Below are 144,179 nucleotides of genomic sequence, written 5' to 3' on the forward strand. Positions count from 1 at the left end.
AATGACTGATGATGATAAATACAATCCACCTGTGTGTAATCAAGTCTCCGTATAAATGCACCTGCACTGTGATAGTCTCAGAGGTCCGTTAAAAGCGCAGAGAGCATCATGAAGAACAAGGAACACACCAGGCAGGTCCGAGATACTGTTGTGAAGAAGTTTAAAGCCGGATTTGGATACAAAAAGATTTCCCAAGCTTTAAACATCCCAAGGAGCACTGTGCAAGCGATAATATTGAAATGGAAGGAGTACCACACCACTGCAAATCTACCAAGACCTGGCCGTCCCTCTAAACTTTCAGCTCATACAAGGAGAAGACTGATCAGAGATGCAGCCAAGAGGCCCATGATCACTCTGGATGAACTGCAGAGATCTACAGCTGAGGTGGGAGACTCTGTCCATAGGACAACAATCAGTCGTATATTGCACACATCTGGCCTTTATGGAAGAGTGGCAAGAAGAAAGCCATTTCTTAAAGATATCCATAAAAAGTGTCATTTAAAGTTTGCCACAAGCCACCTGGGAGACACACCAAACATGTGGAAGAAGGTGCTCTGGTCAGATGAAACCAAAATTGAACTTTTTGGCAACAATGAAAAACGTTATGTTTGGCGTAAAAGCAACACAGCTGAACACACCATCCCCACTGTCAAACATGGTGGTGGCAGCATCATGGTTTGGGCCTGCTTTTCTTCAGCAGGGACAGGGAAGATGGTTAAAATTGATGGGAAGATGGATGGAGCCAAATACAGGACCATTCTGGAAGAAAACCTGATGGAGTCTGCAAAAGACCTGAGACTGGGACAGAGATTTGTCTTCCAACAAGACAATGATCCAAAACATAAAGCAAAATCTACAATGGAATGGTTCAAAAATAAAACATATCCAGGTGTTAGAATGGCCAAGTCAAAGTCCAGACCTGAATCCTATCGAGAATCTGTGGAAAGAACTGAAAACTGCTGTTCACAAATGCTCTCCATCCAAACTCACTGAGCTCGAGCTGTTTTGCAAGGAGGAATGGGAAAACATTTCAGTCTCTCGATGTGCAAAACTGATAGAGACATACCCCAAGCGACTTACAGCTGTAATCGCAGCAAAAGGTGGCGCTACAAAGTATTAACTTAAGGGGGCTGAATAATTTTGCACGCCCAATTTTTCAGTTTTTGATTTGTTAAAAAAGTTTGAAATATCCAATAAATGTCGTTCCACTTCATGATTGTGTCCCACTTGTTGTTGATTCTTCACAAAAAAATACAGTTTTATATCTATAAAGATATGTTTATAGTTTAAAGCCTGAATTGTGGCAAAAGGTCGCAAAGTTCAAGGGGGCCGAATACTTTCGCAAGGCACTGTATCTAAAAAAACAGTTTTTGCTTTGTCATTATGGGGTATATTGATGAGGGGGAAAAAATATTTAATACATTTTAGAATATGACTGTAGCATAACAAAATGTGGAAAAAGTCAAGGGGTCTGAATACATTCCGAATGCACCGGACATCTAAATACTCAAGCAATGACCCTAAAAACTGTCTGGGGAACTGACAAACGACCAGGCAACTGTTATAAATGGCCCAGAAGTGTTTTTGGGTGAACTTCCCCTTTAAGGACTTCCCCTATAACTAAGAGAGTACGGGGTAATTCTACAGACAAAATGCAGAAGTGACCCCCTATCTGGCCCACTGTAAAATGAAAGTAGTCTACAGCACACCACTCTCAGTCTCACAGAGGACTGCATGCAGGAAAAGACATGATTGTGGTATGTAAATATTAATAATATCTACTAATTATCATCAAAGTCATTGTGGCGTCCCAATTGGCACCCTATTCAACTTCATGGTTCAACTTCACATACTGAAAGTGTCACTGTTAATGTTGACAGTTATTTATGATGCTTTGGGTAAACGCTTCTGCTGAATGATCATTTTATGAAAGTGATTGAGTTCTCCAGTGTCAACTCCCTTGTAGGGATCTTTAACTTACTTTCCTTGCTGATCTGTTTCATTTCAAAGATTAGGGGGTAGTAATAGCGGAGGCCCGTTTCAGCTGCACTGAAGAAAAATATGAAAGCAACTTGAAACAATTTCAAGGATTACAGTTTATATAAGCAAATCATTCAATTGAAATAAATGAATTAGACATGACTAGGAATACAGATATTTATATTTTGACCACAGATACATAAAAACAGTAGGGGCGTGGATCAGAAAACCAGTCAGTATCTGGTTTGACCACCATTTGCCTCATGCAGCGCAACACATCTGTTTTGCATAGAGTTGATCATGCTGTTGATTGTGGCCTGTGGATTGTTCTCCCACTCCTTTTCAGTATCCCTGTGCATTCAAATTGCCATCGATAAATGCAATTTTGTTCATTGTCCATAGCTTATGCCTGCCCATACCATAACCACACTGCCACCATGGGTGCACTCTGTTCACATCAGCAAACCGCTCGCCCACACAATGCTGATATGTGCAGAGATTCTTTAGTTGTGCAAACCAACAGTTTCATCAGCTGTCCGAATGGCTGGTCTCAGACGATCCTGTAGTTGAAGAAGCCGGATGTGGTCTGCAGTTGTGATGCCAGTTGGATGTACTATCAAGTTCTCTAAAACAACTTTGGAGGTGTCTTATGTTAGAGAAATGAACATTCAATTATCTGGCAACAGCTCTGATGGCATGAGATTATCTGGAAATTTAAGATCTGTAGCATTGTGTTGTGTGACAAAACTGTACATTTTAGAGTGGACTTTTATTGCCCCCCAGCACAAGTGCACCTGTGTAGTCATCATGCTGTTTATTCAGCTTGTGTATATACCAAATTTGAGAGAAATACACGTTTTGTGCCTATGGAAAATGTCAGGGATCTTTTATTTCAGTTCATGAAACATGGGACCAATACTTTACATGTTGTGTTGATATTTTTGTTCAGTGTAAAAGTAACAAATAGTGGTGAGTCATAAGAATAATTGCTTTGATAATAAAGTTTTATCAATATTCTTGTTGTTAATGAAGTCAAGACTTCGACCCAGATCCGTCGTTCCCCCAAAGCCTTCTAACCTCAAATCCTTGGGGCCAAACATCCCAAACCACTTCCAGACCAGAAACCAGAACAGTCCAAACCTGAACCAGAACCAACCCCCATCAGGGGAGAGGAGCCAGGAGAGGAAACAACATCAACTACCGGAGGGGAAGGTGAAGAGGATTGTGCGTAAGTTCAGCAACCAGGAGTATGAGGTGATGGGGCAGGCAGGACTAGAGACAAGAACAGGTGTAGAGGCAGGGGCAGAGACAGTGACTGGGGCAAAGCAGGGAGACGGTGGGGTGGTGGGGTGGACAAGGACAGAGGCAGGACAGCAGGCAGACAGTAACAGAGGACAGACAAGGGCCCAGCAGGCTGACTATGATGCTATAATAATGAGCACTGTGGAACTCAGCCTCATACCACCTCCAGTACCATTGAGAAAGCCACGTTCTGGCCCTCACACACAACCTACAGCACAACCCACAGCACAGAGTGATGCCGTGCCCCTGAGGCAGAAGACAGACAACCATCTGGGCACCCTTCTCACACCTGGACATGGACAAGGAAACAGATCAGGTAAGCCAAGTCACATCTTTTAACCTCTGAATGTTCCTTTGTAAAATGATTAGGAGTCAGCGCTATTTTCTGACAATGAATACATGAAAAGGGTGTGTTCCTGCACATGTAGGAACAGAGAAAACCTTGTGGTATATTGACGTTCCTATGTATCCATGTCCATATGTCTATGAGGAAGAGAAAGAGTAAAAAACGATCATGTCTCGGACGTACAGAATCTGCTTTATGTTCCAAGTAGTCTCTTATGACATTAATGTAAAAATTGAGTAGCGGGAGATTTGGTTCTGGGTGCCGAGGTTAGGATGCCGAGGTTCTGGGTGCTGAGGTTAGGTTCACATGAATTGGATTAAGTAACAAATGAACAAACAAGCACATTGTATTTCACACTCACAACACAATAACACGCACTCTCTTTCAGCTCCCGATGGTAGTGAGGTGGATGAAGCGCCTGTGTGTGTTACCATTGAGAGCAGACAAACCACAGGCTCGGCAGCCACCCCTAGTGGTCACCATGGCAACATGACACAGTGCCAGTGCATCTGTCACCTGAGGAGAACTGGCATGAAGTTAGTCTGGGTTCCTCTGGAGGAAGAGGAAGATAACTATGTAGAGGTGATAGGGGATGAAGAAAAAGACAAACGAGGGAATGAGCACCAGAAGAGAGTGGTGAAGGAGGGGAAGGAAGAGGATGAAGATGACTACATAGAAGTGACAGGGGATGAAGAGAAAGAAAAACGAGGGAATCAGGACCAGAAGAGAGAGAGGAAGGAGGTGAATGAAGAGATGTTGGGATCTTTCAGAGCAGATGAGCGAAGGGGGAAAAGTGAGCACAGAGAGGTCAGAGTTCACAAGGTCAGCGAGAATAACAGCCAGAGATCCTTCCCTTCAAAACATAACACATCATCCAACGCAGAATCTTCCCTGGCCCTGATGATCTGCTCACAGCACAGCTCATATCAGCATAGCACACAACAGCACAGCTCAAACACCAAGCACAGCTCACACCAGCACAGCTCACACACCAGACCCCCTCAAAACAAAACTGAGACATATGATGAGGTTACATATGAGGCCATGTCCATGTCTGACAGAGAAGAACCACATCCACCCCCACGCCTAATGAAACCTCCACTGATGCACAAGACGCAGCATCCCTCTCCTCCGAAGGATAATCTCCAGAGCATGTCCACGCCCTCTCTCTCTGGCCTAATAACCTCAATTTCAAAGTCAGACATCCAGAAGAGTACCCCTTCCCCTCAGACTCCTCCCTCCATCTCCCATGGCAACCCCCATCAGCCAATCCTGCGACCTCTGCCTCCACTTCCTGTTTTACATGATCTCTGCCTTCTCCCCTGCCCCATCATGCCCCGCCCTCAACTCAGACCTCAGATTTCAATGAAACCTCTTCCACCTAACCCTGAGCCCAGTGGTCCTAGCTGTCTCAGCCGACACTCATCCACAGGTGGGTAGGGGAAGAACTTATAAATATGGATTCTATGGTTGATTTGGTTATGAATCTAGAAATTCTATTTATATGAGGATAATGTTCACAATTCAATAATGAATCAATGGAGAAATATTAGAAACCAGATGAAATCACCACTTTCCCTCCCAGATGCTGATGTTAGGGATGACTGGGTGACTGTAGACGAGGAGGACGTAGAGGAGTAAGTCTGCGCTGCCATAGTGGCAACTCTCAACATACAGTACAACACAAACACCATAAATGTGTTTACGTCTATGTTATGAATCATCTCAAACGTTTAAAAGATTGTTAAATATGGTTTACATTCAGCATTGTGTTTCCACAGGCCACAGGAACAGGCAGATAGTCCCAGGAGGATCTCCTCAGACTGGGGACCTTTGAGGCTGGACGGTACAGAGTCTCTCGGTTTTGTTTTATTTCTGATATTACAACACGGAGACAATATACACCATATACACCAAATAGGAACACATATTGAGTTGCACCCATTCTTGATACACACGGGTAACTGTTGAGCATGAAAAACCCAGCAGCATTGCAATTCTTGACCCAAAACAGTGCACCTGGCACCTACTACCGTACCCTGTTCAAAGGCACCTAAATATTGTCTTGCCCATTCACCCTCTGAATGACACACCTACACAATCCATGTTTCAATTGTCTCAAGGCTTACAAATCATTTTTTAACCCGTCTCCTCCCATTAATCTACACTGATTGAAGCAGATTTAACAAATGACATCAATAAGGGATCATAGCTTTCACCTGAATTGACCTTGTCAGTCAATGTCATGCAGAGAGCAAGTGTTCTTAATGTTTTGTTTACTCAGTGTATCTTTTTACCTATCCTCTCTTCCTCTCTCTCCCTGGCCCTGAATATCTCTTCCTGGCCCTGAATATCTCTCCCTGGCCCTCTCCCCCCCCCCCACTCTTCTCCCTTGTTATTGCTCCCCCACCTCACCCCACCACTGCCAACCCCCTCCCCTCCACTCTCAGAACCTCTGTACCAGATCTACCAGGCTAAGTCCATCAAGGAGGCGATCCAGCTCCAGAGCATCAGCCGGAGTGCCAGCAGGGCCACCGTGGACCTCCATATGAGGCTCAGGGGCGGTGGGTCCTTAGGGGCCCCTAAGGGCCCGTCCTTCAGGGCCAGGAATGGCCCCGCAGAGGTCCGTCTCAGTAAAGAATGAGAGTGCTCAACTCTAAATCCTCTTCTGTAAACAAGCAAAAAGGTTGTTTTGAACAAGGAATGTATCACATAAAAATGAAAAAGGCCAGCACTCAAATATGATTGTGTTTTTTTGACTCCCCGGAGGTCACACTGTGGCAGGAGCTACCGGTGGTCAGAGACAGTGGGATCCTGGAGAGACTCAGTCCAGAGGAGCTGCAGAGACAGGAGGTGAGAGGAGGGGCGAAGGGGAGGAGAGAGGGAAGGGCAGGGGGAGGAGGGAGGGAAGGAGAGGAGGGAAGGGAAAGAAGAAGGGTGGGGATGGGAGGACGGGGTGAGGAATGGAGGGGGGGGGGGAGTAGTCAGTTACATTGTCAGTTACATTATACCAGTCCTTTACCGTACCAAATTCCTATGTGAAACATTTTCTTAACAGTTCAACAATATTTCACAAATGTTTTTTCTATCAGAGCATGTTTGAAGTATTGACATCGGAAGCCTCGTACCTCCACTCACTGAACGTTCTCACTGATCACTTCCTGATGTGTCGGGACCTTGACGACACACTGGTGATCCATGACAAGAAGACCCTCTTCTCCAACATACTCCATGTGTATGAGGTCAGCCAGAGGTAAATGATGTCTGGAAAACAGACAGATGGAGGAAGAGTGGATGGAAGGAGGGAGGGAAGGAGAGAGAGGGAATGGAGGAAAAAGTGATGGAAGGAGAGTGACGGAGTGGATGGAAGGAGAGGGGATGAAAGAGAAGAGATGGAAAGAGAGTGGATTAGGGGGAAGGGATGGAGAGAAAGGGGATGGAGGGAGAGGGGATAGAAGGAGAGTGGATGGAAAGAGAGGGGATGGAAAGAGAGGGGATGGGGGAGAGGGTTTGGAGAGAGAGGTGGATGGAGTGAGAGGGAATGGAGAAGGGATGATACAGGGGACTGTAAAGAAAGAGAGATCCAACCTACGTAAATTGAAACATCCCTCACTCTCAAATTCTTCTCACAGGTTCTTGAAGGATCTTCTGAGTAGGATCGATGAGAACATTCTGATAACTGATGTGTGTGACATCATCCACCAATACGCCCTGTACGACTTCTCAGTCTACATTGATTACATCCGTAACCAGGGTTACCAGGAGAGGGCCTACAGCTCCCTCATGTGAGTAAATAAATTCACCCACCACACCTTATAAGGCCCATGTACTTATGGATTGTGTGCTTCTGAGTTTTGAAATAATTTATCGGGAAAACATAACCCAAAACACAACCAAAACAAACTTAAAATGCATCCAACAAGTTTGTAGAGTCACAAGGAATATGGGACGAAATATTGAACTAAATATACTATAAGAGAATTTGTCCAAATACTTATGACTTCTTCGGGGGCTAAATACATTTCTAAACGGTAAAACATATGTATGAAAATACCTTCAAATAAAAGGTGACCTTTTGTCACCTCATACAAAACATTTGCTGGAGCATAGAGCCACATTTTAAATTACAACTTCCCTCATGTATTTGGACATTGAAGTAACATTTTCACATTTTGCTCTGTACTCCAGCATATTTTTTTGATTTTTGTCATCAAATGTTTTTATTGTTGTTGGTAAAACAAGTACACATGGACAAATAAACAGACGGAACAAGAACAAGACAAACATGTCCGCCCCACTCACAGGACTTCCCTAACTAATAGTTAGATTAGTAGTTCATGCTAGAAATCTTACTGAGTCATATGCTGATGAAAGAGCTGTTATGTTTCTTTCACTAGCCTCATACATTGGTGCTACAGATATTTACATGTTTATAATGTCTTTGACTGACAGCAGACACTGATGTCTGTTTGAAAAATGAAGAGCCCACCAACTTTAGGTTATAATTTTTTGGCTGCTGTTAACCCAGCCAGAGAAATATGTCACTGCTTCAGAGACAGGTCCAAAGTAGTGTCATCATTTAACAGTAAAATAGATGGTGAATATGGTACATTTCTCCCCATTATGTCAGAGAAACAGGATGAAACACATCTCCAGAAATAAAAAAAATTGCCAGGAGCCCCCTGAGGGCACAGTGAGCAATTTGGGGATTGTTGTGCAGTGGGCAAAATTGTAATGTTTTATTTGATGATCGGGGATTCTTGAAGCAATTTATATATTGGATCACGCTCTAGTCCAATTGATTACAGTAGTACGCATGGATTGTTCTTTCTTCCAAGAAGCATGGGAAGGAATTGCATTGTGGGTAATTTTAATTAACAGACAATGTAATTTTGAAATGAATCCCTGTGTACTGAATAAACAATTTGTGAGTTGGGTATATAGAGCATTCTTTCCCCCATAGGCATGCAAAGCAGAACGGAGCTGTAAGTAATAGAAAAAGGAAGTGCCAGGTAGGTTAAAATGTTTCTGTAGGTCTTGTAATGCACGGAAACAGTAGCCTTCAGTAATGTCTGAGACCATTGAGAAAAAGAGATATGTTTTCCAAACAGGTGCCAGACTGAAATAAGTTGTGAAGCGTTAGTGTCAAATTTGAGTTTGCAGTGTTTGAGTGGGATATCAGAATGGGTTATGTCTTGGAGTCTGTGAGGAGCAACTAGATTTTCCTCCAGGGGGCACCAGCGGTATTTGGATTTAGCCATAAATACAGAGGGCGTAAAATAAGATTTGTCCACCTGCACATTTTTCCCACTGAAGGGTAGATAATTTAATATGAGGGAGTTCCTCTTCCAAATGAATTTGGCAATGAATGTAGCCTATCCCAATATACTGATGGTGGTGAAAGAAGGATCATGGAACGATAAAAGTTGATTCTTGGCAGTATATTCATTTTAATTATCGAGTCTTGAGCCTGGAATGAGTTTGGGATTTGCTCCCATCTTTCCACATCAGACTCTGCTTCTTAAGATGGTAATTGAAGTTGTTTTTGACTATTGATTAGAAAGAAGTGATAGATTTCTATTTCCAGTTTGCGGAAATGCTGGACTCTGAGAATGTTTCAAGGCAGCTGTGAATTACACATTGCCTAGTTCAGGGTAATAGAGCAGATTTTGTCCAGGTTTTATACCCAGATATAAAGCTGTAGTTATTAAAAACGCTGATAAGGTTAAGTAATGACTGAGGTGCATTGCCAACATAGAGCAGTTTATCATCTGCATACAGAGATACAGCATGTGGTGGTCTGTGCCAAGTACAGTAATAGGATCATAATGTTGGGACTGTCGGACCACTTGCACACAAGCGGTTCTAGGGCTAAAGCAAATACCAAAGGACTCTGACAACCTTGGCAACAAGATCTGCCTATGTTGAAGTGGGATATATTTTGCCAGTTGATACCATGGCAGTGGGATTGGTATAAAGGACTTGGATCATGCATATGAATTGTTCACCCATTCCCATACGTCGTAGGACGAACCATAACAATCCCCATTATAGGCGCTTTTTCTGTGTCTAATGAAAATACGTAGGTGATGGAGAGTCAGTATTTATAGACCCATAAAAATTATAATGCAAGTGAAATTATAGCAGTGTTCACGTCTCTATTGAAGGAGCCCCTATTACTGAAATAATGAATAATGTCTAGAAGTAGTTGACCTAAAAAGATACAAATAACTGATTTCCTGGTATTCATTGTTTGGCTTGTTTTTTTTTTAGTTCAAATCAGAGTAATAGGGAGTAACAAGTGCCTTTAGTGTTGCAGGAATGAGCATCAGGGTGATGCTGTGGCAGTTGCAAGTCACGGAGAAATTAGATACATTTATCATTATCATGTGGGATCTCAGATCTATATAAAGTCCCGGAATGTTAAATTTATTAATACTGGGTCAGAGTGTATGATGCCGTCCATTGATTTATTTGAAGTTATATTTTCAAAGTTTTGGTTGGCACATAGTCTAATAGAATAGGCTAATAGAAGGCTTGGGGAGACCCATGAAAATAATAGAAGTGTTTTAGAAAACTGAGATTCTGCCCAGTGTCTATGTGAATAATTAAGTTATTTTCTGATAGTCTACTGATCAAGAATAGCTTGTGGAGATGTCAGAGTGCATTTTTGTTTCTAGTGGTGATAATTTAAATTCCAAATCAGTAATTTTGCATTGTTTAAATTAGATTAATATAAGGTAGAGTATGAGATAATAAAAACTTTGACTGCATCCCACAGTATTCGAGGACACTGAACAGTCATTGCTTATATCAATGAATTCAGATAATTGTTCCTCCATCTGAGACATGAGCTGATGATTTCACCAAGAGAGGCTTTGCATAAAATACCCTTGTGGTCAGATAAAGCAGTGGGTAATATTTCCAACATTTTGAATGTTATCAAACAGATCTTTAGAAGAAGAAATATATTTGATTCTTGGGGTGTCTCAATTAATAAAATAGAAATCTCTGGCTGTAGGATTAAGAGAGCCTGTCACGGTTTTCTGTACGTGAAAGAGAGTCATACCAAAATGCGGCGTGGCTATTGCGATCCATGTTTAATAAAACAAGGTAAACCCGAATCAAATACAAAAACAATGAACGTAACACGAAAACCGAAACAGCCCAATACTGGTGCAAAGTAACACAGAGACAGGAACAAGGACAATCACCCACAAAACCCAACACCAAACAGGCTACCTAAATATGGTTCCCAATCAGAGACAATGACGAACACCTGCCTCTGATTGAGAACCATATCAGGCCAAACATAGAACTAGACAAACTAGACATGTAACATAGAATGCCCACTCAGCTCACACCCTGACCAACCAAAACATAGAAACATACAAAGCAAAACATGGTCAGGGTGTGACAGAGCCAGAGTTCAATAATTGCGATTTCATGAGCCTAGCACCATAGCGCCATAGTTGATAGTCATTGGTCTCTCACCTCTGTTGGTCCAGTTCTATTACGCACACGATCCCATACAGCATTAAAATCACCACCAATAATCAGTCTGAAATCATACAATTGTTGCAAAATATTTGTTAATGAGCCGTGAAAGTTTTTCTCAAATGTGTTTGGTGCACAGACTGACACCAGAGCAATCGTATGCATATTGATTGTAGTTTTGATAAAAGTTATTATACCCTCAGAGCCATTATCTAAGTTCATGAATTGTAAATTTCACTTTGCTAATATCATTGCCCCTCTTTTTTGTTGTACGAGGATATCACTTGATATTGCTTGTTGCCGAGTCAATTCACATATTTTTGTAACATTTCTCCTTCTTAAAACTTCTTGACGCACCCATCCCGGTAGTGGGATCATTTTCATCAACACCCGATGAATTGCAGCGCGCCAAATTCAAATTAAATTACTAAACGTATTTAATTTTCATGAAATCACAAGTGCAATATAGCAAACACACAGTTTAGCTTGTTGTTAATCCACCTGGCATGTCTGATTTCAACACAGCTTTTCGGCGAAAGCATAACAAGCGTTTATGTAAGAACATCTCTCTCAGTAGACAAAATATTACAAACACCTAGCAGCCAAGTAGATTGGTCACAAAAGTCAGAAAAGCAATAGATTAAATCGCTTATCTTTGATGATCTTCTGATGTTTTCACTCACGAGACTCCCAGTTACACAATAAATGTTCCTTTTGTTCCATAAATATTTTTTTTATATCCAAAATACCTCCATTTGTTTGGCGCCCTTATGTTCAGAAATCCACAGGCTCGAGCGGTCACGACATCGCAGACGAAAATTCCAAATAGTATCCATAATGTCCACAGAAACATGTCAAACGTTTTTTATAAACAATCCTCAGGTTCTTTTTAAAATATATAATCGATAATATATCAACCGGGACTGTCGCTTTTTCAATAGGAGAGGGAGAGACAATGGCTGCCCCACTCTGTTGCGCAAGCAAAACTCATGCGAACACCCAGCTAACTGATAACTGTTATCTTTCTCGCTCATTTTTCAAAATAAAATCCTGAAACTATGTCTAAAAACTGTTGACACCTTGAGGAAGCGATAGCAAAAAGAAATCTGGTTGATATCCCTTTAAATGGAGCGAAGGCAGGCTATGGAACATGGAGCTTTCAAAATAGAAGCCACTTCCTGGTTTGATTTTCCTCAGGTTTTTGCCTGCAATATCAGTTCCGTTATACTCACAGACAATATTTTGACAGTTTTGGAAACTTGAGTGTCTATCCTAATCTGACAATTATATGCATATTCTAGTTTCTGGGCCTGAGAAATAGGCAGTTTCAAATGGATACGTTTTTTAGCCAAAAACAAAAATCCTGCCCCCTACACTCAACAGGTAATTCAAAGCTGCTAGCCCACTTGCGAGGCATATTTAAACAATCTACATTCCAAGACAAAGGTGTGATGTGATTCATAAAATATATCTAAAGACACAACAGCAATGGAATTAAATAAGGTCCTGTCCCTTCCGAGTCCCCACACAAACCCTGAGGTAGACACAGTGACAAGCCATTCCACCTACAAGTACCCACAAAAAAACAACAACCCATTACCAACCCTCTGAAAAAAAGATGGCAGAGAAAAAATCCCTACTCGACCACTCCCACCCCAAAAAAAGTATGTCCGTGATCATTGTGAGATCGTATGGTGTAAGAATGAATGCAATCCACTGATTATTGAACGTTATCGATGGACACAGCTTTGTAGAACCAAAACATACACAGTCTGCCTCTGCTCATCTCTCAAACTCAAGAAGAATAATTTCGGGGGCTGCTGCAGTTTGCGAATGATACCTAGGCTATTGGGCAAATCTCCTTCATGGCAGTCAAGTAATTTCGTTCTGCCAAGTCATTCACAATCTAGTCTAGTTGCGGCAGCAACTAGACCTAATTTAAAAGGTGTCAATAAATGATCTTATTTGTATGCCTAGCAACACCAAATGTACATAGTTTGAAGCACAGTTTTATAAGTTTCAGTCACAGATGACAGCTCCAATAAGACACCTATGGTGAACGAGAAGCTTGTAGAATCATGATTATTTTGTTTTTAGTTCATCAGTCGCCTGTAGTGCTCTGGGTATTAAAGTCACTTTGTGTTCTTTCTGGACTCTGCAATGGCCATACAGCATTTACTGCGATGCGGCCTCTGCAGAAGTCAGGGCATTCATACTTCTTGTGCTTTGCGGAGCAGAGCTGTTGTGAAGGAAGTTGTCAAGGAAGTGAGTTTGTGTTTATACAGATCTTACCTACCCCACTCAACCAATCATGTCAATGCAGAGCTATACGGAGCCCTCCTCATTGTTATTTTTTTTGGGGGGGGGGGGGGGGGGCAAGGCATTGCGGTAAATGCTCTGCATGGTCTATCCGGTTTCTGCATTGGCCGATAAAGCATAAATCGTCCTTTACTGACTCAAATGAACAAAATCAGTTGAAAGATTCAGTCGGAAAGATCAGAGTCAGAGAAGAAAGGGCCGACCTTCCCATTACTATTCGTTAACCCACCAATCCACTTTGCAGGCAAACCAACAACCCATTTGCGTTGGTGATGCGGAGGCTGGAGGAGTCTCCTCTATGTCGTCGTCTTCCCTTCTCCTCCTTTCTGCTCCTTCCTTTCCAGAGGATCACACGCATCAAGATCCTTGTACAGGTCAGTGGCTGCATCTCTCCAACCCAGAATCATCATAATGTAATAATAATTAGAATCAATTAGATAGTTGTAATTCCATCACATGCATCAACATCCAGTGTCCGATTTCACCAAAGCATCTTAAGGCTAAGTTAATTGTTAGAACTTTCATAAGATAATCGTTAAATCTCCAAAAACCATTGTTGCTGAAGTTACAGTTGAAATTGCTCGTTATTTAACAACTGCCTCAGCCACTCATAGAACAGCTAAGTGCGTCAATTGCCCTTGTATATGTTACATCCCTTTATACACAGGCAACCGCTAAACATAGACAGATAAACATCTTGATTCTCTCTGTGACCACCGATAACTTCTGAACAAAGTTGACTACAAATAAAAAGTTGCAAATGTCTTTGCAATTGTTACAAAAAAGCAAATGATGAAAACCGAGATGACTGCAGTGTTGAATACTGTAGGCCTTTAGGCGACGTAGACCAATATATTACAATCATATTGAAATCAATTTCATGTTCATTTCATTGAGTTCTATTACTGTCTGCAATTTCACCTCAATATATTTCATGATATGTAATAACATGTGCTCAGTGATGTGCCAAATCTTGATTTAGTGCATTATAGTACAGGCTAAGCATCGTCAATATTGTGGAAGAATTGTAATGTTAGGGTAAGATTTCCATGGATAAAACTGTTCCGAGAGCAGCGGTCTTTCTTTCGATCCTATCAGTATCGACAAATGCCTCAACGATGCACTTAGAGAACGTTCTCGCTGCGTGGTGTTTTGGGAAATGCATGGTGCATCTTCGGCCATTGTAAGAAAGATGCATCGGGCCCTGGTCAGTAACAGCGGCTGGAAACATCTCCAGGTCACAGGTCAAATTACATACCAATGCAAAAAAAATGTATGCACTCACTTTACTGTACGGCTGCATCCCAAATGGCACCCTTTTCTATACAGTGCACTACTTTTGACCAGAGCCCTATTGGTCCTGGTCAAAAGTACTTCACTATATAGGGAATAGGGTGCAATTGGGACACAACCTAAGTCTGCTTTTCCACACAGAACATCCTGAAGAGGACTAAAGAGGGCACTAGGGAGGAGAACACTGCCTCTAGAGCCCTGACCTCAGTGTCTGAGGTAACACCTATTCCATCCACCCCAATTTGATACACTATATGACCAAAGGTATGTGGACACCTGCTCGTCGAACATCTCATTCCAAAATCATGGGCATTAATATGGAACTGGTCCCCCCTTTACTGCTATGACAGACTCCACTCTTCTGGGAAGGCTTTCCAACAGGTGTTGGAACATTGCTGCAGGGACTTCCATTCAGCCACAAGAGTGTTAGTGAGGGCGAGCACTGATGTGGGCGATTAGACCTGGCTCGCAGTCGGCGTTCCAATTTATCCCAAAGGTATTCGATGGGGTTGAGGTCAGGACTCTATGCAGGCCAGTCAAGTTCTTCCACACCGATCTCGACACACCATTTCTGCATGGACCTCACTTTGTGCACAGTGGCATTGTAATGCTGAAATAGGAAAGGGCCTTCTCCAAACTGATGCCACAAATATAGAAGCACAGAATCATCTAGAATGTGTGCTGTAGCGTTAAAATGTCCCTTTACTGGAACTAAGTGGCTTAGCCCAAACCATGAAAAACATTCACAGACCATTGTTCCTCTCCATCAAACTACAGTATACAGTTGAAAGTATGCATTGGGGCAGGTAACGTTCTCCTGGCATCCACCAAACTCAGATTGGTCTTTCGGACTGCCGGATGGTGAAGAGTGATTCATCAATCCAGAGAACGCGTTTCCACTGCTCCAGAGTACAATGGGGGTAAGCTTTACATCACTCCAGCCGAGACTTGGCATTGCGATCTTAGACTTGTGTGTGGCTGTTCGGCTATGGAGACCCATTTCACGAAGCTCCCAACAAACACTTATTGTGCTAACGTTGCTTCCAGAGGCCGTTTGGAACTCAGTAGTGAGTGTTGCAACCGAGGACAGACACGCTTCAGCACTCGGCAGTCCCTTTCTGTGAGCTTGTGTGGCCTACCACTTCGCTGCTGAGCTGTTGTTGCTCCTAGATGTTTCCACTTCACAATAACAGCACTTATTTTATTATATTTAAAAAAAACTTTATTTAACTAGGCATGTCAGTTAAGAATAAATTCTTATTTACAATAACAGCCTAACAAAAGGCCTCCTGCGGGGACAGGGACTGGGATAAAAAAAATATCGGACAAAACACACATCACGACAAGAGACACCACATAAAGAGAAACCTAAGACAATAACATAGCATGGCAGCAACACATGACAACACAGCACGGTGACAACAACATGACAAAAACATAGTACAAACATCATTGGGCACAGACAACAGCACAAAGGCAAGAAGGCAGAGACAACAATACATCACACGAAGCAGCCACAACTGTCAGTAAGAGTCTTTGAATGAAGAGATGACCGGGGCAGCTCTAACAGGGTAGACATTTTACGAACTGACTTGTTGGAAAGGTGGCATCCTATGATGTTGCCATGTTGAAAGTCACTGAGCTCTTGAGTAAGGCAATTCTACTGTCAATGTTTGTCTATGGAGATCACATGATTGTGTGCTCGATTTTATACACCTGTCAGCAATGGGTGTGACTGAAATAGCCGAATCCACTAATTTGGGGTGTCCACATCCTTCTGTATATATAGTGTACCATTGAATTCTGGATTAAAACTTGGAACATTGCTATCCTAGAGACTGGTTTTTACATCAGAAGTTAATGGTTATCTGTAGGAGCCAGATGGCTTTGGAATGTGCTGGGTGGACAGGGTGAAGTCACATGATTGCTATAGGGGATATGGGTGGAGAGATCTTTGGATTAGGCATCAACGGGGTTGAGGTCAGGTCAGATCCCCTTAAGGGAGAAACAATGGTTTATTACCCAATCACTTCGTCTTCCTGTCGAACCATAAAATATGTAAGGATTGGGGAGAAGGAGGAGTGCCTAAATTGGAGTATATATACATGGTGGTGGTGGAAACATGTTTTGTTTAATGCAGCTGTATTGATCCCCTGGGAAGAATTAAACTTGGTTAAGCTTTCATAGTGTCCATTGAATTATTTACTCTGATAATTAGAACCTAACAGTACGTATTGGTCACTGTAGACATGCAAGCAGTAAAAAACATTTCACATACACTACGAACAATGTGCCATTGAAAATAAGTAGGCCTGTTAAAAAGATTTGAAATCCATTAGGAAATGGACAGCAGTCTTTCTGTTGGATACTTCTTCAAAATACTGGGCCAACAAAACCTTACCAAAATGTGCTCCACTACACCTCCACTCTTTGTTGTTATTCTCCCTCTTCCAGATCATCAAGGAGTCCAACACACAGGTGGGCCAGATGAAGCAGATGGAGGAACTCATACAAGTCAATAACACATTGGAGTTCAACAAACTCAAGGTCTGTTTATATACATGTCATTACCACACTGGAGTTCATCAAATGAAAGGTATGTTCATAAACATGTCATTATTACCACATTGGCGTTCCATAAACTCAAGGTATCTTCATATATAGTACCAGTCAAAGGTTTGGACACACATTGTAGAATAATAGTGAAGACATTAAAACTCTGAAATAACACATATGGAATCATGTAGTAACCAAAAAATTGTTAATGAGATTCTTCAAAGTAGCCACCCTCACTCTTGGCATTCTCTCAATCAGCTTCATGAGGTAGTCACCTGGAATGCATTTCAATTAACAGGTGTGCTTTGTTAAATGTACATTTGTGGAATTTATTTCCTTCTTAATGCGTATTAGCCCAGAATTTTTTGGGTGTTATTACATACAGCCGGTAACTAGCATTACGGCCAGGAATACGACTTTCCCGAATTGGATCTTTTGTTCGTACCTTCCAGGGCAATATAACTTATTCCAGAAGCTACTCCAAAACACCGCCGGCGGAGAAGAGGTATTCGCAGTGGACTTCTAGTCTGACTCAGGAAGCGTACACACCTTCCACCGCTTCAGAGTATATTACTTGCTAATGTTCAGTCTCTGGATAATAAAGTAGACGAGCTCAGGGCGAGGATCTCCTTCCAGAGAGATATCAGGGATTGTAACATACTCTGTTTCACGGAAACATGGCTCTCTCTCTCGGGATATACTGTCCCCATCCATTCAGCCAGCTGGGTTCTCAGTACATTGTGCAGATAGGAAAAAAGAACTCTCTGGGAAGAAGAAAGCTGGGAGTGTATGTTTCATGATTAACTACTCATGGTGCGATTGTCATAACATTTGGAAAATCAAGTCCTTTTGTTCACCCAACCTAGAATACCTCATGCAAATGCCGACCGTATGACATCCCAAGAGAATTCCCAAGAGAATTCTCTTCAGTTATAGTCACAGCCGTGTATATTCCTCAAGCCAGTACCACGACGACCCTCAAAGAACTACGCTGGACTTCATGCAAACCACATATCCTGAAGCCGCATTTATTGTAGTTGGGGATTTTAACAAAGCAATTTGAGGAAAATTGCTGCCGAAGTTCTACCAACACATTGAATGCAGTACTCGTGCTGAAAAAACATTGGACCACTGCCACTCAACTTTTAGAAATGCCTACAAGGCTCTCCCCTGCCCTCCCTTCGGCAAATCTGATCACGACTCTATTTTGCTTTTCCCTTCCTATAGGCAGAAACTCAAACAGAAAGTACCCGTGCTAAGGTCTATTCAATGCTGGTCTGACCTATCGGAATCCATGCTTCAAGATTGTTTTGATAATGCGGACTGGGATATGTTCCAGGTAGACTCTGAGAATAACATTGACGAATACGGTGACTGAGTTGATCAGGAAGTGTATAGGAGATGTCGTACCCACTGTGACTATTAAAGCCTACCCACACCAGAAACCGTGGATAGATGGCAGCATTCTCGCAAAACTGAAAGCACAAACCACCTTATTTAACCATGGCAAGGTAACTGGGAATATTACCAAACACAGTGTAGTTATTCCCTTCGCAAGGCAATCAAACAGGCAAAACTTCAGTACATAGGACAAAGTGGAGTCGCAATTCAACGGCTCAGACACAAGACGTATGTGGCAGGGTCTATAGACAATCACGGACTAGAAAGGGAAAACCAGTCACGTAGCGGACACCGATGTCTTGCTCCCGGACAAGCCGAACACCTTCTGCGCCCGCTTTCGGGATAACACAGTGCCACTGGCAAGGCCCGCAACCAAGGACTGTCGGCTCTCCTTCTCTGTGGCCGATGTCAGTACGACATTTAAGCGTGTTAACCCTGGCAAGGCTGCCGGCCCGGACGGCATCCCTTGCCGCGTCCTCAGAGCATGTGCAGACCAGCTAGGTGGAGTGTTTACAGACATATTCAATCTCTCCCTATCCCAGTCTGCTGTCCCCACTTGCTTCAAGATGTCCACCATTGTTCCTGTATCCAAGAAAGCAAAGGTAACTGAACTAAATGATTATCGCCACGTAGCACTCACTTCTGTCATAATGAAGTGCTTTGAGAAGCTAGTTAAGGATCATATCACCTCTACCTTACCTGACACCTAGACCCACTTCAATTTGCTTACCGCCCCAGTAGATACACCCAGTAGATATCGTCATCGCAATGCTCACTGCCTTATCCCATCTGGACAAGAGGAATAGCTATGTAAGAATGCTGTTCATTGACTATAGCTCACCATTCAACCCCATAGTACCCTCCAAGCTCATCATTAAGCTCGGGCCCTGGGTCTGAACCCCGCCCTGTGCAACTGGGTCCTGGACCTCCTGATGGCCGCTCCCAGGTGGCGAAAGTAGGAAACAACACCTGATTACCAACAATGACGAGAAAGCCTACAGGGAGGAGATGAGGGCCCTGGGAGAGTGGTGCCAGGAAAATAATCTCTTACTCAACGTCAACAAAACAAAGGAACTGATCGTGGACTTCAGGAACAGCAGAGGGAGCACGCCCTATCCACATCGACGGGACCGCAGTGGAGAAGGTGGAAAGCTTCAAGTTCCTCGGGGTACACATCACTGACAAAATTAAATGGTACACCCACAAAGACAGCGCCTCTTCAACCTCTGGAGGCTAAAAAAATGTGGCTTGGCCCCTAAAACCTTCACAGATGTACAATTGAGAGCATCCTGTTGGGCTGTATCACCACCTGGTACGGCAACTGCACCGCCCGCAACCGCAGAGCTCTCCAGAGGGTGGTGCGGTCTGTGCAACACATCACTGGGGGCAAACTGCCTGCCCTCCAGGACACCTACAGCACCCGATGTCACAGAAAGGCCAAAAAGATACTCAAGGACATCAACCACCCGAGCCCCTGCCTGTTCACCCCGCTATCATCCAGAAGGCGAAGTCAGTACAGGTGCATCAAAGCTGGGACCGAGAGACTGAAAAACAACTTTGAGCTCAAGGCCATTAGACTGTTAAATAGCCATCACTAGCCAGCTTCCTCACAATTTTGCAACCCTACACCATAGAGACCACTGCTCTATATACATAGACTTGGAATCACTGGAACACTAGTCACTTTAATAATGTTTACATACATTTCTCATCTCATATGTAGTCCATTCTACTGTATTTTAGTCAATGCCACTCCGACATTGCTCAATCTAATGTTTATATATTTCTTAATTCCATTATTTTACATTTAGATACGTGTATATTGTTGTGAATTCTAGATACTACTGCATTTTGCCATACATTTAATAACATCTGCTAAATATGTTTATGTGACCAATACAATTTGATTTGATTTTGATTGGACTTTTTTGGTTACTACATGATTCCATATGTGTGATTTCATAGTTTTGATGTCTTCACTTTTTTTCTACAATGTAGAAAATAGTAAATATAAAGAAAACTCCTTGAATGAGAAGGTGTGTCCAAACTTTTGAGAGTTCCACAAACTCAAGGTATGTTTATACTTTATACTTTGACAGATTTCACAACACACTGTGTGGCCTCAGGCCCCTACTCCAACACTACCAACACTATATCTACAGTACTAAATGAATAGTGCGTATGTTATTGTGTGTGTGTAAGTATGTATGTGTCTGTCTTTGCCAATGTTTGTGTTGCTTCACAGTCCCCGCTGTTCCACAAGGTGTTTTTTATCTGTTCTTTACATCTAATTTTACTGTTTGTGTCAGTTACTTGATGTGGAATAGAGTTCCATGTAGCCATGTAGTCACATACATGTTGTACTGTGTGCCTCCCATAGTCTGTTCTAGACTTGGGGACTGTAAAGAAACCTCTTGTGGCATGTCTTGTGGGGTATGCATGGGTGGCCGAGTTGTGTGCCAATAATTTAGACAGAGCTCGGTGCATTCAACATGTCAATACCTCTCATAAATAAAAGTAGTGATGAAGAAAAAAATATCTCTTCTACTTCCAGCCAGGAGAGATTGACATGCATTTTTTAAATATTAGCCCTTTCAGCCGTGCTGCCCTGTTCGGAGCCAATTGCAATTTTCCTAAGTCCTTTTTTGTGGCACCTGACCACACGACTGAACAGTAGTCAAGGTGCGACAAAACTAGGGCCTGTAGGACCTGCCTTGTGGATAGTTTTGTTAAGAAGGAAGAGCATTGCTTTATTATAGACAAACTTTTCCCCATCTTAGCTACTACTGCATCAATATGTTTTGACCATGACTACAATCTAGGGTTACGCCAAGCATTTTAGTCATCTCAACTTGCTCAATTTCCACATTATTTTATTTCAAGATTTAGTTGAGGTTTGGGTTTGGGTTTAGTGAGTGTTTTGTTCCAAATATAATGCTTTTAGATTTAGAAATATTTAGGGCTATCTTATTCCTTGTCACCCACTCTGAAACTAACTGCAGCTCTTAAGTGAACACAGTCATTTCAGTCACTGTAGTAGCTGATGTGTATAGTGTTGAGTCATCTGCATACATTGACACTCTGGCATTACATACCTTAAGGGAACATTTTGACATTTGCTGTATGGTTAGTGAGAAAGTCCATATTGCAAATGTACGGTCCCTTACTAGACGTCCGAAAACGTTTGTAAAATTTGCGGTCGGCGTCGGGCCGTGCGGTAGGGCCGGACCTACCGGGAAGTCATCAAATGAACTTTCTCGGACATTCGGTTTCCGTTTTATAAAATAATCAAATTTTGGTCATTTTTCCGCTGTCCAGGAAAATCCCACAAGAGGGCATAAGCAATCATATTGCAATTGTACTAAACATCACGATACACGACGGGGCCTTATCTCCAAAACGGAAAATATTTCGAAGCCAAAACTTGGTGAGCGTAGGTTTGGCATAATGGGCAGTTGGCCCCGAACAAGATGGCGTCTAGGCCTCAACGGTTTTTGAGTTATGGCCATTTCTCTGGGATTAAAGGTCCAAAATTAAAATAGAGAAATTATTTTTCCACTTCACGTCAAAGTCAAGGAGCCTCCGGTGTCAATAAAAAAAGAACCAGCCATTTATCTATCGTCATTTAAGAGAAATCGTACAATGACAAATTGGTGATGTTCAAAGATAGGTGTTTTTTTTTCAACAGTTACCGATCCAGTTGCTCTGCGAGATTTCTGTGATTTTCTATGATTTTCTGAAATAACACACTCACTAAACCCTCCGTAAATAACTCAGTTCTTAACGTAAAGACTTAAAACTCAGGATTTTGCAAAGGCATGCCCCAATCAGGATATGAGTTTATTTATAGCTTCCTGTGCCAACCGGAAGTGCCATAATTGGTGTCTCGGGGGCTGTTTCGAAGGGTTAAAAAAGTCAGATCTGTCCAAAACTTCATGTGTGATTAGGCAACCCCCAGGAACTGTAAATCAGTCATTTTTCCCATAAAATTTCAAAGGAAAACTAAATCACACACACACACAGCTTGGAAGGAGGGACCCATTGGGGTGCGTAGAGACATACACAGCCTGCATTAGTTAACCTTGTTGGAACTTTTAAAGAACTATCAGACCTAGAGTTCCGAAACTTTAGAAACCTGTCCTAGACCTCAGGCCGATAGTGCGTGGTGAGTTAGGTGGCTCTAGAAGGTTCTCGGACCGAGAAACAGCCTCATACATTTGCAATGACTTCAATTCCTTTTTGCATCACGAAAATGACGACATTTAGAAATATCCCCGAGTCGCAAGACTAGGTGCATTGCGACCGTCTCGGCCCATATAGACGGACCCCAATGTTTCTGTCTGATAGCTCATTCAAGTACCCCATAGCAAGTCATGGAAAAAAGTGGATTTTCAGCACCAATTAGGGTCTAGCTCGGACACCAAATTACCTATCGAGCCGAAACTTGGGATTCGGGGTCGCCTCAGCTAGGCCTACACATGACATGAGAAATGGACCCGCAGCTAGAACGTAACTACGTGTTTTACGTTTTTTTAATGGTTTGAACTGAAGGCGTTGTGAATTTTGGGCCAGCTCTGAAGTATGTGATAGTTGGCTACTAAACGAGTTGGAAAAAGTGGGTTTGGTGTCAGTTTGTATCAGTTTGGTGTCAGAATGATATCTAATTGACTCATGGACTGTGACTTGCTGGTGACTCTTGTCCATTTGCAATATGTTTAAACAGTGAGGTACCATCACCAAAGTGACATTCTGAAATCAACCCTAACGAGTGATTGAGATGAACCAAAATCACTGCCCAGCCATCCCGAGTTCATCGAGCCAGTCAATTTCACATTCCTGCAGGATTTTTATAGCATGACAAATTCGTGATGGTTAATGCCCATTGAACCGTATTGCAAATGCACAGTGAATTTGCAAAAGTGAGAAAACATAAACAAATGGACATAATGAAATCAACACAACGAGCGATGGAAAGGAGCAACTATCACTGCCTGGCCATCCAGTGTTCATCAGGCCAGTCAATTTTGCATTATGATAATAAAATACGACTAAAGTATGTTGATACAGTTGTTATACGTGTGTAATTGACACAAAATTCAAAAGAATTTCAAAAAACAGTCTTGAAAGCACCCTTTTAAAGGTGTGTGAAGTTTTTTACAAAATTTTGACATTTTTGACTTTTGACTTCCTATGAAATCATATTCCAATTGGACAAAACATATTCCTTATGCGCAAGTAAAATAAAAAATAAAAATTATGATATTAAAATTGGACAAAAGTATATTCATACAGTTCTTACACATGTGTAATTGACAAAAAAAAAAAAAAAAAAAAAAATCGAAAGAATTTCGAAAAACGGTCCAGAAAGCACTTTTTGGGGGGGTGATACGTTTTTGAAAAAAAATGCACTTTTTCAAAATTTTGCGCGCTCGCCACCTGTTGTATTTTTAAAGTGTTACAACTGGCATTTGCCATATGGCATTTGTAATCAACTTTACACGAAACGACGCCGAATTGGGTGGTATTGGACACCGTGTATATGGTTTGTCCAGTGCCAATGACTTCCCATTCATTTTTGTCCATTTCAGGGGGGTGTTCCCTTACTCAAAGTTAGTAAAAATTGAAAAAAAAGCAAGGGGCCTAAACAGCTACCCTGGGGAATTCCTGATTCTAACTGGATTATATTTGAGAAGCTTCCATTAAAGAACACCCTCGGTGTTCTGTTAGACAAGTAACTCTGTATCCAAATTATAGCAGGGGATGTAAAGCCTTAACACAAGTTTTTCCTGTGGCAGAATATGATCGATAATGTCAAAAACTGCTCTGAGGTCTAGCAAGACAGCCCCCACAATCATTTTATCATCAATTTCTCTCAACCAATCATCAGTCATTTGTGTAAGCTGTGCTTCTTGAGAGTCCTTACCTATTGTAACGGAATTCCCTTTCTTCAGAGGAGTATTAAGGATCAGACCAATGTGCAGCGTGGTAAGTGTCCATAATGATATATTTAATAAAACAGAACAATGAACAAAATAACAAAAGCACAAACAACCGAAACAGTCCCGTATGGTGAAACCACTAACACAGGATACATAATCACCCACCACTCAAAAGTGAAACCAGGCTCCCTAAGTATGGTTCTCAATCAGGGACAATGATTGACAGCTGCCTCTGATTGAGAACCATACCAGGCCAAATACAGAAATCCCAAAACATAGAAAAAGGAACATAGACAACCCACCCAACTCAAGCCCTGACCATACTAAAACAAAGACATAACAAAAGAACTAAGGTCAGAACGTGACACCTATATGCATGCTGAAATTCTGTTGTCAATTTGTTTACTGTGAAATAGCATTGTATCTGGTCAAACAACATTTTTTCCAGAAGTTCACTAAGGGTTGGTAAAAGGCTGATTGGTCGGCTATTTGAGCCAGTATTCTTGGGTGGCGGAATGACTTCCCTCCAAGCCCAAGGGCACACGTTCTCTAGTAAGCTTAAATTGAAGATGTTGCAAATAGGAGTGGCAGTATCATCTGCCTTTATCCTCAATAATTTCCCATCCAGATTGTCAGACCCCAGTGGCTTGTCAATGTTGATAGACAACAATACTTTTTTCACCTCTTTCACACTGACTTCACAGAATTCAAAAGTACAATTATTGTTTTTCATAATTTGGTCCTATATACTTGGATGTGTAGTGTCAGTGTTTGTTGCTGGCATGTCATCCTTAAGTTTGCTTATCTTGCCAATGAAAAAGTCATAAGGTAGTTTGCAATATCAGTGGGCTTTGTGATGAATGAGCCATCTGGTCCAATGAATGAAGGAGCTGAGTTTGCTTTTCTCCACATAATTTAATTTAAGGTTCCCCAGAGCTATTTACTATCATTCTTTATATAATGTATCTTTGTTTCATAGTGTAGTTTGTTTTTATTTCATTTAACCACATGATTTCTCAATTTGCAGTATGTTTGCCAATCAGTTGGGGTGCCAGACTTAATTGCCATACCTTTGCCTCATCCCTCTCAACCATAAATTGTTTCAATTCCTCATCATTGAAACAATCCAAGGGGATTTAACAGTTTTTACAGTCATTTTCTTAATGGGATTATTAGTAACTGGAAGAAGTAGTTTCATAAATACATCAAGTGCAGCATCTGGTTGCTCCTCATCACACACCACAGATCATCAAATATTCTTTACAACATCAACACATGAATCACAACAAAACTCATTGTATGACCTCTGAGATGTGTCTGTTACTTGAACTCTGTGGTGCAATCTGAGGTGCAGTTAATGACGATTTCTGAGGCTGGTAATTTATCCTGTGCAGCAACTCTGAGTCTTCCTTTCCTGTGGCAGTCCTCATGAGAGCCAGTTTCATCATAGTGCTTGATGGTTTTTGTGACTGCACTTGAAACTTTCAAGTTCTTGAAATATTCCATATTGACTGACCTTCATGTCTTAAAGTAATGATGGAATGTTGTTTCTCTTTGCTTATTTGAGATGTTCTTGCCATTATATGGACTTGGTCTTTCACTATCTTCTGTATGCCACCACTACCTTGTCACAACACAACTGATTGGCTCAAATGCATTAACCTGTCTACGATACTGGTTCCCAATTGGGAATCAACCCTCCCACGTTAAGCTGAAACGGTGGCGCATGGAACGCAAAAATATTCTTACAAATATTTAACCTCCACACATTAACAAGTCCAATAGCTCAAATGAAAGATAAACACCTTGTTCATCTAGCCAGCAAGTCAGATTTCTCAAATGTTTTACGGCGAAAACATAGCACATATATATGTAAAACCACCACCAGACACAGCTCATTTCAATAGCCAAAACATGCAATCAACAAACGCAGGATTAAAAAATAAAATCGCTCACTAACCTTTTGAAAATCTTCATCAGATGACAGTAATATGACATATTACACAGTACATTTTTTTTTTTTTCAATAATATGCCATTTATATCCATAAATGTCCATTTACAGTGAGTTCACCTTCAGAAATTACTCAAAAATGCCCGCAGGAAATCTATGTAGCGCGGCAAGATAACGTAAATAGACATCATAAACTTTGACTAAATATACATGTTCTACATATAGTTAGAAAGATACACTGCTTCTTTATGCAACCGCTGTGTTAGATTTATTTTTAACGTTACAGAAATCGCACACTATTCCATATGCTGAGACAGCGCTCAGTTCCAAGCTACATTTCCACGTAATGTTGGAGTCAACAGAAACACAGATTTAAGCATAAATATTCCCTTACCTTCGATGGTCTTCGTTCAGAATGTTCTGGAAGGCTTCATACTTACCCAATACATCGTTTGGTTTCAAGTCTTGCGTCTTTGTATTAGCTACTGCTAATAACATCAGCTGAAATGCACCCAAAACGTCCTCTGGTCCGGAAAAGTTGCGCATCAAAACTTCAAAATTAAATATTATATGTCGACTAAACAGGTCAAACTAAGTGCAGAAGCAAGCTTTATGATGTTTTAGACACGCAAAACAAACTTCAATTCAATCGGCCATCGTCTGCTCTTCTCTTGAGTGCTGGAACAAAGGAATGGCTGGGACCAATTCGCACCCATACGCACAGCCTATTCTCTCGTGGCACGCACTAATTTCACTCCCATAAGGTCAATTATCGCGGGATTTGAACGATTCAAAGCTCGAATGAAAGAGGACATCTAGCGGAAGAGATAGAAAGTGTCCCCAGAATAACTGGTTGGGAAGGGTGGGGGCCATGACGTCAAAGTTGCTCCAACTTTCATGGCCACAAAAACTAGTTTGGAAGAATGCCTGCCCTGTGAGTTCTGCTATACTTACAGACATAATTCCAACGGTTTTAGAATCTTTAGAGTGTTTTCTATCCAATAATAATTTTTATTTGCATATATTAGCAATTTTTGACAGATTTTTTTTCCAGTTTACTAGGGGTACCCAATCTCTCCAAAGGGGGCGTATGTCTGCCATATCCTTAACAGGTTTTAAGGAAAGAAATTCCACAAATGAACTTTTTTACAAGGCACACCTGTTATCCTTTTTGGGATAGGGGGCAGCATTTTCACTTTTGGATGAATAGCGTGCCCAGAGTGAACTGCCTCCTATTCTGTCCCAGATGCTAATACACTGCTCAAAAAAACACTAAAATAACACATCCTAGATCTGAATGAATTAAAAATTCTTATTAAATACTTTTTTCTTTACATAGTTGAATGTACTGACAACAAAATCACACAAAAATGATCAATGGAAATCAAATTTATCAACCCATGGAGGTCTGGATTTGGAGTGACACTCAAAATTAAAGTGGAAAACCACACTACAGGCTCTTCCAACTTTGATGTAATGTCCTTAAAACAAGTCAAAATGCGGCTCAGTAGTGGGCGTGGCCTCCACGTGCATGTATGACCTCCCTACAATGCCTGGGCATGCTCCTGATGAGGTGGTGGATGGTCTCCTGAGGGATCTCCTCCCAGACCTGGACTAAAGCATCAACCGACTCCTGGACAGTCTGTGGTGCAACGTGGTGTTGGTGGATGGAGCGAGACATAATGTCCCAGATGTGCTCAATTGGATTCAGGTCTGGGGAACGGGCTGGTCAGTCCATAGCATCAATGCCTTCCTCTTGCAGGAACTGCTGACACACTCCAGCCACATGAAGTCTAGCATTGTCTGACCCACCGCCAAACCGGTCATGCTGGAAGATGTTGCAGGCAGCAGAACGTTCTCCACGGCGTCTCCAGACTCTGTCACGTCTGTCACATGTGCTCAGTGTGAACCTGCTTTCATCTGTGAAGAGCACAGGGCGCCAGTGGCGAATTTGCCAATCTTGGTGTTCTCTGGCAAATGCCAAACGTCCTGCAGGGTGTTGGGCTGTAAGCACAATCCCCACCTGTGGACGTCGGGCCCTCATACCACCCTCATGGAGTCTGTTTCTGACCGTTTGAGCAGACACATGCACATTTGTGTCCTGCTGGAGGTCATTTTGCAGGGCTCTGGCAGTGCTCCTCCTGCTCCTCCTTGCACAAAGGCGGCGGTAGCGGTCCTGCTGCTGGGTTGTTGCCCTCCTACGGCCTCCTCCACATCTCCTGATGTACTGGCCTGTCTCCTGGTAGCGCCTCCATGCTCTGGACACTACACTGACAGACACAGCAAACCTTCTTGCCACAGCTCGCATTGATGTGTCATTCTGGATGAGCTGCACTTCCTGAGCCACTTGTGTGGTTTGTAGACTCCGTCTCATGCTAACACTAGAGTGAAAGCACCGCCAGCATTCAAAAGTGACCAAAACATCAGCCAGGAAGCATAGGAACTGAGAAGTGGTCTGTGGTCACCACTCCTCTATTGGGATGTCTTGCTAATTGCCTATAATTTCCACCTGTTGTCTATTCCATTTGCACAACAGCATGTGACATTTATTGTCAATCAGTGTTCCTTCCTAAGTGGACAGTTTGATTTCACAGAAGTGTGATTGACTTGGAGTTACATTGTATTGTTTCAGTGTTCCCTTAATTTTTTTTGAGCAGTGTATATGCATATTATTATTAGTGTTGGATAGAAAACACCCTGGAGTTTCTAAAACTGTTTGAATGATGTCTGTGAGTATAACATAACTCATATGGCAGGAGAAAATCTGAGGAAAAATCCAACCAGGAAGTGGGACATCTGAGGTTTGTAGTTTTTCAAAGCTTGGCCTACTGAGTACACATTGAGATATGGATGGGGTTGCACTTCCTAGGGCTTCTACTATATGTCAACCATCTTTTGAAACTTGAATGAGGATTCTATTATAAAGGAGGGGCTCATGAGACCTCTTTGAGTCAGTGGTCTGGCAGAGAGCCTTGGTCTCATGACGCGCACTTACCTCACGTTCCAGTGCTTTTTCTTCAGACAAAGGAATTCTCCGGTTGGAACATTATTGATGTTTTATGTTAAACACATCCTAACGATTGATTTCATACATCGTTTGACATGTTTCTAAAAAAATCAAAGTTCCATTAGTCTTTGTCTGGATGAAATGCTCGCGACTCCTGAAGATGGATTACTGGGCTGAACACTCTAACAACAAGTGGCTATTTGGACATAAATGATGGAACTTTATGGAACAAATCAGTCATTTATTGTTGAACTGGGATTCCTGAGAGTGCCTTCTGATGAAGATCATCAAAGGTAAGTGAATATTTATGGTATTGTTTCTAACTTTGTTGATTGCAAAATGGCGGCTATTCCTCTGGCTGTTTATGGTTCTGAGTGCCGTTCTCAGATGATGCTTTTTCCATAAAGTATTTTTGAAATCTGACACAGCAGTTGCATTAAGGAGAAGTCTATCTTTAATTATGTGAACAACACTAGTATCTTTTATCAATGTTTATTATTAGTATTTCTGCAAAATCACTGTTTGTTTTTTGAATCCAAACATTACTGCACGAAAGGCGCCAATGTAAACTGATTTTTGGATATAAATATGCACATTATCGAACAAAAAAGACATGTATTGTGTAACTGTATTGGACTTGTCAATGTGTGAAAATATTTCCCAAAAATATTTTGTAGAGGTGTTCCGCTAGCAGAACCCCTGCGCTAGAAGGGTTAATTGAAATGAATTCCAAGTGATTTCCTCATGAAACTAGTTGAGAGAATGCCAAGATTGTGCAAAATTGTCTTTAAGACAAAGGGAGGCTACTTTGAAGAAAACAAATCAAAATATATTTAATATTTGATAAAAAAAAAAATAGTTTACTACATGATTCCATATGTGTGATTTCATAGTTTTGATGTCTCCACTTTTGTGCAATGTAGAAAATAGTACAAATAAAGAAAAGTCCTGGAATGAGTAGGTGTGTCCAAACTTGTGACTGGTACTGTATGTGTTATGGCTTTTGAACCTCAGATGGCTATGAATCCACGATATGGCAATCTACTGGAACACAGGTGATTTTCGTTAATTGAAGCTGCTCTAATGTTAAACATGTAAAGTGTGGTGTACCACAGGGCAGCTCTTCAGGCCCTTTACGCTTTTATATTTTTACCAATGACATGCCACTGACATTAACCTGTTGGTGTTAGGGGGCAGTATTTTCATTTTTGGAAAAAAAACTTTCCGTTTTAGATGGGATATTTTATCAGGAAAATATGCTAGAATATGCATATAATTGACAGCTTTGGATAGAAAACATTAACGTTTCCAAAACTGTAAAGATATTGTCTGTGAGTATAACAGAACTGCTGTTGCCGGCGAAAGCCTGGGAAAATCCAATCCGGAAGTGCCCCAGGTTTTGAAAGCGCTGCGTTCCAATGACTCCCTATTCAGCTGTGAATGTACCATCAACGAGCTAACGCTTTCTACGTATTCCCCAAGGTGTCTACAGCATTGTGACATAGTTTTACGCATTTCTGTTGAAGAATAGCCGTGGGCAGCCACATTACGTAAGTGGTCACATGGTGGCTCCGAGAGAGATTCTCGCGTAAAATGGGTAGCCATTACTCTAATCGGTCAGAGTGAAAAACGAATTGTCCCGACGGATATATTATCGAATAGATATTAGAAAAACACCTTGAGAATGGATTCTGAACAACGTTTGCCATGTTTCTGTCGATATTATGGAGTTAATTTTGAATATTTTTCTGCGTTGTGGTGACCGCAATTTCTGGGCGATTTCTCAGCCAAACGTGAAGAACAAACGGAGCTATTTCGCATACAAAAATAATATTTTGGGAAAAAATTAACTTTGGCTGTCTACCTGGGAGTCTCGTGAGTGAAAACATCCGAAGTTCATCAAAGGTAAACAATTTAATTTGATTGCTTTTCTGATTTCCGTGACAAGTTTGCCTGCTGCTAGCAAGGCATAATGCTATGCTAGGCTATGATACATTTACACAAATGCTTGTCTAGCGTTGGCTGTAAAACATATTTTGAAAATCTGAGATGACAGGGTGATTAACAAAAGGCTAAGCTGTGTTCCAATATATTTCACTTGTGATTTTCATGAATAAGAACATTTTCTAGGAAGATTTATATCCGTTGCGTTATGCTAATTAGTGTCAGATGATGATAATGGTCCCGTTCACATAATGGGGTGTCACTAGAGGTTAAACAAAGCCTGTGTGTCTATGGACACTAATGAGTCAACCCTATAAGTTCCAGTAACCACTGCTAGTGAATTCACTGCAACCCTTAACTTCTTATGGGGAGGTGGGACAGTAGCATCCGGCGAAATTGCAGTGTGCGAAATTCAAAAATACAAAATTCAAATATTTAGCATTCTTGAAAATATGTGTTATACATCAAAATAAAGCTTAACTTCTTGTTAATCCAGCCGCTGTGTCAGATTTCAAAAAGGTTTTACGGCGAAAGCACACCATGCTATTATCTGAGGACAGCGCCCCGCATACAAACACATGAAAATCATATTTCAACCAGGCAGGTGCACCACAAAAGTCAGAAATAGCGATATAATTAAATGCCTGAAACCCACTCTCTCTCTCTCTCTACACTGCATGGCCAGGAGGAGAGTCTCCTCCAAGAATTTACAAACTGAGATAACAGAACCTGGGTGTAGGAATGAGAGAGAGAGAAAGGGATGCCACGATCTATACCCAGAAAGGGCCACGTCATGACATAGTGTAAGGGGCGGCAGGTAGCCTAGTGGTTAGAGCATTGGGCCAGTAAGCGAAAGGTTGCTAGATCGAACCCCTGAAAGATGAGGTAAAAATATGTTGTTTTCTGCCCCTGAACAAGGCAGTTAACCCCTTGTTCCTAGGCTGTCATAGTAAATAAGAATGTTCTTAATTGACTTGCATAGTTAAATAATTGAACCTGTTGTGACTCTAGGGGCAGTATTTTCATTTTTGGATAAAAAAACATTCCCGTTTTAAAACGGGATATTTTGTCACGGCAAGATGCTCGAATATGCATACAATTGACAGCTTTGGATAGAAAACACTCTTGTGTTTCCAAAAACTGCAAAGATATTGTCTGTGAGTGCAACAGAACTGATGTTAGAGGCGAAACCCAGATAAAAATCCTATCAGGAAGTGTCGCATTTTTTGAAAGCGCTTCATGCCAATTACTCCTTATACAGTGCCTTGCGAAAGTATTCGGCCCCCTTGAACTTTGCGACCTTTTGCCACATTTCAGGCTTCAAACATAAAGATATAAAACTGTATTTTTTTGTGAAGAATCAACAACAAGTGGGACACAATCATGAAGTGGAACAACATTTATTGGATATTTAAAACTTTTTTAACAAATCAAAAACTGAAAAATTGGGCGTGCAAAATTATTCAGCCCCTTTACTTTCAGTGCAGCAAACTCTCTCCAGAAGTTCAGTGAGGATATCTGAATGATCCAATGTTGACCTAAATGACTAATGAGGATAAATACAATCCACCTGTGTGTAATCAAGTCTCCGTATAAATGCACCTGCACTGTGATAGTCTCAGAGGTCCGTTAAAAGCGCAGAGAGCATCATGAAGAACAAGGAACACACCAGGCAGGTCCGAGATACTGTTGTGAAGAAGTTTAAAGCCGGATTTGGATACAAAAAGATTTCCCAAGCTTTAAACATCCCAAGGAGCACTGCAAGCGATAATATTGAAATGGAAGGAGTATCAGACCACTGCAAATCTACCAAGAACTGGCCGTCCCTCTAAACTTTCAGCTCATACAAGGAGAAGACTGATCAGAGATGCAGCCAAGAGGCCCATGATCACTCTGGATGAACTGCAGAGATCTACAGCTGAGGTGGGAGACTCTGTCCATAGGACAACAATCAGTCGTATATTGCACAAATCTGGCCTTTATGGAAGAGTGGCAAGAAGAAAGCCATTTCTTAAAGATATCCATAAAAAGTGTTGTTTAAAGTTTGCCACAAGCCACCTGGGAGACACACCAAACATGTGGAAGAAGGTGCTCTGGTCAGATGAAACCAAAATTGAACTTTTTGGCAACAATGAAAAACGTTATGTTTGGCGTAAAAGCAACACAGCTGAACACACCATCCCCACTGTCAAACATGGTGGTGTCAGCATCATGGTTTGGGCCTGCTTTTCTTCAGCAGGGACAGGGAAGATGGTTAAAATTGATGGGAAGGTGGATGGAGCCAAATACAGGACCATTCTGGAAGAACCTGATGGAGTCTGCAAAAGACCTGAGACTGGGACGGAGATTTGTCTTCCAACAAGACAATGATCCAAAACATAAAGCAAAATCTACAATGGAATGGTTCAAAAATAAACATATCCAGGTGTTAGAATGGCCAAGTCAAAGTCCAGACCTGAATCCAATCGAGAATCTGTGGAAAGAACTGAAAACTGCTGTTCACAAATGCTCTCCATCCAACCTCACTGAGCTCGAGCTGTTTTGCAAGGAGGAATGGGAAAAAATATCAGTCTCTCGATGTGCAAAACTGATAGAGACATACCCCACGCGACTTACAGCTGTAATTGCAGCAAAAGGTGGCGCTACAAAGTATTAACTTAAGGGGGCTGAATAATTTTGCACGCCCAATTTTTCAGTTTTTGATTTGTTAAAAAAGTTTGAAATATCCAATAAATGTTGTTCCACTTCATGATTGTGTCCCACTTGTTGTTGATTCTTCACAAAAAAATACAGTTTTATATCTTTATGTTTGAAGCCTGAAATGTGGCAAAAGGTCGCAAAGTTCAAGGGGGCCGAATACTTTCGCAAGGCACTGTATATATGGCTGTGAATGGGCTACGAATGAGCTTACGCTTTCTACGTATTCCCCAAGGTGTCTACAGCATTGTGACGTCTTTTTACGCATTTATGTTGAAGAATAGCCGTAAGGTACCACATTGAGCAAAAGATGGCTCCCGCAGAAAATCTTGCGTAAAGTACTGAGGTAGCCATTATTCCAATCGCTTCTAATGAGAAACCAATTGTCCCGACGGATATATTATTGAATAGATATGTGAAAAACACCCTGAGGATTGATTCTAAACAATGTTTGTCGATATTATGGAGATAATTTGGAAAAAGTTTGGCGTTGTAGTGACTGCATTTTCCGGTCAATTTCTCAGCCAAACGTGAAGAACAAAGGGAGCTATTTCGCCTACAAAAATAATCTTTTTGGAAAAAAGGAACATTTGCTATCTAACTGGGAGTCTCCTGAGTGAAAACATCCGAAGTTCTTCAAAAGGTAAATTATCTAATTTGATTGCTTTTCTTATTTTCGTGAAAATGTTGCCTCCTGCTAGCAGAGCCTATGCCATGATAAACTTACACAAATGCTTGTCTAGCGTTGGCTGTAAAGCATATTTTGAAAATCTGAGATGACAGTGTGATTAACAAAAGGCTAAGCTGTGTCTCAATATATTTCATTTGTGATTTTCATGAATAGGAAGATTTTTTAGGAAGATTTATGTCCGCTGTTAGTTTGAGGCGATGATTACGCTCCCGGATCCGGGTTTAAGAGTCGCAAGAAGTTAAAGGTTAAATAAAACATAAGTAACACGATTTTAAAAATCTCATCAAAATCCACCAGTTTAAGGTAGAGAGCCTGCGTCTCAATCTCTCACATCCTCCTATGGCGGCCTTCTGCATCTGCGGTGGAAGGTGGCTGAGCTATAGCTGTGTTTATTTTAGACAATGAGCCATCCCGAAAATCTGTCTTCTCACAAAATGTCTCTAGCGTCCGAAGTCTAGAAACTATAATGACCACTCTATGGAAAGGGAAGACTCTCAAAAACACAATGTTCTTCGTTTTTGCTCTACGGCCCCCACAAGTCCCACAGGACTTTCCTGAAGTCAGTACCGTCGATGTGACAACTTCTGTTTCTAGCAGCCGAGGCTCCTCCTCAGAGGAAGGGGAAGACCATCCTCCTCAGTGAAATACTTCAAATTAAAAATGGTAAAACATTGAAAACTAAACCAAATATATTCACATCACCAAATAACACTAAAACACACTGTTTTGCACTGAAGGTCTACAGTAGCTGCAACAGTACTCTGTAGGGATGGCACATTGGTGTATCCCGGAGGACAGCTAGCTCCCGTCCTCCTCTTGGTAGACTGACTTCAATACAAAACCTAGGAGGCTCTTGGTTCTCACCCCCTTCCATAAACTTACACAGTAATTATGACAACTTCCGGTCCTCCAACCTATCAGAGCTCTTGCAGCATGAACTGACACATTATCCAGTACTGAAAGCATAAACTCCAGCTAGCTAGCACTGCAGTGCATAAAATGTGGTGAGTACTTGGCTCAAAGAGAGTGAAAGACAATAGTTTAACAGTTTTGAACAAATTCATTTCTTCCAAAATTAAGAAGCAAGAGTGACACTTTCTTTTTCACTTACTTAGCTAGCAAATGCATCTAGCTAGTTTAGCCTACTGAAACACCCTGCTTAAACAGAGGGATGCTATGTTAGCTACAGTAGATCGCTATGACTTTCCAACACAACACTTGAACTCCTCCAAGTCAAGGTAAGCTTTTGGTATTACAAATGTATCTTCCGGTGTGACTGCTTACTGACTGCGCAATAACATTACTGTGTGATTGTAGTGGGTTTACTAATGCGTTAGTTCTATTAGCTATGCTGACTATGACTTTATTTAGCTAATATGGTGACAATGACGTAGGCTGTGTGCAGCGTTTTGGCTTGGATTTTTTTTTTTGCGTAGTCACATACAGCTGATGCGTTGTGCATTGAAGTCCACAAATGAAGGTTAGAGGTGAGAGGAGGAAAGCCAGGAATACAACGTGGCTGCTATGAAAGTGAACTGTGTTCAGGCGTTATCAGGGGTGTATTCATTCCACTGATTCTGTTAAAAATGTTCTTAAACTGAAGAAAACGGAACAAAACATACCTTAATTTGTCCAATAGAAACTAGTTTGCATCTGTTGGACTAATGATTACACCCGATATCAGCTAGATGCAGGCAAGTGTGCAAGCCATGAATGAATGTCACCGTCTGTCACCTCAAATGTCTCTCGATCTGTGTGCACCTACATTGTAAACTTTCAATCATAGGCTAGGTTGTCACAACCTCATGATGAGTATAGGGATCATTTGAGTATTATGTATTATGTAGTAGCCTAAACCTATCCTTACATTGAACTGGGTGAATGGAATATGAATGAGAGTAATCCAATGTGCTGTAATAGAAATAAGGCCACTCATGAAAAAAAAAAATCTGGTGAAAATGCCCTTAAGATGCTTTTGGGAAATCAGGCCCCAGTTGGTCAAAAGACAAATGAGTGAGAAAAAAAAATATACATTTGGGCTGCTTGTGTGAACAAAGCCTTTGTGACAACTGCAGAAAAGGTCTTTAAAAATGTTTGATTGGGTGAAGCTCACTGATTGAGACCCTGTCTCTCCACCATGTCCACATGCAGGCTGTTCCCATTGTCTCAAAGGCTCGCTTCCTGGAGAAGAGAGGAGAGCTATATGAGCTATCCAAAGGGGCCTCCCTATTCAGTTCTCGTCTCAAACTCACCCCCATCTACCTCTTCCTCTTTAATGACCTACTCATCATCACATGCAAAAAGAGGCAAGCAAAAGGATATACTCCACATACTGACCAACAGTTGCATTTAATTAAATGGTCAGAAAATGTGCTGTGGGCAACTGGTTGTCATAATATTTCAACCTTGTTTTGCCTGCTGGGTGGTGAATATGCAAGTTGAGTATAGTTTCTCTCCTTTCCTGTCCAGCTCAGAGCGCTATATGGTGACAGACCACACCCACCGCTCCCTGGTGCAGGTCCAGCCCGCGGGGTTTGGGGCTGGAGCGGAGGACCCAGGGCCCAAGTTGGAGCACTCCTTCTGTCTGCTACTGCTGGAGAACCACCGAGGCATGGCCTGTGAACACCTGCTGAAGGCCCCCTCAGAGTGAGAGAAAACACACACACAGCCTCCCAACCAACCAACTCTCAGATAATGCACTATACACTGAAGAATAAAGACCAAAATGCATCACAGTGTTGTACACAGTTTCTACTTTCACTCTCTAGGTCAGATATGCACCGGTGGATGGCAGCATTCCCTTCCCTAAATGACCCAACCAGAAAGGAAGAGGTTGTTTATGAGGACTGGGGTGAGTAAATAGATGACAAACCCAGTTATAAAATATTAACCTTCTTAGTTAGATGCACATACTTCCCTGAAGTGAAATTGTAGCCTTAACCTTTTGTGGGATTATAGATTGCCCCCAGGTGCAGTGTGTGGAACAATACGTTGCCCAGCAGGCTGATGAGCTCACCATGGAGCCTGCTGACATTATCAACGTGCTATGCAAGACCCATGAGGGTAGGTGGAACAAACAAGGAAATATACTTTCAGTACAAAATTCCTACTGAATTGTCAAGCATCTTTATTGGAAGACTTACAGTGCATTCAGAAAGTATTTAGACCCCTTGACATTTCCCCCCCAAAATGACATTACAGCCATATTATAAAATGGATTTAGTTTTCCCCCCCATCAATACCCCATAATGATAATGCGAACCATTTATTGTTTGAAGATTTATCAAAGAAACTATACCATATCTACATAAGTATTCAGACCCTTAGCTATGATACTCAATTGAGATCACGTGAAACCTGTTTCCATTGATCATCCTTGAGATGTTTCTACAACTTTATTGCAGTTCACCTGTGGTAAATTCAGTTGATTGAACATGATTTGGAAAGGCACACCTGTCTCTTCAAAAGGTCCCACATTTGACAGTGCATGTCAGAGTAAAAACCAAGCTATGAGGTCAAAGGAATTGTCCGAGACAAAATTGTGTCTAGGCACAGATCTGGGGAAGGGTACCATACAGTTTCTTCAGCATTGAAGGCCCAAAAGAACACAGTGATTCTTATATGGAAGAAGTTTGGAACCACCAAGACTTTCTACAGCCTGCCGCAGTACCAAACTGAGCAATGCGGGGAGAAGGGCTTTGGTCAGGAAGTTGACCAAGAAACCCATACGGTCACTGACAGAGCTCCAGAGTATTTCTGTGGAGATGGGATAACCTACCAGAAGGACAACCATCTCTGCACCAATCTGACCTTTATGGTAGAGTGGCCAGACGGAAGCCACTCCTAAGGGCACATGACAGCCAGGTTGGAGTTTACCAAAAGGCACCAAAATGAATCTCAGACCAAGAGAAACAAGATTCTTTGGCATGAATGCCAAGCTTCACGTCTGGAGGAAACATGGCAACATCCCTACGGTGAAGCATGGTGGTGGCAGCATCATGTTGTGGGGATGTTTCAGGGGCAGGGACACTAATCAGGATCAAGGGAAAGAAAAACAGAGCAAAGTACAATGAGATCTTTGAAAACCTGCTCCAGAGAACTCAGGACCTCAGACTGGGGTGAAGGTTTGCCTTCCAACAGGACAATGCACACAGCCAAGACAACGCAAGAGTGGCTTTGAGACAAGTCTCTGAAGGTCCTTGAGTGGCTCAGCCAGGGCCTGTACTTGAACCCGATCTAACATCTCTGGAGAGACCTGAAAATAGCTGTGCAGCAACACTCCCCATTCAACCTGACAGAGCTTGAGAGGATCTGCATAGAAGAACGGGAGGAAGTCCCACATACAGGTTTGCCAACATTGTAGCGTGTTACGGATACAGGTATCCTGTGGGTGTGTGTGTGTGTGTGTGTGTGTGTGTGTGTGTATGTATCCTGTGTTCTTTTCCCTCCTTCTCCCCTCACAGGTGAGAATCGTCACTCCCCAATCAATCATCAATCAGAAGACACCTCCCTGTTTCCTACCCAATCACAGTTCCTTTCCCTTGGTTTAAAAACCCTGTCAGTTGTTTGCTTTGGAGCTCAATCTCTCTGTAAATGCCATATGTCTGTAGATCGCTCTGTTTCATGTCTCTATCGCTCTTTATGTATTGAGCTCTCTTTTGTTTGAGCACCTCCATATCACTTTGTCCTCACCTGTGAGTATAGTGTTTGTTTGCTGGTTGGAAAAGGGGGAACCAAGACAAGTCGCCCATGGGCATACACTACCCATAGGTAAACTTTGTTAAATACACTAGTTAGAACTGGGCGGACCACCCACTGTATTTTTGGTTAGTTAGCTGTTGAAATAGGCTAGTCTAGTTTAGGGGTGTTTTGGATGCTTATTGTTTCTTTCCTTGGGTCCAGCTCAGCCCCTTTAAAACAATTTAAACATTTTTATTTAAGAAGGTTAACGTAACATTGTGAAAAAGTCAAAGGGCCTGAATACTTTCCGAATGCACTGTAAAATGTGAAAACCTTTTCCATGAATCAAAATGTAATCTCCCTCTGAATTATATTTTGTCACCACAGTAAATGTGTCTCTATTCCCCTTTATGACTAATGACCTGCTTCCGTCAGGTTGGAATAAGGGGATGCGTCTGTCTGACGGAGAGAAGGGTTGGTTCCCTAGCAAAAGCGTGGTGGAGATAACCAACGAGCATCGGAGGAGACGGAACCTTCGGGAGCAGTACCGCATCACTCAAGCTGCAGCTAAAGTCACAAAGAACTGACTACCTGCATATTTGTATGTGTGTCCCAAATCACACACTATTCCCCATAGTGCACTAGTTTGGAGAAATGGCCAATGGGTCCTGGTCAAAAGTAGCACACTATAAAAAAAAAAAGGTATTACAGTGCTATTTGGGACAAAGCCTATGTCAAACCAAGGATCTCTAACCCTCTTTGTTTTCTTTTACCCAGAGCTTCAACTCAAGTGCATCATTTACAGTGGGGCAAAAAAGTATTTAGTCAGCCACCAATTGTGCAAGTTCTCCCACTTAAAAAGATGAGGCCTGTAATTTTCATCATAGGTACACTTCAACTATGACAGACAAAATGAGAAGTAAAAAAATCCAGAAAATCACATTGTAGGATTTTTTATGAATTTATTTGCAAATTATGGTGGAAAATAAGAATTTTGATCAACAACAAAAGTTTCTCAATACTTTGTTGGCAATGACAGAGGTCAAACTTTTTCTGTAAGTCTTCAAGGTTCACTCACCGTTGCTGGTATTTTGGCCCATTCCTCCATGCAGATCTCCTCTAGAGCTGTGATGTTTTGGGGCTGTTGCTGGGCAACACGGACTTTCAACTCCCTCCAAAGATTTTCTATGGTGTTGAGTGGCTAGGCCACTCCAGGACCTTGAAATGCTTCTTACGAAGCCACTCCTTCGTTGCCCGGGCGGTGTGTTTGGGATCCTTGTCATGCTGAAAGACCCAGCCACGTTTCATTTTCAATGCCCTTGCTGATGGAAGGAGGTTCACTCAAAATCTCACGATACATGGCCCCATTCATTCTTTCCTTTACACGGATCAGTCGTCCTGGTCCCTTTGCAGGAAAAGGATGATGTTTCCACCCCCATGCTTCACAGTAGGTATGGTGTTCTTTGGATGCAACTCAGCATTCTTTGCCCTCAACATGACGAGTTGAGAAAACCAAAAAGTTATATTTTGGTGTCATATGGTCAGATGAAATTCTCCCAGTCTTCTTCTGGATCATCCAAATGCTCTCTAGCAAACTTCAGACGGGCCTGGACATGTACTGGCTTAAGCAGGGGGACACGTCTGGCACTGCAGGATTTGAGTCCCTGGCGGTGTAGTGTGTTAGTGAATGTAGGCTTTGTTACTTTGGTCCCAGCTCTCTGCAGGTCATTCACTAGGTCCTCCCGTGTGATTCTGGGATTTTTGCTCACCGTTCTTGTGATCATTTTGACCCCACGGGGTGAGATCTTGCGTGGAGCCCCAGATCAAGGGAGATTATCAGTGGTCTTGTATGTTTTCCATTTCCTAATAATTGCTCCCACAGTTGATTTCTTCAAACCAAGCTGCTTACCTATTGCAGATTCAGTCTTCCCAGCCTGGTGCAGGTGTACAATTTTGTTTCTGGTGTCCTTTGACAGCTCTTTGGTCTTGGCCATAGTGGAGTTTGGGGTGTGACTGTTTCAGGTTGTGGACAGGTGTCTTTTATACTGATAACAAGTTAAAACAGGTGCCATTAATACAAGTAAAGACTGCAGGATAGAGGAGGACATTTATAGAGGACAGAAGAAGTTACAGGTCTGTGAGACCCATAAACCTTGCTTGTTTGTAGGTGACCAAATACAGTGCCTTGCGAAAGTATTCGGCCCCCTTGAACTTTGCGACCTTTTGCCACATTTCAGGCTTCAAACATAAAGATATAAAACTGTATTTTTTTGTGAAGAATCAACAAGTGGGACACAATCATGAAGTGGAACGACATTTATTGGATATTTCAAACTTTAACAAATCAAAAACTGAAAAATTGGGCGTGCAAAATTATTCAGCCCCCTTAAGTTAATACTTTGTAGCGCCACCTTTTGCTGCAATTACAGCTGTAAGTCGCTTGGGGTATGTCTATCAGTTTTGCACATCGAGAGACTGATATTTTTTCCCATTCCTCCTTGCAAAACAGCTCGAGCTCAGTGAGGTTGGATGGAGAGCATTTGTGAACAGCAGTTTTCAGTTCTTTCCACAGATTCTCGATTGGATTCAGGTCTGGACTGACTTGGCCATTCTAACACCTGGATATGTTTATTTTTGAACCATTCCATTGTAGATTTTGCTTTATGTTTTGGATCATTGTCGTGTTGGAAGACAAATCTCCGTCCCAGTCTCAGGTCTTTTGCAGACTCCATCAGGTTCTTCCAGAATGGTCCTGTATTTGGCTCCATCCATCTTCCCATCAATTTTAACCATCTTCCCTGTCCCTGCTGAAGAAAAGCAGGCCCAAACCATGATGCTGACACCACCATGTTTGACAGTGGGGATGGTGTGTTCAGCTGTGTTGCTTTTATGCCAAACATAACGTTTTTCATTGTTGCCAAAAAGTTCAATTTTGGTTTCATCTGACCAGAGCACCTTCTTCCACATGTTTGGTGTGTCTCCCAGGTGGCTTGTGGCAAACTTTAAACGACACTTTTATGGATATCTTTAAGAAATGGCTTTCTTCTTGCCACTCTTCCATAAAGGCCAGATGTGTGCAATATACGACTGATTGTTGTCCTATGGACAGAGTCTCCCACCTCAGCTGTAGATCTCTGCAGTTCATCCAGAGTGATCATGGGCCTCTTGGCTGCATCTCTGATCAGTCTTCTCCTTGTATGAGCTGAAAGTTTAGAGGGACGGCCAGGTCTTGGTAGATTTGCAGTGGTCTGATACTCCTTCCATTTCAATATCGCTTGCAGTGCTCCTTGGGATGTTTAAAGCTTGGGAAATCTTTTTGTATCCAAATCCGGCTTTAAACTTCTTCACAACAGTATCTCGGACCTGCCTGGTGTGTTCCTTGTTCTTCATGATGCTCTCTGCGCTTTTAACGGACCTCTGAGACTATCACAGTGCAGGTGCATTTATACGGAGACTTGATTACACACAGGTGGATTGTATTTATCCTCATTAGTCATTTAGGTCAACATTGGATCATTCAGATATCCTCACTGAACTTCTGGAGAGAGTTTGCTGCACTGAAAGTAAAGGGGCTGAATAATTTTGCACGCCCAATTTTTCAGTTTTTGATTTGTTAAAAAAGTTAATATCCAATAAATGTTGTTCCACTTCATGATTGTGTCCCACTTGTTGTTGATTCTTCACAAAAAAAAATACAGTTTTATATCTTTATGTTTGAAGCCTGAAATGTGGCAAAAGGTCGCAAAGTTCAAGGGGGCTGAATACTTTCGCAAGGCACTGTACTTATTTTCTACCATAAATTGCAAAAAAAATTAATTAAAAATCCTACAATGTGATGTTTAAGTGTACCTATGATTAAAATTACAGGCCTCATCTTTTTAAGTGGGATGAATTGCACAATTGGTGGCTGACTAAATACTTTTTTGCCCCACTGTATGCATGTATGCATGCACTTTTGTAGCTGTATTGGTAAAACTAATAATGCTATACTACTCTTACCTACTACACCTGCTGCCAAATGCTCCCCATCGACTGTTTGATGTACTGTATTGATGGAAATCTTTCCTAGACAAAAATATATCAAAAACATTTGTATATGCCAAATTATTTTATTATACAGATATTACGTGTCATGATGTTGTATAAGGCTGGGTTGTGACTGGCCAAATCAGGGCCAACCCAGTATACATCGATAATGCCAGGACCCCCTGGCATCATGGTGACCAAGTTTATCATTGGTACAGGTACACCTCAGAGGACAGGGGGCCTGCAAATACAATACCATGCAACACACAAACAAGAGAAAGTCACTAAAATGTGTTATCATAGGTAGTTACCTTGAAGGCATTGGAAAGAGGCATCAAAGATGTGTACAGTAGTAGTAATAATTATTGAAAGTCAACATGAAATATGTTCCGAGGACATAAAAATAAAAAAGCTGCTCAACAGTAAAATAGCAATGCTTAAATAGTGAAATCTGCAAAGACTGAACTGAGAGACACATACCTGCTACTGATGTCAACCTCCAGCTGGTAGCCCATTACGTTCTCTTCCTATAGGGACTCAGAGGACAAGTGGTTGGAAAATGCAATCGTAGCCATGTCAGAAGAGGCATCAAAGGGACAGTATTGGCACATGTTGCCAAAAAAAGGTCAAGAATAGAGTTGACATTACTCCTTGTTCTATTCAGATGGATGAAGCTCACCTCTGATGAAGGGGTGTTGCTGGGCCCATGGGTGATGGTGGGAGCGAGAGGCTCGGCTGTGGGGCCAGGCAGGGAGGGCCCACGGCTGGTAGATTGTCAGGGCACGGGTCCCATTCGCTGGGTGGATGCAACCAATTGGGATACTATAAATGATTTAATGGAGCCAATCAAAAACAGACTGAGTGGAAATATTGGAATATGGTTGCAAAAGGTGGAGAAAAAAAGTCTCACCTGAAGTGGGGATATGGGGAGCTGAAGGTCTTCAGATCTATGGGGACTTTGGGCCGATACCGGACTTCATTGGTGTACACCAGGTGATCCTCCACCAGCTGGGTAGAAAGGAGAGTCATCAGGTGTTGTAAAGAATAAAATCCAAAACAATGGTACAAGAGTAGAGATTCTTCAACTCTTCCCTTCATCGAACCCCATCCCATGATACCAATCAAAAAGTGCATTTTTCATTTAGTCAGATCTCTCACAACAAAAGACCTACAAAACTAATATGGTATTTCTGAACAGATGAAATCAAAGTTGCTGATGCTGTAAAGTAGAGATGAGGTCCACTCACAGTTGTGGAGGTGCCACAGGAGTCTAGAGAGAAGCTGTACAGAGCCCTAGCTCCATCAGTCTCTATGGGAACACAGGAGGCATCCAGAAGGGATGTTAGCCTGGGGTTGACGTCTGAAGAAACCCTGGATGTATCCACCACCACCACCATCCTGCTGTCTGGGAGGCACACTGCATGGAGAGAAAAGGGAAGAACATCCAGACTTCAGAAAAGTAAAAAGGACCATCATAGTAATATAATTGTATTTATTTTGAGGACCACTTTCTAAACTACTGTGAGCACTGATAACATGCATTTAAGGAGCCACAGATTTCTTTGACTTCGTTCAATATACAGTATTATCACTAGTGATAATATATTGACTGAAGTCAAAGAGAAATCGAATAATATTTAAGACGAAATAGTTAAGTGCTCTTTTATTTAAGCAGACTAACATCTCTACACTTGAAAAATAAAAAGGAGAGCCTCACACCCTAGGAGCTCAGATGCAATATTTGTTTATCTTCATCAGGGTATAATGACAAACACTGTGGGTCACTAATTTAAATACTTTGAAAAGGACACACGTGTCTAATCATGGCTGGGTGTGAGTTGATTTCATTGGTTGATTTACAGAACATATAAAAAAAGCATGAATGATAACATATGATCATAGATACAATGGATAGCAAAAACACAATCACAAGAATGGCTTCAGATCAAAGTCTACGTTGAGACCGAAGGTAGCAAGGGTCTATAAATTAACGATCCAGGCGGCCTCTCATTTTAACAATAAATTGTCAAGGTCACCCCCTCTCTTAGGAAGGGTGACATGTTTGATGCCGATATAGCAAAGAGACGAAATAGCTTCCAAAAACAAAGTGGGCCGCAACTGGGTACGGTGAGTTTTTGCACCATTAATTTGTGCTTTGTTCTACCCACATCATTTACCACAAGGACAAGTTACACGATAAATAACTGCCTTAGTGGAGCATGTGATAACACCTTTAATTGAGATCTGTTTCCCTGTTTGGAAGTGCCATCGCACTTGTAGTTTCCATCCGGTAGAGGCGCAAATAGATGGTGTGCAGGGGTATTTTGGGGTGGTAAATCAAAGTTTACCAAATGATCTGAGATTTCTGCCCCGTGAGAATACAACCAAGGGATTGTCGTACATTATCAGTACCGTCATTGGATCGTCCCAATGTTTGTGAACAATTCCCTTAATTTGTTCAGAGCACTTTGAATAGTTTGTTGTAAGAATGCAAAAAAAAAGCTTATTTTTGCTACAATGTCCTTGAGGTTTCGATTTTCTCAATAGCACTACTGATCTGACCATTTTTGTAACTCCTCTCCTTGAACTTTCTTTGCATCTCAGCTATTGTTTTTTGCTAATTCCTTAGATTCCACAGAATTGGCTGTAGGGCAAACTATTTTTCAAGGGCAGCAGGTGATAAGCCCTCAAAAAAAGTTATCGGTAGGTTTCCTGTCAAGATCAGTCGATAGAACATTATCCTCACACAAAATCAAACTTAAGGAAACTGATTTGGCGTGTGTCAAACTGGATAGTAAATCTCAGGTGCTCAGAACAAGAGTTATTAAAAGCATGGAACGCCTGGAGCTGTTTTTCATCACCCCTCCACAAAACAAAAATATAAAATGTAACATTTCCAAATAATGTTAGGCCCCAAAAATATTTGAGAGGATTGAGAATTGGCTGTTTCTCCATGTAACCCACATACAAATTAGCATTGTTAGGAGCCATAGGGGGATCCCATAGCAGTAGCCTTTGTCTGGATAAAGAAATAGTTTAGAAACATGCATTTTTTCACCTTTATTTAACCAGGTAGGCAAGTTGAGAACAAGTTCTCATTTACAATTGCGACCTGGCCAAAATAAAACAAAGCAATTTGACACAGAGTTACACGGAGTCAATAATACAGTAGAACGTCTATATACACACAAGGTGAGCAAATGAGGTGAGGTAAAAGGCAAAAAAAGGCCATGGTGGCAAAGCAAATACAATATACCAAGTAAAACACTGGAATGGTAGATTTGCAGTGGAAGAATGTGCAAAGTAGCTAAATAAACAGTATGGGGAGAGGTAGTTGTTTGGGGTAAATTATAGATGGGCTATGTACAGGTGCAGTAATCTGTGAGCTACTCTGACAGCTGGTGCTTAAAACCTGTTAAGGATATGGCAGACATACTTTGGAGAGATTGGGTACCCCTAGTAAACTGAAAAAAAAATCTGTCAAAAATTGCTAATATATGCAAATAAAAATTATTATTGGATAGAAAACTCTAAAGATTCTAAAACCGTTGGAATTATGTCTGTAAGTATAGCAGAACTCACAGGGCAGGCATTCTTCCAAACTAGTTTTTGTGGCCATGAAAGTTGGAGCAACTTTGACGTCATGGCCCCCACCCTTCCCAACCAGTTATGATTCTGGGGACACTTTCTATCTCTTCCGCTAGATGTCCTCTTTCAGTAGAGCTTTGAATCGTTCAAATCCCGCGAGAATTGAAATTAGTGCGTGCCACGAGAGAATAGGCTGTGCGTATGGGCGCGAATTGGTCCCAGCCATTCCTTTGTTCCAGCACTCAAGAGAAGGTCAGACGATGGCCGATTGAATTGAAGTTTGTTTTGCGTGTCTAAAACATCATAAAGCTTGCTTCTGCACTTAGTTTGACCCGTTTAGTCGACATATAATATGTAATTTTGAAGTTTTGATGCGCAACTTTTCCGGACCAGAGGACGTTTTGGGTGCATTTCAGCTGATGTTATTAGCACTAGCTAATACAAAGACGCAAGACTTGAAACCAAACGATGTATTGGGTAAGTATGAAGCCTTCCAGAACATTCTGAACGAAGACCATCGAAGGTAAGGGAATATTTATGCTTAAATCTGTGTTTCTGTTGACTCCAACATTACGTAGAAATGTAGCTTGGAACTGAGCGCCGTCTCAGCATATAGAATAGTGTGCGATTTCTGTAACGTTAAAAATAAATCTAACAAAGCGGTTGCATAAAGAAGTGTATCTTTCTAACTATATGTAGAACATGTATATTTAGTCAAAGTTTATGATGTCTATTTACGTTATCTTGCCGCGCTACATAGATTTCCTGCGGGCATTTTTGAGTAATTTCTGAACGTGAACTCACTGTAAATGGACATTTATGGATTTAAATGGCATATTATTGAAAAAAAAAAAATGTACTGTGTAACATGTCATATTACTGTCATCTGATGAAGATTTTCAAAAGGTTAGTGAGCGATTTATTTTTTAATCCTGCATTTGTTGATTGCATGTTTTGGCTATTCAAATGAGCTGTGTCTGGTGGTGGTTTTACATATATATGTGCTATGTTTTCGCCGTAAAACATTTTAGAAATCTGACTTGCTGGCTAGATGAACAAGGTGTTTATCTTTCATTTGAGCTATTGGACTTGTTAATGTGTGGAGGTTAAATATTTGTAAGAATATTTTTGCGTTCCATGCGCCACCGTTTCAGCTGAACGTGGGAGGGTTGATTCCCAATTGGGAACCAGTATCGTAGACAGGTTAAAGCTAGTGAGGGAGATGTGTTTCCAGTTTGAGATTTTTGTAGTTCTTTCCAGTCATTGGCAGCACTGGAAGGAGAGGCGGCCAAAGATATACCTGCTGGAGCGCGTGCTACAGGTGGGTGATGCTATGGTGACCAGCGAGCTGAGATAACGGGAGACTTTACCAAGCACGGTCTTGTAGATGACCTGGAGCCAGTGGGTTTGGCAACGAGTATGAAGCGAGGGCCAGCCAACGAGAGCGTACACGTCACAGTGGTGGGTAGTATATGGGGCTCTGGTGACAAAACTGATGGCACTGTGATAGACTGCATCCAATTTATTGAGGGTATATTGGAGGCTATTTTGTAAATGACATCGAAGTCGAGGATCGGTAGGATGGTCAATTGTAAAAGGGAATGTTGGGCAGCATGAGTGAAGGATGCTTTGTTGCGAAATAGGCCAATTCTAGATTTAACTTTGGATTGGAGATGTTTAATGCGAGTCTGGAAGGTGTGTTTACAGTCTAACCAGACACCTAGATATTTGTAGTTGTCCACATATTCTAAGTCAGAACCGTCCAGAGTAGTGATGTTGGATGGCTGGCCAGGTGCAGGCAGCGATCGGTTGAAGAGCATGCATTTAGTATTACTTGTATTTAAGAGCACTTGGAGGCCACGGAAGGACAGTTGTATGGCATTGAAGCTCGTCTGGAGGGTTGTTAACAGTGTCCAAAGAAGGGCCAGAAGTATACAGAATGGTGTCGTCTGCGTAGAGGTGGATCAGAGATTCACCAGCAGCAAGAGCGACATCATTGATGTATACAGAGAAGAGTCGGTCCAAGAATTGAACCCTGTGGTACCCCCATAGAGACTGCCAGAGGCCCGGACAACAGACCCTCCGATTTGACACACTGAACTCTATCAAAGTAGTAGTTGGTGAACCAGGCAAGGCAATCATTTGAGAAACCAAGGCTATCGAGTCTGTCGATGAGGATGTGGTGATTGACAGAGTCGAAAGCCTTGGCCAGGTCAATGAATACGCCTGCACAGTATTGTTTCTTATCGATGGCGGTTAAGATATCGTTTAGGACCTTGAGCGTGGCTGAGGTGCACCCATGACCAGCTCTGAAACCAGAGTTCATAGCGGAGAAGTTATGGTGGGATTCAAAATGGTCGGTAATCAGTCTGTTGACTTGGCTTTCGAAGACCTTAGAAAGGCAGGGTAGGATAGATACAGGTCTGTAGCAGTTTGGGTCAAGAGTGTCCCCCCCCCCCCCCTCAATCTCAGAGAGGTTGAACAGGCTAGTAATAGGGGTTGCAACGATTTCAGCAGATCATTGTAGAAAGAAAGGGTCCAGATTGTGTAGTAGGCTGATTTGTAGGGGGTCAAGATTTTGCATCTATTTCAGAACATCAGCTGACTGGATTTGGGACAAGGAGAAATGGGGAAGGCTTGGGCAAGTTGCTGTGGGGGCGGGGGGGGGTGCTGTTGACCGGGGTAAGGGTAGCCAGGTGGAAAGCATGGCCAGCCGTAGAAAAATGCTTATTGAAATTCTCAATTAGTGGATTTAAAAATCGGTGGTGACCGTGTTTCCTATCCTCAGTGCAGTGGGCAGCTGGGAGGAGGTGTTCTTATTCTCCATGGACTTTAGTGTCCCAGAACTGTAAACAAACTTTGAGTTTGTGTTGCAGGAAGCAAATTTCTGCTTGAAAAAGCTAGCCTTGGCTTTTCTAACTGCCTGTGTATATTGGTTTCTGGCTTCCCTGAAAAGTTGAATCCACAAATAGTTGTGTGGGTGAGTACCATTTCATCCAATGTTATGAAATACCTTCCAGTGCATGCATTATTTGGGTCACCGTTGCAAAAGATACTGAGATACCTACTACAGCCCTCAACCTCCACATACAACACCCATTCTGCTAAAAGGTCCCCAAAGCAATCCATGGATCACTCCTCTTTCCAGCTCACTGCAGCCATCGACTGGACAGAGCTGCAAAAAAAAAAACTCCCCAGTTTGAGTTATCGCCATCTTCATTCAAAACCTCAATCATGGACACTTACTGATAATTGTGGCTGCTTCACTATTGTTGTCTAACTTATTGCCCTTTGTGCTGTTGTCTGTTCCCAATGATGTTTGTACCATGTTTTGTGCTGATGCCATGTGTTGCTACCATGTCGTCATGTGTTGCTGACATGTCATGGTTGTATTGGGTCTCGCTTTATGTAGTGGCTCTAGTAGTGATGTGTATTTTGTCCTATATATTATTTATTTATTTTCAATCCCAGTCCCCGCTTTTTGGTAGGCCGTCATTGTAAATGAGAATTTGTTCTTAACCGACTTGCCGAGTTAAGTAAAGGTTAAATAAAAATAAATATAGCTGCCCTCGGATTGCCGTGCAGATGAGATTTCAGCGCGCACGAGACTGAACTTCACTCAACTTTCTAGAATTTTCCCCTTTAGTTAACCTTTCTGATCTCCCCATCCCGGATCCGGGATCGTGAATACAGACTCAAGCTCATTACCATAACGCAACGTTAACTATTCATGAAAATCGCAAATGAAATGAAATAAATATGCTAGCTCTCAAGCTTAGCCTTTTGTTAACAACACTGTCATCTCAGATTTTCAAAATATGCTTCTCAACCATAGGAAAACAATCATTTGTGTAAAAGTATTGATGGCTAACGTAGCATTTAGCATTAGCATTCAGCTGGCAACATTTACACAAAAAAACAGAAAAGCATTCAAATAAAATAATTTACCTTTGAAGAACTTCAGATGTTTTCAATGAGGAGACTCTCAGATAGCAAATGTTCAGTTTTTCCTGAAAGATTATTTGTTTAGGACAAATCGCTCCGTTTTCTGCGTCACGTTTAGTTATGAAAAAACCCCTGTATCCAGGATTGTGTAAATCTATCAGCAAGCTCATTAACATAACACAACGTTAACTATTCATGAAAATCGCAAATGAAATGAAATAAATATGCCATCTCTCAAGCTTAGCCTTTTATAAACAACACTCATCTCAGATTTTCAAAATATGCTTCAACCATAGGAAAACAATCATTTGTGTAAAAGTAGCATTTAGCGTTAGCATTTAGCGTTAGCATCCAGCACGCAACATTAACAAAAACATAAAAGCCTTCAAATAAAATCATTTACCTTTGAAGAACTTCTGAAAACACAAACTTTTTTCCAAATTAACTCCATAATATCGACTGAAAACATGGCAAACGTTGTTTAGAATCAATCATCAAGGTGTTTTTCACATATCTCTTCATTGATACATCGTTCTTGGACACATGCTTTCTCCCCTGAATCAAATGGTAAAGTAGAAGCAGCTGGCAATTGCGCACCGAATTCGACGCAGGACACCAGGCGGACACTTGGAAAATGTAGTCTCTTATGGTCAATCTTCCAATGATATGCCTACAAATACGTCACAATGCTGCTAAGACCTTGGGCGAACGACAGAAAGTGTAGGCTCATTCCTTGCACAATCACAGCCATATAAGGAGACAATGGAAAACAGAGCTTCAGAAATTCTGCTAATTCCTGGTTGATGCATCATCTTGGTTTCGCCTGTAGAATGAGTTCTGGGGCACTTACAGACAAAATCTTTGCAGATTCTGAAACTTCAGAGTGTTTTCTTTCCAAAACTGTAGTCGAGCATCTTTTCGTGACAAAATATCGCGCTTAAAACGGGAACGTTTTTTATCCAAAAATGAAATAGCGCCCCTAGAGATCTAACAGGTTAACATCAACGGTTCGCTCGGTTGTGGGAATTGTGCTCGAATAAACGTAATATTAGCAACTTTTAATGTAACATATCGAAACAAATGAACTATGCGAAACTGTCCAAGTGGTTCTTGTAGGCAGAGCGCATTGGAGTAGGATTCTATTGCATTGACATGCACAACTCAAAGCCAATTTATGCTTGATCCGAAAATGTGTTTGGAGGCGCCATATGGATGGTGTGACGTACTTGCGAAGCCTCCACAGGTTTGCAGAGGCCAAATTGAGCTCTGTACCGCATCGCCATGCGCCTCAAATTCTTAACAAATGCGGAGGGATCCGTATATCTCTGTATTGACATGATTGGTTGATGGTATGTCAGGGCGGGAGGTCCTGAATGAACAAACTCACTTCCTTCACAACTTCCATCACCACCTGGTACGGCAACTGTACCGCCCGCAACTGCAGGTCTCTCCAGAGGGTGGTGCGGTCTTCCCCTCACATCACTGGGGGGGACACTGACTGCCCTCCAGCACACGTACAGCACCGAATGTCACAGAAAGGCCAAAATGACCACCCAAGCCACGGCCTGGTCACCCCGCTACTATCCAGAAGGCAAGGTCAATATAGGTGCATCAAAGCTGGGACCGAGAGACTGAAAAACAGCTTCTATATCAATGCCATCCGACTGTTAAATAGCCATCCCTAGCCAGCTACTCAACCCTGTACCTTAAGAGGCTGCTGCCCTATATACATAGAATCACTGGTCAATTTAATGTTTACATACTGTTTTACTAATTTCATATGTATATACTGTATTCTCTTCTACTGTATTTTAGTCAATGTCACAGACATTACTCATCCTAATATTTATATGCACTGCTCCAAAAAAATAAAGGGAACACTAAAATAATACATCCTAGATCTGAATGAATGAAATATTCTTATTAAATACTTTTCACATTGTTGTCAGCACATTCAACTAAAATCACACAAAAATTTAATGGAAATCAAATTTATCAACCCATGAAGGTCTGGATTTGGAGTCACACTCAAAGTTAAAGTGGAAAACCACACTAGAGGCTGATCCAACTTTGATGTAATGTCCTTAAAACAAGTCAAAATGAGGCTCAGTAGTGTGTGTGGCCTCCACGTGCCTGTATGACCTCCCTACAACGCCTGGGCATGCTCCTGATGAGGTGGCGGATGGTCTCCTGAGGGATCTCCTCCCAGACCTGGACTAAAGCATCGACCAACTGCTGGAAAGTCTGTGGTGTTGGTGGATGGAGCGAGACATAATGTCCCAGATGTGCTCAATTGGATTCAGGTCTGGGGTACGGGTGGGCCAGTCCATAGCATCAATGCCTTCCTCTTGCAGGAACTGCTGACACACTCCAGTCACATGAAGTCTAGCATTGTCTTGCATTAGGAGGAACCCAGGGCCAACCGCACCAGCATATGGTCTCACAAGGGGTCTGAGGATCTCATCTCGGTACCTAATGGCAGTCAGGCTACCTCTGGCGAGCACATGGAGGGCAGTGCAGTCCCAAAGAAATGCCACCCCACACCATGACTGACCCACCGCCAAACCGGTCATGCTGGAGGATGTTGCAGGCAGCAGAACGTTCTCCACGGCGTCTCCAGACTGTCACGTGCTCAGTGTGAACCTGCTTTCATCTGTGAAGAGCACAGGGCGCCAGTGGCGAATTTGCCAATCTTGGTGTTCTCGGGCAAATGCCAAACGTCCTGCAGGATGTTGGGCTGTAAGCACAAACCCCACCTGTGGACGTCGGGCCCTCATACCACCCTCATGGAGTCTGTTTCTGACCGTTTGAGCAGACACATGCACATTTGTGTCCCGCTGGAGGTAATTTTGCAGGGCTCTGGCAGTGCTCCTCCTTGCACAAAGGCGGAGGTAGCGGTCCTGCTGCTGGGTTGTTGCCCTCCTACGGCCTCCTCCACGTCTCCTGATGTACTGGCCTGTCTCCTGGTAGCGCCTCCATGCTCTGGACACTACACTGACAGACACAGCAAACCTTCTTGCCACAGCCGCATTGATGTGCCATCCTGGATGAGCTGCACTACCTGAGCCACTTGTGTGGGTTGTAGACTCCGTCTCATGCTACCACTAGAGTGAAAGCACCGCCAGCATTCAAGTGACCAAAACATCAGCCAGGAAGCATAGGAACTGGTCTGTAGTCACCACCTGCAGAACCACTCCTTTATTGGGGGTGTCTTGCTAATTGCCTATAATTTCCACCTGTTGTCTATTCCATTTGCACAACAGCATGTGGAATTTATTGTCAGTGTTGCTTCCTGTGTGGACAGTTTGATTTCACAGACGTGTGATTGACTTGGAGTTACATTGTGTTGTTTAAGTGTTCCCTTTATTTTTTTGAGCAGTGCACTTCTTAATTCCCTTCTTTTACATGTTAGATACTACTGCATTGTTGGAACTAGGAACACAAGCATTTCGCTACACCCACAATAACATCTGCAAAATATGTGTACGTTACCAATAAAATGTGATTTGATTCCATGTTTGTCAGTTTACTAAACTGATTTAGAACCAGAGTTACCAAGAGCACTGCATCCCTATTCCAGCACCATTTCAATTTAATCATCAAATCACCTAGTCTATATGTGCTTAGTTTAATACAATGTAAACACATCTTAAAAGATGCCAAAACCTATTTAGTCCAAACAATGTTCCTAAATATCATGTTGTTCATGGTATCGATGTCCTGTGTGTGTGGCGCAAGTAAAAAATTCAAGTTGATTCAACCTAGTTGTTGCCATCCTCCTCTCTTTCATGTTGGCAAAACAGTCTTTGGGTTTGTCATACAGTACGCTTTTGTTTTTTGTTGTCATAGGCTACCTAGCTAAAATGCTTGCTAGCCTACCTTCATCGCATGGGCAACAAAGAATCAGCTAAGTTAGCTAGCTAGTTAAAAGGGAGCTTACTAGGCTTCAAATTGAACTTAAATCTCAGGCCAGTGGCACAATATAAGAATGTATGGTTAGATCGGAATCGCTGCCTTAATCATTGGCCTGTACAGATAATTAACTGAAAACCACAAATCCAAATCCATGGTTTAGGAAAGGGATGATTTAGCAAGCAAGCTGGGAGGGCAACCTACAGTTGAGCTCAGCGCTGATTAGCTACATGTCATAGTAGTTGGGTCCAGACAACAGATACATGGGCTATACATACTGAGACAGACAGGCGCCTTTCCCCTCGCTCCATTGAGATTCAGTCACTTGTGAATTGAAGGAAAATTATGAAAACAGAGAAGAAAAATAAATTCTATAATTTAAATGTTTCTATTGGTCAAATATTTGGGGAAGCTAGGCTTCCTTTGGCATCCATGAAATATCAAAGGAGCAAAGCCTAGGTAAAAAGTTAGAGGAAACCCCACCTCAGTCTTCTGAAAACCTAACATTGGGTTTAGGGTTTTATTTCTCTGTGGGACAATTACAAATGTTTTCACCCCATGCGTAATCAGTGCCTGTAATCTGGTTCAGGTTATTAAATCAACATACCAGGGTGTTTACAAACACTACAGGAACAAGATCATCCACATGCATTGATCACATTTGTACTAATACTGCAGAGCTTTGTTCTAAAGCTGTATCCATATCCATTTGATGCAGTGATCACAATATAGTTGCTGTTATCCAGGAAAGCAAAAGATGCTGCACTTACTAAATATGAAATTGCTTCTTCCAAATATCGATAAACATGCACCTGTTAAGAAACTAACTGTTAAGACTCCATGGATTTATGAGGAATTGAAAAATTATTGTTGAAATAGATGAGGGAAAAGGAGTGGCTAATAAGTCTGGCAGAGCATTTGACTGACTGAAAATTGAGAAATTGTGTGACTAATCGCAACAAAAATAAATTGTATTATGAAGCCAAAATCAATTCTATAGAGAATTCTGGAAATCATAGGAGTACTTTAAATTAAATAGGTAGAAAGAAATTAAACTCCAGTCAAATCAGATGGCTTATTCATCACAAAACCATTTGATGTTGCCAATTATTTAAATTATTTGTACTTGGACACCCCATGCCCACATTTACCAGTCTTCCACATCAAATAGCCTGAAGCCCCAGGGCTCTTCTTGTAGGCTCTATTTCCCTATATGGGAGCATTGCCAACCCCAGGTCAGGATTTTTGACCTGGCTACATGTATTGTAGCCAGGTCAACAACACCGCAGCTTTTTTCTGTATAAGAAAACAAAAACAATGAAGTTGCCTCTTCTACAATGGGGGTCAATAGGAAATAATGTTGGTTTTCCCCAATGCGTGGGCGTGGTTGAGGGGAATTCCATATTATTAAAAGAATACCGGCTGGTACTATTGGTAGGATGATGCTATAGTAACTGTGCTATTCCAAACAAAAAACCACAGCGGAATTATGAACTGGATAATACCATTTGGCAGGAGGACCTGCTTCTTTTGAGCCTAAAATGAAGAAAATCGTCGTCACGGCATTATAAGAGGAGTTCCTTGCTCGGTTTATAATCATTAGCGTATTGTATACAAGGCACTCGGAAAGTATTCAGACAAATGAACTTTTTCCACATTGCATTACAGCCTTATTCTAAAATGTATTAAATCATTTTTCCGTCATCAATCTACACACAATATCCCATAATGACAAAGCAAAAAGTGTTTCAGATATTATTGCAAATGTATTAAACAAACGCATATCTAACATTTACATAATTATTCCGACCCTTTACTCAGTACTTTTTTGAAGCACCTTTAGCAGCGATTACAGTCTCGAGTCGTTTTGGGTATGACTCTATAAGCTTGACACCTGTATTTGGGGAGTTTCTCCCTTCTCTGCAGATCCGCTCAAGCTCTGTCAGGTTGGAAGGGGAGCGTTGCTGCACAGCTATTTTCAGGTCTCTCCAGAGATGTTAGATCGGGTTCAAGTCCAGGCCATGTAAGGACATTCAGAGACTTCTCCCTAAGCCCCTCCTGAGTTGTCTTGGCTATGTGCTTAGGGTCATTGTCCTGTTGGAAGGTGAACCTTCATCCCAGTCTCAGGGCCTGAGTGCTCTGAAGCAGGTTTTCATCAAGGATCTCTCTGTACTTTGCTCCATTCATCTTTCCCTCGATCCCGATTAGTCTCCCAGTTCCTGCCACAGAAAAACATCCCCACAGCATGCTACCACCACACTTCACCGCAGGAAAGGTGCCAGGTTTCCTCCAGATGTGACACTTGGCATTCAGACCAAAATAGTTCAGTCTTGGTTTCATCCGACCAGAGAATCTTGTTTCATGATCTCAGTTCTTTAGGTGCCTTTTGGCAAACTCCAAACGGGCTGTCATGTACCTTTAACCGAGGAGTGGCTTCCGTCTGGCCACTCTACCATAAAGCCCTGATTGGTGGAGTGCTGCAGGAAGACTCTTGCTGGTCCTTCAATTTAAGAAGAAGGAGGCCACTGTGTTCTTGGGGACCTTGCCAGATCTGTGTCTGAGCTTTAGATCTGAGCTCTAAAGACAATTCCTTTCCCCTCATGGCTTGGTTTTTGCTCTGACATGCACCGTTAACTGTGGGACCTTGTATAAACAAGTGTGTACCTTCCCAAATCATGTCCAATCAAGTTGTAGCAACATCTTAAGAATGAACAATGGAAACAGGATGCAGCTCAGCTCAATTTCGAGTCTCATAAATACAAGTCCAAATAATTGTATAAAAACTACCTTATTTACATATTTGCAAAAATGTCTAAACCGGTTTTTGCTTTGTCATTTTGTGTGTAGATTGATGAGGAAAAACATTTATTTAATCCATTTTAGAATAAGGCCTTAACGTAACAAGATGTGGAAAAAGTCAAAGAGTCTGAATACTTTCCAAATGCACTGCATAATATGTATGCATGTAGGATGGTACTGTAAATGCGTTGGTTGTTTTACCCAGTAGTTCCTTCACAAGGAAGATACAGCGCTGGGTGAAGGTGTGCTCCTGTATGGCCGTCTCTCTGTCCTCCAGTGTCATTCTCACAGTTACCACCAGCCCCTGCAAACTCAGACCCTGACGGAGAGCAAAAAAGAGGAACAGGATGGGATCAAGAGATGAAGGCTAAATATGGGTATAGAGCCACTTTGATTCGACTGTTATACCCACTACAAAAATGTACATTGCCACCCAAAACAAATAGAACCCAACAGCTAAACTGGTTTAGTCCCCACACCTCGTAGGCCATGCCAAGGCCGTAAAGAGGGATCACCATACTGAAGTAGTCCTGTCTGGTCTCCAGGGCGTAGTCGCCCATCTCCACCAGCTCCCAGTCCAGCCTGCGACCCCCCACGTACACCTCCCACTGGGTGTCCATGTTTCCGTAGTGCAGCTGCAGACGCACCCCTTTATCAGAGCACCCCCCCTCCACTCTGGGCAGGACTGGAGGACAGGGGAGGGAGAACAGAAGGAGGGATGGATGGGTTGGAAGGTTTGATGGATAGATAGGCATAATTCTCAAGTCAGGGAATGGTTTCAGGTGCCTTACAGAAGCCTACCTTTTGAGTTCAATTTAAACTTATACGCTCAGAGGGGCTGTGCTTGTATGGGAATGCATGCGAGTCATACATACCAACATCCTGTAGGACAGCCTCCACGGTGGCAGGGTGATGGTACAGGTCAGCGTGGGGGGAGATGGAAAGAGTGAAGGTCACTGCCAGACTGTACCTCCTGTACCCCTGCCCAAGATACTACAGGACCAGAGACAGGAGAATATCAGCGAAAAATATGTAGACTAAGGTTAGAGCTTAAGTATTGAACACACACACAGAGCAGTTTCACTGTTCCTTAATCTTATACATGAACTGCTTCAGTGTTTTTACTATGTCACCGACTGGTACTAACATGCCCTCACCTTCTGGGAGACCAGATGGTGTGAGAAGGGGGTCTTCAGTAGGTAGGCATGGGTGCCATTGGGGAAGGGGACCTGTGAGAGGTAAACCCCTAGCTGGTCTGCCATGGACTGGTCCCCCACGGTGATGTTGGACAGAGACACGTCATGGGGGAACAAGCCCAGTGACACAGAGAACTGTCCCTCAGAGGGATTGGTTTCTGCAGGAGGAAAAACAGTCATAACTTACAGAATGGAATGTTCTCTCATTAACATGTTGGTGGAAGTTAACCTGGTTCCAGATCCGTTTGTGCCCTCTTGCCAACTCCTATGGTCATGTTGTCAGACGACGACCATAGGATTGGGCAAGACATCACAAATAGGGATGAGCACACCCTGATGCAGAGTTTCCCCAAACTTGGTCTTGGGCCACCCCCCCCGTCCCAGTGCAAGTTTTGGTTTTGCCCTAGCACTACACAGCTGATGCAAGTCATCAAAGCTTGATGATTAGTTGGTTACTTGAGTCAGCTGTGTAGTGCTAGGGCAAAATCCAAAATGTGCACCTAGGGGGGTGCCCCAGGACCGAGTATGGGAAAAACTGCCCTGCTGGCGGCTCTTATGTGAAATGTTGGCCAAAGCGACAGAAAGGGGAGATATGCAACTTTTTTTAATTTATCTGGTATGAAGACTACTTGCCGTTGATAAGAATTGGTGTCTGAGGCAGATGGATGATAGAAAGGGGTCTAAAGGAGCGGTATTCAGTGTGAGCCAACTGAGAATCCTCCCACTGGTGCATGTAGAACAGGTCAATGAAATAGGACTGGGAGTACTGGCCATCCACCACCTGGCTCTGAGGGAGAGAGTGAAGGTTAAGGCAACATAAAGCAATCAATGGCATTATGAAAAGCAGAATGAAGCTGCAGCATCAAGGAGACAAATCAAAGAAAGGAGAGGCTGGGGCATTGTACATATGCTGCTTCTGAGTGCTTTATTCCCCTCAAAATTGGACTCCACAGAAACATTTGTCAGTTGTGCATGTCACCTGCTCACACTTCAAATCAAGCCACCCATTTCTTCACTTAAATAGTTGATACAATTTATAGTAATAAAATAATCAATACTTCACTGACACACCACCTGTATTTGTAAGGAAATTAACTAAGTACAGCTCATGATTCAAACTGTGATAAGAACCAAAAACTGTGAAATGAAAGCTCCATCTCCTTTGTCTGTAATACCTTGATGTAGCCACCTTCTGCACCAAATGGAATCCTGATCTCCACAGCTCCATCCTGTTCCTGTATGTCATATCCTCGCTGACGGGCCACACAGTCACTCAGGTAGCGTCCCTCCACTCCCACCGTCAGGCCCTTGTCTCTGAAGGGGGGCTGCACCAGGGTGGACAGCAACTTGGGGAACCTCCACAGAATGTGCTTCCCATCCATGGAGGCCTTGTCTGGAGAGGGGGTAAGGTACTAAAACTGCTGTAGAGGCAAATTATACCTGATCCCAGAACAGTTTATGCGGTTTTGCCAACTGTTATGGATATGGGCAGGTGTTTGGAGTTACAATGACCATATACAGTAGAATTTGGAAGTGTACATACACCTTAGCCAAATAAATGTAAACTCAGTTTCACAATTCCTGACAATCCTAGTAAAAATTCCCTGTCTTAGGTCAGCTAGGATCACCATTTTATTTTAAGAATGTGAAATTTCAGAATAGAGATATTTATTCCAGCTTTAATATCCTTCATCACATTCCCAGTGGGTCAGAAGATTACACACAATTAGTATTTGGTAGCATTGCCTTTAAATGGTTAGACTTGGGTGAAATTTCTCAGGTAGCCTTCCACAAGTTTCGCACAATAAGTTGGGTGAATTTTGGCCCATTTCCTCCTGACAGAGTGGTGTAACAGTCAGGTTTGTAGGCCTCCATGCTCGCACACTTTTTCAGTTCTGCCCACGGATTTTCTATAGGAATAAGGTCAGGGCTCTGTGATGGCCAATCAAATACCTTGATTTTGTTGTCCTTAAGCCATTTTCCCACAACTTTGTAAGTATGCTTGGGGTCATTGTCCATTTGAAAGACCCGTTTGCAACCAAGCTTTAACTTCCTGACTGATGTCTTGAGATGTTGCTTCAATATATCCACATAATTTCCACCCTCATGATGCCATATATTTTGTGAAGTGCACCAGTCCCTCCTGTAGCAAAGCACCCCCACAACATGATGCTGCCATCCCCGTGCATCACAGTTGGGATGGTGTTCTTCAGCTTGCAAGCATCTCCCCTTTTCCTCCAAACATAACAATGATCATTATGACCAAACAGTTCTCTTTTTGTTTCATCAGACCAGAGGACATTTCTCCAAAAGTACAATCTTTGTCCCCATGTGCAGGTGCAAACCGTAGTCTGGCTTTTTTATGGCGGTTTTGGAGCAGTGGCTTCTTCCTTGCTGAGCGGCCTTTCAGGTTATGTTGATATAGAACTCGTTTTACTGTAGATATACTTTTGTATCCATTTTCTCTAGCATTTCAAAAGGTCCTTTGCGGTTGTTCTGGGATTGATTTGCACTTTTCGCACCAAAGTACATTCATTTCTAGGAGACAGAATGCATCTCCTTCCCTTGCGGTATGACGGCTGCATGGTGTTTATTCTTGCAAACTATTGTTTGTACAGATGAACGTCGTACTTTCAGGCATTTGGAAATTGCTCCCAAGGATGAACCAGACTTGTGGAGGTCTACAATTATTTTTCTGAAGTCTTGGCTGATTTCTTTTGATTTTCCCATGATGTCAAGCAAAGATGCACTGAGTTTGAAGGTAGGCCTTGAAATACATCCACAGGTACACCTCCAACTGACTCAAATGATGTCAATTAGCCTATCAGAAGCTTCTAAAGCCATTACATAATTTTCTGGAATTTTCCAAGCGGTTAAAAGGCACAGTCAACTGTATGTATACTTTTGACCCACTGGAATTGTGAAATAATGTAGTATTTCCAACAATTGTTTACAGACACTTGTGTCATGCACAAAGTAGATAGATATCCTAAACGATTTGCCAAAACTACAGTTTGTTAACAAGAAATTTGTGGAGGGATTGAAAAATGTGTTTTAATGACGGCAACCTAAGTATGTAAACTTCCGACTTCAACTATGCTGGCAAGACCACACAATCAGATCTGGGACCAGGTTCAATTACATGAATGAAATTCAGTTATAAACCGTCTATTTTCCAATGATCAAAAGATATGTACTTGTGGTGCAAGCAACCGAGGCGTCCACTCTTAGAAGTGTCCAGTGGTGTTTGTAAAGAATGGTGGCACTGACCACCTCCACCTCGATACCTTTCTCCTGAAATAGTTAGAAAAGGTTCCACATTACTTAGCCAAGCAGAACTGAGTCAAGCTGTACTGGACAGTTGTTGGAACTGCATTGGAGAGGACATTGTGAAAAGAAAATATCCAATCCAGAAACGTATGGTTTAGGTTATCCCGACAGCGTGAAAAGGGTATAGGAAATAGAGCAAAGCAAACTGACCTAAGCAGTATTGATATACCAATGGAAACAGATCTACAGCCCTGGCTCTGCAGTCTGACCTGTAGGATGTAGGCGAGGCGGGAGCCATAGGCACAGCGCAGCAGAACACGCGTCTCTGTGGTGTTGATGTGGTAGCCCAGGAGATGGGCCATCTCTACAGGCAGGGTCTTCTCTTTCATAGAGGGTCTCCCATCACTCCCCTGCTGGTCACCTGGCACCCGGAACACCACACGCCACTCCCTCAGACCCTCCTCCGACCACTGGAGAGAGATTACAAGGTATTAATCAAGAATTCAAAGGCATTAAAAGAGGTAGATATGGGAACAACAAAACACTATTGAATTGAATTTTATTTTGACCAACAGATAAAATATACATCTACAAGATGTGTATTTGATCAGTGGAAAGCACTTGAAATCATGAATGGCCCTCTTGTTGGCCTCTCTGTGCAAAAGGAAATATGCACCACAGGTGGTGGTGTCATCCATTCCAGACCCTTGTGGTTGGCAGGAGGGACCCGTTTTATGGCAGACACCTAATATTGAAAAATAAAGAATTGAACAACAGTATGCAAATACATTCTATCCTAATGAATGAGTAAATCATGTCAAACGATAATACATCAAAAAGGTACAGTCAGTCACATATAGCTCAGTTAAAAGGTTCCATGACCTCCATATAGTTCTCTTCACAGACTATCTCCCGGGGATTCCATGGCTGGTGTAAAGGGCAGGTCAGCTGGAGAGGGTAGGACATATCCTCACCGTCAACATCTCTGTTCACAAACCACACCAGCATTCGGAAAGCAGTGTCTTTCTGAAGAACATAATATAGCAGGAGGTATACTAACGAAAATGCTAAATGAAGAAACTGACTCAGGCACACATGATAATTTTGTTCACACTTGAATCATTAGGAACCCTTAGAAGAAAAACAGGTGAACACTCACTCACAATTAAAAGTTGATGGTCTTAGTTCTGTAGAGGCTCCTCCATGATTCCCCCCTATTCATTATGAATCCCCAAACTGTGGCTTCCAGATACTGATAGTAGTAATCACCTCATTGTGTACATGACAAGCCAGGTAGGAAGCACGGAGGACCAGGTCCCCCCAGGAGTCCAGCACCATGGTGTAGCCACATTCTGCAGCCCCCTGGCCTGAGAGGGTGTGGGCACCACTACCGTCTGGTTGGTTGGTTGGTGGGGGGGGGGGGGTACAGTGGTCATTTCTATGACCTGTTCATGTGATACAAGCCTCATACTTGGTAGCTACATTTTAAAACAGCAGTGATATGTGAATTGTTCCATACAGCCGTTACACAGTATGTACCGTAAAGCATAGCATGGGGAATTTACCACCAAACTTTACTTGCGGTGCTTCCTCAAGTCCTAACTTGGAATAAAACAAGTCTTCTAAATGTTCATGTCTAGTAAGCTTAAATTTAGAAAAATGTCTGTTTAATGTTTTGCTCTGTGAAGTAATCCAACAATATTGTACGCTGCCATTGTCTATTTAAAATCTTTGTTTACTGATTGAGACAGGTGGATGAAATTCACTACTCACGATCAATGAGAAGATTTGAAATAAACAAGATGGTGTACACATTGTTGGATTACTTCATGGAGCATTTCTAAATTCAAACAAACCCCCTGCAACTAGACATGGAAGTTTAGAAGACGTGTTGTCTTAAAAGTCAGAAATTTAGGAAGTATCGCCAAGGTTGGCTGAATTCTGCTTTATGATTTACACTACCTCCTGTCTAACGGCTGGATGTATGGAAGCATTCACATATCACCACTATTTCAAAGTGTAGTTACTTTTCTAGGTATCTCACTCACCTTCAACATCAAACCTAAACTTCTGACCAAGGAGGCTCGACTTGACTGACAGCCAGAAGTGGCGATCCTGACACTCAGTTTTGAACATACCTTCACAAAATAAAGGGGATGTCATATACTTTGTACACTGTAGGTAGTCACTGGTTATGAAGTGAGACTAGAGGGATGCAGGTTTGATACCAACTTACCAATGGGTATGGTGTCAGTAGCATAGATGGGAAGTATGCAAAGCAAGAGTACACTAAAAAAAAATCTAATAAGTCAATCACAGCACACAAATGAATTCCTTGGGCATGACACCAGGTGAAATCATTAAGGTGATTCTGTTGCAAAATATTTTGCAACAAACCATTTACTTAAAAAAGAAAAGCAAACAAGAGTTTCTATTGTACAAATTCAGTAAGTCCATCCCTGTTTTATTTGCTCTGGAGTGTATTCGTTCCACCGATTGTTGCAAAACATTTCTGAAACTGAAGCAAACAAAATTGGGAAGGACCTATTTGTCCAACATAAACTAGTTATGTCTGTTTTCTTTAGTTTGGTTCTTAATAAACAAACGGTTTCCGTAATGAATAAACCCATGCAATATAGCAACTACATTCCAACCCTTTGGACATTTTTTTTTTTACATTCATAGGCCCAATATAATTAAAACAAACAAAGCAACTCACCAGGTAACTCTTTCATCGTTCATAATTGTGATTCCATAAACAAGGTTCTTGTGCATTTGTAAAGTTAACTTATAATTCCAAAATATTTTTTTTGTTTGTTGTATCAGCTGCCATTGTCTTATCAGCTGCCATTTTGACTGGGTGAGGACCACACACCTGGCAGGTGAACCAACAATTAGCCTAATTGCATAGGCCATGTATCTACCGTTTTTAAGCGATATTACAGTCAAGACTGCCCCACTAATAGTAATTATAGCAATGTTGTTGCAGCATTTTCCTTCAAAGATTGTAATGCAAAAGGGAAATAAAGAGTTCATTTTCAGCTTCATGTGCCAGGTGGAATAACAAGGGCGTTGATGACGCAACCCAGATTTTACAACGCCTTGATTGGTATTTTAAGTATGAGAAAACCACATAATCTGTTACAGCAGTCTGTCAGTCGATGACACAGCCGATAACGTGGCGCGCAAACATTGGTCTGACAGGATTTACACTATGGGGAGATGTCAATTGCAGCCTGGTGTTCTATTATTTTATGTATTGTATTCACAGGAATGTGCCTGTATTGATGTGTAATACTTTTATTATTGTGGCAAAAAAGTAATTTCTAGTAATGCGCTAAATGGTGCTAGCCAGCCAATCTTGTAGGTGATGGAAGATATAGTGAGGTGAGATTGGTCAATGGCCCTCGATGTCACAGAATTTGCAAAAACTTCACATGCGCGTTCAATTCGCTTGAACGTTTGCTACGTTGCGGAATGGTTTGTACTGAATGACACGTTTTCCCCAAAATGCGGGGGTGTATTCATTACGCTTTTTCTGTTGGTAAACGCTTCGTCTGTTAAGCGTTTTGTAACAGAAACCGTTTACTCCAAACAACTCTATTTTATTATTAAACTGAAGTTGTTGATCAGTTCTGTCTCTCCTAAAAAAAATAAGCAACTGGAAGAAGTTGGAAGGAACCCTGCGGACTTCACATGGAAGAATCATTCATTTATGCGCAGCTTGTGCCGAAAACTTCGGACTATTCAGATTGGAAAGACAACGTGTGGAAACCATACACATAACATGACTAGCTATAACTTCCTTTTAAGAACCCACTTTGAAGAGCGTTTTGAGTAAATGGTTTATTTTGCTAAACTTTTGCAACATAATTGGCGTAATGAATACACCCTTGTTACTTTATCCGGAAACATGGAGGCTGTCGTCTGTGATGTTGTTTCACCAGAGGATCTCTTGGTAAATTTTATTCCCTACTACATGGCTTCGTTGGCGATTTGACCTAGCTGACATTGAACGTTTAATTTGGCCTTATCGGGGTATTATTTATTGGAAATATCGAGACCAATTCAGTAGCTTCTAACTGACGTTAACTAGCCTGTCGTTGTTGTTTGGATATTCAAGTTATGTTATACATTGGTTCTGGATGGCATAATTCGCTAGCAAGCTAGCCATGTTTTTGGAGATAACTAATGAATCACATGTGAGTGACAATACGAAACTCTAGCTAGCTAAGAGACCGTGTCATAAGCTCAACCATCATTGCAATTTAATAGCCGTCATTGCATCATTCACCATCAGCCATTATTCCTGGACATTTTTTTTTTTTGCAGAAATTTGAAAAGAAGTATTCTACAGAGTTGGCTAAAGGGGATTTGACCAAAGACACAAAGTTTGAGTATGCCTGGTGTCTGATCAGGAGCAATTTCCCGGATCAAATCAAATCAAAATCAAATCAAATTTATTTTATATAGCCCTTCGTACATCAGCTGATATCTCAAAGTGCTGTACAGAAACCCAGCCTAAAACCCCAAACAGCAAGCAATGCAGGTGAAGAAGCACGGTGGCTAGGAAAAACTCCCTAGATGACATCAATAAGGGCATCGTTCTGCTGGATGGTAAAACATCAACTGGACACCGACTCATTAGCTTAGTCACATATATGATTGTGCATATACCCGACTGTTATGATCGATGTCAATGCCAAACAGATGGCACAAACAGATATGGGACCAGGCTACTAACATTACACCCCCACCATTTAAAGTGAACAGAGATGCTAATGTTTTTTATTTTCTGTCCCCACAGAGCTGGTTCACAAGGGGACCAAGGATGACCAGAGGGACTACTTGTTTTACCTGGCTATTGGAAACTACAAACTGAAGGTGCTTTGAATGTAGTTTTTACCCTTGCAACTGTCCTTCTACTTGCTGTTGGGGGTCTAGGCTGGGTTACTGCAAAGCACTTGGTGTCAACTGCTGATGTAGGCTTCACGAATACATTTGATTGGTGCATGCAATACTACAATTATGTCTTAATTTGACCATGTCCAGGGATTGATGTTAAAGTCTGAAAGGCACTTGCCCATGTGACAAGTTGGGAGTGTTTTTTGGTTTCCCAAAGATTATGATCACTTGTCTGAAAATGTAAAATAGCTATTTACACGCTAAAATACATTGCCTGCCTTTTCCCCTACAGGGGAGGAATCAGAAAGATCAGTGCTGGAATTCTTTGTCTTTTGGTTGTTATTAGTAAAAACATTACCAGAGCAGCCTCAACTTTCCCTACTGCCATAAATTGTCTGTCTTTCAATTAAACAATGGGGAGGAACCAGAAAGACCAGTTTTAGACTACTACAATTATTAGCCGTTTGGTTGTTTTTATCATCTACCCAATGGGGTAACCTCGAAGCATGTTCAGTGTACTTGCCCCAGGCAATAAGGCAACCCTTAATGTCCATCCCTGATGTCACGCCACAGGAGTATGAGAGGGGCCTGAAAAGCATCCGGATCCTCCTGAAGAATGAACCAGGGAACACGCAAGCTCTGGATCTGGAGAAGCTCATAGTGAAGGCCATGAGGAAAGGTGAGGTCAGGGTTAGTCTGAGTACCAGTCTGTGTTATCATGCCAACTCCTTGTAAATCATTGTCATGCCAAACATGACAATTCTATGAAGGGTTGACAAGAAAGCAGAAACAGACTGGCAACCAGGGTAGGGTAGAGTGGTGAATCAGTTTACTGATTGTGTCCCACACATCCATCAGCAATATTTGGTATTGAAGATTAATCTTCAATGTTATATGCATAGCAGTAGGTACAATTTAAGTCTACAGTCAGAACAACCATAGGTGTGTTTGAACACCTGGTGCAGTTTAACATACATTTTACGCTTTAAAAGTGTGTAAGTATGAAACTTGATAGATACTCTACAGGGATTGGCTTGCTTGAATGTACAGTTGAAGTCGGAAATTTACATACACCTTAGCCAAATACATTTAAACTCAGTTTTTCACAATTCCTGACATCTAATCCTAGTAAAAATTCTCTGTTTTAGGTCAGTTAGGATCACCACTTTATTTTAAGAACGTGAAATATCAAAATAATAGTAGAGAGTGATTTATCTCAGCTTTTTTTTCTTTCATCACATTCCCAGTGGGTCAGAACTTTACATACACTCAATTAGTATTTGGTAGCATTGCCTTTAAATTGCATATCTTGGGTCAAGCGTTTCTGGTAACCTTCCACAAGCTTCGCACAATAAGTTGGGTGAATTTTGGCCCATTCCTCCTGACAGAGCTGGTGTAACTGAGTCCGGTTTGTAGGCCTCCTTGCTCACACACTCTTTTTCAGTTCTGCCCACAAATATTTTATAGGATTGAGGTCAGTTTTGTCATGGCCATTCCAATACCTTGACTTTGTTGTCCTTAAGCCATTTTGCCACAACTTTGTAAGTATGCTTGGAACTCTGGTAACTCTGTTAAAATGTTAAACCTTTTACGTCATGAGACCAAGGCCCTCTGCCAGACCACTGACTCAGAGGTCTCATGAGCCCTTCCTTTATAGTAGAATCCTCAATCAAGTTTCTAAAGACGGTTGACATCTAGTGGAATCCGTAGGAAGTGCAACCTCATCCATATTTCAATGTGTATTCGGTAGGCCAAGCTTTGAAAAACTACAAACCTCTGATGTCCCACTTCCTGGTTGGATTTTTCTCAGATTTTCTCCTGCCATATGAGTTCTGTTATACTCACACACGTCATTCAAACAGTTTTAGAAACTTCAGAGTGTTTTTTTCTATCCAATACCAATAATAACATGCATATGTTAGCATCTGGGACAGAGTAGGAGGCAGTTCACTCTGGGCACGCTATTCATCCAAAAGTGAAAATGCTGACCCCTTTCCCAAAAGAGTTAAAGGCACAATCAACTTACTGTATGTAAACTGCTGATAGAGTGAAATAAACTGTTTGTAAAAATGACTTGTCATGCACAAGGTAGATGTTCTAACCGACTTGCCAAACTATAGTTTGTTTAGACATTTGTGGAGTGGTTGAAAATGAGTTTTAATGACTCCAACCTAAGTGTATGTTATCTTCTGACTTCAACTGTATATGCTTTGATAACTCTAAATCTCTGTAATAGATAGGATTGTTTAGATTTGATGAAGGAAATGCATACATAAAGGATATTGTTATGTGTTGAACTGTTTCAGTAAGTTTGTTGGTATCTTGTTCTGCTTCTCAACAGTTTATCAGATGAAGACCCATGCATCTAGCCTGGAGCCAGATGTTTGTATTGCATATGGTTGCTGTCAGCTATACATTATGGCTACATAGCACAAATAGATCTGGGATGAGGCTACAGTGAGTGCAGTCACTTGTTGAAGTTTTGTCATGTGCTACTGGTGTTAGGCTGTAGATAAGGGACTTTCAGATGGACTGTGGGGATACCCTTACAAAGAATGTCACTTGGAAGTGATGATGTCACAATGGGGCACTTGAGTTTCTTGAGAGATCCAATGAAAGCGGAGGGAGGACATAAAGAGGACAAGAAGGTGAAAAACGGAAACAGTATAAGAGATATCAAAAATTCTATACAAACAACTTGATCGAGACCGTTGCGAATTTGTTGATATTGGAACGTCATTTCTAGCTTAAACGGTGAAGGAGGAGTGTCTCCTCATGATTTTGGCCCTGCAGCGTCTGCGAGTATCCTAGCCAACGGTTCTGTTTTGGGATATCAGTATTGACACAGAGAGCTGTTAGTGAAGAGCAAGGTGAGGGGTTTCTTAAATCGCTCTCCCTCGAGAACGGTACCCCCAATTTTAACAGTTTGTTTAGTGGCAGTTGTTTGGGAAAGTAATAAATTGCCTTGCTGCTGGTATGATTTACAAACATTTGAAAGTTAGGTGATGGGTTACGAAAACGGCTATAGTTACAGATTGGTAGCCCCGATTTGAAATCCGCCTTTTTCTATGAAGAGCAGAGAAGCAGGGGAAGAGTTTAGCTGGCGGAACTTTTTTCCTCAAAAATGCTCCGAAAGTGGTCAAAACGACTATTGTTTGGGAAGGTTGAAAAACACGTGGTAATGCAGCTACAAAAACAGCTGTACCGTAAGTTCCGTATGGAATATTTTGATTCTGAACACAGCTATGAATAGCAGAGAAGTAGATGAATATCCCATTCACTCTAACTTCTTGTCTAACTTGTTGCAGTATTGGTCAAAATAGACACTGCTTGCCAAAATGTTACAGAAACTGATGTTGGTGCTGTTACTTAAACTCCTGTAACTTTTGATGCGAATACCATTTTTGTCTCCAAACTCCAGATTTGAGTAGCAGAGAAGTAGACGAAGCTGGAACACTTGACATTTCTTGTCTAAGTGGTTGCAAAGTGGATTTATTTGCTGATTTGTGTCAAAAAATTGATTGATTTCACTTACAAAGAATGTCACTTGGAAGTGATGATGTCACAATGGGGCACTTGAGTTTCTTGAGAGATCCAATGAAAGCGGAGGGAGGACATAAAGAGGACAAGAAGGTGAAAAACGGAAACAGTATAAGAGATATCAAAAATTCTATACAAACAACTTGATCGAGACCGTTGCGAATTTGTTGATATTGGAACGTCATTTCTAGCTTAAACGGTGAAGGAGGAGTGTCTCCTCATGATTTTGGCCCTGCAGCGTCTGCGAGTATCCTAGCCAACGGTTCTGTTTTGGGATATCAGTATTGACACAGAGAGCTGTTAGTGAAGAGCAAGGTGAGGGGTTTCTTAAATCGCTGTCCCTCGAGAACGGTACCCCCAATTTTAACTGTTTGTTTAGTGGCAGTTGTTTGGGAAAGTAATAAATTGCCTTGCTGCTGGTATGATTTACAGACATTTGAAAGTGAGGTGATGGGTTACGAAAACGGCTATAGTTACAGATTGGTAGCCCCGATTTGAAATCCGCCTTTTTCTATGAAGAGCAGAGAAGCAGGGGAAGAGTTTAGCTGGCGGAACTTTTTTCCTCAAAAATGCTCCGAAAGTGGTCAAAACGACTATTGTTTGGGAAGGTTGAAAAACACGTGGTAATGCAGCTACAAAAACAGCTGTACCGTAAGTTCCGTATGGAATATTTTGATTCTGAACACAGCTATGAATAGCAGAGAAGTAGATGAATATCCCATTCACTCTAACTTCTTGTCTAACTTGTTGCAGTATTGGTCAAAATAGACACTGCTTGCCAAAATGTTACAGAAACTGATGTTGGTGCTGTTACTTAACCTGTTAGAGCTCTAGGGGCGCTATTTCATTTTTGGATAAAAAACGTTCCCGTTTTAAGCGCGATATTTTGTCACGAAAAGATGCTCGACTATGCATATTCTTGACAGTTTTGGAAAGAAAACACTCTGAAGTTTCAGAATCTGCAAAGATTTTGTCTGTAAGTGCCCCAGAACTCATTCTACAGGCGAAACCAAGATGATGCATCACCCAGGAATTAGCAGAATTTCTGAAGCTCTGTTTTCCATTCTCTCCTTATATGGCTGTGATTGCGCAACGAATGAGCCTACACTTTCTGTCGTTCGCCCAAGGTCTTAGCAGCATTGTGACGTATTTGTAGGCATATAATTGGAAGATTGACCATAAGAGACTACATTTTCCAAGTGTCCGCCTGGTGTCCTGCGTCGAATTCGGTGCGCAATTGCCAGCTGCTTCCACTTTACCATTTGATTCAGGGGAGAAAGCATGTGTCCAAGAACGATGTATCAATGAAGAGATATGTGAAAAACACCTTGATGATTGATTCTAAACAACGTTTGCCATGTTTTCAGTCGATATTATGGAGTTAATTTGGAAAAAAGTTTGCGTTTTGAGGACTGAATTTATGGATTTTTTTTGGTAGCCAAATGTGATGTATAAAACGGAGCTATTTCTAATACACAAGGAATCTTTTTGGAAAAACTGAGCATCTGCTATCTAACTGAGAGTATCCTCATTGAAAACATCAGAAGTTCTTCAAAGGTAAATGATTTTATTTGAAGGCTTTTATGTTTTTGTTAATGTTGCGTGCTGGATGCTAACGCTAATGCTAACGCTAAATGCTAACGCGAAATGCTAACTCTAGCTAGCTACTTTTACACAAATTATTGTTTTCCTATGGTTGAGAAGCATATTTTGAAAATCTGAGATGACAGTGTTGTTTACAAAAGGCTAAGCTTGAGAGATGGCATATTTATTTCATTTCATTTGCGATTTTCATAAATAGTTAACGTTGTGTTATGCTAATGAGCTTGCTGATAGATTTACACAATCCTGGATACAGGGTTTTTTTCATAGCTAAACGTGACGCAGAAAACGGAGCGATTTGTCCTAAACAAATAATCTTTCAGGAAAAACTGAACATTTGCTATCTGAGAGTCTCCTCATTGAAAACATCTGAAGTTCTTCAAAGGTAAATGATTTTTTTGAATGCTTTTCTGTTTTTTTGTGTAAATGTTGCCAGCTGAATGCTAATGCTAAATGCTACGTTAGCCATCAATACTGTTACACAAATGCTTGTTTTGCAATGGTTGAGAAGCATATTTTGAAAATCTGAGATGACAGTGTTGTTAACAAAAGGCTAAGCTTGAGAACTAGCATATTTATTTCATTTCATTTGCGATTTTCATGAATAGTTAACGTTGCGTTATGGTAATGAGCTTGAGTCTGTATTCACGAACCCGGATCCGGGATGGGGAGATCAGAAAGGTTAAACTCCTGTAACTTTTGATGCGAATACCATTTTTGTCTCCAAACTCCAGATTTGAGTAGCAGAGAAGTAGACGAAGCTGGAACACTTGACATTTCTTGTCTAAGTGGTTGCAAAGTGGATTTATTTGCTGATTTGTGTCAAAAAATTGCTTGATTTCACTTACAAAGAATGTCACTTGGAAGTGATGATGTCACAATGGGGCACTTGAGTTTCTTGAGAGATCCAATGAAAGCGGAGGGAGGACATAAAGAGGACAAGAAGGTGAAAAACGGAAACAGTATAAGAGATATCAAAAATTCTATACAAACAACTTGATCGAGACCGTTGCGAATTTGTTGATATTGGAACGTCATTTCTAGCTTAAACGGTGAAGGAGGAGTGTCTCCTCATGATTTTGGCCCTGCAGCGTCTGCGAGTATCCTAGCCAACGGTTCTGTTTTGGGATATCAGTATTGACACAGAGAGCTGTTAGTGAAGAGCAAGGTGAGGGGTTTCTTAAATCGCTCTCCCTCGAGAACGGTACCCCCAATTTTAACTGTTTGTTTAGTGGCAGTTGTTTGGGAAAGTAATAAATTGCCTTGCTGCTGGTATGATTTACAAACATTTGAAAGTTAGGTGATGGGTTACGAAAACGGCTATAGTTACAGATTGGTAGCCCCGATTTGAAATCCGCCTTTTTCTATGAAGAGCAGAGAAGCAGGGGAAGAGTTTAGCTGGCGGAACTTTTTTCCTCAAAAATGCTCCGAAAGTGGTCAAAACGACTATTGTTTGGGAAGGTTGAAAAACACGTGGTAATGCAGCTACAAAAACAGCTGTACCGTAAGTTCCGTATGGAATATTTTGATTCTGAACACAGCTATGAATAGCAGAGAAGTAGATGAATATCCCATTCACTCTAACTTCTTGTCTAACTTGTTGCAGTATTGGTCAAAATAGACACTGCTTGCCAAAATGTTACAGAAACTGATGTTGGTGCTGTTACTTAAACTCCTGTAACTTTTGATGCGAATACCATTTTTGTCTCCAAACTCCAGATTTGAGTAGCAGAGAAGTAGACGAAGCTGGAACACTTGACATTTCTTGTCTAAGTGGTTGCAAAGTGGATTTATTTGCTGATTTGTGTCAAAAAATTGATTGATTTCACTTACAAAGAATGTCACTTGGAAGTGATGATGTCACAATGGGGCACTTGAGTTTCTTGAGAGATCCAATGAAAGCGGAGGGAGGACATAAAGAGGACAAGAAGGTGAAAAACGGAAACAGTATAAGAGATATCAAAAATTCTATACAAACAACTTGATCGAGACCGTTGCGAATTTGTTGATATTGGAACGTCATTTCTAGCTTAAACGGTGAAGGAGGAGTGTCTCCTCATGATTTTGGCCCTGCAGCGTCTGCGAGTATCCTAGCCAACGGTTCTGTTTTGGGATATCAGTATTGACACAGAGAGCTGTTAGTGAAGAGCAAGGTGAGGGGTTTCTTAAATCGCTGTCCCTCGAGAACGGTACCCCCAATTTTAACTGTTTGTTTAGTGGCAGTTGTTTGGGAAAGTAATAAATTGCCTTGCTGCTGGTATGATTTACAGACATTTGAAAGTGAGGTGATGGGTTACGAAAACGGCTATAGTTACAGATTGGTAGCCCCGATTTGAAATCCGCCTTTTTCTATGAAGAGCAGAGAAGCAGGGGAAGAGTTTAGCTGGCGGAACTTTTTTCCTCAAAAATGCTCCGAAAGTGGTCAAAACGACTATTGTTTGGGAAGGTTGAAAAACACGTGGTAATGCAGCTACAAAAACAGCTGTACAGTAAGTTCCGTATGGAATATTTTGATTCTGAACACAGCTATGAATAGCAGAGAAGTAGATGAATATCCCATTCACTCTAACTTCTTGTCTAACTTGTTGCAGTATTGGTCAAAATAGACACTGCTTGCCAAAATGTTACAGAAACTGATGTTGGTGCTGTTACTTAACCTGTTAGAGCTCTAGGGGCGCTATTTCATTTTTGGATAAAAAACGTTCCCGTTTTAAGCGCGATATTTTGTCACGAAAAGATGCTCGACTATGCATATTCTTGACAGTTTTGGAAAGAAAACACTCTGAAGTTTCAGAATCTGCAAAGATTTTGTCTGTAAGTGCCCCAGAACTCATTCTACAGGCGAAACCAAGATGATGCATCACCCAGGAATTAGCAGAATTTCTGAAGCTCTGTTTTCCATTCTCTCCTTATATGGCTGTGATTGCGCAACGAATGAGCCTACACTTTCTGTCGTTCGCCCAAGGTCTTAGCAGCATTGTGACGTATTTGTAGGCATATCATTGGAAGATTGACCATAAGAGACTACATTTTCCAAGTGTCCGCCTGGTGTCCTGCGTCGAATTCGGTGCGCAATTGCCAGCTGCTTCCACTTTACCATTTGATTCAGGGGAGAAAGCATGTGTCCAAGAACGATGTATCAATGAAGAGATATGTGAAAAACACCTTGATGATTGATTCTAAACAACGTTTGCCATGTTTTCAGTCGATATTATGGAGTTAATTTGGAAAAAAGTTTGCGTTTTGAGGACTGAATTTATGGATTTTTTTTGGTAGCCAAATGTGATGTATAAAACGGAGCTATTTCTAATACACAAGGAATCTTTTTGGAAAAACTGAGCATCTGCTATCTAACTGAGAGTATCCTCATTGAAAACATCAGAAGTTCTTCAAAGGTAAATGATTTTATTTGAAGGCTTTTATGTTTTTGTTAATGTTGCGTGCTGGATGCTAACGCTAATGCTAACGCTAAATGCTAACGCGAAATGCTAACTCTAGCTAGCTACTTTTACACAAATTATTGTTTTCCTATGGTTGAGAAGCATATTTTGAAAATCTGAGATGACAGTGTTGTTTACAAAAGGCTAAGCTTGAGAGATGGCATATTTATTTCATTTCATTTGCGATTTTCATAAATAGTTAACGTTGTGTTATGCTAATGAGCTTGCTGATAGATTTACACAATCCTGGATACAGGGTTTTTTTCATAGCTAAACGTGACGCAGAAAACGGAGCGATTTGTCCTAAACAAATAATCTTTCAGGAAAAACTGAACATTTGCTATCTGAGAGTCTCCTCATTGAAAACATCTGAAGTTCTTCAAAGGTAAATGATTTTTTTGAATGCTTTTCTGTTTTTTTGTGTAAATGTTGCCAGCTGAATGCTAATGCTAAATGCTACGTTAGCCATCAATACTGTTACACAAATGCTTGTTTTGCAATGGTTGAGAAGCATATTTTGAAAATCTGAGATGACAGTGTTGTTAACAAAAGGCTAAGCTTGAGAACTAGCATATTTATTTCATTTCATTTGCGATTTTCATGAATAGTTAACGTTGCGTTATGGTAATGAGCTTGAGTCTGTATTCACGAACCCGGATCCGGGATGGGGAGATCAGAAAGGTTAAACTCCTGTAACTTTTGATGCGAATACCATTTTTGTCTCCAAACTCCAGATTTGAGTAGCAGAGAAGTAGACGAAGCTGGAACACTTGACATTTCTTGTCTAAGTGGTTGCAAAGTGGATTTATTTGCTGATTTGTGTCAAAAAATTGCTTGATTTCACTTACAAAGAATGTCACTTGGAAGTGATGATGTCACAATGGGGCACTTTGAGTTTCTTGAGAGATCCAATGAAAGCGGAGGGAGGACATAAAGAGGACAAGAAGGTGAAAAACGGAAACAGTATAAGAGATATCCAAAAATTCTATACAAACAACTTGATCGAGACCGTTGCGAATTTGTTGATATTGGAACGTCATTTCTAGCTTAAACGGTGAAGGAGGAGTGTCTCCTCATGATTTTGGCCCTGCAGCGTCTGCGAGTATCCTAGCCAACGGTTCTGTTTTGGGATATCAGTATTGACACAGAGAGCTCTTAGTGAAGAGCAAGGTGAGGGGTTTCTTAAATCGCTGTCCCTCAAGAACGTACCCCCAATTTTAACTGTTTGTTTAGTGGCAGTTGTTTGGGAAAGTAATAAATTGCCTTGCTGCTGGTATGATTTACAGACATTTGAAAGTGAGGTGATGGGTTACGAAAACGGCTATAGTTACAGATTGGTAGCCCCGATTTGAAATCCACCTTTTTCTATGAAGAGCAGAGAAGCAGGGGAAGATTTTAGCTGGCGGAACTTTTTTCCTCAAAAATGCTCCGAAAGTGGTCTATTGTTTGGGAAGGTTGAAAAACACGTGGTAATGCAGCTACAAAAACAGCTGTACCGTAAGTTCCGTATGGAATATTTTGATTCTGAACACAGCTATGAATAGCAGAGAAGTAGATGAATATCCCATTCACTCTAACTTCTTGTCTAACTTGTTGCAGTATTGGTCAAAATAGACACTGCTTGCCAAAATGTTACAGAAACTGATGTTGGTGCTGTTACTTAAACTCCTGTAACTTTTGATGCGAATACCATTTTTGTCTCCAAACTCCAGATTTGAGTAGCAGAGAAGTAGACGAAGCTGGAACACTTGACATTTCTTGTCTAAGTGGTTGCAAAGTTGATTTATTTGCTGATTTGTGTCAAAAAATTGATTGATTTCACTTACAAAGAATGTCACTTGGAAGTGATGATGTCACAATGGGGCACTTGAGTTTCTTGAGAGATCCAATGAAAGCGGAGGGAGGACATAAAGAGGACAAGAAGGTGAAAAACGGAAACAGTATAAGAGATATCAAAAATTCTATACAAACAACTTGATCGAGACCGTTGCGAATTTGTTGATATTGGAACGTCATTTCTAGCTTAAACGGTGAAGGAGGAGTGTCTCCTCATGATTTTGGCCCTGCAGCGTCTGCGAGTATCCTAGCCAACGGTTCCGTTTTGGAATATCAGTATTGACACAGAGAGCTGTTAGTGAAGAGCAAGGTGAGGGGTTTCTTAAATCGCTCTCCCTCGAGAACGGTAGACCCAATTTTAACTGTTTGTTTAGTGGCAGTTGTTTGGGAAAGTAATAAATTGCCTTGCTGCTGGTATGATTTACAGACATTTGAAAGTGAGGTGATGGGTTACGAAAACGGCTCTAGTTACAGATTGGTAGCCCCGATTTGAAATCCGCCTTTTTCTATGAAGAGCAGAGAAGCAGGGGAAGATTTTAGCTGGCGGAACTTTTTTCCTCAAAAATGCTCCGAAAGTGGTCTATTGTTTGGGAAGGTTGAAAAACACGTGGTAATGCAGCTACAAAAACAGCTGTACCGTAAGTTCCGTATGGAATATTTTGATTCTGAACACAGCTATGAATAGCAGAGAAGTAGATGAATATCCCATTCACTCTAACTTCTTGTCTAACTTGTTGCAGTATTGGTCAAAATAGACACTGCTTGCCAAAATGTTACAGAAACTGATGTTGGTGCTGTTACTTAAACTCCTGTAACTTTTGATGCGAATACCATTTTTGTCTCCAAACTCCAGATTTGAGTAGCAGAGAAGTAGACGAAGCTGGAACACTTGACATTTCTTGTCTAAGTGGTTGCAAAGTGGATTTATTTGCTGATTTGTGTCAAAAAAATGCTTGATTTCACTTACAAAGAATGTCACTTGGAAGTGATGATGTCACAATGGGGCACTTGAGTTTCTTGAGAGATCCAATGAAAGCGGAGGGAGGACATAAAGAGGACAAGAAGGTGAAAAACGGAAACAGTATAAGAGATATCAAAAATTCTATACAAACAACTTGATCGAGACCGTTGCGAATTTGTTGATATTGGAACGTCATTTCTAGCTTAAACGGTGAAGGAGGAGTGTCTCCTCATGATTTTGGCCCTGCAGCGTCTGCGAGTATCCTAGCCAACGGTTCCGTTTTGGAATATCAGTATTGACACAGAGAGCTGTTAGTGAAGAGCAAGGTGAGGGGTTTCTTAAATCGCTCTCCCTCGAGAACGGTAGACCCAATTTTAACTGTTTGTTTAGTGGCAGTTGTTTGGGAAAGTAATAAATTGCCTTGCTGCTGGTATGATTTACAGACATTTGAAAGTGAGGTGATGGGTTACGAAAACGGCTATAGTTACAGATTGGTAGCCCCGATTTGAAATCCGCCTTTTTCTATGAAGAGCAGAGAAGCAGGGGAAGATTTTAGCTGGCGGAACTTTTTTCCTCAAAAATGCTCCGAAAGTGGTCTATTGTTTGGGAAGGTTGAAAAACACGTGGTAATGCAGCTACAAAAACAGCTGTACCGTAAGTTCCGTATGGAATATTTTGATTCTGAACACAGCTATGAATAGCAGAGAAGTAGATGAATATCCCATTCACTCTAACTTCTTGTCTAACTTGTTGCAGTATTGGTCAAAATAGACACTGCTTGCCAAAATGTTACAGAAACTGATGTTGGTGCTGTTACTTAAACTCCTGTAACTTTTGATGCGAATACCATTTTGTCTCCAAACTCCAGATTTGAGTAGCAGAGAAGTAGACGAAGCTGGAACACTTGACATTTCTTGTCTAAGTGGTTGCAAAGTGGATTTATTTGCTGATTTGTGTCAAAAAATTGCTTGATTTCACTTACAAAGAATGTCACTTGGAAGTGATGATGTCACAATGGGGCACTTGAGTTTCTTGAGAGATCCAATGAAAGCGGAGGGAGGACATAAAGAGGACAAGAAGGTGAAAAACGGAAACAGTATAAGAGAGATCAAAAATTCTATACAAACAACTTGATCGAGACCGTTGCGAATTTGTTGATATTGGAACGTCATTTCTAGCTTAAACGGTGAAGGAGGAGTGTCTCCTCATGATTTTGGCCCTGCAGCGTCTGCGAGTATCCTAGCCAACGGTTCCATTTTGGAATATCAGTATTGACACAGAGAGCTGTTAGTGAAGAGCAAGGTGAGGGGTTTCTTAAATCGCTCTCCCTCGAGAACGGTAGACCCAATTTTAACTGTTTGTTTAGTGGCAGTTGTTTGGGAAAGTAATAAATTGCCTTGCTGCTGGTATGATTTACAGACATTTGAAAGTGAGGTGATGGGTTACGAAAACGGCTATAGTTACAGATTGGTAGCCCCGATTTGAAATCCGCCTTTTTCTATGAAGAGCAGAGAAGCAGGGGAAGATTTTAGCTGGCGGAACTTTTTTCCTCAAAAATGCTCCGAAAGTGGTCTATTGTTTGGGAAGGTTGAAAAACACGTGGTAATGCAGCTACAAAAACAGCTGTACCGTAAGTTCCGTATGGAATATTTTGATTCTGAACACAGCTATGAATAGCAGAGAAGTAGATGAATATCCCATTCACTCTAACTTCTTGTCTAACTTGTTGCAGTATTGGTCAAAATAGACACTGCTTGCCAAAATGTTACAGAAACTGATGTTGGTGCTGTTACTTAAACTCCTGTAACTTTTGATGCGAATACCATTTTTGTCTCCAAACTCCAGATTTGAGTAGCAGAGAAGTAGACGAAGCTGGAACAGTTGACATTTCTTGTCTAAGTGGTTGCAAAGTGGATTTATTTGCTGATTTGTGTCAAAAAATTGCTTGATTTCACTTACAAAGAATGTCACTTGGAAGTGATGATGTCACAATGGGGCACTTGAGTTTCTTGAGAGATCCAATGAAAGCGGAGGGAGGACATAAAGAGGACAAGAAGGTGAAAAACGGAAACAGTATAAGAGAGATCAAAAATTCTATACAAACAACTTGATCGAGACCGTTGCGAATTTGTTGATATTGGAACGTCATTTCTAGCTTAAACGGTGAAGGAGGAGTGTCTCCTCATGATTTTGGCCCTGCAGCGTCTGCGAGTATCCTAGCCAACGGTTCCGTTTTGGAATATCAGTATTGACACAGAGAGCTGTTAGTGAAGAGCAAGGTGAGGGGTTTCTTAAATCGCTCTCCCTCGAGAACGGTAGACCCAATTTTAACTGTTTGTTTAGTGGCAGTTGTTTGGGAAAGTAATAAATTGCCTTGCTGCTGGTATGATTTACAGACATTTGAAAGTGAGGTGATGGGTTACGAAAACGGCTCTAGTTACAGATTGGTAGCCCCGATTTGAAATCCGCCTTTTTCTATGAAGAGCAGAGAAGCAGGGGAAGATTTTAGCTGGCGGAACTTTTTTCCTCAAAAATGCTCCGAAAGTGGTCTATTGTTTGGGAAGGTTGAAAAACACGTGGTAATGCAGCTACAAAAACAGCTGTACCGTAAGTTCCGTATGGAATATTTTGATTCTGAACACAGCTATGAATAGCAGAGAAGTAGATGAATATCCCATTCACTCTAACTTCTTGTCTAACTTGTTGCAGTATTGGTCAAAATAGACACTGCTTGCCAAAATGTTACAGAAACTGATGTTGGTGCTGTTACTTAAACTCCTGTAACTTTTGATGCGAATACCATTTTTCTCTCCAAACTCCAGATTTGAGTAGCAGAGAAGTAGACGAAGCTGGAACAGTTGACATTTCTTGTCTAAGTGGTTGCAAAGTGGATTTATTTGCTGATTTGTGTCAAAAAATTGCTTGATTTCACTTACAAAGAATGTCACTTGGAAGTGATGATGTCACAATGGGGCACTTGAGTTTCTTGAGAGATCCAATGAAAGCGGAGGGAGGACATAAAGAGGACAAGAAGGTGAAAAACGGAAACAGTATAAGAGAGATCAAAAATTCTATACAAACAACTTGATCGAGACCGTTGCGAATTTGTTGATATTGGAACGTCATTTCTAGCTTAAACGGTGAAGGAGGAGTGTCTCCTCATGATTTTGGCCCTGCAGCGTCTGCGAGTATCCTAGCCAACGGTTCCGTTTTGGAATATCAGTATTGACACAGAGAGCTGTTAGTGAAGAGCAAGGTGAGGGGTTTCTTAAATCGCTCTCCCTCGAGAACGGTAGACCCAATTTTAACTGTTTGTTTAGTGGCAGTTGTTTGGGAAAGTAATAAATTGCCTTGCTGCTGGTATGATTTACAGACATTTGAAAGTGAGGTGATGGGTTACGAAAACGGCTATAGTTACAGATTGGTAGCCCCGATTTGAAATCCGCCTTTTTCTATGAAGAGCAGAGAAGCAGGGGAAGATTTTAGCTGGCGGAACTTTTTTCCTCAAAAATGCTCCGAAAGTGGTCTATTGTTTGGGAAGGTTGAAAAACACGTGGTAATGCAGCTACAAAAACAGCTGTACCGTAAGTTCCGTATGGAATATTTTGATTCTGAACACAGCTATGAATAGCAGAGAAGTAGATGAATATCCCATTCACTCTAACTTCTTGTCTAACTTGTTGCAGTATTGGTCAAAATAGACACTGCTTGCCAAAATGTTACAGAAACTGATGTTGGTGCTGTTACTTAAACTCCTGTAACTTTTGATGCGAATACCATTTTTCTCTCCAAACTCCAGATTTGAGTAGCAGAGAAGTAGACGAAGCTGGAACAGTTGACATTTCTTGTCTAAGTGGTTGCAAAGTGGATTTATTTGCTGATTTGTGTCAAAAAATTGCTTGATTTCACTTACAAAGAATGTCACTTGGAAGTGATGATGTCACAATGGGGCACTTGAGTTTCTTGAGAGATCCAATGAAAGCGGAGGGAGGACATAAAGAGGACAAGAAGGTGAAAAACGGAAACAGTATAAGAGAGATCAAAAATTCTATACAAACAACTTGATCGAGACCGTTGCGAATTTGTTGATATTGGAACGTCATTTCTAGCTTAAACGGTGAAGGAGGAGTGTCTCCTCATGATTTTGGCCCTGCAGCGTCTGCGAGTATCCTAGCCAACGGTTCCGTTTTGGAATATCAGTATTGACACAGAGAGCTGTTAGTGAAGAGCAAGGTGAGGGGTTTCTTAAATCGCTCTCCCTCGAGAACGGTAGACCCAATTTTAACTGTTTGTTTAGTGGCAGTTGTTTGGGAAAGTAATAAATTGCCTTGCTGCTGGTATGATTTACAGACATTTGAAAGTGAGGTGATGGGTTACGAAAACGGCTATAGTTACAGATTGGTAGCCCCGATTTGAAATCCGCCTTTTTCTATGAAGAGCAGAGAAGCAGGGGAAGATTTTAGCTGGCGGAACTTTTTTCCTCAAAAATGCTCCGAAAGTGGTCTATTGTTTGGGAAGGTTGAAAAACACGTGGTAATGCAGCTACAAAAACAGCTGTACCGTAAGTTCCGTATGGAATATTTTGATTCTGAACACAGCTATGAATAGCAGAGAAGTAGATGAATATCCCATTCACTCTAACTTCTTGTCTAACTTGTTGCAGTATTGGTCAAAATAGACACTGCTTGCCAAAATGTTACAGAAACTGATGTTGGTGCTGTTACTTAAACTCCTGTAACTTTTGATGCGAATACCATTTTTGTCTCCAAACTCCAGATTTGAGTAGCAGAGAAGTAGACGAAGCTGGAACACTTGACATTTCTTGTCTAAGTGGTTGCAAAGTGGATTTATTTGCTGATTTGTGTCAAAAAATTGCTTGATTTCACTTACAAAGAATGTCACTTGGAAGTGATGATGTCACAATGGGGCACTTGAGTTTCTTGAGAGATCCAATGAAAGCAGAGGGAGGACATAAAGAGGACAAGAAGGTGAAAAACGGAAACAGTATAAGAGATATCAAAAACTCTATACAAACAACTTGATCGAGACCGTTGCGAATTTGTTGATATTGGAACGTCATTTCTAGCTTAAACGGTGAAGGAGGAGTGTCTCCTCATGATTTTGGCCCTGCAGCGTCTGCGAGTATCCTAGCCAACGGTTCTGTTTTGGGATATCAGTATTGACACAGAGAGCTGTTAGTGAAGAGCAAGGTGAGGGGTTTCTTAAATCGCTCTCCCTCGAGAACGGTACCCCCAATTTTAACTGTTTGTTTAGTGGCAGTTGTTTGGGAAAGTAATAAATTGCCTTGCTGCTGGTATGATTTACAGACATTTGAAAGTGAGGTGATGGGTTACGAAAACGGCTCTAGTTACAGATTGGTAGCCCCGATTTGAAATCCGCCTTTTTCTATGAAGAGCAGAGAAGCAGGGGAAGATTTTAGCTGGCGGAACTTTTTTCCTCAAAAATGCTCCGAAAGTGGTCTATTGTTTGGGAAGGTTGAAAAACACGTGGTAATGCAGCTACAAAAACAGCTGTACCGTAAGTTCCGTATGGAATATTTTGATTCTGAACACAGCTATGAATAGCAGAGAAGTAGATGAATATCCCATTCACTCTAACTTCTTGTCTAACTTGTTGCAGTATTGGTCAAAATAGACACTGCTTGCCAAAATGTTACAGAAACTGATGTTGGTGCTGTTACTTAAACTCCTGTAACTTTTGATGCGAATACCATTTTTGTCTCCAAACTCCAGATTTGAGTAGCAGAGAAGTAGACGAAGCTGGAACACTTGACATTTCTTGTCTAAGTGGTTGCAAAGTGGATTTATTTGCTGATTTGTGTCCAAAAATTGCTTGATTTCACTTACAAAGAATGTCACTTGGAAGTGATGATGTCACAATGGGGCACTTGAGTTTCTTGAGAGATCCAATGAAAGCGGAGGGAGGACATAAAGAGGACAAGAAGGTGAAAAACGGAAACAGTATAAGAGATATCAAAAATTCTATACAAACAACTTGATCGAGACCGTTGCGAATTTGTTGATATTGGAACGTCATTTCTAGCTTAAACGGTGAAGGAGGAGTGTCTCCTCATGATTTTGGCCCTGCAGCGTCTGCGAGTATCCTAGCCAACGGTTCCGTTTTGGAATATCAGTATTGACACAGAGAGCTGTTAGTGAAGAGCAAGGTGAGGGGTTTCTTAAATCGCTCTCCCTCGAGAACGGTAGACCCAATTTTAACTGTTTGTTTAGTGGCAGTTGTTTGGGAAAGTAATAAATTGCCTTGCTGCTGGTATGATTTACAGACATTTGAAAGTGAGGTGATGGGTTACGAAAACGGCTATAGTTACAGATTGGTAGCCCCGATTTGAAATCCGCCTTTTTCTATGAAGAGCAGAGAAGCAGGGGAAGATTTTAGCTGGCGGAACTTTTTTCCTCAAAAATGCTCCGAAAGTGGTCTATTGTTTGGGAAGGTTGAAAAACACGTGGTAATGCAGCTACAAAAACAGCTGTACCGTAAGTTCCGTATGGAATATTTTGATTCTGAACACAGCTATGAATAGCAGAGAAGTAGATGAATATCCCATTCACTCTAACTTCTTGTCTAACTTGTTGCAGTATTGGTCAAAATAGACACTGCTTGCCAAAATGTTACAGAAACTGATGTTGGTGCTGTTACTTAAACTCCTGTAACTTTTGATGCGAATACCATTTTTGTCTCCAAACTCCAGATTTGAGTAGCAGAGAAGTAGACGAAGCTGGAACACTTGACATTTCTTGTCTAAGTGGTTGCAAAGTGGATTTATTTGCTGATTTGTGTCAAAAAATTGCTTGATTTCACTTACAAAGAATGTCACTTGGAAGTGATGATGTCACAATGGGGCACTTGAGTTTCTTGAGAGATCCAATGAAAGCGGAGGGAGGACATAAAGAGGACAAGAAGGTGAAAAACGGAAACAGTATAAGAGATATCAAAAATTCTATACAAACAACTTGATTGAGACCGTTGCGAATTTGTTGATATTGGAACGTCATTTCTAGCTTAAACGGTGAAGGAGGAGTGTCTCCTCATGATTTTGGCCCTGCAGCGTCTGCGAGTATCCTAGCCAACGGTTCCGTTTTGGAATATCAGTATTGACACAGAGAGCTGTTATTGAAGAGCAAGGTGAGGGGTTTCTTAAATCGCTCTCCCTCGAGAACGGTACCCCCAATTTTAACTGTTTGTTTAGTGGCAGTTGTTTGGCAAAGTAATAAATTGCCTTGCTGCTGGTATGATTTACAGACATTTGAAAGTGAGGTGATGGGTTACGAAAACGGCTATAGTTACAGATTGGTGGCCCCGATTTGAAATCCACCTTTTTCTATGAAGAGCAGAGAAGCAGGGGAAGATTTTAGCTGGCGGAACTTTTTTTCCTCAAAAATGCTCCGAAAGTGGTCAAAACGACCATTGTTTGGGAAGGTTGAAAAACACGTGGTAATGCAGCTACAAAAACAGCTGTACCGTAAGTTCCGTATGGAATATTTTGATTCTGAACACAGCTATGAATAGCATAGCAGAAAAGTAGATGAATATCCCATTCACTCTAACTTCTTGTCTAACTTGTTGCAGTATTGGTCAAAATAGACACTGCTTGCCAAAATGTTACAGAAACTGATGTTGGTGCTGTTACTTAAACTCCTGTAACTTTTGATGCGAATACCATTTTTGTCTCCAAACTCCAGATTTGAGTAGCAGAGAAGTAGACGAAGCTGGAACACTTGACATTTCTTGTCTAAGTGGTTGCAAAGTGGATTTATTTGCTGATTTGTGTCAAAAAATTGCTTGATTTCACTTACAAAGAATGTCACTTGGAAGTGATGATGTCACAATGGGGCACTTGAGTTTCTTGAGAGATCCAATGAAAGCGGAGGGAGGACATAAAGAGGACAAGAAGGTGAAAAACGGAAACAGTATAAGAGATATCAAAAATTCTATACAAACAACTTGATCGAGACCGTTGCGAATTTGTTGATATTGGAACGTCATTTCTAGCTTAAACGGTGAAGGAGGAGTGTCTCCTCATGATTTTGTCCCTGCAGCGTCTGCGAGTATCCTAGCCAACGGTTCTGTTTTGGGATATCAGTATTGAGACAGAGAGCTGTTAGTGAAGAGCAAGGTGAGGGGTTTCTTAAATCGCTCTCCCTCGAGAACGGTACCCCCAATTTTAACTGTTTGTTTAGTGGCAGTTGTTTGGGAAAGTAATAAATTGCCTTGCTGCTGGTATGATTTACAAACATTTGAAAGTGAGGTGATGGGTTACGAAAACGGCTATAGTTACAGATTGGTAGCCCCGATTTGAAATCCGACTTTTTCTATGAAGAGCAGAGAAGCAGGGGAAGATTTTAGCTGGCGGAACTTTTTTCCTCAAAAATGCTCCGAAAGTGGTCTATTGTTTGGGAAGGTTGAAAAACACGTGGTAATGCAGCTACAAAAACAGCTGTACCGTAAGTTCCGTATGGAATATTTTGATTCTGAACACAGCTATGAATAGCAGAGAAGTAGATGAATATCCCATTCACTCTAACTTCTTGTCTAACTTGTTGCAGTATTGGTCAAAATAGACACTGCTTGCCAAAATGTTACAGAAACTGATGTTGGTGCTGTTACTTAAACTCCTGTAACTTTTGATGCGAATACCATTTTTGTCTCCAAACTCCAGATTTGAGTAGCAGAGAAGTAGACGAAGCTGGAACACTTGACATTTCTTGTCTAAGTGGTTGCAAAGTGGATTTATTTGCTGATTTGTGTCAAAAAATTGCTTGATTTCACTTACAAAGAATGTCACTTGGAAGTGATGATGTCACAATGGGGCACTTGAGTTTCTTGAGAGATCCAATGAAAGCGGAGGGAGGACATAAAGAGGACAAGAAGGTGAAAAACGGAAACAGTATAAGAGATATCAAAAATTCTATACAAACAACTTGATTGAGACCGTTGCGAATTTGTTGATATTGGAACGTCATTTCTAGCTTAAACGGTGAAGGAGGAGTGTCTCCTCATGATTTTGGCCCTGCAGCGTCTGCGAGTATCCTAGCCAACGGTTCCGTTTTGGAATATCAGTATTGACACAGAGAGCTGTTATTGAAGAGCAAGGTGAGGGGTTTCTTAAATCGCTCTCCCTCGAGAACGGTACCCCCAATTTTAACTGTTTGTTTAGTGGCAGTTGTTTGGCAAAGTAATAAATTGCCTTGCTGCTGGTATGATTTACAGACATTTGAAAGTGAGGTGATGGGTTACGAAAACGGCTATAGTTACAGATTGGTGGCCCCGATTTGAAATCCACCTTTTTCTATGAAGAGCAGAGAAGCAGGGGAAGATTTTAGCTGGCGGAACTTTTTTTCCTCAAAAATGCTCCGAAAGTGGTCAAAACGACCATTGTTTGGGAAGGTTGAAAAACACGTGGTAATGCAGCTACAAAAACAGCTGTACCGTAAGTTCCGTATGGAATATTTTGATTCTGAACACAGCTATGAATAGCATAGCAGAAAAGTAGATGAATATCCCATTCACTCTAACTTCTTGTCTAACTTGTTGCAGTATTGGTCAAAATAGACACTGCTTGCCAAAATGTTACAGAAACTGATGTTGGTGCTGTTACTTAAACTCCTGTAACTTTTGATGCGAATACCATTTTTGTCTCCAAACTCCAGATTTGAGTAGCAGAGAAGTAGACGAAGCTGGAACACTTGACATTTCTTGTCTAAGTGGTTGCAAAGTGGATTTATTTGCTGATTTGTGTCAAAAAATTGCTTGATTTCACTTACAAAGAATGTCACTTGGAAGTGATGATGTCACAATGGGGCACTTGAGTTTCTTGAGAGATCCAATGAAAGCGGAGGGAGGACATAAAGAGGACAAGAAGGTGAAAAACGGAAACAGTATAAGAGATATCAAAAATTCTATACAAACAACTTGATCGAGACCGTTGCGAATTTGTTGATATTGGAACGTCATTTCTAGCTTAAACGGTGAAGGAGGAGTGTCTCCTCATGATTTTGTCCCTGCAGCGTCTGCGAGTATCCTAGCCAACGGTTCTGTTTTGGGATATCAGTATTGAGACAGAGAGCTGTTAGTGAAGAGCAAGGTGAGGGGTTTCTTAAATCGCTCTCCCTCGAGAACGGTACCCCCAATTTTAACTGTTTGTTTAGTGGCAGTTGTTTGGGAAAGTAATAAATTGCCTTGCTGCTGGTATGATTTACAAACATTTGAAAGTGAGGTGATGGGTTACGAAAACGGCTATAGTTACAGATTGGTAGCCCCGATTTGAAATCCGACTTTTTCTATGAAGAGCAGAGAAGCAGGGGAAGATTTTAGCTGGCGGAACTTTTTTCCTCAAAAATGCTCCGAAAGTGGTCTATTGTTTGGGAAGGTTGAAAAACACGTGGTAATGCAGCTACAAAAACAGCTGTACCGTAAGTTCCGTATGGAATATTTTGATTCTGAACACAGCTATGAATAGCAGAGAAGTAGATGAATATCCCATTCACTCTAACTTCTTGTCTAACTTGTTGCAGTATTGGTCAAAATAGACACTGCTTGCCAAAATGTTACAGAAACTGATGTTGGTGCTGTTACTTAAACTCCTGTAACTTTTGATGCGAATACCATTTTTGTCTCCAAACTCCAGATTTGAGTAGCAGAGAAGTAGACGAAGCTGGAACACTTGACATTTCTTGTCTAAGTGGTTGCAAAGTGGATTTATTTGCTGATTTGTGTCAAAAAATTGCTTGATTTCACTTACAAAGAATGTCACTTGGAAGTGATGATGTCACAATGGGGCACTTGAGTTTCTTGAGAGATCCAATGAAAGCGGAGGGAGGACATAAAGAGGACAAGAAGGTGAAAAACGGAAACAGTATAAGAGATATCAAAAATTCTATACAAACAACTTGATCGAGACCGTTGCGAATTTGTTGATATTGGAACGTCATTTCTAGCTTAAACGGTGAAGGAGGAGTGTCTCCTCATGATTTTGTCCCTGCAGCGTCTGCGAGTATCCTAGCCAACGGTTCTGTTTTGGGATATCAGTATTGAGACAGAGAGCTGTTAGTGAAGAGCAAGGTGAGGGGTTTCTTAAATCGCTCTCCCTCGAGAACGGTACCCCCAATTTTAACTGTTTGTTTAGTGGCAGTTGTTTGGGAAAGTAATAAATTGCCTTGCTGCTGGTATGATTTACAAACATTTGAAAGTGAGGTGATGGGTTACGAAAACGGCTATAGTTACAGATTGGTAGCCCCGATTTGAAATCCGACTTTTTCTATGAAGAGCAGAGAAGCAGGGGAAGATTTTAGCTGGCGGAACTTTTTTCCTCAAAAATGCTCCGAAAGTGGTCTATTGTTTGGGAAGGTTGAAAAACACGTGGTAATGCAGCTACAAAAACAGCTGTACCGTAAGTTCCGTATGGAATATTTTGATTCTGAACACAGCTATGAATAGCAGAGAAGTAGATGAATATCCCATTCACTCTAACTTCTTGTCTAACTTGTTGCAGTATTGGTCAAAATAGACACTGCTTGCCAAAATGTTACAGAAACTGATGTTGGTGCTGTTACTTAAACTCCTGTAACTTTTGATGCGAATACCATTTTTGTCTCCAAACTCCAGATTTGAGTAGCAGAGAAGTAGACGAAGCTGGAACACTTGACATTTCTTGTCTAAGTGGTTGCAAAGTGGATTTATTTGCTGATTTGTGTCAAAAAATTGCTTGATTTCACTTACAAAGAATGTCACTTGGAAGTGATGATGTCACAATGGGGCACTTGAGTTTCTTGAGAGATCCAATGAAAGCGGAGGGAGGACATAAAGAGGACAAGAAGGTGAAAAACGGAAACAGTATAAGAGAGATCAAAAATTCTATACAAACAACTTGATCGAGACCGTTGCAAATTTGTTGATATTGGAACGTCATTTCTAGCTTAAACGGTGAAGGAGGAGTGTCTCCTCATGATTTTGACCCTGCAGCGTCTGCGAGTATCCTAGCCAACGGTTCCGTTTTGGGATATCAGTATTGACACAGAGAGCTGTTAGTGAAGAGCAAGGTGAGGGGTTTCTTAAATCGCTCTCCCTCGAGAACGGTACCCCCAATTTTAACTGTTTGTTTAGTGGCAGTTGTTTGGGAAAGTAATAAATTGCCTTGCTGCTGGTATGATTTACAGACATTTGAAAGTGAGGTGATGGGTTACGAAAACGGCTATAGTTACAGATTGGTAGCCCCGATTTGAAATCCACCTTTTTCTATGAAGAGCAGAGAAGCAGGGGAAGATTTTAGCTGGCGGAACTTTTTTCCTCAAAAATGCTCCGAAAGTGGTCTATTGTTTGGGAAGGTTGAAAAACACGTGGTAATGCAGCTACAAAAACAGCTGTACCGTAAGTTCCGTATGGAATATTTTGATTCTGAACACAGCTATGAATAGCAGAGAAGTAGATGAATATCCCATTCACTCTAACTTCTTGTCTAACTTGTTGCAGTATTGGTCAAAATAGACACTGCTTGCCAAAATGTTACAGAAACTGATGTTGGTGCTGTTACTTAAACTCCTGTAACTTTTGAAGCGAATACCATTTTTGTCTCCAAACTCCAGATTTGAGTAGCAGAGAAGTAGACGAAGCTGGAACAGTTGACATTTCTTGTCTAAGTGGTTGCAAAGTGGATTTATTTGCTGATTTGTGTCAAAAAATTGCTTGATTTCACTTACAAAGAATGTCACTTGGAAGTGATGATGTCACAATGGGGCACTTGAGTTTCTTGAGAGATCCAATGAAAGCGGAGGGAGGACATAAAGAGGACAAGAAGGTGAAAAACGGAAACAGTATAAGAGATATCAACAATTCTATACAAACAACTTGATCGAGACCGTTGCGAATTTGTTGATATTGGAACGTCATTTCTAGCTTAAACGGTGAAGGAGGAGTGTCTCCTCATGATTTTGGCCCTGCAGCGTCTGCGAGTATCCTGGCCAACGGTTCCGTTTTGGGATATCAGTATTGACACAGAGAGCTGTTAGTGAAGAGCAAGGTGAGGGGTTTCTTAAATCGCTCTCCCTCGAGAACGGTACCCCCAATTTTAACTGTTTGTTTAGTGGCAGTTGTTTGGGAAAGTAATAAATTGCCTTGCTGCTGGTATGATTTACAGACATTTGAAAGTGAGGTGATGGGTTACGAAAACGGCTATAGTTACAGATTGGTAGCCCCGATTTGAAATCCGCCTTTTTCTATGAAGAGCAGAGAAGCAGGGGAAGATTTTAGCTGGCGGAACTTTTTTTCTCAAAAATGCTCCGAAAGTGGTCTATTGTTTGGGAAGGTTGAAAAACACGTGGTAATGCAGCTACAAAAACAGCTGTACCGTAAGTTCCGTATGGAATATTTTGATTCTGAACACAGCTATGAATAGCAGAGAAGTAGATGAATATCCCATTTGTCAATGAATTAATTATAGGAGAGACAAGACCAAGATGAGACTCTGGACAAGGCGGATACGGTATATTTGAGGCCTTTTAATCTAGCATAGTGATATCTGGCAAACGTGCAGCACGGCCCTTATCGTCCAACCCTTAGGGAGTTTTCGGAAAAAGAGAGCGTCCCACATATTTGGGCAGTACATTTATACATTGAAATGACGTAGGTAGATTCTAGTAGTCCTGGCTCCTGGTTGGTTGTTCGTAGGTGATAGACAGTCCTCTCCAGCCTGTTGTCAGTATCCCATTGGTTCTTGACAGAGTTCTTTGTCTTTGTAGCCCATCCCAAAGGGTTTGGAGCAGTGTATATTCATGGGTTATCAGTGTGTTTAACAACAGTCCGTGAATGCGTCATTACATGTTTTAATATGTTATTACAACACCCCCTCTTCACGTCTATTAGACGTGACAAAAACTAAAAGTAAGAAAAATAGAATAGGAAATTTTAGGAAATTTGTAGTCCCCCTCTTCACGTCTCCAAAGAGACGTGAAAATTACTCATATGTGCATGTTTCAAACTCCACCAGAGGATCCTCCTGTTGTAGGAGGGGGAACATCAGTGCAGGGTCATTATTTGGTGCAATAGCAGAAGTAATAACTCGAGAAAGCAGGGAGCGGGCACATGGGATGCAACAACAGCCACAGAGGGTTAATATTGCAACAAACACAGAGATAGAGACCAGAATAGAAGAGACCAGGACCTTATATTTACCAAATGCATCCATCCAGGAGTCCCACGTGCTGGTATCAACCCCAGAGTGGGATTTCATTTTACCATTCAGGGTACGTAGTCCTTCTAACGCAACAGTGAGACTGCCATCCGAGGCTGTGTTATTGGGGATAAATGTGCAACATTGCTCCCCAAACATAAAACATATACCACCCTTCTCAGCCAGCAACATGTCAACGGCAATGCGATTTTGAAAAGCCATAAGGGAGGTAGCCGCCAGTTGACCATGTACGGCCTCAAAACCTTGTTGAGTCCAGTTCCCTAATTTTTGGACATTGAAATGTATATAGTTAAAACCTGTTGAGGATATGGCAGACAAACGCCCCCTTTGGAGAGATTGGGTACCCCTAGTAAACTGGAAAAAAAATCTTTCAAAAATTGTTAATATATGCAAATAAAAATTATTATTGGATAGAAAACACTCTAAAGATTCTAAAACCGTTGGAATTATGTCTGTAAGTATAGCAGAACTCACAGGGCAGGCATTCTTCCAAACTAGTTTCTGTGGCCATGAAAGTTGGAGCAACTTTGACGTCATGCCCCCACCCCTCCCAACCAGCTATGATTCTGGGGACACTTTCTATCTCTTCCGCTAGATGTCCTCTTTCATTAGAGCTTCAAACCGTTCAAATCGCGCGAGAATTGACCCTATGGGAGTGAAATTAGTGCGTGCCACGAGAGAATAGGCTGTGCGTATGGGCGCGAATTGGTCACAGTCATTCCTTTGTTTCCAGCACTGAAGAGAAGGGCAGACGATGGGCGATTGAATTGAAGTTTGTTTTGCACGTCTAAAACATCATAAAGCTTGCTTCTGCACTTAGTTTGACCTGTTTAGTCGACATATAATGTGTAATTTTGAAGTTTTGATGCGCAACTTATCCGGACCAGAGGACGTTTTGGGTGCATTTCAGCTGATGTTATTAGCAGTAGCTAATACAAAGACGCAAGACTTGAAACCAAACGATGTATTGGGTAAGTATGAAGCCTTCCAGAACATTCTGAACGAAGACCATCGAAGGTAAGGGAATATTTATGCTTAAATCTGTGTTTCTGTTGACTCCAACATTACGTGGAAATGTAGCTTGGAACTGAGCGCTGTCTCACAATATGGAATAGTGTGCGATTTCTGTAACGTTAAAAATAAATCTAACACAGCGGTTGCATAAAGAAGCAGTGTATCTTTCTAACTATATGTAGAACATGTATATTTAGTCAAAGTTTATGATGTCTATTTTACGTTATCTTGCCGCGCTACATAGATTTCCTGCGGGCGTTTTTGAGTAATTTCTGAAGGTGAACTCACTGTAAATGGACATTTATGGATATAAATGGCATATTATTGAAAAAAAAATATATGTACTGTGTAATATGTCATATTACTGTCATCTGATGAAGATTTTCAAAAGGTTAGTGAGCGATTTATTTTTTAATCCTGCGTTTGTTGATTGCATGTTTTGGCTATTGAAATGAGCTGTGTCTGGTGGTGGTTTTACATATATATGTGCTATGTTTTCGCCGTAAAACATTTTAGAAATCTGACTTGCTGGCTAAATGAACAAGATGTTTATCTTTCATTTGAGCTATTGGACTTGTTAATGTGTGGAGGTTAAATATTTTTAAGAATATTTTTGCGTTCCATGCGCCACCGTTCCAGCTGCACGTGGGAGGGTTGATCCCCAATTGGGAACCAGTATCGTAGACAGGTTAATGCGGTCAACATTTTTATTCACAGTGCACCACCAGCAGAGAGATGATTCAAAACCTGCGGCGACCTGGTCCACCAGCTTGTACTCATCAGGGACCCCCCTAGGAACACCTATAGCATCAATATATGTGGGATCCCCAACAGTCAGGGCTGCTTCCCGCTTGGTTCTGGTAGGCAGAAACTGTGGGTCCACAGCCTGTATCCGGGTCACCAAATCACCCACACCTATAGGGTAAACAGAGATAGGCAGTAGAAGTGTTACAAGCGCACAAGTACCCGTAGCCTTATTGGGAGGTCTGTCAAAAAGCCGAGGTCCCCCACACCACCACCAGATGTCAGCCCTGATCACTGGCTTAAAAACACCAACTACTACGATAGTATTTGTACACCAACCAACAGGGAGCAAACCTAACTGTAGTATACCCCCTGTCATGTTAATACAGGAGAATTCGGCCCTGGCAACATCAGAGGAAAATACTGGTGCCCTGTCCGTAGCGGAGACAACAGGGTAAACTGCATCCCACAAGAAACAATTACCAGTCGGATTGTCTTGGTCCATAAGGGGCATTAAACATCCGATCTCGACAGTAGCCGGGACAATGCGGAGCAATGGTCGGGCACCCATGCAAACTACACAACTAGTGGGGGTTGTATTGGCTGCTTGTTCGGTCAATAATAGCCAATTGTTAGACAAACCTGAGATACCTGTAGCAACCCGAATGTTCTCATCCGGGGTAGGGGTGGTGACTATTAAAACAGCAGAACCCCACCCATCCCTGTGCTGGGGCAGGGTATGTGGCTTTGCCATATCGTCACAGAAGTAGGCTGTGGTTCTGGCGTAACACAGATATATAGTGTGAAATGGACTTCAGCCCTGTCGGTATCTACGTATGGGGCCAACGTAAAAACCTGACACCCCATAGTGGTCCCAGGTCGTACAATCAGCTTTAGTTGAAAACCAGTGCGTGAAAATGTAAGCCGTTTGCGCCAGGCAAGAACAACCCGTCCCTCGGAATAGCTGGACCAGTCATGCCCCGTTTCTGCCACCAAGTTTTTCCAAGACCACTCACCATATCCCCCTTTGGTTATATACCAGTTAAAACTGGAATAGGTCCAGGCAGGTAGCCCCAAACTATTTTGCGCATGACCCAAAAGGCCCCAAGGCAGGTAAACGGTGGTGGTGGCATTGAAAGGCAAACACAAGGTGGTGCTCTTCAACTCCTGGGGGGTGCACTTAGTGACTCCCACCTCACGCCTAGAAACGGTATGGTCTTGTGGTAGATAAGAGGGAAAAGAGAGAGAGTTAGTTTCACCTGGCAGAGTAGAATTCAGTGTGTGAGTCTGTAGTGGGTGCATCTGTAGTGGGTGCATCTGTTGGTTTATAAGCCATGTGAGTGTACATACAGTGACTCCTCCCATGAGAAGAAAAATAACAAACAGGGGTCCGGAGATCCCCAACCGTTCCCAAGGAGTACGGTGTGACTTAGTCAGTGAATATGGGGTTGAACCTCCCATTTTCCCTGACTAAGGAGGTGCAAGATTTGGGGCCGAATGTAGACCACTTAGGTCGGTTCTGACTTCCGTCAGTGTGCGGGAAGGGGTTGGAGCTGGTGTACAATGTGTGAGGTGGTGCCAAGGTGCGCCCAATTTACCTTTGACCTGGACTGAGTGTGAAGTAACCTCCTTCACTTCGTACAGACCAGTCCACCTGGGTTCCAGCCACTTTCTCTTGTGGACCTTTCCCCTTACCCAGTCTCCAAGTTTTACCTTCAGTGGTGGCGTGTCCCCCGGCAGCTCCCCCTCCGGTACCTTGTGAACCTGGGTAGAGAGTGCTGCAGAGAGAACCGTCAGTTTTTTCACATAATTAGACATTACAATTTATTGCACATCAAGGGCGGGCATATGACCTCCCTCCCTTGGTGGGCCAGGCATGACTCTACCAGTCATTATCTCATGAGGAGAGAGATGGGTGCCTGATCCTGGTGAGGCTCTCATGGCCATCAACGCCAGGGGCAGGGCTTCGACCCATTTCAACTTCGACCCGGCACATTTGACTTGCGCGTTCCATGAGATCTTGGGATTGTGGCCTATAACTGACTTCGCATCCTCCCCCGCCGCTGGAATTGCCTCTACCCATTTGGAAAACCTATCCACCATCACTAATAGGTATTGTTTCCCATTAACCACCTTATCCGCCCCCATGTCTGTGTATTCTATGCTAATAACCTGAAATCATGCATTAGGTAATGGGTATGAGCCCATTGGTGTTCGATATGGTTTCTTTGGGTTGTGTCTGTCACAAACATTGCATTCGTCACAAAATAAATCATAAAATAAATAAGTCAGTCATATTTTTTATGTGAGGGTCTTTTGGAGGGTCTTTAGTTTGCCTTCGTGTGTGTGTGGGCCATGTGCTTCTCATAAAAGTTCTGGGTCCATCAGTGTGGACTGCTTCATGGGCATGGGCTGAGTCTGTATAGATATTCAGTCTTTCCTTTTCCTCTGAGGACCTGCGTCAATCCGATGATTTCAGCTAATTTGGCCGATGCTGGTTGAGGGATGATGGCTGATTGAAGGGTGACATCACGAGGTGAGCTGTTTTTTCAATAGCTTTTGCTACTGCAGCAACGTATCTGGAGCATGTTGTCTGTTCTACCTCAATGTGGTCAAGTTTGGAAGAGTAGTGCATCAAGACCCGTCTCTCCCCCTCTTGTTTCTGGAATAGGACGGATGAGGTGAATCCTTCCCTTTCAGAAACATCCAAATGGAACTTGTTCTTGTAGTCAGGTGCAGTCAGAGCTGCTGCCGCTGATAGATCTGTTTTCAGGAGTGCTATGGCTGTTGATGCTTCAGCCGTCCAGGCCAGGGGTGCATGGAGGTTCCTTGATCGTAGGATGACCGGTGCTGCCACCCCCTCTGGGCCACACACAATGGTACAACACCTGATAGGAGGGGTCAGGTGCATCCTGTCTTCGTCCCAGTCTGCAGTGTAGAGGCAGTCATCGGTTTCTGTTGCATTGAGTGTGCAATGGATCTCAGCTTGGGGAGTCTTATATGGGTGCAGTGTAGATTTGAGCTTTCAGTTGGTTGAACTTAAACTGGATGTGAGGGGTGGCAGGCCCTGTGGGTAGGCATTTTGGCCAGTACACTTCTGGGGTTTCAGACAGTGTGGGCATCTTTTATGGCCAGGGCATGGTGTTCCCTGCCATACCTTGAAACTGTGGTTGGTTGTAATCTTGCTGTTGCTGCTGCATGTGGCTGGGCCCTGGGTGGTTGTATTGTAGAGGAGGGGGTCCTCTTCCTCCTCCTCCTCATCCTGTGTTCGTGGCTTTGGGTAGTAGTATTTTCATTGCAGTTAGTGTATCCATGTAGAGGCTCCTCCATGTAGGCTGGGCATCTGTCCCATCAAGGCGGTCTTCCCAGGCTGGTACTCAACGAAGCATGGATCAACTGCTGGGCGTAGGGGAAGTTGGTAGGCCCCTTCCTGCTCCTTTCAGTGCTTGTGTCAAGCCTATGATTTCAGCTAATTGTCTGTGTTTGGAGTATAGGAGAACTGAATAAGATCGTGGCCTTCTCTCTTTAGGAGGCCCGGTTGAGATCCACCTTCCCTTCCTTGTGGGTAGTTCAGCAGGGACCCACCTGGGCCTTGTAGTGCTGGATTTTGTGAATAGGGAGGTGGCACTTCAGTCTTCTCTTCCTGTGGCAGTGGCGGGTATGGAGAGAGCGGGGCCGATGGGGTGGTCACGGTGGGTGGTGGTGTGTTGTGGTTGTTGTTTGTGCCTTCTCTGACGTCATCTGAGGCCCCAGCAAGCACCCCCATCATATCAGGTTTCTTTTGTGGGCATGTCCTTTTTGTCTCCTCTATTGCCCATGTCCCTATTCTCAGCTCCGCCTCCGCTCTCTCTCTCTCCTTCGTTCCTTCCTTCTTGAAAAAAAAAAAATGGCTGCTATTATTTTCTGCCTCACTCTCTTAGCCTAATTTCCCCCCATATCTTCTTTATTGTTTTATATTCCTGTTTTCCTCCTGCCCTTTCCTGTATTCTCTGATCTAAATATTCATTGAATTTGAGTTTGGGAACGGTAATTGAGGCCATATTGACGATTCACTATGTCTGGGTCCGATAAAAAATTATGTAAAACAATTAAAAACAACTAAATGTTGCACATTGCACTATGGCCCTCCGCAACTATGTGCACTTAGCCCGTCACTTGGTCGAAACCAGCGATGTATCCCTGGTGCCCACACAGACTTATCTCTCGTGTCTCACCCTCGTGCACACAGAGTTTTGTAGAATTGCTGTACTATAATATCGCAAAGGGATATTCGCGAGATAATTATGCGTCTAGGGTATTTTACTGGAGTAATTTTACAGGTTCACACATTTCTACTGCCTGGCGAAATGTTAGTGTCCCAAATGCCTACTTTTGGGTCAATGTCAATGCATTCAGATGCCTTCTATAATATTTGTCAAATTAATTCTAGGCAACCCCAACAGCACAAAGAGAACAGAAATCAATTCGTTACACGGCACGGCGGCCGCACAGCCCCGCCCAAACTTTTGACTCGGCGGTCAAATTTAGAGCCGGTGGTCAGTATCCCTCGGTCTCATGGAACGGTGAATCAGTGACATCAATCTGGAGAGATCAGGTTTAATTCCTTCACTCCTAGTCCAATTATTTAGCTTGTTAACTGTTGCTCCTAGTGGGATGCTACTCCACTAGTTACAGTCTTAAATATACGTCTCGATCAATTAACAAAACATTTCATCATCTCATTCATATTTCATTTTACTGAGTTATCGAATCCCTCACCGTAACACCTAAACGATTGCCAAATCGAAAATTGCCAGCCTATTTGGACCCGATTAAAACAGTGCATCACATTCCATCAAATTCTGTTATCAAATCCTTCACCGTAACACCTAGTCGATTTACATATCAACTACTGCCAGCCTATTTGGATTAAATCTTAAACAATATATCACATCATATCACATTCTGTCCTCCAATTCCTCACCACGACACCCAGTAATTTTATTACTGTTGCAGGACTATTTGAATCAGATTTGAACAATATATTTACACAGATATCATTATGCAAATGCCTTTGGTTATCGGAACAATTTTCATAAATTTAACGGCAATTCATACTCACGCACTCAGTACTTCTGACCATAATTTGGATATTGATTATACTATAATATGCAGAATTCGATTAAACCGGTTCTGCGTACCTTTATAATGTCGAGCTCTTTGGTCAGTTTCCTGAGGCGAGTTGAATCCCCGATGGCTCCTGTAGACAGGTCGCCCGTCCTTCTAGAATCTGTCGTCAACTTGTCTTTTCTCTCATCAAATCTATGGACCGAATTCATGGATTTCTACCATCCTCTAGCTACCATTTTGTCAATGAATTAATTATAGGAGAGACAAGACCAAGATGAGACTCTGGACAAGGCGGATACGGTATATTTGAGGCCTTTTAATCTAGCATAGTGATATCTGGCAAACGTGCAGCACGGCCCTTATCGTCCAACCCTTAGGGAGTTTTCGGAAAAAGAGAGCGTCCCACATATTTGGGCAGTACATTTATACATTGAAATGACGTAGGTAGATTCTAGTAGTCCTGGCTCCTGGTTGGTTGTTCGTAGGTGATAGACAGTCCTCTCCAGCCTGTTGTCAGTATCCCATTGGTTCTTGACAGAGTTCTTTGTCTTTGTAGCCCATCCCAAAGGGTTTGGAGCAGTGTATATTCATGGGTTATCAGTGTGTTTAACAACAGTCCGTGAATGCGTCATTACATGTTTTAATATGTTATTACAACACATTCACTCTAACTTCTTGTCTAACTTGTTGCAGTATTGGTCAAAATAGACACTGCTTGCCAAAATGTTACAGAAACTGATGTTGGTGCTGTTACTTAAACTCCTGTAACTTTTGATGCGAATACCATTCCAGATTTGAGTAGCAGAGAAGTAGACGAAGCTGGAACACTTGACATTTCTTGTCTAAGTGGTTGCAAAGTGGATTTATTTGCTGACTTGTGTCAAAAAATGGCTTGATTTCACTTACAAAGAATGTCACTTGGAAGTGATGATGTCACAATGGGGCACTTGAGTTTCTTGAGAGATCCAATGAAAGCGGAGGGAGGACATAAAGAGGACAAGAAGGTGAAAAACGGAAACAGTATAAGAGATATCAACAATTCTATACAAACAACTTGATCGAGACCGTTGCGAATTTGTTGATATTGGAACGTCATTTCTAGCTTAAACGGTGAAGGAGGAGTGTCTCCTCATGATTTTGGCCCTGCAGCGTCTGCGAGTATCCTAGCCAACGGTTCCGTTTTGGGATATCAGTATTGACACAGAGAGCTGTTAGTGAAGAGCAAGGTGAGGGGTTTCTTAAATCGCTCTCCCTCGAGAACGGTACCCCCAATTTTAACTGTTTGTTTAGTGGCAGTTGTTTGGGAAAGTAATAAATTGCCTTGCTGCTGGTATGATTTACAGACATTTGAAAGTGAGGTGATGGGTTACGAAAACGGCTATAGTTACAGATTGGTAGCCGCGATTTGAAATCCGCCTTTTTCTATGAAGAGCAGAGAAGCAGGGGAAGTTTTTAGCTGGCAGAACTTTTTTCCTCAAAAATGCTCCGAAAGTGGTCTATTGTTTGGGAAGGTTGAAAAACACGTGGTAATGCAGCTACAAAAACAGCTGTACCGTAAGTTCCGTATGGAATATTTTGATTCTGAACACAGCTATGAATAGCAGAGAAGTAGATGAATATCCCATTCACTCTAACTTCTTGTCTAACTTGTTGCAGTATTGGTCGAAATAGACACTGCTTGCCAAAATGTTACAGAAACTGATGTTGGTGCTGTTACTTAAACTCCTGTAACTTTTGATGCGAATACCATTTTTGTCTCCAAACTCCAGATTTGAGTAGCAGAGAAGTAGACGAAGCTGGAACACTTGACATTTCTTGTCTAAGTGGTTGCAAAGTGGATTTATTTGCTGATTTGTGTCAAAAAATTGCTTGATTTCACTTACAAAGAATGTCACTTGGAAGTGATGATGTCACAATGGGGCACTTGAGTTTCTTGAGAGATCCAATGAAAGCGGAGGGAGGACATAAAGAGGACAAGAAGGTGAAAAACGGAAACAGTATAAGAGATATCAAAAACTCTATACAAACAACTTGATCGAGACCGTTGCGAATTTGTTGATATTGGAACGTCATTTCTAGCTTAAACGGTGAAGGAGGAGTGTCTCCTCATGATTTTGTCCCTGCAGCGTCTGCGAGTATCCTAGCCAACGGTTCCATTTTGGAATATCAGTTTTGACACAGAGAGCTGTTAGTGAAGAGCAGGTGAGTGGTTTCTTAAATCGCTCTCCCTCGAGAACGGTAGACCCAATTTTAACTGTTTGTTTAGTGGCAGTTGTTTGGGAAAGTAATAAATTGCCTTGCTGCTGGTATGATTTACAGACATTTGAAAGTGAGGTGATGGGTTACGAAAACGGCTATAGTTACAGATTGGTAGCCTCGATTTGAAATCCGCCTTTTTCTATGAAGAGCAGAGAAGCAGGGGAAGTTTTTAGCTGGCGGAACTTTTTTCCTCAAAAATGCTCCGAAAGTGGTCTATTGTTTGGGAAGGTTGAAAAACACGTGGTAATGCAGCTACAAAAACAGCTGTACCGTAAGTTCCGTATGGAATATTTTGATTCTGAACACAGCTATGAATAGCAGAGAAGTAGATGAATATCCCATTCACTCTAACTTCTTGTCTAACTTGTTGCAGTATTGGTCAAAATAGACACTGCTTGCCAAAATGTTACAGAAACTGATGTTGGTGCTGTTACTTAAACTCCTGTAACTTTTGATGCGAATACCATTTTTCTCTCCAAACTCCAGATTTGAGTAGCAGAGAAGTAGACGAAGCTGGAACACTTGACATTTCTTGTCTAAGTGGTTGCAAAGTGGATTTATTTGCTGATTTGTGTCAAAAAATTGCTTGATTTCACTTACAAAGAATGTCACTTGGAAGTGATGATGTCACAATGGGGCACTTGAGTTTCTTGAGAGATCCAATGAAAGCGGAGGGAGGACATAAAGAGGACAAGAAGGTGAAAAACGGAAACAGTATAAGAGATATCAAAAACTCTATACAAACAACTTGATCGAGACCGTTGCGAATTTGTTGATATTGGAACGTCATTTCTAGCTTAAACGGTGAAGGAGGAGTGTCTCCTCATGATTTTGTCCCGGCAGCGTCTGCGAGTATCCTAGCCAACGGTTCTGTTTTGGGATATCAGTATTGACACAGAGAGCTGTTAGTGAAGAGCAAGGTGAGGGGTTTCTTAAATCGCTCTCCCTCGAGAACGGTACCCCCAATTTTAACTGTTTGTTTAGTGGCAGTTGTTTGGGAAAGTAATAAATTGCCTTGCTGCTGGTATGATTTACAGACATTTGAAAGTGAGGTGATGGGTTACGAAAACGGCTATAGTTACAGATTGGTAGCCCCGATTTGAAATCCGCCTTTTTCTATGAAGAGCAGAGAAGCAGGGGAAGATTTTAGCTGGCGGAACTTTTTTCCTCAAAAATGGTCCGAAAGTGGTCAAAACGACCATTGTTTGGGAAGGTTGAAAAACAAGTGGTAATGCAGCTACAAAAACAGCTGTACCGTAAGTTCCGTATGGAATATTTTGATTCTGAACACAGCTATGAATAGCAGAGAAGTAGATGAATATCCCATTCACTCTAACTTCTTGTCTAACTTGTTGCAGTATTGGTCAAAATAGACACTGCTTGCCAAAATGTTACAGAAACTGATGTTGGTGCTGTTACTTAAACTCCTGTAACTTTTGATGCGAATACCATTTTTGTCTCCAAACTCCAGATTTGAGTAGCAGAGAAGTAGACGAAGCTGGAACACTTGACATTTCTTGTCTAAGTGGTTGCAAAGTGGATTTATTTGCTGATTTGTGTCAAAAAATTGCTTGATTTCACTTACAAAGAATGTCACTTGGAAGTGATGATGTCACAATGGGGCACTTGAGTTTCTTGAGAGATCCAATGAAAGCGGAGGGAGGACATAAAGAGGACAAGAAGGTGAAAAACGGAAACAGTATAAGAGATATCAAAAACTCTATACAAACAACTTGATCGAGACCGTTGCGAATTTGTTGATATTGGAACGTCATTTCTAGCTTAAACGGTGAAGGAGGAGTGTCTCCTCATGATTTTGTCCCTGCAGCGTCTGCGAGTATCCTAGCCAACGGTTCTGTTTTGGGATATCAGTATTGACACAGAGAGCTGTTAGTGAAGAGCAAGGTGAGGGGTTTCTTAAATCGCTCTCCCTCGAGAACGGTACCCCCAATTTTAACTGTTTGTTTAGTGGCAGTTGTTTGGGAAAGTAATAAATTGCCTTGCTGCTGGTATGATTTACAGACATTTGAAAGTGAGGTGATGGGTAACGAAAACGGCTATAGTTACAGATTGGTAGCCCCGATTTGAAATCCGCCTTTTTCTATGAAGAGCAGAGAAGCAGGGGAAGATTTTAGCTGGCGGAACTTTTTTCCTCAAAAATGCTCCGAAAGTGGTCTATTGTTTGGGAAGGTTGAAAAACACGTGGTAATGCAGCTACAAAAACAGCTGTACCGTAAGTTCCGTATGGAATATTTTGATTCTGAACACAGCTATGAATAGCAGAGAAGTAGATGAATATCCCATTCACTCTAACTTCTTGTCTAACTTGTTGCAGTATTGGTCAAAATAGACACTGCTTGCCAAAATGTTACAGAAACTGATGTTGGTGCTGTTACTTAAACTCCTGTAACTTTTGATGCGAATACCATTTTTGTCTCCAAACTCCAGATTTGAGTAGCAGAGAAGTAGACGAAGCTGGAACACTTGACATTTCTTGTCTAAGTGGTTGCAAAGTGGATTTATTTGCTGATTTGTGTCAAAAAATTGCTTGATTTCACTTACAAAGAATGTCACTTGGAAGTGATGATGTCACAATGGGGCACTTGAGTTTCTTGAGAGATCCAATGAAAGCGGAGGGAGGACATAAAGAGGACAAGAAGGTGAAAAACGGAAACAGTATAAGAGATATCAAAAACTCTATACAAACAACTTGATCGAGACCGTTGCGAATTTGTTGATATTGGAACGTCATTTCTAGCTTAAACGGTGAAGGAGGAGTGTCTCCTCATGATTTTGTCCCTGCAGCGTCTGCGAGTATCCTAGCCAACGGTTCTGTTTTGGGATATCAGTATTGACACAGAGAGCTGTTAGTGAAGAGCAAGGTGAGGGGTTTCTTAAATCGCTCTCCCTCGAGAACGGTACCCCCAATTTTAACTGTTTGTTTAGTGGCAGTTGTTTGGGAAAGTAATAAATTGCCTTGCTGCTGGTATGATTTACAGACATTTGAAAGTGAGGTGATGGGTTACGAAAACGGCTATAGTTACAGATTGGTAGCCCCGATTTGAAATCCGCCTTTTTCTATGAAGAGCAGAGAAGCAGGGGAAGATTTTAGCTGGCGGAACTTTTTTCCTCAAAAATGCTCCGAAAGTGGTCTATTGTTTGGGAAGGTTGAAAAACACGTGGTAATGCAGCTACAAAAACAGCTGTACCGTAAGTTCCGTATGGAATATTTTGATTCTGAACACAGCTATGAATAGCAGAGAAGTAGATGAATATCCCATTCACTCTAACTTCTTGTCTAACTTGTTGCAGTATTGGTCAAAATAGACACTGCTTGCCAAAATGTTACAGAAACTGATGTTGGTGCTGTTACTTAAACTACTGTAACTTTTGATGCGAATACCATTTTTGTCTCCAAACTCCAGATTTGAGTAGCAGAGAAGTAGACGAAGCTGGAACACTTGACATTTCTTGTCTAAGTGGTTGCAAAGTGGATTTATTTGCTGATTTGTGTCAAAAAATTGCTTGATTTCACTTACAAAGAATGTCACTTGGAAGTGATGATGTCACAATGGGGCACTTGAGTTTCTTGAGAGATCCAATGAAAGCGGAGGGAGGACATAAAGAGGACAAGAAGGTGAAAAACGGAAACAGTATAAGAGATATCAAAAACTCTATACAAACAACTTGATCGAGACCGTTGCGAATTTGTTGATATTGGAACGTCATTTCTAGCTTAAACGGTGAAGGAGGAGTGTCTCCTCATGATTTTGTCCCTGCAGCGTCTGCGAGTATCCTAGCCAACGGTTCTGTTTTGGGATATCAGTATTGACACAGAGAGCTGTTAGTGAAGAGCAAGGTGAGGGGTTTCTTAAATCGCTCTCCCTCGGGAACGGTACCCCCAATTTTAACTGTTTGTTTAGTGGCAGTTGTTTGGGAAAGTAATAAATTGCCTTGCTGCTGGTATGATTTACAGACATTTGAAAGTGAGGTGATGGGTTACGAAAACGGCTATAGTTACAGATTGGTAGCCCCGATTTGAAATCCGCCTTTTTCTATGAAGAGCAGAGAAGCAGGGGAAGATTTTAGCTGGCGGAACTTTTTTCCTCAAAAATGCTCCGAAAGTGGTCTATTGTTTGGGAAGGTTGAAAAACACGTGGTAATGCAGCTACAAAAACAGCTGTACCGTAAGTTCCGTATGGAATATTTTGATTCTGAACACAGCTATGAATAGCAGAGAAGTAGATGAATATCCCATTCACTCTAACTTCTTGTCTAACTTGTTGCAGTATTGGTCAAAATAGACACTGCTTGCCAAAATGTTACAGAAACTGATGTTGGTGCTGTTACTTAAACTCCTGTAACTTTTGATGCGAATACCATTTTTGTCTCCAAACTCCAGATTTGAGTAGCAGAGAAGTAGACGAAGCTGGAACACTTGACATTTCTTGTCTAAGTGGTTGCAAAGTGGATTTATTTGCTGATTTGTGTCAAAAAATTGCTTGATTTCACTTACAAAGAATGTCACTTGGAAGTGATGATGTCACAATGGGGCACTTGAGTTTCTTGAGAGATCCAATGAAAGCGGAGGGAGGACATAAAGAGGACAAGAAGTTGAAAAACAGAAACAGTATAAGAGATATCAAAAATTCTATACAAACAACTTGATCGAGACCGTTGCGAATTTGTTGATATTGGAACGTCATTTCTAGCTTAAACGGTGAAGGAGGAGTTGCGAATTTGCAGCGTCTGCGAGTATCCTAGCCAGCGGTTCCGTTTTGGAATATCAGTATTGACACAGAGAGCTGTTAGTGAAGAGCAAGGTGAGGGGTTTCTTGAATCGCGCTCCCTCGAGAACGGTAGACCCAATTTTAACTGTTTGTTTAGTGGCAGTTGTTTGGGAAAGTAATAAATTGCCTTGCTGCTGGTATGATTTACAGACATTTGAAAGTGAGGTGATGGGTTACGAAAACGGCTATAGTTACAGATTGGTAGCCCCGATTTGAAATCCGCCTTTTTCTATGAAGAGCAGAGAAGCAGGGGAAGATTTTAGCTGGCGGAACTTTTTTCCTCAAAAATGCTCCGAAAGTGGTCAAAACGACCATTGTTTGGGAAGGTTGAAAAACACGTGGTAATGCAGCTACAAAAACAGCTGTACCGTAAGTTCCGTATGGAATATTTTGATTCTGAACACAGCTATGAATAGCAGAGAAGTAGATGAATATCCCATTCACTCTAACTTCTTGTCTAACTTGTTGCAGTATTGGTCAAAATAGACACTGCTTGCCAAAATGTTACAGAAACTGATGTTGGTGCTGTTACTTAAACTCCTGTAACTTTTGATGCGAATACCATTTTTGTCTCCAAACTCCAGATTTGAGTAGCAGAGAAGTAGACGAAGCTGGAACACTTGACATTTCTTGTCTAAGTGGTTGCAAAGTGGATTTATTTGCTGATTTGTGTCAAAAAATTGCTTGATTTCACTTACAAAGAATGTCACTTGGAAGTGACGATGTCACAATGGGGCACTTGAGTTTCTTGAGAGATCCAATGAAAGCGGAGGGAGGACATAAAGAGGACAAGAAGGTGAAAAACGGAAACAGTATAAGAGATATCAAAAATTCTATACAAACAACTTGATCGAGACCGTTGCGAATTTGTTGATATTGGAACGTCATTTCTAGCTTAAACGGTGAAGGAGGAGTGTCTCCTCATGATTTTGGCCCTGCAGCGTCTGCGAGTATCCTAGCCAACGGTTCCGTTTTGGAATATCAGTATTGACACAGAGAGCTGTTATTGAAGAGCAAGGTGAGTGGTTTCTTAAATCGCTCTCCCTCGAGAACGGTAGACCCAATTTTAACTGTTTGTTTAGTGGCAGTTGTTTGGGAAAGTAATAAATTGCCTTGCTGCTGGTATGATTTACAGACATTTGAAAGTGAGGTGATGGGTTACGAAAACGGCTATAGTTACAGATTGGTAGCCCCGATTTGAAATCCGCCTTTTTCTATGAAGAGCAGAGAAGCAGAGGAAGATTTTAGCTGGCGGAACTTTTTTCCTCAAAAATGCTCCGAAAGTGGTCAAACCGACCATTGTTTGGGAAGGTTGAAAAACACGTGGTAATGCAGCTACAAAAACAGCTGGACCGTAAGTTCCGTATGGAATATTTTGATTCTGAACACAGCTATGAATAGCAGAGAAGTAGATGAATATCCCATTCACTCTAACTTCTTGTCTAACTTGTTGCAGTATTGGTCAAAATAGACACTGCTTGCCAAAATGTTACAGAAACTGATGTTGGTGCTGTTACTTAAACTCCTGTAACTTTTGATGCGAATACCATTTTTGTCTCCAAACTCCAGATTTGAGTAGCAGAGAAGTAGACGAAGCTGGAACACTTGACATTTCTTGTCTAAGTGGTTGCTAAGTGGATTTATTTGCTGATTTGTGTCAAAAAATTGCTTGATTTCACTTACAAAGAATGTCACTTGGAAGTGATGATGTCACAATGGGGCACTTGAGTTTCTTGAGAGATCCAATGAAAGCGGAGGGAGGACATAAAGAGGACAAGAAGGTGAAAAACGGAAACAGTATAAGAGATATCAAAAATTCTATACAAACAACTTGATCGAGACCGTTGCGAATTTGTTGATATTGGAACGTCATTTCTAGCTTAAACGGTGAAGGAGGAGTGTCTCTTCATGATTTTGGCCCTGCAGCGTCTGCGAGTATCCTAGCCAACGGTTCCATTTTGGAATATCAGTATTGATACAGAGAGCTGTTAGTGAAGAGCAAGGTGAGTGGTTTCTTAAGTCGCTCTCCCTCGAGAACGGTAGACCCAATTTTAACTGTTTGTTTAGTGGCAGTTGTTTGGGAAAGTAATAAATTGCCTTGCTGCTGGTATGATTTACAGACATTTGAAAGTGAGGTGATGGGTTACGAAAACGGCTATAGTTACAGATTGGTAGCCCCGATTTGAAATCCGCCTTTTTCTATGAAGAGCAGAGAAGCAGGGGAAGATTTTAGCTGGCGGAACTTTTTTCCTCAAAAATGCTCCGAAAGTGGTCAAAACGACCATTGTTTGGGAAGGTTGAAAAACAAGTGGTAATGCAGCTACAAAAACAGCTGTACCATAAGTTCCGTATGGAATATTTTGATTCTGAACACAGCTATGAATAGCAGAGAAGTAGATGAATATCCCATTCACTCTAACTTCTTGTCTAACTTGTTGCAGTATTGGTCAAAATAGACACTGCTTGCCAAAATGTTACAGAAACTGATGGTGGTGCTGTTACTTAAACTCCTGTAACTTTTGATGCGAATACCATTTTTGTCTCCAAACTCCAGATTTGAGTAGCAGAGAAGTAGACGAAGCTGGAACACTTGACATTTCTTGTCTAAGTGGTTGCAAAGTGGATTTATTTGCTGATTTGTGTCAAAAAATTGCTTGATTTCACTTACAAAGAATGTCACTTGGAAGTGATGATGTCACAATGGGGCACTTGAGTTTCTTGAGAGATCCAATGAAAGCGGAGGGAGGACATAAAGAGGACAAGAAGGTGAAAAACGGAAACAGTATAAGAGATATCAAAAATTCTATACAAACAACTTGATCGAGACCGTTGCGAATTTGTTGATATTGGAACGTCATTTCTAGCTTAAACGGTGAAGGAGGAGTGTCTCTTCATGATTTTGGCCCTGCAGCGTCTGCGAGTATCCTAGCCAACGGTTCCATTTTGGAATATCAGTATTGATACAGAGAGCTGTTAGTGAAGAGCAAGGTGAGTGGTTTCTTAAATCGCTCTCCCTCGAGAACGGTAGACCCAATTTTAACTGTTTGTTTAGTGGCAGTTGTTTGGGAAAGTAATAAATTGCCTTGCTGCTGGTATGATTTACAGACATTTGAAAGTGAGGTGATGGGTTACGAAAACGGCTATAGTTACAGATTGGTAGCCCCGATTTGAAATCCGCCTTTTTCTATGAAGAGCAGAGAAGCAGGGGAAGATTTTAGCTGGCGGAACTTTTTTCCTCAAAAATGCTCCGAAAGTGGTCAAAACGACCATTGTTTGGGAAGGTTGAAAAACAAGTGGTAATGCAGCTACAAAAACAGCTGTACCGTAAGTTCCGTATGGAATATTTTGATTCTGAACACAGCTATGAATAGCAGAGAAGTAGATGAATATCCCATTCACTCTAACTTCTTGTCTAACTTGTTGCAGTATTGGTCAAAATAGACACTGCTTGCCAAAATGTTACAGAAACTGATGGTGGTGCTGTTACTTAAACTCCTGTAACTTTTGATGCGAATACCATTTTTGTCTCCAAACTCCAGATTTGAGTAGCAGAGAAGTAGACGAAGCTGGAACACTTGACATTTCTTGTCTAAGTGGTTGCAAAGTGGATTTATTTGCTGATTTGTGTCAAAAAATTGCTTGATTTCACTTACAAAGAATGTCACTTGGAAGTGATGATGTCACAATGGGGCACTTGAGTTTCTTGAGAGATCCAATGAAAGCGGAGGGAGGACATAAAGAGGACAAGAAGGTGAAAAACGGAAACAGTATAAGAGATATCAAAAATTCTATACAAACAACTTGATCGAGACCGTTGCGAATTTGTTGATATTGGAACGTCATTTCTAGCTTAAACGGTGAAGGAGGAGTGTCTCTTCATGATTTTGGCCCTGCAGCGTCTGCGAGTATCCTAGCCAACGGTTCCATTTTGGAATATCAGTATTGATACAGAGAGCTGTTAGTGAAGAGCAAGGTGAGTGGTTTCTTAAATCACTCTCCCTCGAGAACGGTAGACCCAATTTTAACTGTTTGTTTAGTGGCAGTTGTTTGGGAAAGTAATAAATTGCCTTGCTGCTGGTATGATTTACAGACATTTGAAAGTGAGGTGATGGGTTACGAAAACGGCTATAGTTACAGATTGGTAGCCCCGATTTGAAATCCGCCTGTTTCTATGAAGAGCAGAGAAGCAGGGGAAGATTTTAGCTGGCGGAACTTTTTTCCTCAAAAATGCTCCGAAAGTGGTCAAAACGACCATTGTTTGGGAAGGTTGAAAAACAAGTGGTAATGCAGCTACAAAAACAGCTGTACCGTAAGTTCCGTATGGAATATTTTGATTCTGAACACAGCTATGAATAGCAGAGAAGTAGATGAATATCCCATTCACTCTAACTTCTTGTCTAACTTGTTGCAGTATTGGTCAAAATAGACACTGCTTGCCAAAATGTTACAGAAACTGATGGTGGTGCTGTTACTTAAACTCCTGTAACTTTTGATGCGAATACCATTTTTGTCTCAACTCCAGATTTGAGTAGCAGAGAAGTAGACGAAGCTGGAACACTTGACATTTCTTGTCTAAGTGGTTGCAAAGTGAATTTATTTGCTGATTTGTGTCAAAAAATTGCTTGATTTCACTTACAAAGAATGTCACTTGGAAGTGATGATGTCACAATGGGGCACTTGAGTTTCTTGAGAGATCCAATGAAAGTGGAGGGAGGACATAAAGAGGACAAGAAGGTGAAAAACAGAAACAGTATAAGAGATATCAAAAATTCTATACAAACAACTTGATCGAGACCGTTGAGAATTTGTTGATATTGGAACGTCATTTCTAGCTTAAACGGTGAAGGAGGAGTGTCTCCTCATGATTTTGGCCCTGCAGCGTCTGCGAGTATCCTAGCCAACGGTTCCGTTTTGGAATATCAGTATTGACAAAGAGAGCTGTTAGTGAAGAGCAAGGTGAGGGGTTTCTTGAATCGCTCTCCCTCGAGAACGGTAGACCCAATTTTAACTGTTTGTTTAGTGGCAGTTGTTTGGGAAAGTAATAAATTGCCTTGCTGCTGGTATGATTTACAGACATTTGAAAGTGAGGTGATGGGTTACGAAAACGGCTATAGTTACAGATTGGTAGCCCCGATTTGAAATCCGCCTTTTTCTATGAATAGCAGAGAAGTAGATGAATATCCCATTCACTCTAACTTCTTGTCTAACTTGTTGCAGTATTGGTCAAAATAGACACTGCTTGCCAAAATGTTACAGAAACTGATGTTGGTGCTGTTACTTAAACTCCTGTAACTTTTGATGCGAATACCATTTTTGTCTCCAAACTCCAGATTTGAGTAGCAGAGAAGTAGACGAAGCTGGAACACTTGACATTTCTTGTCTAAGTGGTTGCAAAGTGAATTTATTTGCTGATTTGTGTCAAAAAATTGCTTGATTTCACTTACAAAGAATGTCACTTGGAAGTGATGATGTCACAATGGGGCACTTGAGTTTCTTGAGAGATCCAATGAAAGCGGAGGGAGGACATAAAGAGGACAAGAAGGTGAAAAACGGAAACAGTATAAGAGATATCAAAAATTCTATACAAACAACTTGATCGAGACCGTTGCGAATTTGTTGATATTGGAACGTCATTTCTAGCTTAAACGAAGGAGGAGTGTCTCCTCATGATTTTGGCCCTGCAGCGTCTACGAGTATCCTAGCCAACGGTTCCGTTTTGGAATATCAGTATTGACACAGAGAGCTGTTAGTGAAGAGCAAGGTGAGGGGTTTCTTAAATCGCTCTCCCTCGAGAACGGTAGACCCAATTTTAACTGTTTGTTCAGTAGCAGTTGTTTGGGAAAGTAATAAATTGCCTTGCTGCTGGTATGATTTACAGACATTTGAAAGTGAGGTGATGGGTTACGAAAACGGCTATAGTTACAGATTGGTAGCCCCGATTTGAAATCCGCCTTTTTCTATGAAGAGCAGAGAAGCAGGGGAAGATTTTAGCTGGCGGAACTTTTTTCCTCAAAAATGCTCCGAAAGTGGTCAAAACGACCATTGTTTGGGAAGGTTGAAAAACAAGTGGTAATGCAGCTACAAAAACAGCTGTACCGTAAGTTCCGTATGGAATATTTTGATTCTGAACACAGCTATGAATAGCAGAGAAGTAGATGAATATCCCATTCACTCTAACTTCTTGTCTAACTTGTTGCAGTATTGGTCAAAATAGACACTGCTTGCCAAAATGTTACAGAAACTGATGTTGGTGCTGTTACTTAAACTCCTGTAACTTTTGATGCGAATACCATTTTTGTCTCCAAACTCCAGATTTGAGTAGCAGAGAAGTAGACGAAGCTGGAACACTTGACATTTCTTGTCTAAGTGGTTGCAAAGTGAATTTATTTGCTGATTTGTGTCAAAAAATTGCTTGATTTCACTTACAAAGAATGTCACTTGGAAGTGATGATGTCACAATGGGGCACTTGAGTTTCTTGAGAGATCCAATGAAAGCGGAGGGAGGACATAAAGAGGACAAGAAGGTGAAAAACGGAAACAGTATAAGAGATATCAAAAATTCTATACAAACAACTTGATCGAGACCGTTGCGAATTTGTTGATATTGGAACGTCATTTCTAGCTTAAACGAAGGAGGAGTGTCTCCTCATGATTTTGGCCCTGCAGCGTCTACGAGTATCCTAGCCAACGGTTCCGTTTTGGAATATCAGTATTGACACAGAGAGCTGTTAGTGAAGAGCAAGGTGAGGGGTTTCTTAAATCGCTCTCCCTCGAGAACGGTAGACCCAATTTTAACTGTTTGTTCAGTAGCAGTTGTTTGGGAAAGTAATAAATTGCCTTGCTGCTGGTATGATTTACAGACATTTGAAAGTGAGGTGATGGGTTACGAAAACGGCTATAGTTACAGATTGGTAGCCCCGATTTGAAATCCGCCTTTTTCTATGAAGAGCAGAGAAGCAGGGGAAGATTTTAGCTGGCGGAACTTTTTTCCTCAAAAATGCTCCGAAAGTGGTCAAAACGACCATTGTTTGGGAAGGTTGAAAAACAAGTGGCAATGCAGCTACAAAAACAGCTGTACCGTAAGTTCCGTATGGAATATTTTGATTCTGAACACAGCTATGAATAGCAGAGAAGTAGATGAATATCCCATTCACTCTAACTTCTTGTCTAACTTGTTGCAGTATTGGTCAAAATAGACACTGCTTGCCAAAATGTTACAGAAACTGATGTTGGTGCTGTTACTTAAACTCCTGTAACTTTTGATGCGAATACCATTTTTGTCTCCAAACTCCAGATTTGAGTAGCAGAGAAGTAGACGAAGCTGGAACACTTGACATTTCTTGTCTAGGTGGTTGCAAAGTGAATTTATTTGCTGATTTGTGTCAAAAAATTGCTTGATTTCACTTAAAAAGAATGTCACTTGGAAGTGATGATGTCACAATGGGGCACTTGAGTTTCTTGAGAGATCCAATGAAAGCGGAGGGAGGACATAAAGAGGACAAGAAGGTGAAAAACGGAAACAGTATAAGAGATATCAAAAATTCTATACAAACAACTTGATCGAGACCGTTGCGAATTTGTTGATATTGGAACGTCATTTCTAGCTTAAACGGTGAAGGAGGAGTGTCTCCTCATGATTTTGGCCCTGCAGTGTCTGCGAGTATCCTAGCCAACGGTTCCGTTTTGGAATATCAGTATTGACACAGAGAGCTGTTAGTGAAGAGCAGGTGAGTGGTTTCTTAAATCGCTCTCCCTCGAGAACGGTAGACCCAATTTTAACTGTTTGTTTAGTGGCAGTTGTTTGGGAAAGTAATAAATTGCCTTGCTGCTGGTATGATTTACAGACATTTGAAAGTGAGGTGATGGGTTACGAAAACGGCTATAGTTACAGATTGGTATCCCCGATTTGAAATCCGCCTTTTTCTATGAAGAGCAGAGAAGCAGGGGAAGATTTTAGCTGGTGGAACTTTTTTCCTCAAAAATGCTCCGAAAGTGGTCAAAACGACCATTGTTTGGGAAGGTTGAAAAACAAGTGGCAATGCAGCTACAAAAACAGCTGTACCGTAAGTTCCGTATGGAATATTTTGATTCTGAACACAGCTATGAATAGCAGAGAAGTAGATGAATATCCCATTCACTCTAACTTCTTGTCTAACTTGTTGCAGTATTGGTCAAAATAGACACTGCTTGCCAAAATGTTACAGAAACTGATGTTGGTGCTGTTACTGAAACTCCTGTAACTTTTGATGCAAATACCATTTTTCTCTCCAAACTCCAGATTTGAGTAGCAGAGAAGAAGACGAAGCTGGAACACTTGACATTTCTTGTCTAAGTGGTTGCAAAGTGGATTTATTTGCTGATTTGTGTCAAAAAATTGCTTGATTTCACTTACAAAGAATGTCACTTGGAAGTGATGATGTCACAATGGGGCACTTGAGTTTCTTGAGAGATCCAATGAAAGCGGAGGGAGGACATAAAGAGGACAAGAAGGTGAAAAACGGAAACAGTATAAGAGATATCAAAAATTCTATACAAACAACTTGATCGAGACCGTTGCGAATTTGTTGATATTGGAACGTAATTTCTAGCTTAAACGGTGAAGGAGGAGTGTCTCCTCATGATTTTGGCCCTGCAGCGTCTGCGAGTATCCTAGCCAACGGTTCCGTTTTGGAATATCAGTATTGACACAGAGAGCTGTTAGTGAAGAGCAGGTGAGTGGTTTCTTAAATCGCTCTCCCTCGAGAACGGTAGACCCAATTTTAACTGTTTGTTTAGTGGCAGTTGTTTGGGAAAGTAATAAATTGCCTTGCTGCTGGTATGATTTACAGACATTTGAAAGTGAGGTGATGGGTTACGAAAACGGCTATAGTTACAGATTGGTAGCCCCGATTTGAAATCCGCCTTTTTCTATGAAGAGCAGAGAAGCAGGGGAAGATTTTAGCTGGCGGAACTTTTTTCCTCAAAAATGCTCCGAAAGTGGTCAAAACGACCATTGTTTGGGAAGGTTGAAAAACAAGTGGTAATGCAGCTACAAAAACAGCTGTACCGTAAGTTCCGTATGGAATATTTTGATTCTGAACACAGCTATGAATAGCAGAGAAGTAGATGAATATCCCATTCACTCTAACTTCTTGTCTAACTTGTTGCAGTATTGGTCAAAATAGACACTGCTTGCCAAAATGTTACAGAAACTGATGTTGGTGCTGTTACTTAAACTCCTGTAACTTTTGATGCGAATACCATTTTTGTCTCCAAACTCCAGATTTGAGTAGCAGAGAAGTAGACGAAGCTGGAACACTTGACATTTCTTGTCTAGGTGGTTGCAAAGTGAATTTATTTGCTGATTTGTGTCAAAAAATTGCTTGATTTCACTTAAAAAGAATGTCACTTGGAAGTGATGATGTCACAATGGGGCACTTGAGTTTCTTGAGAGATCCAATGAAAGCGGAGGGAGGACATAAAGAGGACAAGAAGGTGAAAAACGGAAACAGTATAAGAGATATCAAAAATTCTATACAAACAACTTGATCGAGACCGTTGCGAATTTGTTGATATTGGAACGTCATTTCTAGCTTAAACGGTGAAGGAGGAGTGTCTCCTCATGATTTTGGCCCTGCAGTGTCTGCGAGTATCCTAGCCAACGGTTCCGTTTTGGAATATCAGTATTGACACAGAGAGCTGTTAGTGAAGAGCAGGTGAGTGGTTTCTTAAATCGCTCTCCCTCGAGAACGGTAGACCCAATTTTAACTGTTTGTTTAGTGGCAGTTGTTTGGGAAAGTAATAAATTGCCTTGCTGCTGGTATGATTTACAGACATTTGAAAGTGAGGTGATGGGTTACGAAAACGGCTATAGTTACAGATTGGTATCCCCGATTTGAAATCCGCCTTTTTCTATGAAGAGCAGAGAAGCAGGGGAAGATTTTAGCTGGTGGAACTTTTTTCCTCAAAAATGCTCCGAAAGTGGTCAAAACGACCATTGTTTGGGAAGGTTGAAAAACAAGTGGCAATGCAGCTACAAAAACAGCTGTACCGTAAGTTCCGTATGGAATATTTTGATTCTGAACACAGCTATGAATAGCAGAGAAGTAGATGAATATCCCATTCACTCTAACTTCTTGTCTAACTTGTTGCAGTATTGGTCAAAATAGACACTGCTTGCCAAAATGTTACAGAAACCGATGTTGGTGCTGTTACTGAAACTCCTGTAACTTTTGATGCAAATACCATTTTTCTCTCCAAACTCCAGATTTGAGTAGCAGAGAAGAAGACGAAGCTGGAACACTTGACATTTCTTGTCTAAGTGGTTGCAAAGTGGATTTATTTGCTGATTTGTGTCAAAAAATTGCTTGATTTCACTTACAAAGAATGTCACTTGGAAGTGATGATGTCACAATGGGGCACTTGAGTTTCTTGAGAGATCCAATGAAAGCGGAGGGAGGACATAAAGAGGACAAGAAGGTGAAAAACGGAAACAGTATAAGAGATATCAAAAATTCTATACAAACAACTTGATCGAGACCGTTGCGAATTTGTTGATATTGGAACGTCATTTCTAGCTTAAACGGTGAAGGAGGAGTGTCTCCTCATGATTTTGGCCCTGCAGTGTCTGCGAGTATCCTAGCCAACGGTTCCGTTTTGGAATATCAGTATTGACACAGAGAGCTGTTAGTGAAGAGCAGGTGAGTGGTTTCTTAAATCGCTCTCCCTCGAGAACGGTAGACCCAATTTTAACTGTTTGTTTAGTGGCAGTTGTTTGGGAAAGTAATAAATTGCCTTGCTGCTGGTATGATTTACAGACATTTGAAAGTGAGGTGATGGGTTACGAAAACGGCTATAGTTACAGATTGGTATCCCCGATTTGAAATCCGCCTTTTTCTATGAAGAGCAGAGAAGCAGGGGAAGATTTTAGCTGGTGGAACTTTTTTCCTCAAAAATGCTCCGAAAGTGGTCAAAACGACCATTGTTTGGGAAGGTTGAAAAACAAGTGGCAATGCAGCTACAAAAACAGCTGTACCGTAAGTTCCGTATGGAATATTTTGATTCTGAACACAGCTATGAATAGCAGAGAAGTAGATGAATATCCCATTCACTCTAACTTCTTGTCTAACTTGTTGCAGTATTGGTCAAAATAGACACTGCTTGCCAAAATGTTACAGAAACTGATGTTGGTGCTGTTACTGAAACTCCTGTAACTTTTGATGCAAATACCATTTTTCTCTCCAAACTCCAGATTTGAGTAGCAGAGAAGAAGACGAAGCTGGAACACTTGACATTTCTTGTCTAAGTGGTTGCAAAGTGGATTTATTTGCTGATTTGTGTCAAAAAATTGCTTGATTTCACTTACAAAGAATGTCACTTGGAAGTGATGATGTCACAATGGGGCACTTGAGTTTCTTGAGAGATCCAATGAAAGCGGAGGGAGGACATAAAGAGGACAAGAAGGTGAAAAACGGAAACAGTATAAGAGATATCAAAAATTCTATACAAACAACTTGATCGAGACCGTTGCGAATTTGTTGATATTGGAACGTAATTTCTAGCTTAAACGGTGAAGGAGGAGTGTCTCCTCATGATTTTGGCCCTGCAGCGTCTGCGAGTATCCTAGCCAACGGTTCCGTTTTGGAATATCAGTATTGACACAGAGAGCTGTTAGTGAAGAGCAGGTGAGTGGTTTCTTAAATCGCTCTCCCTCGAGAACGGTAGACCCAATTTTAACTGTTTGTTTAGTGGCAGTTGTTTGGGAAAGTAATAAATTGCCTTGCTGCTGGTATGATTTACAGACATTTGAAAGTGAGGTGATGGGTTACGAAAACGGCTATAGTTACAGATTGGTATCCCCGATTTGAAATCCGCCTTTTTCTATGAAGAGCAGAGAAGCAGGGGAAGATTTTAGCTGGTGGAACTTTTTTCCTCAAAAATGCTCCGAAAGTGGTCAAAACGACCAAAAGGTTGAAAAACAAGTGGCAATGCAGCTACAAAAACAGCTGTACCGTAAGTTCCGTATGGAATATTTTGATTCTGAACACAGCTATGAATAGCAGAGAAGTAGATGAATATCCCATTCACTCTAACTTCTTGTCTAACTTGTTGCAGTATTGGTCAAAATAGACACTGCTTGCCAAAATGTTACAGAAACTGATGTTGGTGCTGTTACTGAAACTCCTGTAACTTTTGATGCAAATACCATTTTTCTCTCCAAACTCCAGATTTGAGTAGCAGAGAAGAAGACGAAGCTGGAACACTTGACATTTCTTGTCTAAGTGGTTGCAAAGTGGATTTATTTGCTGATTTGTGTCAAAAAATTGCTTGATTTCACTTACAAAGAATGTCACTTGGAAGTGATGATGTCACAATGGGGCACTTGAGTTTCTTGAGAGATCCAATGAAAGCGGAGGGAGGACATAAAGAGGACAAGAAGGTGAAAAACGGAAACAGTATAAGAGATATCAAAAATTCTATACAAACAACTTGATCGAGACCGTTGCGAATTTGTTGATATTGGAACGTCATTTCTAGCTTAAACGGTGAAGGAGGAGTGTCTCCTCATGATTTTGGCCCTGCAGTGTCTGCGAGTATCCTAGCCAACGGTTCCGTTTTGGAATATCAGTATTGACACAGAGAGCTGTTAGTGAAGAGCAGGTGAGTGGTTTCTTAAATCGCTCTCCCTCGAGAACGGTAGACCCAATTTTAACTGTTTGTTTAGTGGCAGTTGTTTGGGAAAGTAATAAATTGCCTTGCTGCTGGTATGATTTACAGACATTTGAAAGTGAGGTGATGGGTTACGAAAACGGCTATAGTTACAGATTGGTATCCCCGATTTGAAATCCGCCTTTTTCTATGAAGAGCAGAGAAGCAGGGGAAGATTTTAGCTGGTGGAACTTTTTTCCTCAAAAATGCTCCGAAAGTGGTCAAAACGACCATTGTTTGGGAAGGTTGAAAAACAAGTGGCAATGCAGCTACAAAAACAGCTGTACCGTAAGTTCCGTATGGAATATTTTGATTCTGAACACAGCTATGAATAGCAGAGAAGTAGATGAATATCCCATTCACTCTAACTTCTTGTCTAACTTGTTGCAGTATTGGTCAAAATAGACACTGCTTGCCAAAATGTTACAGAAACTGATGTTGGTGCTGTTACTGAAACTCCTGTAACTTTTGATGCAAATACCATTTTTCTCTCCAAACTCCAGATTTGAGTAGCAGAGAAGAAGACGAAGCTGGAACACTTGACATTTCTTGTCTAAGTGGTTGCAAAGTGGATTTATTTGCTGATTTGTGTCAAAAAATTGCTTGATTTCACTTACAAAGAATGTCACTTGGAAGTGATGATGTCACAATGGGGCACTTGAGTTTCTTGAGAGATCCAATGAAAGCGGAGGGAGGACATAAAGAGGACAAGAAGGTGAAAAACGGAAACAGTATAAGAGATATCAAAAATTCTATACAAACAACTTGATCGAGACCGTTGCGAATTTGTTGATATTGGAACGTAATTTCTAGCTTAAACGGTGAAGGAGGAGTGTCTCCTCATGATTTTGGCCCTGCAGCGTCTGCGAGTATCCTAGCCAACGGTTCCGTTTTGGAATATCAGTATTGACACAGAGAGCTGTTAGTGAAGAGCAGGTGAGTGGTTTCTTAAATCGCTCTCCCTCGAGAACGGTAGACCCAATTTTAACTGTTTGTTTAGTGGCAGTTGTTTGGGAAAGTAATAAATTGCCTTGCTGCTGGTATGATTTACAGACATTTGAAAGTGAGGTGATGGGTTACGAAAACGGCTATAGTTACAGATTGGTATCCCCGATTTGAAATCCGCCTTTTTCTATGAAGAGCAGAGAAGCAGGGGAAGATTTTAGCTGGTGGAACTTTTTTCCTCAAAAATGCTCCGAAAGTGGTCAAAACGACCATTGTTTGGGAAGGTTGAAAAACACGTGGTAATGCAGCTACAAAAACAGCTGTACCGTAAGTTCCGTATGGAATATTTTGATTCTGAACACAGCTATGAATAGCAGAGAAGTAGATGAATATCCCATTCACTCTAACTTCTTGTCTAACTTGTTGCAGTATTGGTCAAAATAGACACTGCTTGCCAAAATGTTACAGAAACTGATGTTGGTGCTGTTACTGAAACTCCTGTAACTTTTGATGCAAATACCATTTTTCTCTCCAAACTCCAGATTTGAGTAGCAGAGAAGAAGACGAAGCTGGAACACTTGACATTTCTTGTCTAAGTGGTTGCAAAGTGGATTTATTTGCTGATTTGTGTCAAAAAATTGCTTGATTTCACTTACAAAGAATGTCACTTGGAAGTGATGATGTCACAATGGGGCACTTGAGTTTCTTGAGAGATCCAATGAAAGCGGAGGGAGGACATAAAGAGGACAAGAAGGTGAAAAACGGAAACAGTATAAGAGATATCAAAAATTCTATACAAACAACTTGATCGAGACCGTTGCGAATTTGTTGATATTGGAACGTAATTTCTAGCTTAAACGGTGAAGGAGGAGTGTCTCCTCATGATTTTGGCCCTGCAGCGTCTGCGAGTATCCTAGCCAACGGTTCCGTTTTGGAATATCAGTATTGACACAGAGAGCTGTTAGTGAAGAGCAGGTGAGTGGTTTCTTAAATCGCTCTCCCTCGAGAACGGTAGACCCAATTTTAACTGTTTGTTTAGTGGCAGTTGTTTGGGAAAGTAATAAATTGCCTTGCTGCTGGTATGATTTACAGACATTTGAAAGTGAGGTGATGGGTTACGAAAACGGCTATAGTTACAGATTGGTATCCCCGATTTGAAATCCGCCTTTTTCTATGAAGAGCAGAGAAGCAGGGGAAGATTTTAGCTGGTGGAACTTTTTTCCTCAAAAATGCTCCGAAAGTGGTCAAAACGACCATTGTTTGGGAAGGTTGAAAAACACGTGGTAATGCAGCTACAAAAACAGCTCTACCGTAAGTTCCGTATGGAATATTTTGATTCTGAACACAGCTATGAATAGCAGAGAAGTAGATGAATATCCCATTCACTCTAACTTCTTGTCTAACTTGTTGCAGTATTGGTCAAAAAAGACACTGCTTGCCAAAATGTTACAGAAACTGATGTTGGTGCTGTTACTTAAACTCCTGTAACTTTTGATGCGAATACCATTTTTCTCTCCAAACTCCAGATTTGAGTAGCAGAGAAGTAGACGAAGCTGGAACACTTGACATTTCTTGTCTAAGTGGTTGCAAAGTGGATTTATTTGCTGATTTGTGTCAAAAAATTGCTTGATTTCACTTACAAAGAATGTCACTTGGAAGTGATGATGTCACAATGGGGCACTTGAGTTTCTTGAGAGCTCCAATGAAAGCGGAGGGAGGACATAAAGAGGACAAGAAGGTGAAAAACAGAAACAGTATAAGAGATATCAAAAAGTCTATACAAACAACTTGATCGAGACCGTTGCGAATTTGTTGATATTGGAATGTCATTTCTAGCTTAAACGGTGAAGGAGGAGTGTCTCCTCATGATTTTGGCCCTGCAGAGTCTGCGAGTATCCTAGCCAATGGTTCCGTTTTGGAATATCAGTATTGACACAGAGAGCTGTTAGTGAAGAGCAGGTGAGTGGTTTCTTAAATCGCTCTCCCTCGAGAACGGTAGACCCAATTTGAACTGTTTGTTTAGTGGCAGTTGTTTGGGAAAGTAATAAATTGCCTTGCTGCTGGTATGATTTACAGACATTTGAAAGTGAGGTGATGGGTTACGAAAACGGCTATAGTTACAGATTGGTATCCCCGATTTGAAATCCGCCTTTTTCTATGAAGAGCAGAGAAGCAGGGGAAGATTTTAGCTGGCGGAACTTTTTTCCTCAAAAATGCTCCGAAAGTGGTCAAAACGACCATTGTTTGGGAAGGTTGAAAAACAAGTGGTAATGCAGCTACAAAAACAGCTGTACCGTAAGTTCCGTATGGAATATTTTGATTCTGAACACAGCTATGAATAGCAGAGAAGTAGATGAATATCCCATTCACTCTAACTTCTTGTCTAACTTGTTGCAGTATTGGTCAAAATAGACACTGCTTGCCAAAATGTTACAGAAACTGATGTTGGTACTGTTACTGAAACTCCTGTAACTTTTGATGCAAATACCATTTTTCTCTCCAAACTCCAGATTTGAGTAGCAGAGAAGAAGACGAAGCTGGAACACTTGACATTTCTTGTCTAAGTGGTTGCAAAGTGGATTTATTTGCTGATTTGTGTCAAAAAATTGCTTGATTTCACTTACAAAGAATGTCACTTGGAAGTGATGATGTCACAATGGGGCACTTGAGTTTCTTGAGAGATCCAATGAAAGCGGAGGGAGGACATAAAGAGGACAAGAAGGTGAAAAACGGAAACAGTATAAGAGATATCAAAAATTCTATACAAACAACTTGATCGAGACCGTTGCGAATTTGTTGATATTGGAACGTAATTTCTAGCTTAAACGGTGAAGGAGGAGTGTCTCCTCATGATTTTGGCCCTGCAGCGTCTGCGAGTATCCTAGCCAACGGTTCCGTTTTGGAATATCAGTATTGACACAGAGAGCTGTTAGTGAAGAGCAGGTGAGTGGTTTCTTAAATCGCTCTCCCTCGAGAACGGTAGACCCAATTTTAACTGTTTGTTTAGTGGCAGTTGTTTGGGAAAGTAATAAATTGCCTTGCTGCTGGTATGATTTACAGACATTTGAAAGTGAGGTGATGGGTTACGAAAACGGCTATAGTTACAGATTGGTATCCCCGATTTGAAATCCGCCTTTTTCTATGAAGAGCAGAGAAGCAGGGGAAGATTTTAGCTGGTGGAACTTTTTTCCTCAAAAATGCTCCGAAAGTGGTCAAAACGACCATTGTTTGGGAAGGTTGAAAAACACGTGGTAATGCAGCTACAAAAACAGCTGTACCGTAAGTTCCGTATGGAATATTTTGATTCTGAACACAGCTATGAATAGCAGAGAAGTAGATGAATATCCCATTCACTCTAACTTCTTGTCTAACTTGTTGCAGTATTGGTCAAAATAGACACTGCTTGCCAAAATGTTACAGAAACTGATGTTGGTACTGTTACTGAAACTCCTGTAACTTTTGATGCAAATACCATTTTTCTCTCCAAACTCCAGATTTGAGTAGCAGAGAAGAAGACGAAGCTGGAACACTTGACATTTCTTGTCTAAGTGGTTGCAAAGTGGATTTATTTGCTGATTTGTGTCAAAAAATTGCTTGATTTCACTTACAAAGAATGTCACTTGGAAGTGATGATGTCACAATGGGGCACTTGAGTTTCTTGAGAGATCCAATGAAAGCGGAGGGAGGACATAAAGAGGACAAGAAGGTGAAAAACGGAAACAGTATAAGAGATATCAAAAATTCTATACAAACAACTTGATCGAGACCGTTGCGAATTTGTTGATATTGGAACGTCATTTCTAGCTTAAACGGTGAAGGAGGAGTGTCTCCTCATGATTTTGGCCCTGCAGCGTCTGCGAGTATCCTAGCCAACGGTTCCGTTTTGGAATATCAGTATTGACACAGAGAGCTGTTAGTGAAGAGCAGGTGAGTGGTTTCTTAAATCGCTCTCCCTCGAGAACGGTAGACCCAATTTTAACTGTTTGTTTAGTGGCAGTTGTTTGGGAAAGTAATAAATTGCCTTGCTGCTGGTATGATTTACAGACATTTGAAAGTGAGGTGATGGGTTACGAAAACGGCTATAGTTACAGATTGCTATCCCCGATTTGAAATCCGCCTTTTTCTATGAAGAGCAGAGAAGCAGGGGAAGATTTTAGCTGGTGGAACTTTTTTCCTCAAAAATGCTCCGAAAGTGGTCAAAACGACCATTGTTTGGGAAGGTTGAAAAACACGTGGTAATGCAGCTACAAAAACAGCTGTACCGTAAGTTCCGTATGGAATATTTTGATTCTGAACACAGCTATGAATAGCAGAGAAGTAGATGAATATCCCATTCACTCTAACTTCTTGTCTAACTTGTTGCAGTATTGGTCAAAAAAGACACTGCTTGCCAAAATGTTACAGAAACTGATGTTGGTGCTGTTACTTAAACTCCTGTAACTTTTGATGCGAATACCATTTTTCTCTCCAAACTCCAGATTTGAGTAGCAGAGAAGTAGACGAAGCTGGAACACTTGACATTTCTTGTCTAAGTGGTTGCAAAGTGGATTTATTTGCTGATTTGTGTCAAAAAATTGCTTGATTTCACTTACAAAGAATGTCACTTGGAAGTGATGATGTCACAATGGGGCACTTGAGTTTCTTGAGAGATCCAATGAAAGCGGAGGGAGGACATAAAGAGGACAAGAAGGTGAAAAACAGAAACAGTATAAGAGATATCAAAAATTCTATACAAACAACTTGATCGAGACCGTTGCGAATTTGTTGATATTGGAACGTCATTTCTAGCTTAAACGGTGAAGGAGGAGTGTCTCCTCATGATTTTGGCCCTGCAGAGTCTGCGAGTATCCTAGCCAATGGTTCCGTTTTGGAATATCAGTATTGACACAGAGAGCTGTTAGTGAAGAGCAGGTGAGTGGTTTCTTAAATCGCTCTCCCTCGAGAACGGTAGACCCAATTTTAACTGTTTGTTTAGTGGCAGTTGTTTGGGAAAGTAATAAATTGCCTTGCTGCTGGTATGATTTACAGACATTTGAAAGTGAGGTGATGGGTTACGAAAACGGCTATAGTTACAGATTGGTATCCCCGATTTGAAATCCGCCTTTTTCTATGAAGAGCAGAGAAGCAGGGGAAGATTTTAGCTGGCGGAACTTTTTTCCTCAAAAATGCTCCGAAAGTGGTCAAAACGACCATTGTTTGGGAAGGTTGAAAAACAAGTGGTAATGCAGCTACAAAAACAGCTGTACCGTAAGTTCCGTATGGAATATTTTGATTCTGAACACAGCTATGAATAGCAGAGAAGTAGATGAATATCCCATTCACTCTAACTTCTTGTCTAACTTGTTGCAGTATTGGTCAAAATAGACACTGCTTGCCAAAATGTTACAGAAACTGATGTTGGTACTGTTACTGAAACTCCTGTAACTTTTGATGCAAATACCATTTTTCTCTCCAAACTCCAGATTTGAGTAGCAGAGAAGAAGACGAAGCTGGAACACTTGACATTTCTTGTCTAAGTGGTTGCAAAGTGGATTTATTTGCTGATTTGTGTCAAAAAATTGCTTGATTTCACTTACAAAGAATGTCACTTGGAAGTGATGATGTCACAATGGGGCACTTGAGTTTCTTGAGAGATCCAATGAAAGCGGAGGGAGGACATAAAGAGGACAAGAAGGTGAAAAACGGAAACAGTATAAGAGATATCAAAAATTCTATACAAACAACTTGATCGAGACCGTTGCGAATTTGTTGATATTGGAACGTAATTTCTAGCTTAAACGGTGAAGGAGGAGTGTCTCCTCATGATTTTGGCCCTGCAGCGTCTGCGAGTATCCTAGCCAACGGTTCCGTTTTGGAATATCAGTATTGACACAGAGAGCTGTTAGTGAAGAGCAGGTGAGTGGTTTCTTAAATCGCTCTCCCTCGAGAACGGTAGACCCAATTTTAACTGTTTGTTTAGTGGCAGTTGTTTGGGAAAGTAATAAATTGCCTTGCTGCTGGTATGATTTACAGACATTTGAAAGTGAGGTGATGGGTTACGAAAACGGCTATAGTTACAGATTGGTATCCCCGATTTGAAATCCGCCTTTTTCTATGAAGAGCAGAGAAGCAGGGGAAGATTTTAGCTGGTGGAACTTTTTTCCTCAAAAATGCTCCGAAAGTGGTCAAAACGACCATTGTTTGGGAAGGTTGAAAAACACGTGGTAATGCAGCTACAAAAACAGCTGTACCGTAAGTTCCGTATGGAATATTTTGATTCTGAACACAGCTATGAATAGCAGAGAAGTAGATGAATATCCCATTCACTCTAACTTCTTGTCTAACTTGTTGCAGTATTGGTCAAAATAGACACTGCTTGCCAAAATGTTACAGAAACTGATGTTGGTACTGTTACTGAAACTCCTGTAACTTTTGATGCAAATACCATTTTTCTCTCCAAACTCCAGATTTGAGTAGCAGAGAAGAAGACGAAGCTGGAACACTTGACATTTCTTGTCTAAGTGGTTGCAAAGTGGATTTATTTGCTGATTTGTGTCAAAAAATTGCTTGATTTCACTTACAAAGAATGTCACTTGGAAGTGATGATGTCACAATGGGGCACTTGAGTTTCTTGAGAGATCCAATGAAAGCGGAGGGAGGACATAAAGAGGACAAGAAGGTGAAAAACGGAAACAGTATAAGAGATATCAAAAATTCTATACAAACAACTTGATCGAGACCGTTGCGAATTTGTTGATATTGGAACATCATTTCTAGCTTAAACGGTGAAGGAGGAGTGTCTCCTCATGATTTTGGCCCTGCAGCGTCTGCGAGTATCCTAGCCAACGGTTCCGTTTTGGAATATCAGTATTGACACAGAGAGCTGTTAGTGAAGAGCAGGTGAGTGGTTTCTTAAATCGCTCTCCCTCGAGAACGGTAGACCCAATTTTAACTGTTTGTTTAGTGGCAGTTGTTTGGGAAAGTAATAAATTGCCTTGCTGCTGGTATGATTTACAGACATTTGAAAGTGAGGTGATGGGTTACGAAAACGGCTATAGTTACAGATTGGTATCCCCGATTTGAAATCCGCCTTTTTCTATGAAGAGCAGAGAAGCAGGGGAAGATTTTAGCTGGTGGAACTTTTTTCCTCAAAAATGCTCCGAAAGTGGTCAAAACGACCATTGTTTGGGAAGGTTGAAAAACACGTGGTAATGCAGCTACAAAAACAGCTGTACCGTAAGTTCCGTATGGAATATTTTGATTCTGAACACAGCTATGAATAGCAGAGAAGTAGATGAATATCCCATTCACTCTAACTTCTTGTCTAACTTGTTGCAGTATTGGTCAAAAAAGACACTGCTTGCCAAAATGTTACAGAAACTGATGTTGGTGCTGTTACTTAAACTCCTGTAACTTTTGATGCGAATACCATTTTTCTCTCCAAACTCCAGATTTGAGTAGCAGAGAAGTAGACGAAGCTGGAACACTTGACATTTCTTGTCTAAGTGGTTGCAAAGTGGATTTATTTGCTGATTTGTGTCAAAAAATTGCTTGATTTCACTTACAAAGAATGTCACTTGGAAGTGATGATGTCACAATGGGGCACTTGAGTTTCTTGAGAGATCCAATGAAAGCGGAGGGAGGACATAAAGAGGACAAGAAGGTGAAAAACAGAAACAGTATAAGAGATATCAAAAATTCTATACAAACAACTTGATCGAGACCGTTGCGAATTTGTTGATATTGGAACGTCATTTCTAGCTTAAACGGTGAAGGAGGAGTGTCTCCTCATGATTTTGGCCCTGCAGAGTCTGCGAGTATCCTAGCCAATGGTTCCGTTTTGGAATATCAGTATTGACACAGAGAGCTGTTAGTGAAGAGCAGGTGAGTGGTTTCTTAAATCGCTCTCCCTCGAGAACGGTAGACCCAATTTTAACTGTTTGTTTAGTGGCAGTTGTTTGGGAAAGTAATAAATTGCCTTGCTGCTGGTATGATTTACAGACATTTGAAAGTGAGGTGATGGGTTACGAAAACGGCTATAGTTACAGATTGGTATCCCCGATTTGAAATCCGCCTTTTTCTATGAAGAGCAGAGAAGCAGGGGAAGATTTTAGCTGGCAGAACTTTTTTCCTCAAAAATGCTCCGAAAGTGGTCAAAACGACCATTGTTTGGGAAGGTTGAAAAACAAGTGGTAATGCAGCTACAAAAACAGCTGTACCGTAAGTTCCGTATGGAATATTTTGATTCTGAATACAGCTATGAATAGCAGAGAAGTAGATGAATATCCCATTCACTCTAACTTCTTGTCTAACTTGTTGCAGTATTGGTCAAAATAGACACTGCTTGCCAAAATGTTACAGAAACTGATGTTGGTGCTGTTACTGAAACTCCTGTAACTTTTGATGCAAATACCATTTTTCTCTCCAAACTCCAGATTTGAGTAGCAGAGAAGAAGACGAAGCTGGAACACTTGACATTTATTGTCTAAGTGGTTGCAAAGTGGATTTATTTGCTGATTTGTGTCAAAAAATTGCTTGATTTCACTTACAAAGAATGTCACTTGGAAGTGATGATGTCACAATGGGGCACTTGAGTTTCTTGAGAGATCCAATGAAAGCGGAGGGAGGACATAAAGAGGACAAGAAGGTGAAAAACAGAAACAGTATAAGAGATATCAAAAATTCTATACAAACAACTTGATCGAGACCGTTGCGAATTTGTTGATATTGGAACATCATTTCTAGCTTAAACGGTGAAGGAGGAGTGTCTCCTCATGATTTTGGCCCTGCAGCATCTGCGAGTATCCTAGCCAACGGTTCCGTTTTGGAATATCAGTATTGACACAGAGAGCTGTTATTGAAGAGCAAGGTGAGGGGTTTCTTAAATCGCTCTCCCTCGAGAACGGTACCCCCAATTTTAACTGTTTGTTTAGTGGCAGTTGTTTGGGAAAGTAATAAATTGCCTTGCTGCTGGTATGATTTACAGACATTTGAAAGTGAGGTGATGGGTTACGAAAACGGCTATAGTTACAGATTGGTAGCCCCGATTTGAAATCCACCTTTTTCTATGAAGAGCAGAGAAGCAGGGGAAGATTTTAGCTGGCGGAACTTTTTTCCTCAAAAATGCTCCGAAAGTGGTCAAACTGACCATTGTTTGGGAAGGTTGAAAAACACGTGGTAATGCAGCTACAAAAACAGCTGTACCGTAAGTTCCGTATGGAATATTTTGATTCTGAACACAGCTATGAATAGCAGAGAAGTAGATGAATATCCCATTCACTCTAACTTCTTGTCTAACTTGTTGCAGTATTGGTCAAAAAAGACACTGCTTGCCAAAATGTTACAGAAACTGATGTTGGTGCTGTTACTTAAACTCCTGTAACTTTTGATGCGAATACCATTTTTCTCTCCAAACTCCAGATTTGAGTAGCAGAGAAGTAGACGAAGCTGGAACACTTGACATTTCTTGTCTAAGTGGTTGCAAAGTGGATTTATTTGCTGATTTGTGTCAAAAAATTGCTTGATTTCACTTACAAAGAATGTCACTTGGAAGTGATGATGTCACAATGGGGCACTTGAGTTTCTTGAGAGATCCAATGAAAGCGGAGGGAGGACATAAAGAGGACAAGAAGGTGAAAAACAGAAACAGTATAAGAGATATCAAAAATTCTATACAAACAACTTGATCGAGACCGTTGCGAATTTGTTGATATTGGAACGTCATTTCTAGCTTAAACGGTGAAGGAGGAGTGTCTCCTCATGATTTTGGCCCTGCAGAGTCTGCGAGTATCCTAGCCAATGGTTCCGTTTTGGAATATCAGTATTGACACAGAGAGCTGTTAGTGAAGAGCAGGTGAGTGGTTTCTTAAATCGCTCTCCCTCGAGAACGGTAGACCCAATTTTAACTGTTTGTTTAGTGGCAGTTGTTTGGGAAAGTAATAAATTGCCTTGCTGCTGGTATGATTTACAGACATTTGAAAGTGAGGTGATGGGTTACGAAAACGGCTATAGTTACAGATTGGTATCCCCGATTTGAAATCCGCCTTTTTCTATGAAGAGCAGAGAAGCAGGGGAAGATTTTAGCTGGCGGAACTTTTTTCCTCAAAAATGCTCCGAAAGTGGTCAAAACGACCATTGTTTGGGAAGGTTGAAAAACAAGTGGTAATGCAGCTACAAAAACAGCTGTACCGTAAGTTCCGTATGGAATATTTTGATTCTGAACACAGCTATGAATAGCAGAGAAGTAGATGAATATCCCATTCACTCTAACTTCTTGTCTAACTTGTTGCAGTATTGGTCAAAATAGACACTGCTTGCCAAAATGTTACAGAAACTGATGTTGGTGCTGTTACTGAAACTCCTGTAACTTTTGATGCAAATACCATTTTTCTCTCCAAACTCCAGATTTGAGTAGCAGAGAAGTAGACGAAGCTGGAACACTTGACATTTCTTGTCTAAGTGGTTGCAAAGTGGATTTATTTGCTGATTTGTGTCAAAAAATTGCTTGATTTCACTTACAAAGAATGTCACTTGGAAGTGATGATGTCACAATGGGGCACTTGAGTTTCTTGAGAGATCCAATGAAAGCGGAGGGAGGACATAAAGAGGACAAGAAGGTGAAAAACAGAAACAGTATAAGAGATATCAAAAATTCTATACAAACAACTTGATCGAGACCGTTGCGAATTTGTTGATATTGGAACGTCATTTCTAGCTTAAACGGTGAAGGAGGAGTGTCTCCTCATGATTTTGGCCCTGCAGAGTCTGCGAGTATCCTAGCCAATGGTTCCGTTTTGGAATATCAGTATTGACACAGAGAGCTGTTAGTGAAGAGCAGGTGAGTGGTTTCTTAAATCGCTCTCCCTCGAGAACGGTAGACCCAATTTTAACTGTTTGTTTAGTGGCAGTTGTTTGGGAAAGTAATAAATTGCCTTGCTGCTGGTATGATTTACAGACATTTAAAAGTGAGGTGATGGGTTACGAAAACGGCTATAGTTACAGATTGGTATCCCCGATTTGAAATCCGCCTTTTTCTATGAAGAGCAGAGAAGCAGGGGAAGATTTTAGCTGGCGGAACTTTTTTCCTCAAAAATGCTCCGAAAGTGGTCAAAACGACCATTGTTTGGGAAGGTTGAAAAACAAGTGGTAATGCAGCTACAAAAACAGCTGTACCGTAAGTTCCGTATGGAATATTTTGATTCTGAACACAGCTATGAATAGCAGAGAAGTAGATGAATATCCCATTCACTCTAACTTCTTGTCTAACTTGTTGCAGTATTGGTCAAAATAGACACTGCTTGCCAAAATGTTACAGAAACTGATGTTGGTGCTGTTACTGAAACTCCTGTAACTTTTGATGCAAATACCATTTTTCTCTCCAAACTCCAGATTTGAGTAGCAGAGAAGAAGACGAAGCTGGAACACTTGACATTTCTTGTCTAAGTGGTTGCAAAGTGGATTTATTTGCTGATTTGTGTCAAAAAATTGCTTGATTTCACTTACAAAGAATGTCACTTGGAAGTGATGATGTCACAATGGGGCACTTGAGTTTCTTGAGAGATCCAATGAAAGCGGAGGGAGGACATAAAGAGGACAAGAAGGTGAAAAACAGAAACAGTATAAGAGATATCAAAAATTCTATACAAACAACTTGATCGAGACCGTTGCGAATTTGTTGATATTGGAACATCATTTCTAGCTTAAACGGTGAAGGAGGAGTGTCTCCTCATGATTTTGGCCCTGCAGCATCTGCGAGTATCCTAGCCAACGGTTCCGTTTTGGAATATCAGTATTGACACAGAGAGCTGTTATTGAAGAGCAAGGTGAGGGGTTTCTTAAATCGCTCTCCCTCGAGAACGGTACCCCCAATTTTAACTGTTTGTTTAGTGGCAGTTGTTTGGGAAAGTAATAAATTGCCTTGCTGCTGGTATGATTTACAGACATTTGAAAGTGAGGTGATGGGTTACGAAAACGGCTATAGTTACAGATTGGTATCCCCGATTTGAAATCCGCCTTTTTCTATGAAGAGCAGAGAAGCAGGGGAAGATTTTAGCTGGCGGAACTTTTTTCCTCAAAAATGCTCTGAAAGTGGTCAAAACGACCATTGTTTGGGAAGGTTGAAAAACAAGTGGTAATGCAGCTACAAAAACAGCTGTACCGTAAGTTCCGTATGGAATATTTTGATTCTGAACACAGCTATGAATAGCAGAGAAGTAGATGAATATCCCATTCACTCTAACTTCTTGTCTAACTTGTTGCAGTATTGGTCAAAATAGACACTGCTTGCCAAAATGTTACAGAAACTGATGTTGGTGCTGTTACTGAAACTCCTGTAACTTTTGATGCAAATACCATTTTTCTCTCCAAACTCCAGATTTGAGTAGCAGAGAAGAAGACGAAGCTGGAACACTTGACATTTCTTGCCTAAGTGGTTGCAAAGTGGATTTATTTGCTGATTTGTGTCAAAAAATTGCTTGATTTCACTTACAAAGAATGTCACTTGGAAGTGATGATGTCACAATGGGGCACTTGAGTTTCTTGAGAGATCCAATGAAAGCGGAGGGAGGACATAAAGAGGACAAGAAGGTGAAAAACAGAAACAGTATAAGAGATATCAAAAATTCTATACAAACAACTTGATCGAGACCGTTGCGAATTTGTTGATATTGGAACATCATTTCTAGCTTAAACGGTGAAGGAGGAGTGTCTCCTCATGATTTTGGCCCTGCAGAGTCTGCGAGTATCCTAGCCAATGGTTCCGTTTTGGAATATCAGTATTGACACAGAGAGCTGTTAGTGAAGAGCAGGTGAGTGGTTTCTTAAATCGCTCTCCCTCGAGAACGGTAGACCCAATTTTAACTGTTTGTTTAGTGGCAGTTGTTTGGGAAAGTAATAAATTGCCTTGCTGCTGGTATGATTTACAGACATTTGAAAGTGAGGTGATGGGTTACGAAAACGGCTATAGTTACAGATTGGTAGCCCCGATTTGAAATCCGCCTTTTTCTATGAAGAGCAGAGAAGCAGGGGAAGATTTTAGCTGGCGGAACTTTTTTCCTCAAAAATGCTCCGAAAGTGGTCAAAACGACCATTGTTTGGGAAGGTTGAAAAACAAGTGGTAATGCAGCTACAAAAACAGCTGTACCGTAAGTTCCGTATGGAATATTTTGATTCTGAACACAGCTATGAATAGCAGAGAAGTAGATGAATATCCCATTCACTCTAACTTCTTGTCTAACTTGTTGCAGTATTGGTCAAAATAGACACTGCTTGCCAAAATGTTACAGAAACTGATGTTGGTGCTGTTACTGAAACTCCTGTAACTTTTGATGCAAATACCATTTTTCTCTCCAAACTCCAGATTTGAGTAGCAGAGAAGTAGACGAAGCTGGAACACTTGACATTTCTTGTCTAAGTGGTTGCAAAGTGGATTTATTTGCTGATTTGTGTCAAAAAATTGCTTGATTTCACTTACAAAGAATGTCACTTGGAAGTGATGATGTCACAATGGGGCACTTGAGTTTCTTGAGAGATCCAATGAAAGCGGAGGGAGGACATAAAGAGGACAAGAAGGTGAAAAACAGAAACAGTATAAGAGATATCAAAAATTCTATACAAACAACTTGATCGAGACCGTTGCGAATTTGTTGATATTGGAACGTCATTTCTAGCTTAAACGGTGAAGGAGGAGTGTCTCCTCATGATTTTGGCCCTGCAGAGTCTGCGAGTATCCTAGCCAATGGTTCCGTTTTGGAATATCAGTATTGACACAGAGAGCTGTTAGTGAAGAGCAGGTGAGTGGTTTCTTAAATCGCTCTCCCTCGAGAACGGTAGACCCAATTTTAACTGTTTGTTTAGTGGCAGTTGTTTGGGAAAGTAATAAATTGCCTTGCTGCTGGTATGATTTACAGACATTTAAAAGTGAGGTGATGGGTTACGAAAACGGCTATAGTTACAGATTGGTATCCCCGATTTGAAATCCGCCTTTTTCTATGAAGAGCAGAGAAGCAGGGGAAGATTTTAGCTGGCGGAACTTTTTTCCTCAAAAATGCTCCGAAAGTGGTCAAAACGACCATTGTTTGGGAAGGTTGAAAAACAAGTGGTAATGCAGCTACAAAAACAGCTGTACCGTAAGTTCCGTATGGAATATTTTGATTCTGAACACAGCTATGAATAGCAGAGAAGTAGATGAATATCCCATTCACTCTAACTTCTTGTCTAACTTGTTGCAGTATTGGTCAAAATAGACACTGCTTGCCAAAATGTTACAGAAACTGATGTTGGTGCTGTTACTGAAACTCCTGTAACTTTTGATGCAAATACCATTTTTCTCTCCAAACTCCAGATTTGAGTAGCAGAGAAGAAGACGAAGCTGGAACACTTGACATTTCTTGTCTAAGTGGTTGCAAAGTGGATTTATTTGCTGATTTGTGTCAAAAAATTGCTTGATTTCACTTACAAAGAATGTCACTTGGAAGTGATGATGTCACAATGGGGCACTTGAGTTTCTTGAGAGATCCAATGAAAGCGGAGGGAGGACATAAAGAGGACAAGAAGGTGAAAAACAGAAACAGTATAAGAGATATCAAAAATTCTATACAAACAACTTGATCGAGACCGTTGCGAATTTGTTGATATTGGAACATCATTTCTAGCTTAAACGGTGAAGGAGGAGTGTCTCCTCATGATTTTGGCCCTGCAGCATCTGCGAGTATCCTAGCCAACGGTTCCGTTTTGGAATATCAGTATTGACACAGAGAGCTGTTATTGAAGAGCAAGGTGAGGGGTTTCTTAAATCGCTCTCCCTCGAGAACGGTACCCCCAATTTTAACTGTTTGTTTAGTGGCAGTTGTTTGGGAAAGTAATAAATTGCCTTGCTGCTGGTATGATTTACAGACATTTGAAAGTGAGGTGATGGGTTACGAAAACGGCTATAGTTACAGATTGGTATCCCCGATTTGAAATCCGCCTTTTTCTATGAAGAGCAGAGAAGCAGGGAAAGATTTTAGCTGGCGGAACTTTTTTCCTCAAAAATGCTCTGAAAGTGGTCAAAACGACCATTGTTTGGGAAGGTTGAAAAACAAGTGGTAATGCAGCTACAAAAACAGCTGTACCGTAAGTTCCGTATGGAATATTTTGATTCTGAACACAGCTATGAATAGCAGAGAAGTAGATGAATATCCCATTCACTCTAACTTCTTGTCTAACTTGTTGCAGTATTGGTCAAAATAGACACTGCTTGCCAAAATGTTACAGAAACTGATGTTGGTGCTGTTACTGAAACTCCTGTAACTTTTGATGCAAATACCATTTTTCTCTCCAAACTCCAGATTTGAGTAGCAGAGAAGAAGACGAAGCTGGAACACTTGACATTTCTTGTCTAAGTGGTTGCAAAGTGGATTTATTTGCTGATTTGTGTCAAAAAATTGCTTGATTTCACTTACAAAGAATGTCACTTGGAAGTGATGATGTCACAATGGGGCACTTGAGTTTCTTGAGAGATCCAATGAAAGCGGAGGGAGGACATAAAGAGGACAAGAAGGTGAAAAACAGAAACAGTATAAGAGATATCAAAAATTCTATACAAACAACTTGATCGAGACCGTTGCGAATTTGTTGATATTGGAACATCATTTCTAGCTTAAACGGTGAAGGAGGAGTGTCTCCTCATGATTTTGGCCCTGCAGAGTCTGCGAGTATCCTAGCCAATGGTTCCGTTTTGGAATATCAGTATTGACACAGAGAGCTGTTAGTGAAGAGCAGGTGAGTGGTTTCTTAAATCGCTCTCCCTCGAGAACGGTAGACCCAATTTTAACTGTTTGTTTAGTGGCAGTTGTTTGGGAAAGTAATAAATTGCCTTGCTGCTGGTATGATTTACAGACATTTGAAAGTGAGGTGATGGGTTACGAAAACGGCTATAGTTACAGATTGGTATCCCCGATTTGAAATCCGCCTTTTTCTATGAAGAGCAGAGAAGCAGGGGAAGATTTTAGCTGGCGGAACTTTTTTCCTCAAAAATGCTCCGAAAGTGGTCAAAACGACCATTGTTTGGGAAGGTTGAAAAACAAGTGGTAATGCAGCTACAAAAACAGCTGTACCGTAAGTTCCGTATGGAATATTTTGATTCTGAACACAGCTATGAATAGCAGAGAAGTAGATGAATATCCCATTCACTCTAACTTCTTGTCTAACTTGTTGCAGTATTGGTCAAAATAGACACTGCTTGCCAAAATGTTACAGAAACTGATGTTGGTGCTGTTACTGAAACTCCTGTAACTTTTGATGCAAATACCATTTTTCTCTCCAAACTCCAGATTTGAGTAGCAGAGAAGAAGACGAAGCTGGAACACTTGACATTTCTTGTCTAAGTGGTTGCAAAGTGGATTTATTTGCTGATTTGTGTCAAAAAATTGCTTGATTTCACTTACAAAGAATGTCACTTGGAAGTGATGATGTCACAATGGGGCACTTGAGTTTCTTGAGAGATCCAATGAAAGCGGAGGGAGGACATAAAGAGGACAAGAAGGTGAAAAACAGAAACAGTATAAGAGATATCAAAAATTCTATACAAACAACTTGATCGAGACCGTTGCGAATTTGTTGATATTGGAACATCATTTCTAGCTTAAACGGTGAAGGAGGAGTGTCTCCTCATGATTTTGGCCCTGCAGAGTCTGCGAGTATCCTAGCCAATGGTTCCGTTTTGGAATATCAGTATTGACACAGAGAGCTGTTAGTGAAGAGCAGGTGAGTGGTTTCTTAAATCGCTCTCCCTCGAGAACGGTAGACCCAATTTTAACTGTTTGTTTAGTGGCAGTTGTTTGGGAAAGTAATAAATTGCCTTGCTGCTGGTATGATTTACAGACATTTGAAAGTGAGGTGATGGGTTACGAAAACGGCTATAGTTACAGATTGGTAGCCCCGATTTGAAATCCGCCTTTTTCTATGAAGAGCAGAGAAGCAGGGGAAGATTTTAGCTGGCGGAACTTTTTTCCTCAAAAATGCTCCGAAAGTGGTCAAAACGACCATTGTTTGGGAAGGTTGAAAAACAAGTGGTAATGCAGCTACAAAAACAGCTGTACCGTAAGTTCCGTATGGAATATTTTGATTCTGAACACAGCTATGAATAGCAGAGAAGTAGATGAATATCCCATTCACTCTAACTTCTTGTCTAACTTGTTGCAGTATTGGTCAAAATAGACACTGCTTGCCAAAATGTTACAGAAACTGATGTTGGTGCTGTTACTGAAACTCCTGTAACTTTTGATGCAAATACCATTTTTCTCTCCAAACTCCAGATTTGAGTAGCAGAGAAGAAGACGAAGCTGGAACACTTGACATTTCTTGTCTAAGTGGTTGCAAAGTGGATTTATTTGCTGATTTGTGTCAAAAAATTGCTTGATTTCACTTACAAAGAATGTCACTTGGAAGTGATGATGTCACAATGGGGCACTTGAGTTTCTTGAGAGATCCAATGAAAGCGGAGGGAGGACATAAAGAGGACAAGAAGGTGAAAAACAGAAACAGTATAAGAGATATCAAAAATTCTATACAAACAACTTGATCGAGACCGTTGCGAATTTGTTGATATTGGAACATCATTTCTAGCTTAAACGGTGAAGGAGGAGTGTCTCCTCATGATTTTGGCCCTGCAGAGTCTGCGAGTATCCTAGCCAATGGTTCCGTTTTGGAATATCAGTATTGACACAGAGAGCTGTTAGTGAAGAGCAGGTGAGTGGTTTCTTAAATCGCTCTCCCTCGAGAACGGTAGACCCAATTTTAACTGTTTGTTTAGTGGCAGTTGTTTGGGAAAGTAATAAATTGCCTTGCTGCTGGTATGATTTACAGACATTTGAAAGTGAGGTGATGGGTTACGAAAACGGCTATAGTTACAGATTGGTAGCCCCGATTTGAAATCCGCCTTTTTCTATGAAGAGCAGAGAAGCAGGGGAAGATTTTAGCTGGCGAAACTTTTTTCCTCAAAAATGCTCCGAAAGTGGTCAAAACGACCATTGTTTGGGAAGGTTGAAAAACAAGTGGTAATGCAGCTACAAAAACAGCTGTACCGTAAGTTCCGTATGGAATATTTTGATTCTGAACACAGCTATGAATAGCAGAGAAGTAGATGAATATCCCATTCACTCTAACTTCTTGTCTAACTTGTTGCAGTATTGGTCAAAATAGACACTGCTTGCCAAAATGTTACAGAAACTGATGTTGGTGCTGTTACTGAAACTCCTGTAACTTTTGATGCAAATACCATTTTTCTCTCCAAACTCCAGATTTGAGTAGCAGAGAAGAAGACGAAGCTGGAACACTTGACATTTCTTGTCTAAGTGGTTGCAAAGTGGATTTATTTGCTGATTTGTGTCAAAAAATTGCTTGATTTCACTTACAAAGAATGTCACTTGGAAGTGATGATGTCACAATGGGGCACTTGAGTTTCTTGAGAGATCCAATGAAAGCGGAGGGAGGACATAAAGAGGACAAGAAGGTGAAAAACAGAAACAGTATAAGAGATATCAAAAATTCTATACAAACAACTTGATCGAGACCGTTGCGAATTTGTTGATATTGGAACATCATTTCTAGCTTAAACGGTGAAGGAGGAGTGTCTCCTCATGATTTTGGCCCTGCAGAGTCTGCGAGTATCCTAGCCAATGGTTCCGTTTTGGAATATCAGTATTGACACAGAGAGCTGTTAGTGAAGAGCAGGTGAGTGGTTTCTTAAATCGCTCTCCCTCGAGAACGGTAGACCCAATTTTAACTGTTTGTTTAGTGGCAGTTGTTTGGGAAAGTAATAAATTGCCTTGCTGCTGGTATGATTTACAGACATTTGAAAGTGAGGTGATGGGTTACGAAAACGGCTATAGTTACAGATTGGTAGCCCCGATTTGAAATCCGCCTTTTTCTATGAAGAGCAGAGAAGCAGGGGAAGATTTTAGCTGGCGGAACTTTTTTCCTCAAAAATGCTCCGAAAGTGGTCAAAACGACCATTGTTTGGGAAGGTTGAAAAACAAGTGGTAATGCAGCTACAAAAACAGCTGTACCGTAAGTTCCGTATGGAATATTTTGATTCTGAACACAGCTATGAATAGCAGAGAAGTAGATGAATATCCCATTCACTCTAACTTCTTGTCTAACTTGTTGCAGTATTGGTCAAAATAGACACTGCTTGCCAAAATGTTACAGAAACTGATGTTGGTGCTGTTACTGAAACTCCTGTAACTTTTGATGCGAATACCATTTTTCTCTCCAAACTCCAGATTTGAGTAGCAGAGAAGAAGACGAAGCTGGAACACTTGACATTTCTTGTCTAAGTGGTTGCAAAGTGGATTTATTTGCTGATTTGTGTCAAAAAATTGCTTGATTTCACTTACAAAGAATGTCACTTGGAAGTGATGATGTCACAATGGGGCACTTGAGTTTCTTGAGAGATCCAATGAAAGCGGAGGGAGGACATAAAGAGGACAAGAAGGTGAAAAACAGAAACAGTATAAGAGATATCAAAAATTCTATACAAACAACTTGATCGAGACCGTTGCGAATTTGTTGATATTGGAACATCATTTCTAGCTTAAACGGTGAAGGAGGAGTGTCTCCTCATGATTTTGGCCCTGCAGCGTCTGCGAGTATCCTAGCCAACGGTTCCGTTTTGGAATATCAGTATTGACACAGAGAGCTGTTAGTGAAGAGCAGGTGAGTGGTTTCTTAAATCGCTCTCCCTCGAGAACGGTAGACCCAATTTTAACTGTTTGTTTAGTGGCAGTTGTTTGGGAAAGTAATAAATTGCCTTGCTGCTGGTATGATTTACAGACATTTGAAAGTGAGGTGATGGGTTACGAAAACGGCTATAGTTACAGATTGGTAGCCCCGATTTGAAATCTGCCTTTTTCTATGAAGAGCAGAGAAGCAGGGGAAGATTTTAGCTGGCGGAACTTTTTTCCTCAAAAATGCTCCGAAAGTGGTCAAAACGACCATTGTTTGGGAAGGTTGAAAAACAAGTGGTAATGCAGCTACAAAAACAGCTGTACCGTAAGTTCCGTATGGAATATTTTGATTCTGAACACAGCTATGAATAGCAGAGAAGTAGATGAATATCCCATTCACTCTAACTTCTTGTCTAACTTGTTGCAGTATTGGTCAAAATAGACACTGCTTGCCAAAATGTTACAGAAACTGATGTTGGTGCTGTTACTGAAACTCCTGTAACTTTTGATGCAAATACCATTTTTCTCTCCAAACTCCAGATTTGAGTAGCAGAGAAGAAGACGAAGCTGGAACACTTGACATTTCTTGTCTAAGTGGTTGCAAAGTGGATTTATTTGCTGATTTGTGTCAAAAAATTGCTTGATTTCACTTACAAAGAATGTCACTTGGAAGTGATGATGTCACAATGGGGCACTTGAGTTTCTTGAGAGATCCAATGAAAGCGGAGGGAGGACATAAAGAGGACAAGAAGGTGAAAAACAGAAACAGTATAAGAGATATCAAAAATTCTATACAAACAACTTGATCGAGACCGTTGCGAATTTGTTGATATTGGAACGTCATTTCTAGCTTAAACGGTGAAGGAGGAGTGTCTCCTCATGATTTTGGCCCTGCAGCGTCTGCGAGTATCCTAGCCAACGGTTCCGTTTTGGAATATCAGTATTGACACAGAGAGCTGTTAGTGAAGAGCAGGTGAGTGGTTTCTTAAATCACTCTCCCTCGAGAACGGTAGACCCAATTTTAACTGTTTGTTTAGTGGCAGTTGTTTGGGAAAGTAATAAATTGCCTTGCTGCTGGTATGATTTACAGACATTTGAAAGTGAGGTGATGGGTTACGAAAACGGCTATAGTTACAGATTGGTAGCCCCGATTTGAAATCCGCCTTTTTCTATGAAGAGCAGAGAAGCAGGGGAAGATTTTAGCTGGAGGAACTTTTTTCCTCAAAAATGCTCCGAAAGTGGTCAAAACGACCATTGTTTGGGAAGGTTGAAAAACAAGTGGTAATGCAGCTACAAAAACAGCTGTACCGTAAGTTCCGTATGGAGTATTTTGATTCTGAACACAGCTATGAATAGCAGAGAAGTAGATGAATATCCCATTCACTCTAACTTCTTGTCTAACTTGTTGCAGTATTGGTCAAAATAGACACTGCTTGCCAAAATGTTACAGAAACTGATGTTGGTGCTGTTACTTAAACTCCTGTAACTTTTGATGCGAATACCATTTTTCTCTCCAAACTCCAGATTTGAGTAGCAGAGAAGTAGACGAAGCTGGAACACTTGACATTTCTTGTCTAAGTGGTTGCAAAGTGGATTTATTTGCTGATTTGTGTCAAAAAATTGCTTGATTTCACTTACAAAGAATGTCACTTGGAAGTGATGATGTCACAATGGGGCACTTGAGTTTCTTGAGAGATCCAATGAAAGCGGAGGGAGGACATAAAGAGGACAAGAAGGTGAAAAACAGAAACAGTATAAGAGATATCAAAAATTCTATACAAACAACTTGATCGAGACCGTTGCGAATTTGTTGATATTGGAACGTCATTTCTAGCTTAAACGGTGAAGGAGGAGTGTCTCCTCATGATTTTGGCCCTGCAGCGTCTGCGAGTATCCTAGCCAACGGTTCCGTTTTGGAATATCAGTATTGACACAGAGAGCTGTTAGTGAAGAGCAGGTGAGTGGTTTCTTAAATCACTCTCCCTCGAGAACGGTAGACCCAATTTTAACTGTTTGTTTAGTGGCAGTTGTTTGGGAAAGTAATAAATTGCCTTGCTGCTGGTATGATTTACAGACATTTGAAAGTGAGGTGATGGGTTACGAAAACGGCTATAGTTACAGATTGGTAGCCCCGATTTGAAATCCGCCTTTTTCTATGAAGAGCAGAGAAGCAGGGGAAGATTTTAGCTGGCGGAACTTTTTTCCTCAAAAATGCTCCGAAAGTGGTCAAAACGACCATTGTTTGGGAAGGTTGAAAAACAAGTGGTAATGCAGCTACAAAAACAGCTGTACCGTAAGTTCCGTATGGAGTATTTTGATTCTGAACACAGCTATGAATAGCAGAGAAGTAGATGAATATCCCATTCACTCTAACTTCTTGTCTAACTTGTTGCAGTATTGGTCAAAATAGACACTGCTTGCCAAAATGTTACAGAAACTGATGTTGGTGCTGTTACTTAAACTCCTGTAACTTTTGATGCGAATACCATTTTTCTCTCCAAACTCCAGATTTGAGTAGCAGAATAGTAGACGAAGCTGGAACACTTGACATTTCTTGTCTAAGTGGTTGCAAAGTGGATTTATTTGCTGATTTGTGTCAAAAAATTGCTTGATTTCACTTACAAAGAATGTCACTTGGAAGTGATGATGTCACAATGGGGCATTTGAGTTTCTTGAGAGATCCAATGAAAGCGGAGGGAGGACATAAAGAGGACAAGAAGGTGAAAAACGGAAACAGTATAAGAGATATCAAAAATTCTATACAAACAACTTGATCGAGACCGTTGCGAATTTGTTGATATTGGAACGTCATTTCTAGCTTAAACGGTGAAGGAGGAGTGTCTCCTCATGATTTTGGCCCTGCAGCGTCTGCGAGTATCCTAGCCAACGGTTCCGTTTTGGAATATCAGTATTGACACAGAGAGCTGTTAGTGAAGAGCAGGTGAGTGGTTTCTTAAATCGCTCTCCCTCGAGAACGGTAGACCCAATTTTAACTGTTTGTTTAGTGGCAGTTGTTTGGGAAAGTAATAAATTGCCTTGCTGCTGGTATGATTTACAGACATTTGAAAGTGAGGTGATGGGTTACGAAAACGGCTATAGTTACAGATTAGTATCCCCGATTTGAAATCCGCCTTTTTCTATGAAGAGCAGAGAAGCAGGGGAAGATTTTAGCTGGCGGAACTTTTTTCCTCAAAAATGCTCCGAAAGTGGTCAAAACGACCATTGTTTGGGAAGGTTGAAAAACAAGTGGTAATGCAGCTACAAAAACAGCTGTATCGTAAGTTCCGTATGGAATATTTTGATTCTGAACACAGCTATGAATAGCAGAGAAGTAGATGAATATCCCATTCACTCTAACTTCTTGTCTAACTTGTTGCAGTATTGGTCAAAATAGACACTGCTTGCCAAAATGTTACAGAAACTGATGGTGGTGCTGTTACTTAAACTCCTGTAACTTTTGATGCGAATACCATTTTTCTCTCCAAACTCCAGATTTGAGTAGCAGAGAAGAAGACGAAGCTGGAACACTTGACATTTCTTGTCTAAGTGGTTGCAAAGTGGATTTATTTGCTGATTTGTGTCAAAAAATTGCTTGATTTCACTTACAAAGAATGTCACTTGGAAGTGATGATGTCACAATGGGGCACTTGAGTTTCTTGAGAGATCCAATGAAAGCGGAGGGAGGACATAAAGAGGACAAGAAGGTGAAAAACGGAAACAGTATAAGAGATATCAAAAATTCTATACAAACAACTTGATCGAGACCGTTGCGAATTTGTTGATATTGGAACGTCATTTCTAGCTTAAACGGTGAAGGAGGAGTGTCTCCTCATGATTTTGGCCCTGCAGCGTCTGCGAGTATCCTAGCCAACGGTTCCGTTTTGGAATATCAGTATTGACACAGAGAGCTGTTAGTGAAGAGCAAGGTGAGGGGTTTCTTAAATCGCTCTCCCTCGAGAACGGTAGACCCAATTTTAACTGTTTGTTTAGTGGCAGTTGTTTGGGAAAGTAATAAATTGCCTTGCTGCTGGTATGATTTACAGACATTTGAAAGTGAGGTGATGGGTTACGAAAACGGCTATAGTTACAGATTGGTA

At 41.3% G+C, this 144,179-nt stretch overlaps 3 protein-coding genes across 6 annotated transcripts; 2 read left to right on the top strand and 1 right to left on the bottom strand.

Moving 5' to 3' along the window:
• Positions 1 to 1,645: 1,645 nt before the first annotated feature.
• On the top strand, positions 1,646 to 44,059 carry LOC110534264 (uncharacterized). 3 transcript variants are annotated; one of them, XM_036933362.2, is made up of 17 exons: positions 1,646 to 1,757; positions 3,013 to 3,598; positions 4,017 to 5,060; positions 5,214 to 5,265; positions 5,410 to 5,474; positions 6,079 to 6,251; positions 6,398 to 6,481; positions 6,721 to 6,881; positions 7,261 to 7,413; positions 13,689 to 13,818; positions 14,879 to 14,953; positions 17,192 to 17,284; positions 37,077 to 37,231; positions 37,395 to 37,571; positions 37,694 to 37,776; positions 37,884 to 37,988; positions 40,041 to 44,059. In XM_036933362.2, the coding sequence occupies exons 1-17, from the start codon at positions 1,749 to 1,751 to the stop codon at positions 40,190 to 40,192; spliced, it is 3,297 nt and encodes a 1,098-aa protein (XP_036789257.2). In that variant the 5' UTR covers positions 1,646 to 1,748; the 3' UTR covers positions 40,193 to 44,059. The 3 variants fall into 3 exon arrangements, 2 of the variants coding, with proteins under 2 accessions (XP_036789257.2, XP_036789258.2); XR_016483820.1 differs by lacking the exon at positions 37,077 to 37,231; XM_036933363.2 differs by lacking the exon at positions 14,879 to 14,953.
• LOC110534265 (uncharacterized) lies at positions 43,186 to 65,381 on the bottom strand. 2 transcript variants are annotated; one of them, XM_021619021.3, is made up of 19 exons: positions 65,061 to 65,381; positions 64,578 to 64,630; positions 64,390 to 64,479; positions 63,611 to 63,735; positions 63,224 to 63,367; positions 63,018 to 63,086; positions 62,611 to 62,811; positions 62,269 to 62,365; positions 60,247 to 60,464; positions 59,705 to 59,858; positions 59,033 to 59,229; positions 58,751 to 58,868; positions 58,355 to 58,560; positions 58,077 to 58,194; positions 44,879 to 45,048; positions 44,542 to 44,639; positions 44,311 to 44,427; positions 44,112 to 44,158; positions 43,186 to 43,872 (listed from the first exon to the last, which is right to left on the bottom strand). In XM_021619021.3, the coding sequence occupies exons 1-18, from the start codon at positions 65,375 to 65,377 to the stop codon at positions 44,146 to 44,148; spliced, it is 2,505 nt and encodes an 834-aa protein (XP_021474696.2). In that variant the 5' UTR covers positions 65,378 to 65,381; the 3' UTR covers positions 43,186 to 43,872; positions 44,112 to 44,145. The 2 variants fall into 2 exon arrangements, with proteins under 2 accessions (XP_021474696.2, XP_021474695.2); XM_021619020.3 differs by having other exon boundaries at positions 44,311 to 44,453; positions 65,061 to 65,379.
• An 801-nt stretch (positions 65,382 to 66,182) lies between these two features.
• LOC110533143 (mitochondrial fission 1 protein-like) lies at positions 66,183 to 67,981 on the top strand. Its single transcript, XM_021617228.3, has 5 exons — positions 66,183 to 66,299; positions 66,674 to 66,778; positions 66,931 to 66,958; positions 67,149 to 67,225; positions 67,820 to 67,981. The coding sequence occupies exons 1-5, from the start codon at positions 66,183 to 66,185 to the stop codon at positions 67,979 to 67,981; spliced, it is 489 nt and encodes a 162-aa protein (XP_021472903.2).
• The last annotated feature ends 76,198 nt before the right edge of the window (positions 67,982 to 144,179 follow it).

Source organism: Oncorhynchus mykiss, chromosome 10, assembly GCF_057628025.1.
Source record: "Oncorhynchus mykiss isolate SJ-2025 chromosome 10, ASM5762802v1, whole genome shotgun sequence".
NCBI classification, from domain to species: Eukaryota; Metazoa; Chordata; class Actinopteri; order Salmoniformes; family Salmonidae; genus Oncorhynchus; species Oncorhynchus mykiss.

Bases quoted from the DNA above. Each gene is read 5' to 3' on its own strand.
- LOC110533143 (XM_021617228.3), top strand. From the start codon at position 66,183: ATGGTTTATTTTGCTAAACTTTTGCAACATAATTGGCGTAATGAATAC. The intron at 66,300-66,673 runs GTAAATTTTATT...TTTTTTTTGCAG, and splicing joins TTTCACCAGAGGATCTCTTG to AAATTTGAAAAGAAGTATTC. The intron at 66,959-67,148 runs GTAAAACATCAA...CTGTCCCCACAG, and splicing joins GGGCATCGTTCTGCTGGATG to AGCTGGTTCACAAGGGGACC.
- LOC110534264 (XM_036933362.2), top strand. The intron at 7,414-13,688 runs GTGAGTAAATAA...TCCACTTTGCAG, and splicing joins AGGGCCTACAGCTCCCTCAT to GCAAACCAACAACCCATTTG. The intron at 13,819-14,878 runs GTCAGTGGCTGC...TTTTCCACACAG, and splicing joins GCATCAAGATCCTTGTACAG to AACATCCTGAAGAGGACTAA.
- LOC110534265 (XM_021619020.3), bottom strand. From the start codon at position 65,377: ATGAACTCTTTATTTCCCTTTTGCATTACAATCTTTGAAGGAAAATGC. The intron at 58,869-59,032 runs GTGAGGGCATGT...CTGGTCCTGTAG, and splicing joins ACCATCTGGTCTCCCAGAAG to TATCTTGGGCAGGGGTACAG. The intron at 58,195-58,354 runs GTGTGGGGACTA...GCTCTCCGTCAG, and splicing joins GCCTTGGCATGGCCTACGAG to GGTCTGAGTTTGCAGGGGCT.